Here is a 125744-nt window from a genome sequence, read left to right as displayed (position 1 = left end):
CATGAACCAAATATGGCCATTATGGAATCCTATTAGAAGTGATGGTCTCATAATTGTAGGAATGAAAGGAAACATACCCGGAATTCATGGATCTGTAGAAATTGAAATGTGGATGCCATAATTAATTTGTCACAGAAGACCACTCTATAATAATTGTAGACCGTGAGCTAAAAAGCATATTGTGGCAAATAAGCATGAAAAATATATGTTGTCCGAAAATACTAGGCACAATACACCTTATATAATAATGACTCCTTATTTAAAAGAATGCGCCAGACTTGTTTAATAAGAAGAGCTTGATTAAGACATTGAATATCTTTAAAATCCAAACCAGTAGAATGCTTACTTTGACACATTATTATCCAAGATATCTAATGTAATTTGCGCTCATCTTCTATCTGATCCCATCAAAATTGTGCCATCATGGAATTAATGCATTTGCTCAAGGGAACCAGCAATTTGAAACACATCATTGCAAAAACCAGAATAGCAGAAATGACTGCCTTTAGTAAAATCTCCTTACCTTATATGGAAATAGGTTTTGATTCCAATCCAAAAGGGTGTGTTGGATCTTATTAATGAGATGCTCAAACAATAATTTTTTTGATCTGGGAAAAAATGCAGGTAATCCTAAATAAAAGGATTAAGATCGATTACGTGAGATATGAAGAGTATGCACAATATGATCTCGTTGAAAAGAAGACAAATTTGCATTGAAGAACAAAGCAGATTTCTAAGGATTAATAACTTGTCCACTTATAGAAGCATAAGTATGCATAACACTGGAAATAGTGTCCAAAGATTGTTGAGAAGCGGAAGCAAATAATATAGATCTAGTCATCCGCAAACAAGAGATGAGTAGTCATAGGACAATATCTATTAAGTTTGATTCCTTGAAGGGCTGATGAAGTAACTGCTTTGTTCAATAAAAAGGAAAGTTCTTGAGCAGCCAAAACAAAAAGTAATCGTGATAGTGGATCACCCTGTCGTATACCCCTAATAGAAGAGAAATAACCATGACATGATCCATTAAATTGCACCAAAAAAGATAGTGTAGTAATGGATTCCATTATCTAAGAAATAAACATGGGATGGAAACCCCATTTGTCCAGAATACAATGAATGTAGGACCATTCCAACCGATCATAAGTTTTACTGATATCTAATTTAAGAGCAAAATATACATCTGATTTAATAACTGATGGATCCGAATGTCGGATGTCAATCTAAGAGTCGGGATGTTTTGAGTATCGGATCAGATATTTGTTAAGTAATGGTAGGTTTGATGAGCGATCCCCTTGGGAGTTGTGGCCCCTTTTTTAGTGTTTGCAGCGCGCTTCACTTTCTCCTCTTTCTTTAGTCGATGTTGGATTTGTGGTTTCCTTCCTATTGGTAGTCGTGACTTCTTTCGTTTCTTTTTCTCCCCTTCCAAACTCTATCATTAGATCCGCCAGTCCACGGGGTTGGATGGGAGTTCCTCCGAGTCCAATGATCAGGACCGGGTAGTGTTTGAGCTTTCCAAGTTCTCCTCCGATCCTTTTGTATGTTTCCCATGTCATCAGATTTACCGCACCTCCCTCATCTACAAGCAGCTTCATTACCAGGAAGTTGTTGATGATGGCTTCAACTACCAATACATCGTTATGTGGCCCTTTTTGTGCAGTCCATCGTCTTCCGAGAAGGTGATCACCTTTGCTATTTCTCCTTTTCCTCCGGCCTGCTCCGCTACCTACATTATCTCGGCTCTCAGTCTTTTCCTCCTTTATTTCGCGCCTTTTTCGCCCACAATAATGTTAATGAATCCGATGATGTCTTTCTTTCTTCCCTTTTCTTCTTCCTTTTTCTCCTCTTTGTCTGCTCCGTCCTTTTGTTGTTCCTTTTCCTCTCTGTTGTTTGTGAATTTCCTTAATGCTCCTGACTCAATCAGCTTCTCTATTTCCTTCTTCAGGTCGTAGCATTCCTTTGTGTCGTATCCGTAGTCCTCGTGGAACTTACAGTACCGGTTCTCGTCTCTCGTTCCGGTTCTGTGGGTCATCTTTCTGGGCCATGTTACCGGCGTTCTGCTTTTTTGACCCACATCAGGACATTTGCTCTTGTGGTGTTCAGTGGTGTGAATTTCTCTAGCTTGTCGACGTACCTTGATCGGTAATCATGAGAGTACCTGCTGTCATTCCTCCAGTGGTTATTTTTCTCATAGGGGTTGTACTTGCCAATACTTCGGTGGCTTGTGCTATAATCCTTTCGTGAATACGAGGATTGTCTTTGAGAGGCGCTTCCCTTGCTTTCCTCCTTTCTTGGCGCATCGTTATTTTTTTGTCTCCTTCCGTCATTTACGTTAATGCATTTCTGGGCTACCACCATTACTTCCTGATATGTTTTTGGCTTCTTCGAGCTTAGCTTGTCTCGTAGTACTCCCATCCTTGTTCCCTTCTTTAGCGCTTGTACCACCATGTCGTTATTTAGATCCTCAATCTTCATAGCCTCGTTTTTGAATCTTTCAATGTAGGCTCTGAGTGTTTCCCCTTCTTCTTTTTTGCATCTGTATAGTTCTTCCTAGCATCTCTTTGGCGGAATGTTTGTGAAAAACCTTATCACGAATTCTCCGGTTAGTTGCCTCCAGGTAGCTATTTATCCGGCTTATAAGCCGTTGTACCATCTTTATGTTGTGTCATTAAGCGTGGTTGGCAACGTCTTGCAAAGTATCGCGTCCGAGACATCCAATATCACCATCTTATTGTAGAATTTGGTGACATGAATTTCTGGACAATCGGTGTCATCGAAGTTGTCGGAGTTGGGTATCTTGAGTCTTTCCGGCCATTTCTCGAACAATACGTTCGTCGACAAAGGTGACTTTCCATCCGTCATGCTACTGGTTTGGACGTGATCTCTTGATTTTTCTTCAGCTACCTTCTGCATTGCTTCTGAGATTAGCCTTTGAACTTCTTTCCGGTCCATAATGTACGTTCCTATCTCAGATCATCTAGGGTTAGGCGGCTCCGTATTTTCCTTTTCTTCATCTTCGATCGTAACTACTTCCGGGTTTTCCCTTTCGGATCATCGGCCATGCCATGCATCTTCTCTGGTCCGCTTGTCCTCTTCTCGATCGAGTTCCAGATCCTGTTTTTATTGGGTGTCTGTGACCTGATTGACTCTGTCGCCTCATCTACCACTGTGGCCATACCTTCTCTGAAACGCCTCATCGCGCCATCCATTGTTAGCCTAAAGGTTTCCTGAAAATCCTAACTGGACTTACCTTCCAGTGTTGTTGTCAGACTCCCGAATCCCTGAAGAAGATTTTTGATCTTCCTACCGCTCCAAGAGCAATGGGGGTTATGATCTCCGATACGTTGGGTAAGGTTCCTTTTTCCTTGGCCGTTGGTCCCGTTGCGTTCTTGCTGACATCCGCCATGTCTCAATCCGATCAGTAAAAATTTTTTCCTGTAATTTCCCACAAACGGCGCCAAATGATGGATCCGGATATCGGATGTCAATTTAAGAGTTGGGATGTTTTGAGTATTGAGGACCTAAACAACGACATGGAAGAACAACACAACGATGGTGAAATAACGGCGAATCGACGAAAGAACGGCAGTTGGACGACAAAGAAGAAGAGAAAAAGATAGATAAAAAAGAAAAAAACTGAGAAAAGGGAGAGAGGGAAAGAAAGAGAAATAAAGAAAGAAATAGGAAAAAAAACAGGTGTTAGAATAAAAAAATTACTTATAGTAAAAAAAATAGGGTTAATTCCATATAAAATCACCACATTTACACGTTTTTTTTATTTTAATCACGTCCTTTAAAAAGTGTCAAATAAAATCACCACCTTTAAATTTTTTTTGCAAATCTATCATCGATGAGTAAAATTTGATGTATTTTTCCTTCCAAATAAATTTTTAATCTGACTAATGTCCTATTAACACACAAAATACATTCGTCTTACTCTTTTCTTATTGATTCTAGTTGTCGAGTAAATAAAGATACACCAAATTTTCACATTCGTGATAGATTTGCAAAAAAACGAAAGGTGGTGATTTTATTTGACACTTTATAAAGGACGTGATTAAAATGAAAAAACTTGTAAAGGTGGTGACTTTATATGGAATTAACCCTAAAAAGTAATAAAAAAATAAATACTATTATAATATAAACAGATCTCGGAGTAGAAAGAAATGAGGTATTTTCTATCTTTTTCTTATTAAGATAAAAGTTACAATGATTTTAGAAAATTTAGTGTCTTGTTTTTAATTTTTAATACTATTTTATTCAAGAAGTCCTCAGACATACGCTAACGGCAACTAAAACACACACAAAAAGTTCTGTCCATTAAGAGATTTAATAAATAGAAAATAGTTATACAAAAACTAAAAAGATAAAATTGAATAATAAGGACCTACTGAACAAAAGTTAAAAAGTATAGAAACGACTAGATGGGCTAAGCCTTTTAAAGCTTATCTTAGTTTTAAATTAGAGTAAATTACATAAAACACGGGCTTACCCCAAAATATTTCCAACAATACGATTTATGTTTCCATTTTAGAAAATTACCATTTCATCTTTTTCCTTTTGATTTGTATGTTTTTTCTTTTTGATAAATACGATATATTAATCACAATCACTTTAAACCCTAACCTCATCTCTCAATTCTCCCATCTTCTCTCCTTTTCTCCGCCACCGCTCATCTTCATCTTATTCAAACGCTCTCATCATCTCCGATCAGCGGTTTAATCAACAGAGCTTCACTTTTTACTGCTTTTTTATGTTTGCTACTGGGATTTTCGGTCTTTCTTTTGGCCGGATATGAGAGATCAATTTTTTCCATGACTAGAAGATGAGGAACGACCGTTGCTATTGAAGAAAAAGGAGAAGCTGTTGCTTTGCCGGAACTTCACTTCGTCTTTCCGCATCAGTAATCTAGCGGCATCTCTCGGTTCATTGCTCAAGTTAGATCATTTTTCTTTTAGTTTATCTTTAGTTTTTAATATTATTGCTTACTTATTGTTTGATTTTTCGTAGCTCTATTCTTATTGTTTGTAGTTTGCTGTTTTTGATTTGTATTATGCTAGATCTGATGCATTTCATCTCTAGTCTGTAGTATGTGTCATTGCTTTTAAAGTATTGGAATATGAATTTTCAAGTTAGTTGAAAATTATGGCATGTTTATTGTTTGATTTGTTTGCTTTGTGTAGGCTGTTGCTTCGCCGGAGCTGATTAATTTACGGACGTGGTGGAAAAGTAGCAGTGAGTGGAAGAGAAAGAGCTGGTATTTGAGGTTTAATGCGAAGGGAGATTTTGGTTGACCAGTGGTTTACTAATAGTTAACCAATAATTTTAGTTTTGGAAAAAGACGATTTAGATTTTTTCTGATGGTAGTCGTTGTGGTACTGAAGACGTTTTAATTTGTGTATCCATATGAAGGTTTTGAGTTTAGATCTGCAGATTTGAGATATAGATGTGTAAGTTTGATTTATGATTTGTGCAAATTCTTCAAGTCGTCGATACGTCGCCGTTCTTCCCGCCACCTTCATCCACCATCAACAGCAACACCACTGCACTATTTGGTGTTTGAAAAAAATGCTTGTGTATCTATAATATTTTTTTGGTGTTGGGTAACCAATGGTTAACGTTAGGTAAACCGTTGGGTAACTTTGTAATAAATTTTATTTTAAATATATTATTAATAAAAATCGTTAATTAACTGTTGTTAAATTTTATTTTGTTGCTATTTAACCAATGGTGTACTAATGGTACACCAATGACCTTGTTTTTTTAGTACACTTTTGGTTAACAAATGGTTAATCAATAATTTTAGATTTAAAAAAAGACGATTTATGTTTTATTTGACGGTTGCTCTTACGATGATGAAAGCGGAGGAGTTTGTAATAGAATTTTCAAATAGTTTAATAAAAATGGAGGTTTGAATTCTATAATAGTTTTGTTGTTGGTTAACTAATGGTGTTAGTATACCGCTGGGTAATCAAAATCGTATTTCTGAAATTAAAAAAAATATTTTTGAGAATAACAAATTGTATTTTTCAAACACAAACTTTGAGCTAATATTTTTAAAAATATTTTATCTTTTTTTAGTATTTGTCAAAAAACCTTTTTAAATTAATATTTAAATTTTTTCAGAAACGCTCTTTTTTCCTAATTATTCTGGAAAAAAAACAATGAATGTTTGTGAATAAACTATATAATCTGCCAACATATTAATAGATAAAGCACAAAGTCACTAGATTCATGAAATCACTTTGCCCTCATTTTTCTTCCTTTTGTCTTTTCCATGTCCCTTGAAAAGCAATACAATTAATCAAGAATCTTTTTATGAACAAAAAGAGAAAATATTTTCACTTGAGTATCAAATGTACAAAACCATTCACATTTAACATATATTATAATAAAATAGTAGCATAAAAATTCATCAATTTTACATATTTTTTTAATTTAATTACACTTTTTAAAATTTATCATAAAACACCAACTTTTATTTATTTTTTCAAATTCATACACGGTACTAAGTGTAATTTATTGAAGTGGGGATCATTTTTCAACTGCCACCTCATCAAATTATGACACTGTGTATAATTTTGAAAGAAAAAAATAGAAGTGTGTATTTTTAATTTTTTATGACTCTTTTTAAAATACGTGATTAAATTGAAAAAACGTGTAAAGTTGGTGATGAGATTATCTCTATTATAATACCGATTTCTTTCTAATAAATAAGACTATTTATATCTAAATGTAACACTTACTTTGTACCAAAAACATTGAAGAGTTGGAAGGGGTTTCTACATGTATGGACAATAAATCTTCTGTTGAGAAACAGCAAGACCTGAAGTGTCTGTTAGGGGTGCGCATTATGTTGGAACCATCTGAACTTAAATTTTAATTTTTTCTTTCCACACCAAATCAAATTTACAAAATTTTAGAACATTTCAAACTGAACCAAATATACGCTGGGGTTTTTAGTTTGATTCAGTTTTTTTCGGTTTGTACCAAAAGTGTAATGAAATGTTGGTACTTCTATAATCAATACGAACAAAATACCCCAGCCCCTCTCTCCCTCTCAAACCCTAAACTCCTTGCAGCCGCACTTCACACCTTGCAAGGGGAGATGGTTTTTTGGCCTTTTTTAGCCAAAAATCATCTCCCCACCCTTTAATTTCTTCTATTTTAAATAAATAAATGGCTTGTTTACCTTAGATCTTTAGTTTGTTGGTCTTTTCACATGTTATTGTGAAGAAATTAATTTTTAAGTTCTTAGTTTATCTACCCTAAATGGGTTTTCGTTAGTCTTTTTCTTTTATGGTTTCCGGCTTCGGCGGCTTCCGGCGGCTCCGATAGCTCCAGTCTCTCCAGCGGCTCCGACGTTATCTTCATGTTTCCGGCGTGTTTCCGGCGTTTCTAGACGTGTTTCCGGCATCTCCGTTTGGAAGATTTGTTATACAGATTCTAATGTTTGCAATTAATTTTAGTTTTTAGATGTTTGGATCTATGGCTTTAATTGTAGTAATCATTTAAATTTGTAGTATTATACTCATTTGACTAGATCTATTATTAGATTTAGTGTTTGATGAGTTGATTGGGTGGCCCTTAGTAGCCGAAAAACCCTTAGAATGTTACTGTAATATCTAGCACAATTGATGTGGCTAGATTTGAGACTTTTATAGTCGAATTATCAATGAAGATATTAATCTTTCCGGCAAAAAAAAAAACAAAATACCCTTATGAAGGCTAAAAATAGGCAGAATAATCTGAACTTCCACCTCTGCCACTCAATCTTCTTAAATGCGGAGCAAGTCGCTCACCAAACAAACCTATTATTGTACATGTGCAAATGAAAGACAATACGGTCTTAAGACGCTACTCTATAAACAAGGTCATAGCCAAAGTATGGTTGTCCCTTTTTCAGGTTCATTGGTATTATTTTCTTGCAATGGGTGTAAGTCTCCGAGGTCCTAAATGCTTGCACCAGCTTTGATATTATACTTATGCCTTTCCGTAAACATATAGGCTATAGTCGCATCACTTGATCGAGTAACATTTAAAATATGCTACTATTGCAGTTTACTATGGAACAACATACACCTAACTAAAGACCTCCCATCTGTGTGCCTATAAGTAAATGCCCACATTTAATTGGTCTTTATTTTCTTACATATCAAAGAACCGACCATGATTGACGATCTATTTGACATTTTCCTTGTCATGCTTGCAGATACCAACATACATAGTATAATGAAAAACAAATACAGAGCTGAAATCGTTCATAGTAAAATTGTTACTTATCTCTAGTTGCCTATAGTAAGAAATTGGACGGATACCACAGAGAAATATCACATGATCCAGTAACCATGAATATGGCTTTATTTGAGACCCTTTGAATTAAGACTTCCACCTAATCACAAAATATGTTTACTCTTAAGGAGTAGGATGGTTGTCGAAGCTAATTGGCAAGAAGTCGATGTTGAGCAAGTCCGACAATACCATGTGCTATAAAAGGCTTAGTAAGAACTTTCCTGTTTATGGAGGCTAAATTCCCACAATATTAGCATATCCTATCCTATTGGCTTGCCCATTTGATAGAGAGGACACCCTAACAACAAATGCCATATACTCTGCCTATAGCGCAGGAACTCAAAGAAATACAAGACCAAATTTAGGGGGTCGCTGTGAACAAGTACGATGCATACATTGCCTTAAAGATGCATGATCCCACAGAAAAATTGCGGCAGCTTCAAATATTAGGACTTAATGTTCAAGATATAATGCATGCAATGCAAGACTATTACCATAATTGAAATTGCCAATAATTGGCAAATTCAAAATGTCGTATAAATGAGCAAACACAAAAATTTAAATGTCAAAAAGTTAACAGCTAATTGACCAACTGCACTAACATACATCACAGAGATTCAGATAATCTTTTTTTCCCATGTACACAACTTAGTCAATCTATAGTTTTTGTTCCATAATAACTGCATATTATAATACAAGTAGTCAAGCAGAATAAGTTTTTAAAAAAAAAAATCTAACTCACTTGTGTTAATAAGTGTTAGAAGCATTTCCTGTGAACCACAGATGGCCCAGCTTCATCATAATCTCCCTTAGTAACATGCTGATTTTGAGGGAATACAACTTTAGCGAGAATGGCACCTCCCACCCATGCTGAATATTGTGCCAACTCAGCTGGCATGTATTCTGGCGCCTGTAACGGAAAGAAGAGAAATTAAACTTTATCTATTTAAAATACCTTGCAAACAAACACATGAAAGAAGGTAAAAGGACAATTCAATTATACAGCAAGCAAAAAGAGTAAACATTTATATTACTTAATTTCCTTGATTTTAAATAATATTACAACATAAACTCATACGCAAAATCTATTTGAAACAAAATATCACATGGCCACACCAGAAAAATTCAGTGCCACTGATGACTGATGATTTATGCCAAAAGTCAACTAAATAAACGCAACCTACATTCTTCAACATTCAAAATCCTTTTAACTTATGAATTGATTCTGAATAATTATTCCTCAGTTCTATATTGTTTGTTCAAACTTCAATAAAAGTAGCAAGCTTAAATCACCTACAATTTCTTATGTTTGGGGACAGAAAAGGAAACTGACAAGCTGCGGATAAAGCATTTAGAAATTGAAATCCTAAATGTCTAAAACCTGATCACTGTTTATGCACCAGCACCAGCAACCAGGATAAAAATGAGACATTATCATCATCTAATTTACATTTGACTTTTCGCAGAGCCCCATCAACCAAGGCCACTGCAAAACTATTCGTAAGTAAAGCTAATTACCTTTACAAGTGAAGGGCGAATAGACGATGAGCACAGGTTAGCTTCTTTCTGAAACCTATCTTCAAAACCTGCAGTAGGCATCAACTTAAAAATGTATCAACTGCTAAAAAACAGCTTCTCCTATTTAAGTAGCCACAGTAGACAATGCCGAAATTGGAAATCAAAGATGATTCCTAGCCAACCAGAATAACTGCATAAACTTGGATTAATATCAAAGTTACATCTCCATTTCATTGTAACATAAATCAGCTCACCAGGCATAGCAGTTATGCCACCACAAAGAACAGTATTTTCCAGCAGCTGCCGGTGGTTATCAGAAGAAACAGTTGAGATTGTGCGTACTAGCTGCTCAACAATCCCATATTCCTCTAAGCCCAATATATAAGGTTGAAATAAAGCCTCACCAACAGCATATCTTTCTCTTCCGATCTTTATCACCTGTCACCACATTCAAAGCTCTTTGAGAATCTTAACTGACATAGCAAATATAAATTCAAAATGTATCGGGATCAATTGAACATCCATCCAAGTTTACTCCTCAAAGTGCAATCAATTTTGTAAGGTCACGTATTTGTTGCAGAGTCAGAAAGAGTTACTATTAGGTATCAGATACAAGAAACAAACACTTTCATGCTAAATGTCCATTCATGTAAGCTCGGTAATTATATCAATGACTTGATGCATCACTACACTTATCAAAACCGAGAACAAATGAAAAAGAAGACCTTATTCTATTAAAAAAAAGCATCTAGAATAGTGACCTTTTTGGCTAGGACTGATCGACCATTAAGATCAGAAACCTCACAAAGTGTCCAGGTTCTGATCCCAAATAGCCTATAACCAAATATGGTTAAAAAAAAACAACTGGTTCTCACTGACCAAGCACCGACTAATAAACTTTAGGTAGAGCAATATAATTTTCCGTTTGAATGGAAATATTACAAACATTATAAAGAGGCAAAATGTCTTAAGCAACACCCATCTTTTAGCCCTTTTTCAATTATATCATGACCTTGTAAAATCGCCAATTTTGTCCAAATCTGCACCATTCGCTTTCAATTGTACCCACAAGTACTAAATTGACCTCTTTTCCACTTGAAAAAAGTTCAAACAAGTCATTTATTTTAAATTATTATAGTGGAAAAAAGCTCAAATAAGTCATTCATATCATATGGGTTTTTTTTTAGTGGAAAAGAGTCCAATTTACAAAATTTGGTACGACTGAAAGTGAAAGGTGCAAATTTGGACAAAATTGACGATTTTGTAAGGTCGGGATATAATTGAAAAGGGGATAAAAGATGAGCATTTTTTAAGACATTTATCCTTGTAAAGAAAGTGATAAATAAGTTTAAACTGAAAGAAGGGATTATATACCTATAAAATCACATGTACAATCAACATACATATTTACCATATTCACATAAATTAGTAGACAAACACAGCTTGTGAACTTTGGGTTGATTTGCATAAAGTTTAAAATCATGTTTCAGGCACTGGTTCACACTGTTTGAATCCTAGAAGTGCTCTTTTCTTTTCAGTTCAGGAAAAATAAACCTTCATAACATTGCTGAAAACACAAACCTGTCCATCAGGAAGTGTATGCTCCTCAGTCTCACTTGACTGTTGGGTCTTCTCATAAGCAACCTCATCTTCAGCACAGCATGCGTATTTTTCTTTTATAATTTCAGCATCAAAGACATTGAGATTCACCGAGGGATTAGATTTAACCAATTCTTGGGCTAATAACTTGGTCAAGTCAATACCACCGATTTCAAATCTTCTTGAAGCAATGTGCTGAACAGCACCTTCAATCACAGGCGCAATATCTGGTAATAAACAAAACAGATATCACAGTTCAGAGGACAGGAGTTGGGGGAACCCATTTCCTAATGCTGCTAATTTAATTAAAACTACTTTCTGTTGCCAATCCACAAAGTGGAAAGCATATGAAACAGTTTTAAAAACACAAAAGAATAAATCCCACCTTTTAACAAAAGACCTCTAGGTTATCCCCAGATAGAACATAACAGGCCAGAATATGAATTGTGAACTATTAAACAACTCAATGAGTTTAACAATGTGAATCATTTACAATAAGGACCTCAATATGTCTAAATCACATAAGAAAACACCATCGTAAGCTTGTTTTACCAGCACGGTTGTATCTATGTATATAATAAATTGCAAGGACTTCTAAATGCATGTGACACCTGTAAGAATTTTAACATTTAATCCATGGACATCATTCATATATATGTTAATGTAAACAGCAGATAGTTCATCCAGCTATATAGCTCTTCAAACATTAAATTTGACTATTAATATACATGATCTATACCAATGTAGCACATGATCCAATTACTGGCACAGTGAAGTTTTGGGTCATGGAATGGTTACTCTGAAAAATAAGTACACAAGCATCCTTTCTTGCAAGCACCACTAATTACTCACCTATGTATTTTAGGCTAACAAATAACTCGGATGATAATAAAAAGCTAGTTCTGGAACTCATTCAGATTAAAAATATATCAGGGAAATTAGTATCTGATCCCGTAAAAAAAGCACCATCTAAATTAACCGTTCTCAAAAGTTTCATTTATCTCTTTCATTCCCATCATTAAATGATGACGAGAAGATTTTTGCCACAACACAATTAGGCTTTATCACATAATCACAAATAAATGTTATCACAAGTAAATGTATACATAAAGATTTTGAATGTAAGGGACATAAAAAAATCAAGCATGCAGAAAATAAAGGTTATCATAAACTTAAAAGTAAAGTTGCTAACCTATCTTCCCATGACCAATATCAACTGTGCATCCAGAAATGCGCCCAACTGCATAAAGTGATAGAACTGCTTGTTCTGATGCATAAAACCCGGAGACGTTAAATGTTTCAAACATCAATTGCACCAACTGTTCTCTGACAGACTGTAGAAGTAAGAGTAACATCTCTCTAGAATTACAAACAATGAAACCCAAAATGGCATAGTATATATAAATATTCAAAACAGGAAATGGAGAAGATGTAATGCCATAGAGAGACGTTAAATTTAGAACTTATGATAGAAAATACAACTAGCTCGTTCTCTGCACTTCCACGGAAGCATAAAAATATATGGAAGGGGAAAAGAACATAGTTTCATCAACTCAACACATACATGAAGAAAAAAAGAAAGTAGATGAAATCTTGCTAGAAAATAAATGTGGTCAAAATTATGCATCACTTCATAGCTTATGGAAGAAGGAAAAACAGAGGAATTGCAAAGTTCCCAGTTTCACATTGTTTAGCAATCTAAAAGAGTTACAACCAAGTTAGAAACATTGAAAATGAAACAAATGTTAAATACTCGACCTGATTATTCTACTAAATCAGCATAGGTTCTGCTTCCTTGAATATTGGTTACTGTTAAACTTTTTAACTTAAATTTTTTAATAATATCATAAGTCCTAATTTGGGACAGAATCAAATCATATGGAAAACTTGTAGAATCATTTCAATTTTGGCAATATGATATCCTCACATTCAAAATTACATTTTCCTTCTGTTTAAGTCAATTGAGTTGAAAAAATTGAACTCGACCAGCAATGTTCAAAATATAATTATAGAGTAATTAGAACTTAACTAGATTTGAACATTTTTCGAATTCTCCAAACAAGATGCAATACTCTCTCACATATTCGGAAGGGAAAAAAAAGGAGTTAACCCACTAACCTTGGGGGTATAAAGTGGATCAGTAAACAAAACTTGTCCTTCATTACCCTCTTCCCATTCAAGGCCAGTGTAAAGAACATATTGCATCAAATCTTCCATAGCATCCCAATCTCTAATAAAACCTCGACAAACAGGATCGACAACAACATCCTCAAACACCGCATTATCACCTGAAGAACCATCTTCAACCAATCGTTTCATTTGCGTCGGAAATATCTGCCCCAAAAATAAATTTTATAAATAAATGACTCAACTCCTCAACCTCAAACTCACAGAAATAATTGAAATTAAAAAATTACAATGCTAAATAATGTCCATATTTAATACGCCAGCAAAAAAAAACAAAAAATCAGAATTCACACTATTGAAAACTATGAATTAGGGCAAGTAAGTTACCATAGGTGGAGCTTGATCGGGAACCGCCGTGCCGGCTTTGAGGAATTTTGATCCGGCGTCTATCACGGCTGCCTCCATTTCTGCAACTTAAATTCAAAACCCTAGCTCAAATTTACAGTTAATTGAAGTGATGTGCAAACAGGAGAAGGAATTTAGAAACGCTATCTCAAGCAAGTGTTGAGTGTGTTCGGTTCACTCGCTGTCTGCTCTAATTTAGTTAGCGGGTAGTGTTTGATTTGAAATGAAATATTTTTCTTTGGTTTTCTTGTTTGTAATAGTGTGTTTTTTTTTCTTAATTTAATTAGGTCTTATAACCAACTTTTTAATTTTTAGTTTTTACAATTTATAAAATTGAAAGTTATATCTCATATCATACTTTTAGATTAAAATGATAATTGAATAAATTAAAAATTTAAACACTGAATTTTTAGTGTTAGAATGAAATAAATTTATTTGATATATGTAAATATTAAAAAATATAGACATCATTAATTTAATTAATTTAAATTTACATTTTTAAATGTATATGATAAATTAAATTAGATCTCTTTTGGATGCAATTTAGTTCATCTCACTAATTTCATTTATATAAATGTTAAAAAGAGCTAACTTGTATCAGTTTGATAATTTTAAGAGTCATATTATATCCAAGGCTTAATCACCAAAAAAATCCCACTTTTTAGCCCCTTTTCAAATGCACTCTGACGTTGCAATTTTTCAGTTGCACCCTAATTCACACCTTTTGTTTCAATTCCACCCTCAAATACTAAATTGATCTCCTTTTTATTTGAAAAAAGTTAAAATAAGCCATCCATTTTTTACTTTTTATGTGAAAAAGAGTTCAAACGAGTAATTTATAATGATTTTTATGAATTTTTTCCGAATGAAAAAAATCCAATTTGATTTGAGGGTGGAATTGAAACCCAAAGGTGCGAATTAGGGTGCAACTGATAAAATTACAACGTCATGGTGCAATTGAAAAGGGGTTAAAAAGTGAGGGTTTTTTTTTTGTGATTAAGCCTATATCCAATTATGATGAGGTTAAAAACTCATATAGGATAAAAGAAACAAAAAAGTAGGAAGGCCTAAAAATAATATATGTGTTAAATAAACCATTCTTTTGCTGTGCAGCTTCTAAGATTGGGGTGATGGTTGGCAAATTGACAACAATTTACAAAAAAATGGAAATGTTAAAGCTTGCTTAGCAACACACAACAAAGCAAAGCAATCTAAGATTTAGTATAGGACTAATTACTTATTAACTCAAGATTATTATTTTAAATTATAATTTATCACGATCTATAAAAATTGTCAATCTGTTTTACCATCTTTTAATTTTGTATAATTATATCAGTACTCAGAAATCACCACTTTTATTTTGTTAGACAATTATAATGTTCTTCCTTTTGCAATTATATTAATCACTTATGACATATACTTATCGTACCACGCCACCCTCAGTCACTAGATCATTGAATTTTTAAACAGTGATATAATTACAAAAAAAAATGATAAATAAAATTGATAACTTTAAAAATTGTGATAGAATTGTAATTCACCGTGAATGTGGAGATTTTATGCGTAACTAACCCATATTAATAATATAATAAAACTTTTCAGATTTTAGAATAAATAACTTTCAAAATTTTAAAAACTTTTCACATTTCATAACTTAACATTATCAATATGATAAAAAAATTAATTTTTAAATTTTTGAAATATAAACATTAATTAATAATAAAAAATGAATAAAATTAAGGCCAAATGTCTTAAAAAGGCCAAACCTTTCATAAAAGTTTCACAAAAGACCCGACCTTTTAATTTTGTCGATTTTGGCCAAAAACAAATTATTTGGTTTCAATTGTGGCCAACTCTCAATTTGATTGCAATTTGCCTATGTGGAACCTATGTGACGCTTATGTGGCATGCCAAATATTGAAAGGTCGGGATTTTTGTGAAACCAAATAATCCATTTTTGGCCAAAATTGACAAAATTAAAAGGTCGGGACTTTTGTGAAACCAAATAATCAGTTTTTGGCCAAAATCGACAAAATTGAAAGGTCAGGACTTTTATGAAACTTTTATGAAAGGTTTGGCCGTTTTACAACATTTGGCCTAAAATTAAAAATTAACATAAATTGAACAAAAAAAAAGTATATTTGATGAAAGCAGCATAATATTGTTGATTTCTTTCATAACTCAACTTTATATTATTGTGTAGATAGATGTTATCAAAGAAGAAAGAGGGGTCAGAAAGGTCAGCAATGTAAACACTAAGCAACCAAGATGTAAACTTTGTAAAGAAAAGCAACAGAGGGAAATTAACAAACAAACATTAGTTTTGTTAACACCAAATTCTGTACAGCTTTATCTACAGACTACAAGATAAAGATATATTATTACTCATTTCTCATACGTGCTGCTTCTTCTGCATTCAGAGGCAAGAGTGTTAGATTATAGTAATCAGTATCCACAAAATTTAGATTATCAGTTGCAGAACTCGTTGATTCACAGTCCTCAATCGGAATCAAGTCAGATCGGAAATCAATTTGAGAATCATCCTCTGCACTTTCCTTCCCTGAATGAACTTCTTCAACACTCCAACCTGGTATGCCGGCCAAAAGGGCCTCGAGGGGAGAGTTGGAATTCAAGTTTTTTTGAGATGTGAACTTCACTTCCAAGATTGGAGTTTCGAAATCCACTTGGGCAGCAGAATCCGAAAATTCAACAGCATTCTGCAGAATGCCTTCGTCAGATCCTTCTTCAGGGATTTCTGCACAACTTGTTGATTCAATCAAAACAGTGCCTTCTTTTGTAGTGTCAGAGCTATCATCAGTCTTATATCTGCAACACTTTATACTGCCTGTCCCATCAGTAACTTCTCCGATACTTGTATCATCAGTTAGCTGATTAGAACTAGTTCCTGCCATACCATGCATGACTGGTGCTGCAAGGCCGTAACATGTCTCCAAGGGACTATATTGTTCCCCCGAGATTTGCTGCAATTGTTCCATGACTTCTTCTTCTTCTGTTTCCACACAGTTGTTATTTTTAAGTGACCTTGTAACATTCTCATTGCTGTCTTGAGAACATAAATTAGATAAAGATGAAAATGAACTTCTCTGTTGCTCCATCCCTTCAGGTTCACTGAAACCATTAGAAGGATCTGTGAATCTTTCATATGGACCTTTTGGTGAAGCTGCATCATTTTCATCATTGTTGTTTCCGTCGTCATTTGGAAAATCGGGAGCTTTAACTTCAAGAGTTTTTAAATATCTTGGGGACAGGATTGAAGTTGATGATAGGAACCCGGCAAGAGCAGATGCTAAAGCATCATCAATTGACATAGCACGCTTTTGATTTTCCTTTGGAGAATCCTTCACTGGTTCCACCACAATTTCTTCTTCTTCTTCTTCTTCTTCTTCTTCTTCTTCATCACAGTTTTGAAACTCTGGAGCTGTAACGACAAGACTAGGATGTGATTTTGTCATATTCACTGAAACAGGGGTATCATCAGAATGAGTAGATGACATAGCTGTAAATGAATCATTCTCATTAACTTCACAAGCTGCACAACCAGGATCCACACAACCACAGTTGTAAAGGGAATTGGTCTCTGATTCACTGCATGAGAATTCAGGAGCAGAAATTCTTGTGCAAGAAAGAAATCCAGAATATTGGGTTTTCTTCATGAGCACTTCAAGTTGCTGCTCTACTCTTTGAAGCCTATCATCAATGCTTCTTATAGGCTTCAACATACAATCCTCAAATCTTAGGAACAGATCTTCAATTCTGCTAACTCTAGAAACAAGCTGGTTCAAAACACCTTCAATATGATTGTGTGATATGTTAGGCTTTCTCTCTGCATCTGAAACTTGCGGAGGAATCTCAGGCTGGCTTTGAGTGGCATTAGGTGTAACTGTATCTTGCAACTGCACATTCTGCTGATACGAAGAACTAGAAGTCCCTTCCTGCTGAACTTTGTTTCCAGCATCAGTTGGATAACATGGTTTTGGTTCAATTATCTTCGAGCTTTCTGTACTCATTCTATCAGTACCGTGTTTATCTTGAGCTGGACCAACACTTGATTTAGATAATTGCATCAGTGTAGGCATAAGCATTGCCATAAGAGAATTTCCAGCAGAATTTTGCATTTGACCAGCATTATCATCCAGACCAGCTTCATCAATAGGATCAGCAAACACATAAACTTCATCAATACTAACAGAACCTTTATACTGAAGTGAAAGAAACCGCAGTGTAATGGATAAGCAAGGGGTTGCATCAGTCATCTCTGCTGTAGCTTCATATAAATCCTGCAAGTTTATTCATTCAGCAATTTTGCAAGATATTAAAAAAAATGACGATTCAATTGCTTCAGCATTTTAATACTTTAGTATGACTATCAGTATACATGAGGAAAATCCATCCTGTTTACAGAAGTTAATATTTTTTCAAAGACTATGGCAAAAGGCCAGTGTTTTTAGAATATCCGTCGAAATTTTCCATTTGTACCACAATCTGCAGACTGACATGACTGATAAGTCTATCGCACCTCAACTATTATTTGCAAATTTTCTATTTTTCTGCCCATTCCCATTCTCCCCCTCATCCAACTGAAATTAGTAAGCTCTATTTCTCTTCCATATAGGTCAATTTGGCATTGTGAATTATGACAATGCTCTTGGATTTTTTTCTTTATTTTTATGGGGGAAGAAGCTGTCCAAGCTGCTTCTTCAAAATCACATGGTTAGGGGAAAGCTCAAAGTTCAACTTTCCAAAAACCATAGACCAGGAAAGCAAAGAAAAAAAGCAATATAACAAAACAAACTGATATTCCAAACTAGGACAACAAAAAGACATGTCTTTTATGTTAGAACACAGCATCCTGTAAGTAGATAACTAACTTGCAAACAGTTGTATACAGAACATACCACAGAGTGAGTAGATAACTAACTTGCAAACATCTAAGGAGGGATGCAATCAAGTCAAGAAGCCAATAATAACAAAAATTAAGAAAAATTAAACACAAAGAGAACATGGCTGAATAACTCTTAACTTTACCAAATCTGTAAAAGCTTTAAAAGTCAATACCTGTAACTCTAATCTTCTTCTTCCTTGGCTTGTATTAAAATTTGGTGACAAATAACTACTTTCATTACCCATCACAGGAGAATCAACCATTTTCACCTCAACCCAGTCATCTTCACTAGCGGCCAGGTTACTACTACTGCTGCTACTACTTCTGTGTTTTGCTTCCGCAGGTAATTCTTTAACAATTTCTGCAGAAGTGCGTAGCACTTGTTCATCTCTAGTAGCTATGCCACAGCGAACAGTAGCCAGATACTCATTGCTACTATTTAATTCAGAGGTATAATATATTTCATAAACCCGAGCCGTACTTCGAACATAAACCTGCTGCACCTCATGCTTTTGTTCAAAAGTAACTGCAATGCAATTGCAAGAAATGATTGGTCAGCTTTACAAAAAGACAAGTTTCCTTTCAGCTACAATATAAAGAAAGTTAAAAATAAGTCTTTTGTAATGTCACAAAATCTGTTCTAATCATGATAAAAGATGGCAAACAAAGCATTTAGCTATTAAAATTGGCATCGATGTAGAATCTGTTTTTGTCTACACAGACATTTTATTCAATCAATGTTTCCCGTTTCGGGAACATTTCGGCCACGAAACTTCATTTGTTACATAGAAAACCTTATAAATAACACGGTTCTTCCATGTCTGTATCCGTGCTACTTAGTTGACTATTGAATTCCTTCATCTTTACCCTTCCGTTAACACTATAATCTTAATAATTGACAGCTGAATTTCACATAAATGAAAAAATAAAAACAAGAATCACCATCATTTAAACAGTTATAAACTACTGATTCACATACATAACACAAATTAAACAAAATCACTCAGTAAATAAGATTAAATTACAAAAAACATAATTTTTGTTACTCGACAAGCTTAAAACAAAATTAAAAGAGCTCACAATTCTAAAATTTTATATAATTCATATATTAAAGAAAAAGAATCAATAATATTTCCAAAAAAAAAATCGGAAAAATGAATAACGTACTGGTGATCTCGCAGGGAGTGGAATGATCAGGTGAGGTAGAGCACAGAACAAGAGGAGATTTAGCAGCAGTTGAATCGGAGAACTGGTCGTTGATCGGAGAAAGAGATGACTCATAGGCGACGGTGTTTGTAAGAGAACCAAAAGCGACGGTCCAATTCGTCTCCGCCGCACAAGATGGCGTGTTATCGTCGTTGGTATCATTCGTCTCAGGCGTTGCCATTGTTGAGTGTGGAGAGATGAGAGCTACTAAATTACTACTTATTGTGAATTAATTTCAACAACACTTTGGGCGTGATTTGGAAGCTATAAACCACACGTGTGACCTTTTAATAAAAAAACTTTTTGCTGTTGAGGATTAAATGAACAAAAAAAAACAATCAAACATATAAACCGCAAAATTTAGGATAATTTTCATCAACGGGTCCCCAACTTTTTTCTCTATGCCTCAATTGTCCTTAATTTTTAATTAATATATCGACCGGATTTCTATCTAATATCAATATCACAACCATCTATATCGTCTAATTTTTTTGGCCTGATGGTATTAAAAACTAAGTTTTTGATATTTTTCAAAATTAATTCATCCGAGTTATAAGATATTCCAATTGACAACTCTTTTTTTTATCAGTCTTTTAAAAAATTAACATATTCAATGGTTGTTGTAGATATAATTAAATTAATTTTGAAAAAATTGATAAATTTATAATGAATTTGTCAAGTTTGAAAAAATTTGCAACTTTCGAAAAAATTAATATATTTTTAAAAAATCTAAAAGGTTTATCTTTTTGGCATCATAAGACCTTTATTTTAACATTGTTGCTATATGTTGATAGAACGTTTAAATTCTATGTTTCGTTTTTAAAAAAAATAGTAATAATACTCATAACAGACATAAAATATAATTTTAACAAAATAAAAAAAATGAACAAGATTGTATTTCTACTCCTTTTATTTTGCACATCAAAGCTTAAAGTAGGAACTTACGCGGACATTTTAGATTTTAAATTCAATCTTTTTAATGAATTAGTGTCGCTTTACGTGTTTTACACGTGTCTTGTAGTGTGACTCGTCAAATTATCAAATGAAATTTAAAATAATAGTTAATCTAAAATAGTTTAGCTTATTAAATACTTTAGAAATAGTTCATCTCAAAATAGAATATGGAACTTCTTAAACGGGACGGAGGGAGTAATATTTTGATAGTATACTCTCGGATATCAACTCCATAAATAATACAATTTATGTTCCGATAAAGGTAAATAATATTATAAAATAGACTATTTTTAATATGTAATTATTTTTTAATCATATAAAATTTTAATTAAAATAAAATATTTTAATAGATTACTATTCTAATTATTCAATATTTTATATTTAAAATAATTATTAATTAAACATAAATATAAATATAATTAGCATAATCATAATAAATGTAATTATCATATTTATAATAAATATAATTATTATTAATTGACGAATTACACTACGAGCCACGTGTGAAACACGTAAAGAGACACTAGTATAGTATAAATGGCTAATAATCACCCATGGCACCTCAACTTTAGGGGTACGGGCGCTAAACCCCCTGAAGTTTAAAAACGGGCGCTAAACCCCCTGAACTTTGAGGCGGCGCTCACAAAACCCCTTTTGGACGAAATATGACCAAAATACCCCTGGCGCCGTTTTTTCAGTCAACTGACATTTTAAAAAAAAAATTCTGACACTGCCATATCATCTGACACGTCAGAATTATACCTTAAAAATTTGAAAAACCCAAAATACCCTTACTTTAATTTAGAAAAAGACAAAAAAAAAACTCAATCTAATGAATTAACCCAACAACTGACCCGACCAATACCCCAACCCGACCGACTCGACCACCGCCGGAAAATTTTCCGGTCATCTTCTCCGATTTAAAGATGACCGGAAAATTTCCGGTCATCAAAAAAATTTGTTCCTCAGAGGAACAGATCGTCCGATCTGTTCCTCTGAGGAACAGATTATCTGTTCCTCATGAGGAACAGATCTGTTCCTCATGAGGAACAGATCTGTTCCTCATGTTGAGGAACAGATCTGTTCCTCAACATGAGGAACAGACCGATCTGTTCCTCAGGGAACAGATCGGCGGCGATCTGTTCCCTGAGGAACAGATCAGCGCGATATGTTCCTCAGGGAACAGATCGGCAGATCTGTTCCTCAGGGAACAGATCTGCAGATCTGTTCCTTGAGGAACAGATCTGAATCTGTTCCTCAGAGGAACAGATCCGACGATCTGTTCCTCTGAGGAACAGATAAAGATGACCGGAAAATTTCCGGTCATCTTCAAAATGGAGAAGATGACCGGAAAATTTTCCGGCGGTGGTCGGGTGACGGGTCGGTTGGTGGGGTGGTGGTTGGGTCGGTTTTTGGGTTGATAGATTGGTTTATATTAAATTGGGTTGGTTTGATTTTTTTTTTTAAATTAAATTAGGGGTATTTTGGGTTTTTCAAATTTTTAAGATATATTTCTGACGTGTCAGATGATATGACAGTGTCAGAATTTTTTTTTTAAAATGTCAGTTGACTGAAAAAACGGCGCCAGGGGTATTTTGGTCATATTTCGTCCAAAAGGGGTTTTGTGAGCGCCGCCTCAAAGTTCAGGGGGTTTAGCGCCCGTTTTTAAACTTCAGGGGGTTTAGCGCCCGTACCCCTAAAGTTGAGGTGCCATGGGTGATTATTAGCCAGTATAAATAATTATAAAATATAACAGTTGTACCACATCAATCGTGCAACAAACCAATTAGTGAATTAGGCGTTCACTATATTAAAATATTTAATAATAAAAAAATAGTAATTAGAAATTTCCTACCGCAAATGCTATTGAAAAAAAAAACACATGTACTAGTTGGACCTATATCTAAATATTTCAATCATATTCACATATCTATAGATTGCGTCTTCTCCTTAGTGGTGCCAAAACAACATAAGAGATGAGAAGCAATGAAAAATGATTGTGAACTAACCATTTGTACAAAATTCATCTCAAAAGTTCAGCAAAATACTCATACCAACAATCAAATACATGTCATACAATTGTGTTCTCAAATGTTTGTAATGCTTCTATTCCCCTCTTAATCCCACTCTAATACTCTATTACCAATACATGTTTTTCTGTACCCAGCCGTTCGAGGTTTTACCTCTAATTTTCATCTAGTATACTTCGATACAAAATGTTCCACAAGTTGATTAGCTTGTCCAAAAAATTCCAATGTATGTGTGATCACAGGGTGCGCCAAAAAGCTAAGCATATGCTACCTCCTGTTCTGTAGTCTCATATGGTGGTGGAAGCAACCCTCTTACATTGGCAAACAGATCTTGACGGCCAGATGGTGCCTCCGACATGGGTGAATCCAAGACAGCATCAGGGATCGCTACTAGGGTTTCCTCAAAAAAAGATTTGATCGTCTGCAAAGTTCAAGATTTGAGAACTTTAAATACCAAGTCATGGGTAGAAAATAGATATTAAACATGCCGCAAAAAATACAAACTTTGCAGCTCCAGAGTCTGGACAGCTTTTAGCAATAAAGAGATCATATTTCAAGACCAAAGGGAAAAGAAATAAGGAGAAGATAAATCACAAGACATACTGTGCAATTCTGGAAGGCAGCATCAGCTTTGCGCTTCCATAGACCATTTCCAGGCTCCGAATGGAAAAACCCAAGCAAAGGCTACATGCAGCAGTATCGGAACATTTAGGACATCATTTGAGCAAAAAGAGTATATCGGCAGAACAATAACCCAAGAAAATGCTGTTACGGTCTGTTAGTTTGAAAGAAAATTAGAGGAACTGAAAATCTTCAGAACTCCAAACATCTAGGTGTTCTTTAGATATATCAAGAATAGATTTGAAATTCCATATAAATTTAAAATTAGGTAAGAAACGGCTAAAGTTTTTTACGACTTCTAAAAGCTTTTCTTTCATTGGCTTATCTTGTAACTATTACTTTTAATTTAATTAATTTAACACTATTTAAAGTCTAAAACAGAAGAGTAATGCTTCAAATTCTTTAGATATTATGAGATCACCATTCCTATTATTTCAAATTCTCAACACTTAGTACTAGTAGAAGCAGCCACTTAAATCCAAGGATGAACAACGGAAAAGTACTTGCTTAAGCACAAAACATAACTTGTGATATGGCATGAAACATTGTCAAAGTGAGAGCCCAATAAATGTAATCTCTCTCTTTGTTTAACAATAGGGATGTAATTTGGCAAATCATAAATGCAAAATTCCCATAGCGCCTTCCACCCTGAAGATGAAGCCGCCATTTAACAGACGGGAATAGAATGATAAAAATAATAGGCTTGTTTTATATGCAGCTAGTGCTTGCACATATAAGAAATTAAGGATATAAAGTAGATGATTGCATAATTTTTAATGTATTTAAAAAAGTTATTGTACCTTTACCACATCCCTGACATTGGGTCTATTATTTCCATATGTTCCCAAAATTGCATCTCCGTATGCTTGATACTGTTCAAGGATCTGCACATCAATCAAAGAAAAAAATGTTGTGAATAGCAGATGAAGAATTGAGCACATTAATTAACATAAATAAATTCTCAAACCTGACGACGAGTCAGACTACTCTCTGGTTCACCATATATTGCAGAATCAACATGTCCCAACAAAGTCCATGGGCTGTCAGATGAATTAAATTTTCCAAATTAACTATCAGAAAAGCATCACAAAATTGGATACTATTAGTAAAAGGAAGAGGCCATATTGACATCAATAAAATTCAACAATAAACTATCAATCTGGACTCAATCTGTATCGATTAATCCTAGTGTTTTGATCACTGTTTCCACGGGAAGCTAGAGACCAAGGTCTCAACAAAGAACTATAGAAATAGTAAAAGTCCTGTGCATTTTTCCCTTGAAGTGACAGTTTTCAGGTCTTAAACTTGAAATATGTTGGCTACTCAGATGACACAGTTAATTCAATGGCATGGTGAGATTCAACAATGTTTCTACGAGGGCTCCAGTAATCACAATTGTAGGACAAAGTCACATGATAAAGCGTCTATCATCTTAGTACTACATAACAATATGTAATACAAGGACAAAAGACACATAACATGCTTTAGAAGAATTCTAGCAACATGATGCGAGTAAATATACTTTCCTGACTTCTCACAGAGTAACATAAAGAACGTACTTCAAGGTATATAAATGAGAAAAAAGAAAAGGAATACAGGCTAGTCCGACTCCTTGTTCAATATTTATTTCATTGATGTCGGCCCCCAGCCTGAGACAACAGCACCCAATCATGTTCATCGGGACTTTTCTGGGTGATTTGCCAACATCAACTATTACCATCCTTATTCAGGTCTCAAAACAATTTGTGAAAGAAACTGAAATTATATACACATTTGTGATAGTTACTGACTCACCGAGTCATAATCTAACTTTGAATAACACGCTATTAAGCTTGAAGTAAAATTCAAATAAATGCATTTAACATACTAATTATAGGCTGCACGGCCAACCATTACACCATGTGCTCCTTCCTTAAGTGCCAAATTTACCTGTAATTGGAAATTTCGATAAAGAAAATACCCTAACATAAGGATTTTAATGTAAGTGTAAAAATAAGAAACAAATGCATATAGAGCACTCTACTACATCATCTATATGCCTATTTGGTACCTCATCAATACAATTTATGCCTCCATTTATTGTGAATCTCAAGTCTGGAAAGTCTCGTAAGAGGGCAAAATAATACTCATACCTGCACCAGGATAACAACAAATTATCAATTGCAAATGTTGAAAAAGCAATACACTATTTTGTTCAAAGACATCAAAAAATGTGAATTGAATTAAACTTTCACATAATGGTAATAATGAGCTGAGCTTAACCATTAAATATATGTAACTAATTTTAAACAAATTAAGTCAAAATCAATGGGAACTACATTATGGAACTCGTACTTCAGGGGAGGAATTTTTCGGTTTTCAGCTGGACTGATTCCATTCAATAGAGCTTTCCGTGAATGTATTATAAAGTGCTTTACTGGGGATAGAGAAGAGACCTTATAGATAAAATCACCTGAAAGAGAAATAAACACCAAATTAAGATGTAATTCCAGCAATCTTTGAAATTTACACTAAAGTTCGCAAGAACCTGTTGTTATCCATTCCAAAGTTCAATCCACTAGAAAATTGAACTATGATTTAGTGAAATAGCATGAGATTGAGAACAAAGTTCTATCAACTAGAAAGTGAACTATGATTTAGTGAAATAGAATGAGAACATAAGAAGAGGGTAACATCAAGGCACAACATTGACATAGCTCCCAAGCCACAAGCCAGGGGTGAAGTCAAAACATAATTTCTCCTCTTCACATTGTTATTCATCCATCTTCCTAAAAATTCTGCTAAACCTTATCTTGTCTCTCCTTTTCCTTAGGCCAGCTTATCGCCCAATGAGAATCAATCACTATGCTATTGACACAAATCTTTCCAGCAGGTCATCTTTAAGCAGAAAGCTTATGGAACTCAGATGAAAACAGCAGCAATTTACATAGAAAATACCATATGAAATAACAAAAGAGTTTCTTATTATTAATTATTATTATAATTCATTTTTCTGATTATCTATTTGCTCCATGTCAAATCTATAAAAGGAGAAAAAGATTCAAAGAATATAATAATCCAATTTTCATAGAATCATAAAGAAAGAATATGATGGAATCTTACAGAGCTCATTATATGAATCATGATCGTCCACTCCAATTCGGCATTTAACACTTACGGGAACATCAGTGTTGGCTGCAATAACTGACATAGCTTCACCAACAAACTTCCCTTGTAAACATCAGACGAAAATATGAGAGCGCATAAAATTGAAGAGCAGAAGAAATGAACGAACAATTTCTCAGAAAACTTTATCAAACCTTTGGATCAAGCATAAGACGAACACCAAAGCACCCATGTCCGGCAACTTTTGGACTAGGACAACCACAACTGATAATTTTTTGAAAAAAGAAAGAAAGAAGGAGAACCTTAGTTCAACTGAAAGAGAAAGGAAGACAGAAAAATTAAAAGAAATAAGGCATAGCAAAAATAAAGTTCTACTAACTTGAAATTAATCTCATCATAGCCATACGCAGTCGCAAGTTCAATTGCTTTTGCCAAATTATTCAAATTATTCCCGCCAATTTGCAGAACAATGGGATGCTGTTCAGGAGAAAATGCCAGGAACCTGTCCTGAATAACATCACAAGAATTACATAATAATTTTTTAATGCAAGCTTATCAATAGCATAGAATCTCATCAAATGAAGGATAGAATAGAACAGATGCTGATGGCAGTAAAAGTTAATGATGCAAATATAAGTTCAAATGAGATTCTATCCCTTGGAAAGAAGCTATTTCTTATGTTATACAGGAAAGGATGAAACTGGAAAAACAACCACAAGTTCAAGAAGAAAAAATTAAGTACAGAAAGAAGATGTTTCCGAAGCATCAATGAAAACTATTTGCTTTGAACACATGGACGTTGCCTTGCAAAAATGGTTATTCCATTACACATAAGTTAGAGTAGATCTTCCACGAAAGAACTACCTAATCATAAACTAATCACAGCCCCTAAAGCATCAAAAAGAAAATCATAAAATTTGCTTCCTGGTTCACAATCAAAGCTCAATATTCCCAGCAAACTCTTAGACTCAAATCCCTAGAAATGATGATTTTACATAATCTGCTATTTTTCTGGTCTAATGGTCCAAAAAATTCAAACTTTTTTAGAAAGCTAATTTAAACTTTTAATTTTGACAATTTTAACCCAGTTTGAAAGATAAACAACAATTTTAACTCAATTTCACCACTTTTTCTATTGACCTGTGTCTTTGACTATGGGGACACCATATTGAATTACCCTCATACTGACATGGCCAAATAAAATATATCATTTAAAATTAAGGCCTAATGATCCTAAAATTCTAACATTATTAGCTTTTTCAGTTTTTAACCAATTTGGAAAGTGAAGATTTGGATATTTAGAGTTATTAGACCTTATTTAAAGTGGCATGTTTAGCTATAGCCATGGCAACATGAGAGCAATCATGTTAATGTCAACCATACAAATTAGGTTGAAATTACCAGGATTAAATTTTTGGTTACATTTGTAAAAACTCGAAAAGAACTGATTTTTTATGCGCTATTATACTTTAGTTTACTAATTCCTAGCATTTAAAAAATGTTAACGATTTGTTTTGCATAAGCTCCTCTACGCAATTACAATCTTCCACGTACTTACCAAATCTCCCTGTTGATAGACAATAGTTTCAGCTGCAAGCATCTCTGTATAAAGCCAAGAATGTTTTGAAATGAGCCGAGCAAGAGTCCTGTAGTGATTATCTGTCCAGTCCATCATCGGAGCAACGCTGGAAACAAAGACAATCAAGATAATTAAATCAATATCGCTGCGCTTAAGGGATACACCAAAACAAACATACACACTCACTCACCTAAACAAAGGAGGACGATAATGTGCGACACCCATGTCAGCTTTCGCAAGCAAAGGAAGCTTTTGAGCAGAAACACAGAAGCTTCTCAACTTAGTTGAGTTCTTGTAACATGAATATAATGGCAATCTGTGGTACTGTTTATTAAGAATAATAGAATGAAATGGAGTAAATGAAGATATTAAAGAAGAATAACCGGTGAAGTTCACCATCTTTGTTAATCAATCAGAGATTAAGCTTGCTCCTTTTCAGGTACCTATGCATTCATTAAATGAAAAACACTAAATTACATTCAACAAAAACTAGTACCACTTATCCCAAAAGCAAACAAATTTCCTATTTCTTAGTGCATAAAAAGGTATAATTCCAGAAACCCATTTATGCAAACACTATAATGTATTGATGTTGGCTATTAAGAATGACTTGAAAAAAAAAAAGATTCTGCTAGGCATTTTATCAAACAGGTAGAGTGCAGGTTTTTTAAACACCCGTTAGCACAAGGCAATGGTGATATATCATGCATGTGTTGCGTGTATGAGAATTGTGTGCTTGTGAAGATAAAAAGATAGATGGAGAGGTTAGGGTTTACATGAAGGAGCTCTCACGGCCTTTGCTTTTTTCAGGGAAGAGCGAGTTAAACAAAATATCTTTGCAAATTAGTACTTTAAGAAAGACGAAACAAAAGAAATTCAATAAGAAATTTTAGTTTTATCATGTATGACTTTAATTTGTCTCCGGTAATTAAAAACTTTAAATACAACATAATTATTAGTTAAAATGGTACTAATACTTTATAATATGTTTTAAAATGATACTCTCGCCGGTTTGTAATATTTATTGTATTTAAAACAAAAATAGTTTATAAATTTGTCACTTTAACATTTTAAAGGGTTATTAATTGCTATTTTATTTAAATTTGCCAATTAATCTATATCTATCTATCTATCTATCTATAACCTAAGAAGCACGGAAACTTCGACAAAGTTGCGTTTCCCGTTTCGGAAACGTTTCGAAAACTGGAAACTCTTGGACACCCGTACGAAACGTTTCGGGCCGTTTCCGTAAATAATAAAAATTAAAAATTTGTAAAAAAAATTTAAATTATTACCCACAAATAAAAAATTCTAACTAGTTACCCATAAATTTTACATTTGCATTGCCCACAATATATCAATATACTTACTTGTGTTGAAATATATTATATTTTTTTTTATATTTATAAAATTTTAAATATTTAGTATATTAAAATGAATTATTTTATTAATTATCATAAATATATCCCTAAATTTTTGTTATTTGCACGTTTCCCCCACGTTTCGTGTCCTTCATTTTGAAAAACTTTCGTTTCCCCGTGTCCGTTTCGTATCGCTTCCGTTTCCCGTTTCCGTTTCCGTGCTACATAGTCTATAACTATCTTATATGTGGGAAAAGGGGGGGGGGGGAATAGGCAAAATTACGATAATAGGGTTCATTAAGGGTATAATTAATATTAGAAAAAAAATATAATAAAAGTTTAATTTAAATAAAATAATATAATGAAAATATAGGAATTTTAATTTAAATAAAAAACTAGAAAGTTAAATGGAAGTATAATTCCAATAACTAATAGGCAGAATAATAAGAGGGAGTACGGCATTCAAATTCTAAAACAAGTAATCCAAGCATCTAAACCTATGTAGCACGGAAACGGAAACGGGAAACGGAAACGATACGAAACTGACACGGGGAAACGAAAGTTTTTCAAAATGAAGGACACGAAACGTGGGGGAAACATGCAAATAACAAAAATATAGGGATATATTTATAAAAATATTATCTAAATATTTATGATAATTAACAAAATAATTCATTTTAATATACTAATATTTAAAATTTTATAAATATATAAAAAAATATAATATAATTCAACACAAATAAGTATATTTGATGTATTGTGGGCAATGCAAATGTAAAATTTATGGGTAACTAGTTAGATTTTTTTATTTGTGGGTAATAATTTTAATTTTTTTACAAATTTTTAATTTTTATTATTTACGGAAACGGCCCGAAACGTTTCGTACGGGTGTCCAAAAGTTTCCGGTTTCCGAAACGTTTCCGAAACGGGAAACGTAACTTTATCGAAGTTTCCGTGCTTCTTAGATCTAAACTAATAGGCAGAATATATATCTCAGCCCTCATATTGTCTGCATATATATGCTTATTATCTGCATGCTGTAAATATTTGATTAGTAAATATTTATATTAAAAAATATAAAACTAATTTAAGTTTATTTTTAATAATAAGGAAAGAAAGTTTAACTACAATACAATTGATTAAGAAATAAATAAATATTAATATAGAATAGAAGTTTACCATGCGTGTTTACGGAAAAACAATTTTAAGCAAATAAAAAAAGAGGCTGCTCCACAGTAACCAACAAATTAGGCAAAACAATAGCTGACATAAGAATAAGCCTATTTAATAGCATATGATAGAAATTTCGGGAAGTTTGAAGAGAATTGAGGGAAATTTTAATTTTAATTTTAATTAAAAAAAGTTTACTTTAGCTGTGTAATTTATGATTCAGTATATTTCTTATAATTATAGTATAATAAAACGGGATATGTAAAAATAATTAAACTACAATAACATCTAATAATTTAATTTTTATTTAATATTATATATAACGGGCCATATAAACTGAATTTCAAACGGTTTTTGAAGATTTATTTTATCTTTTAAAGTTATTTATATGGAAAATTAATATTTAAAATATATTAATATTTGTTTAATTTAAAGATACGTTCTTTATTAAAAGTAATAGTTTACATCCATCTTTTAATTCTAACTTGCAAATCTTCTAATACTATATTTAATAATTTAATTATTATATAAATCAAACAACGGGTCATATAATTGTCACTTACATATGTAGCACGTATAAATAAAAATTATTCATAACAATTTATTAACAACTAAACTATCTTATTTTCTATTACTATTAATTATGTAACGGGTCATGTAAATGTCGCTCACGTGCGTAGCACGTGGCGAAACACTAGTACTATATATAAAAGCACAGATGGGGGGGGGGGGGGCAGGCAAATTTACTGAATAATCCTTTTCAGTTACTACTAAATAAAGGTTTTATAGTCATTAACTAATTACTTATTTAATTAAACACTATTGTAATTAAAATCCTAATTAGAATAGGTAGCAAAATTATCTCCAATTTAGTTTTTAGTATGTAAAAAATAACTAAATTGTCTCCAAATTAGTAGAAATACCTATCTTTTAATTTGATTGAACTACAAAATTAAAATACTATATTTGGTCAATATATTATTATTTAAATTTCTTTCTTATTATTCAGTATGGAAAAATATTTTATAACCGAATATATTATATTTACTTTTACAAAAATTATTAACTAATTTAATATTAATTATAAATAAAAAAATTGATATAATTATACTAAATTTACTAATATGTTCATTGACGAGTTACGTTACGAGTCACGTGAATAGCACGTAATGCGAAATTAGTTTATTAAAAGGATGCAACAATACAAATAAAAATAGTAGTTATAAATATTAGTAACAAGTTTTAAGATAATGGATAATTTAATAAAAATATATATGAATTAAGATATATTAATAACTTTCGTAATTCTTGTGTTAAAAGTAAATGTGATAAATATTATACACCGGGTGGAGTATAATTTTAATATCATTACTTTTAGTTTTTGTTTCAAATCAATGCTTTCAATAATTTTAGGCAACTTAAAATTGAACGTACAAATAAAATATTTTATAGATTAGGCAATTTATGCGTTTCCGTTATCTTAAATTTATTAATAATTTTATTGAATTAATAAAAAAAATATCAAATTGTAGAATTATTTAAAAAACATGTGGCGTTTGAAAGAATTAAATTATAAATTTCTTTAAAAGGTCAATCATTTTTAAACAATTAACCGCAAAATCCTATCTTATGCCAAGTCCATGACAACCAAACGAATATGAGTGGCTAATATATAACTAACAAAACCACCAAACCTCGAACCCCCTCTTCCCCAGACCTTCCATGGCTACTCTCAGCTTCAACTCCACAACAATCCCTCACAAACCCATCTCCAAAACCACTTCTTTTTCAAAACCAACAAAAATATTCTTCCCATTCTCTCTAAAACCCACCAAAAACCACACCAAACCCCTCCATTTCCACCACAAACTCTCTGTTACAACACAAGAGCAAGTCGAGGTGGAGGAGTTTGACAATGAAGAGCAAGAAGAAGATGAAGAAGACGATGATCCTACTGCTGAAATGTGTTATCTTGACCCGGAAACGGACCCGGAGAGCGTGACTGAGTGGGAGTTAGATTTTTGTTCTAGGCCTATTCTTGATATTAGAGGCAAGAAAGTTTGGGAGCTTGTTGTTTGTGATGAGTCTTTGTCACTTCAGTATACTAAGTATTTTCCTAATAATGTTATTAATAGTATCACTTTGAAAGATGCTCTTGTTTCTATTAGTCAGGATCTTGGTGTTCCTTTGCCTGAAAAAGTTCGGTTCTTCAGGTAATTATTATATATTTTCATGTGTAGTTAATTGAGTAATTATGTGTTAATTCTTGATAATTTTGAAGAGTGGTTTGTTTAATTTGTTGTTGTCGATTTTATTCATAGGTCACAATTGCAGACAATTATAACAAAGGCTTGTAAAGAGTTGGATATAAAGCCTATTCCAAGTAAAAGGGTATGCAATGCCAGTTTTTTTATTCTGCAGTGAAGTTATATAATAGTGCCTAAATGCATTAGTTATTAATCCTGATTTCGATGCCGATGGCGCTTTGGTGTCCCCTCTGAATCGGATAAGGATCGAGTTTGATATGTTCAATCAATCGACAACATTCTGTACAAAATGAATGGTGTAGAATGTAAGGTCTAAATTATAAGCCATTTATTTTGTAAGCAGAGCTATCATGTTCAATCAACTAGAGAGATCTTAATCTGTCTGAATCTCGAGTTTGAATCTCCTTGTCGGGTCCAGGGCACTATATCAATCTCGAGTTCGGATTAGTGTCATTCTCCTAATAATAACAGATTGTGTCCATAAGAAATGAAAATTTGCTAAAACTCTAGCAGAAAACTGTATCTTGTTCTATGTTTTGGTTCCAACTTTAAAGTATGAGTATATGCATAGAGTTTGTAAGAAAAACTTCCACATTATGTATTTGCTTTGTGTTACAGTGTTTATCATTAGTTCTATGGCTCGAAGAACGATACGAGACTGTATATACTCGTCACCCCGGCTTTCAGAAGGGTTCTAAACCGCTCCTGGCTTTGGATAATCCTTTTCCAATGGAGCTTCCTGAGAATCTGTTTGGAGAAAAATGGGCATTTGTTCAATTACCTTTATCAGGTATATTCTGAAATCCTATCCTCACTACTTCTCCATACCATTGTGCACATTAATGATCACCTGCTTCAGATCCAAGTTCATTTTTTTGGACTATAATAGGTCACTAAATAGACCTAATCGCAGGCCAAATCTCGGCGGTTCACGCCGAGTCCAACTAGATTTGACTCTTTTATATTAAGCTCTAAGTCCGGCTTGGGTCCAATTCGGACCTACTTTTTATTATCCAAGCCCGAATCATAAATTAGCTATATGTGACGAAAAATGTGCACATGAAAAATGCACAAAGACTATTCTCCGTCAATTAGAGCATTCTCACACCGATCCATAAATATTTTAGATAAAATAAAAAGTCCAAGCTCATCCATAAAAACCGGACTAATGCGGTATCAGACTTGAACATAACTTAATACTAAACTCAAGTGTCCAAACCCGACAAGTTGGACGGGTTCCGGGCGGGTGCAGAAGTCTATTAATAAAGAATGGAATGAAGTAAGTAGCAAGTATTGTGATTATAGTTTGCTATATGCAGCTGTTAGAGAAGAAGTGTCAGCACTAGAAACAAGATTTATGTTCGGAGCAAGTCTAGATTTGGATCTGCTGGGAATTGAAATTGATGAGAAAACATTGATTCCAGGACTTGCTGTTGCATCTTCACGTGCTAAACCATTGGCAGGTATAAACTTTCTCATCTCTGTATGCAATTTTAAACACAAGTAATTATATTTCTTGTCAATTATGTGCATTTATTATATATATATAAAAAAACCTAACCGATTCGACTGTGAATTGAAAGTCACCTTAATTCGGTTCTTTCCTAAAAATTAAATTTTCAGTTCAACCGCTTTGCAGCGGGAAAGATCATACAAACCGGTGAATTATTGATTCGATCAACCTTACAAATTGTTGGATTTTCATAAATTTAATTAGAGTTCATTATTTTTTTAAGACTATCAAATCTCTTATGTGAGGTCTAATTATATTTTTTTATTATTTATAAAGAACTTTTTTAGTATATTGGATAAAAATATTAATATATATTCATTTTCATTCAACTGTTTGAATTGTAAATAGGTGGCCATGCCAATTCGGTAATCAATTTTCTTATAAAAATACCATTTCATATTTTTTTATTTGAGGGATACCAAGTGGAGCCAACTCACGAGTTATTCATAATTGATTAAAAAACATTTGAATATGTTTCGATTATTATCGAGTCACATCCGAGCATTAAAATATGGAAAATTACCCTTTATATCTTATTTTTTGAAATTTTTGCAAAGATACCCATTTTACCTCTAATCGATCAATGAGCTACCAATAATCTACTAATAAACTAACAAAAAGGGGTGTTCATCTGGATAAATTCGCAAACCTAATTACGCTTTAGTATAAATATATTAAAATTTAAAATTTAAATATTATATAAAAAAAGTCGAGTCGAGTTCGAGTCTCAATTATTCTACCAAATTTGAGTTCAAACTCTTAAAATATAACTCATACGAATTCGAGTCGAGTTTCAAGGTTTCAATTTTAGAGTCGAATCGAGTTGAGCTAAGCTCAAACTTGCCACTACTTCGACCTGACTACGTCTCGATTACGTCCCTAACAATTTTCGTGGAATATGGGGTTATTTCTGAGTACTCTGTGATGCTTAGAATGCACCATTGTTTAATATGATTGAAGAACCAACTAAGCCTTATGAATGTAATGATATGCAGCCTGGATGAACGGATTAGAAGTGGGTTCGATCGAAGCAGACACATCTCGTGCCAGCTTAATTCTGTCCGTTGGATTATCCACCCGTTATGTGTACGCGACCTATAAGAAAAATGCAGAAACAACAGCAGAAGCTGAAGCTTGGGAGGCTGCAAAGAAAGCTTCTGGTGGCTTACATTTTTTGGCCATTCAAGATGACTTAGATTCTGAAGATTGTGTTGGCTTTTGGCTTTTACTAGACTTGCCTCCTCCTCCTGTATGATTTTGTCACCAACTTTAATGCTAAAATATATTTTAAATTTTGATAATGTTAGTATATTTTTACATACTAGTTTCGCATTACGTGCTATGCACGTGGCTCGTAACGTAATTCGTCGATGTATATATTAGTAAATTTATTATAATTATATCAATATTTTTTATAATTAATATTAAATTAGTTAAGAATTTTTGTAAAAATAAATATAATATATTCGGTTATTAAATTTATTAAATTTTTTTCCATACTGAATTTATTCTTCTTTTGGTTTTATAATAAACATAATTAAATAATTAACTTAATTTTATTAATAATATCTTTAAAAATTTAAAAATAATAAGATAGAAATTTAAAATTTTGTAGTTCAATCAAACTAAAAGATATGTAAAAACTAAATTGGAGATAATTTAGCTACCTATTCTAATTAGGATTTTAATTACAATAATAATTAATTAAATAACTAATTAGTTAATGACTATAAAACCTTTATTTAGTAATAAACTGAAAAGGATTATTCAGTAAATTTGCCTGTCCCCCCCCCCCCATCCGTGCTTTTATATATAGTATAGATTAATAAAAAAATTAGCTGAAATTCTAAATTATTTAATTGGTATATGATATGGTAATTTATTAAAAATATTTTAAAAAGTTGTATTTGTTAAAATTATGAAAACGTTTTTAAAAAAATATATAGTAAATTTTAAAATTATAATTGAAAACATGAATCACAATTATCGTTAATATATTTATAATCTATAACTATCTTATATGTGGGAGAGGGGGCAGGCAAAATTATAATAATAGACTTTATTAAAGGTATAATTTATATTAGAAAATATAAAATTAATAGGAGTTTAATTTAATTAAGATAATATAAAGAAAATCAACCATTTAATTGTATATTTATAATTTAGGATAAAAATCGATTAAAGTAGATAATTTTTTGACTAATGGTAGTATTCTTTTAATAAACATCAATTATACAATGTCTTACTATTTTTAGGATTGTTTTCTAGAGCTTTCTAGAAATCCGTGTAATGCGAATATAGTATTAAATAGTGAAGCTTGATTTTAAAGTGTTGCTACGAGTTATACATACCACAAATGACAATTATCATGTACTATGTGATTTCTTTGCAATACTTTCAATTTCCAATTTTATTATTTAATTTAGTTTAATTCCTTTTGAATTTGATGTTTTTTTTCTTTTATGTCATAATTATTTAGTTATTAGATTTGATCTATGCTAAAATAGCTCCATAGGCATTTATTTTACATCCTCCGTAGGTAGTCTGTTAGGAATGCTTCTATAATCTATATACATGGTATAAAATTGAACCCAAAACACTGTATATTGAACAGTGTTTTGGGCTCAATTTATCAAAACAATGCAAATTTTTAGAGTAATTTCATAATAATTACCATAGAGAAAAAAAGTTTAAATGTCTATTTCCGGCAATTTCTCTATCCTCCCTTACAAATATCTAAAACTGTCTTATCTAAGGCTTAATTACTTAAAAACCACTCGCCTTAAACTTTTTTTTCGTTTATACCTGACCTAGAAAAAAGTTTATTTATACCATGACGTATGTATTTATGTTTCACCTCTACCCCGAGGCACTAAATTAACCTCTTTTCATCAAGAAAAAAGTTTAAAATAGTTCTTCATTTTTAACCTAAGCTAATTAGAGATTAATTAGAAATGAATTTTTCTCTAAATGAAGGACTATTTTGAACTTTTTTTTAAATGAAAAGAGGTTAATTTAGTGCCTCGGGTTAGATGTGAAACATAAACACATACATCAGGTTATAAATGAACTTTTTTCTAGATCATGGTATAAACGAAAAAAAAGTTCAAGGTGGGTGGTTTTTAAGTAATTAAGCCCTTATCTAATTCAAAAAGACCAACTATATCTCTACACTGAGTGTTTATCTCATGCATTAGTTGTGTCATGTCATATTTACAACAAGCGAATAAGAATTTGCAATAAGAAATCTTTTAATTTTTATTTAATTTTTTTATTATTACTTTTTTCACATGTCTAACGCATCATTGGTTTGTTTCACGAATGACATAGCACAACGGTTGCGTGTAATAATTTTTTCTCTACACTTTATATAAAAGAGAACCTAAAATCACTGTACATTGAACAGTGATTTTTGGTTCTCTTTCTTGAAATCCCTGTCCTTGCCTATAATATCAGAAAAACCAACTATGATGGGCTGTTGTTTTTCTCTCTTTTAGTGCAAAAATATACTATTTTATTTTATTTTTAGTTATGAAGTACCAGGAAGTATGAACACTATAAAAGAACAACACTGTTTTGATTCTAATATTAAAATGGCTAGAAAACTATATTTGTTCCTCTAAGATATTCTATTAGAAATATTGGTGGGAGTAATTAATTATAAATTGGTGAGAATGTGATAATCCACCCACATGTTTATGAGAGTGTTTAGGTTCAACCATTACCTAATAATTAGAACTAGCTAATAGGTGGTTGAACCTTCACACTTATAAACTCATTTATATTTGTTCTCCTGATCAATGTGGGATTATCTTTAACACTCCCCCTCAAGTGCAATCGGGACTGGACATCTAGTTGTCACTTGAAATTGACTCCCCATGAAATTGTAAATGTGATGTGATACACAGCGACTACACCGGACCGGGCCGCTGGGACTGGACATCCAGACGGACAACCGGGTGATTAAGATTCCGGGCCAAACCTGCTCCGATACCATATTAGAAATATTGGTGGGAGTAATTAATTATAAATTGGTGAGAATGTGATAATCCACCCACATGCTTATAAGAGTGTTTAGGTTCAACCATGACCTAATAACTAGAACTAGTTAATAGGTGGTTGAATCTTCACACTTATAAACTCATTTACATTTGTTCTCCTAATCAATGTGGGATTATCTTTAACATATTCTCTTAATAATTTTTTTAAACAAATATAACTACTGCATAATTCAATAACATAACTGATAAATCTAATTAATAATTGAATAAATGAGTTTGACTGATTATATTAATTAGTTAACGACTCATTTTTAGTTTGTTGGGTCAATCTTATGCTCCTCTTTGAATAATACTTATTAAAAATTTCAATATTTATTAGTTTAAATAGATGTTTATATTTTTGTTCATATTTTTTGAACATGGCTTATTTCATTTGAAATTAGTACATAGATCAAAGTTTTATTTTTCATAATTTTTATATCAGCTTTTTTTTAGATAATACCTAAGAGTTTTAAAATATCACTTTTGGGCAATATTCTGCACTGTCCAAGGCTACAAAATTTAGACTTCATGTCAATATTAATATTTAATAAAATATACAGAAAAAATCATCTATGTTTACTATAGCTTATCAAATTTGGTTTTATGGCAGATAGGGGTGAGCATTCGGTCAGTTTGGTCGAAACCGAACCGACAACCTCTTAACCGAATTAATCGTTCGACTAAATAGCCAAAACCAAACTAACCGAATAAGAAATTTTAACGGAAAACTGTACCGACCGAAAAAGATAGAAAATAAAATTTTATAACCGAACCGACTGAATATGTCGGTTAATTCGGGCGGTTCGGTTAACAAAAAAACCAAAATTTATTATATAAAAACCGAACTGACCAAGTTAACCATTTTAACCAAACTGAAGTGACCAAAATTTATCGGTTCGGTCAGTTGATTCGGACGGACGGTTTTGTTGCTAACCCCTACAGTTGAATATCTATTCCAATTTTTTACTAATACTAAATTGTATATAAATGTCAATATTTAATCAAATAATAAATTACCGACAAATTATAATTTAAATGGTATAAACATTATGCAGTAAAACTGCTCTTTCCCAGTTATAAAAATAGTAATAAATGTATAATTTTCTTAAATTCATTAAATATACTATTCAATTAAATTTATGTGTTCCAAATATAATTTATTTAAATTTAATAGGTTCTGAAGCTGAGCGAGAGTTTCTCACTAGTATATATATATAGTTGGTTTTGGATAAAGGTTAATTAGCTCATTCAAGTTTTTATCAGGTTGATTCAAAAACTATAAGCATTGGTGTAAAAAATGTGTAATTTTTTTATTGCCAAATCCATCTAGAGGCCCCTGTATTTTACATTTTTTTTCCGTAGGTTTTTATAGGTCCTTTTTAAATTTTTTCCACTTTTTTTGTGTGACTGGAGGAAAAAAATATTGTTAGTATAGGGACTGGAGGAAAAAAATTATAAGTAGAGGGACTGAAAAAAACTCAAAAAGGACCTGAAAATCAAAAATAGGTAAGTAAAAGGACCAGATAATATAAAAATGAAGTATAAGGATCTACGGAACAAAAAGTGTACAATACAGGGGTCTGTAGATGGGTTAAGTCTTTTTTTATCGATATTAATATTATTTCATATTATATCAGTTTAATTTTGAATTCTATAAGTATTGTTTGGCTGCCACGAAATATTGCAGTTTTTATTGGTAGTGGTGGCGTTCTTATTCTCGGAAATAAATTTAATATCAAAACGTGTTCCAATAAATATGTAATACTCCGTAAGTTCAAGTGCCATTTAGTGCAACGTGTCTTATAGAAAGGGAACGGAGTTGCAAAAATATAAGATTTTGGATATTAAAAAAATGATAATATCGATTAGGACGTCTATATTTAAGGATTTGAATAAAAAAAATTTGGATATCGGTATTGGTTAAAGTGAGAAATTATGAAATTAAAAGAAATGAACGAGAAAGTAAAAAGGAGAAATTTATGTCTCGGATTGAGATTTAAGAATTTTAGCCAAAAATAATTTAAAAGGATATATCGGAATACGAATTAATAAGATGTCGGAGTAGTATTATTTATTGGATATAAATAATATGTAAAAGCAATCGAGTTAAAACGGTTAAGTGATCGCTGGACGAAAGCGAGTAAAAGAAAAGAGATAAGGGTTAATTGTTAGAAAATAAAAGAGGAGGAACCAAGATGCACTTTAACCAAGTATATAAAACAAGTTCATATGAATTGAATTCATAAAACACATTCCAGAGACATTAAATTCGTTCTTCATCTATTTTCTTCACCGCTAAACTTCGATCGATTGCGGTTTCTTCGTTCGTACTCGGAATTAGACGATTCTTGTTGCGTTGGAATGGGGAAAGAATTTTCTATCATCTAAATGTTGAAAATCAAGGTAATTTTTCGATAATAATTTCGAAAATTAGGGTTTTGTGGGCTGTTTAGGAATTTGATGCTTACAGTTGATCGTAAGTCTCGGAACCTAGTCTTTTAAGCTTAGTTTATACGTTGTTGATGATTTTGAGAGTAATTATGGAGTTGGGTATGTACAAAAATGTTTCAAGCATGTCGGAGATGAGTTTTGGGTGTTTTTAAGCATGTTAGGGCTTGTTGTCCTCGTCTGCACGACGTGCCAAGGATTGGCACGTCGTGCAGTCGTTGTGCCAAAGTTTGGCACGACGTGCCAATGCCAAGGTAAGGCTGCCTTAATGGTTTTGGGTTCGTTTTGGTGCATGGGAATTTGACGTATCATATCTTGAGTTGATAAGAGTTTACGGACTCCGAAAATGTGCAATTTGGACATAGAACATGAAGAATATGATTAGGGTTTTGTAATTTGGCTAAAACTAAACTGAATTATTAATAACTAAATGGCCGAATGACTTAAAAAGGCCAAATTGTTTATAAAATTTTTACAAAAATTCAAGTCTTTCAATTTTATCCAATTTATTTTGAAATGTATGGTTTTATTTCAATTATATCCAATTACATAATTATGTCTAGCTAAATCAACATTTTTTTAGATTTTTAATCGAGTTGAATTATCTAGAGTTAATTCCATATAAAATTACCACCGTTATACGTTTTTTCATTTTAATCACGTCCTTTAAAAGTGTCAAATAAAATTAGCACCTTTCATTTTTTGCAAATCTATCACGAATATGAAAATTTGGTGTATCTTAGTTGGTTCGACAACCGGAATCAATAAGAAAAGAGTAAGAGGAATGTATCTTTTGTGTTAATAGGTTATTAGTCATATTAGGACATATATTTGGAAGGAAAAAGACACTGTATTTTACTCATCGATGATAGATTTGCAAAAAAAATGAAAGGCGGTGATTTTATTTGACACTTTTTAAAGGACGTGATAAAATAAAAAAAACGTATAAAGGTGGTGATTTTATATAAAATTAACACAATTATCTATAATCGAACTAATAGAAATTTTCAAATTGTATAGTCGAAAAGACCAGATTAACCAAAAAAATATATGTATTCAGATTAAATAATTACTAAAAAAAATTGATATGTCTAAATTAAATAAAATACAGTGTGTATGTCATGTGTCTTCGTCGTCATGAAATAATGATAAAATTAAAATTCATTGAAAGCAACGGTAAAAAAAATAGTAATTTTATTTTACTTTAATTTAAATCATTTGATAGATTATTATTACAGTTAAAATTAAATTCAAGTAATATTTAAATATAAAAATTAGTTAGAATTACATAAAATTATAGGGTATAACAAAATTAAAAAAAGTTGAACTACAAAATATATTAGGATTTAGAAAATTGAAAATTCACAAGTATCCTATATTTCTTATTTTATAAACTTATAAAAAATTAAAAGAATAAACGTTTGTAAAAGTTATCATAAACGGAGTATTCTCATGAGTTATTAGTTTTATAAACTATTTATTATTAACGATAAACTATTATAATTAAAGTAAAATCAAATAAAAATTTATATTATTTAAGAAATTTATTTTTTAGTTTCTAGATTATGCAAATTATATTTGCGTTTTTATATTAAATTGTATATAATAATTTTGTTTTAGTTATGCATATATACATATATAGTAAAATAATTACTATTATTCTTAATATGAAAATTTTAAAATATATTAATCTATTATATAAATATATTACAATAAAAATATTCTGAAAAAAATATTTTATATCGATTCCGCGCAAGTGCGCGGGTATACGACTAGTTAAAATAATAATTAAGAGAGGATTAGAGAAAATTAGGGTTTAGGAGAAGAACACAAAGCAACTTTAAAGTGGTTCGGATTAAACACAATCCTACATCCACTACTCAATCAATGATTGAGATTTTCACTAGCTAAAATTTGATTATAAGTTACAAAATGGTGTTTTGAAGATTAACATCCAACTTAGAATTTGTTTAAAATTAAATCCCTAACTTACAACTAATTGATTTTTGCAAGACTTAATCCACAAACAAAACAAATAAATGCTCTAACTAACTAGAATAACAAGCAATCAATATGAAAAACTGATGCACAATAAATTCGAGAGAGTTTTCGTTAGTTGAGAGTTTTGAAGGTTTAAAAGATTGTTCTAACCAAGCTCAGAGGCTTCTCTATGATGCGTCAAAGTCCTATTGATTCAAGCCAAATTCTTCCCATTATTTTTTCTTAAAAAACTTCATTAATGAGGTGTTAGGACAAACTAAACGATCGTTCAAACACTACTAGAAAACAGTCATTTAGCGACGGATTTTTCCGTCGCTAAATGACCAAAATCCGTCGCTAAACACGTTTAGCGACGGATTTGCGACGGAAACAGTCCGTCGCAACCTTTTTTGTCGCAACGTTTGATAACGACGGGAAAAAAGATTTGCGACGGATTTTGGTCTCCGTTTTAGCGACGGAATTTTAAATCCGTCGCTAATTAGCGACGGATTTAGCGACGGATTTAAATCCGTCACTAATTTTAAAAACAATTAAAAATTTAAAAATTACATCGTAAAATAAATTTTTTATTTAATCAATCCCTCATCCGCGCCCTCCGTCACTCACCCACCCGAGTTAAATCAACCACCCGCATCCACCTGTCAATTTTCGCTAACTTCCCAGTAGGTCACCCATCCTTCCATTGCTCCCACTCAAGACTCTTTAACCTTGTAGTTCTCCCGCGCACAACTCCATCTTAACCAGCTCATATTCATGTTATATATTTATGTATATTATACTTAAATGTTAACTAAAAACAACAAATATTTGTTTTCATAATTTAAACCCGCATTCTAAGATAATTTTTTTATAATTAATAATTTTATTAAAATATTTATATACTTTAAATAAATAAATAATATATAATTATTATTTCATAAATAATATTTAATTATTATTTTATAAATAAAAACGTTATATTATAATAATATAAATTTAATTAAAAAATTAATAATTATTTTTTATTAAATACTATCCTAAATAATATTAGATGCCTTTTAATTTTTTTGACATTGAAAATTAGCGACGGATTTGAAATCCGTCACTAAATTCCGTCGCAAAAGGCATAATTTAGCGACGGATTTTAAAATCCGTCGCTAATTGCGAAAAATAAAAGGCGGGAGTATTCCCGCCAGTAATTAGCGACGGATTTTAAAATCCGTCGCTAAATTTTATCAAAACAATTGGCGGGACTACTCCCGCCAACATTAGCGACGGAAAATCCGTCGCTAAAGTTGGCGGGATCATTCCCGCCAATTTAATGTGGTGTTTAGCGACGGATTTTAGATCCGTCGCTAAATCTGTCGCTAATCGAAAAAATAGCGACGGATTTTAGATCCGTCACTAAAATCCGTCGCTAAAACGCTGTTTTCTAGTAGTGAAAACTAGTGCATGATCGTTCACTTTCAATGTTCAAAAAATCATTTGAAAAATGATAGTAAACAATCGTTCATTTCATTTTGAACGATCGTTTATCTGACCGGTTTAGTATTTTCAGCTCGGTTTGACTCAGTTTTTACTCACCCTTATATCAAGAAGGTAACCAAATAGGAAGTTTAAGAAATAAAATGTCGAAACATCGTTTTGACATAGTTTTGAATTAAACTAGGGTAGGGGTCATACACCCCCCCCCCCCCCCCCCCGCACACACATAAATGGTGTTTTAAGAGTTTGTAATAGGCATCTTGCATCTTGGCAAGTTGGAATGTCTTGTGCTAGTTTTAGCGACAAGTGGAGTTTAGTGTGTTTAAGTGGCTTGAGTTGGTGTGTAGCGTAATCATTGAATCACTGTTTCTATATTAGTGCATCTTTTTCTATGAGATTTGTTCCCTACTGAGTTTTGTAGTCAGGTTTAAGGTCATTATAGAATATCTCTGATTGGCTAGTAGGCAACCAATATTCAATGAGCTTTTTCATGCACGTAGAAACCCTTATTAAGAGAAGTTAAGGTTATTCTTTATCTTTATATTCCGTCTTTCTTTCTTGTTCTACCCTCTATTTTGTTTGTTTTTTTCTGGTGTTTTTCGGCTGATATGGTGGGGAGGGATGTGTTTTAAGGAAGACTGGTTTTGGAAGAGGAGGAAGAGGTAGGGTTGGATGTCTCAGGTGAGGGTGAAGTGGAAGGGGAATATAGTTTCCAATGGTGTTTAATTGGTAGATTTCTGACAGATAAGGTGGTGAATATGGAGGCGATGCAAAATGTTCTACCACCAATTTGGAAACCAGTTATGGGAGTTCGTATCAAACAAGTTCATCTGAATTTGATCATGTTTCAGTTCTATCATGAGATGGATATGAAAAGGGTTTTGAATGACGGTCCTTGGATGTTTGAACATCACTTATTCATATGTCGTCAATTGTTCAGAGGAGAAATGGTGAGTGAAGTTGAGCTGTGGAAGGTGGATCTGTGGATACATGTCCAGGATATTCCCTTGGGGCTTGCTAATCAGAAGCTTGGTGTTGATGTGGGGAATTTTCTAGGGGAATTTGTTTGTCATGATCAGAGGAAAGTTAATAATCCTGGAGTTGACTCAGTGAGAATAAAAGTTAGAGTGGATGTTCGTTTTTTGTTGAAAAGGAGAATAAAGCTTAAGAGAAGTGCGAGTGCATGGAGCTGGTTAAACTTTCAGTATGAAAGAATTCTGATGTTTTGTTTTTACTGTGGTATAATGGGGCATTCAGATAAGTTTTGTGCGAAATATTTTGCGAATCCAATTCCGAAAGAACAATTGTCGTATAGAGCAAATTTGAGGTTTATCTTTCGCAAAAATGGTGTTAATCCAGTTAATAAATGGGTTAGGGATTCAATTCCTGTTAGGGTTTCTGAGGAAGGAGATGAAGTTGACGTGGAATCTTTGAATGGGAAAATGACGGAGAATCTGTTTATCGCCAAATCAGCGCATAAAATTCAAAATAGGGGAAGAGATGGAAAGAAGAAAGATTCGAGAGAGTTGGTGGTTGTTGAGGGGAGAAAATCATGGAATTCAAATTTGAATAGCAATAATTCAAAATTGCCATATGGGATTGGTGATGAGTTGGCTATTGAACCAAAGAGGAAAAAGCAAAATTCTGACGTGGAGAGTAATGATTAGGGAGATGGGCCAAGTTTTCAAGATAACTCTATGATTATTGACCCAAAGATTGATAGTCCAGCATGCCTTGGATTCCAGGCTTGCCATGATTAATGAATATTCTTGTCTGGAATTGTTGTGGTGATAACCTTCTATTTTACGTAGTTTTTATGCCATTTGTTTAGTATAAATTGACAAAAATTAAAAAATTGGGGTATAATTGAAATGATAAAATGCAAAATAGGGTAAAATTGACAAATTTTTAACGTCGGGGTAGGATCGAAAGGGGTTTACAAGGTCGGAGTTTTTTTTATGGCATTAGGCCTATTAGATATGATGGAATCTCCCCTCAAATTATGGCGAAACCCGAAATCCTAGTTATTCCAAATATTTATATTTTATTCTAAAATATTCTTTTAATTTTCATCTATTACATAGTTGTTTTCAAACCCAACTCAAATTACAAACGGTTACTTAAACAAAAGTTAATTTAAATAACAGTTTAAAGAGTCTGTCCTTGTGGATTCGACCTTACTCCAAGTATAACTTGCTACAATTGATTCTGTATACTTACAGAATTGACATACCAAGTTTTTCGGCGCCGTTGCCGGGGACAATGGTTTTAAATTGTTATTTCTTTAATTTTTGTTACTATCAAAAAAATTTCAAGTGTGATTTTCAGATAGTATATGCAACTGAGGCGTTCCAAGAACACCGACGACGCAAATTTATTACAAGTAAACTTAGAAATCGAGCGCACTTGTAGAAGAAATCGAAAAAAAAAAAGAGAAAAGCAATGGCAGACCAAGTCGTTAACGCTGTCAATGCGCCTGCCGCGCATCGATTGAGAGACATTCAAAGGCCAGTGGTGGTAAACAATCCGTCATGCATCAGGATCACAGACGAAGCTCGAAACTATGAGTTTAAAACCATTCATCTCAATATGTTGCCACAATTCAATGGATAAACAGTGGATGATCCATTATCATTCATCAAGGAGTTCTACAATGTGGTAGAAACTTTTCCATTGAACAGATTGACAGAAGATGAATTAAGGAAAAGATGTTTTCCTTACTGCATGAAGATGAGTGCAAGAACATGGCTTTTTAACTTGCCTGAAGGAATATTCAATACTTGGGGAGAGGTATATAATGCTTTTATTACAAAATATTATTCTCTACAAAAGACTTTGGATCTTCGTGGCAAAATATATAACTTCACACAATTGGATGGCGAACCATTCCATGAGGCATGGGAACGTTTCAAAATGCTCCTAGCTCAATGCCCACATCATTGCTTTGATGAGTTACTATTAACTCAAATATTTTTTGAGGGTTTGACCATGAGTGGGCAAACTTTGGCTGAAACGGCATCCGGAGGAAGTTATGGAGAAAAGACGACAGCCGAAATAAATCAGATTTATGAGAATGTCGCACTAAATTCTCAACAAAAGGCCATTAGAGGACGAAGGGCAGCCGTCCATGAGGTATCTTCACATCATGATATGGTATCAGAAGTGTCACGACCCAATCTCAGAGCCGAGACCGGCGCTAGGGAATGGGAGTGGTTGCTCCGAAACCCGTAGCAAGCCTAAAAACGTAAAATAATTTTTCGCAAAACACAAACGTCATGCATGACATAAGCAATCACGTGTCATGCAGAAGCACACATGCCAGGTACACATATCCTCTGTCAGTCACAATATATATAACGCAGCAAGCGTAAAACGTTTATAACTTTAAAACGTTAAAGTTATATTTACAGAAACTTTATATACAAGCTGACTGACAAAATACTTATCTACTGCAGCTCTAAGAGTAAAGTAATGTTTCTTTACATACTCAAAAATACAGACTTCTGGAAGTAGGATAGAAGTCCGTTGCTTCAAAGCGTCTTTATCCTGAAAGGAAATCTGTGAGGGGTCAGTATATTGGGATATACTGAGTGAGTTCATACATTTACTGATAAGTATTCAAATAAAACATAAAGTCGTAATCAATCATATGCAGCCAAGTACAAGATCCGATTGAAACCCTAATCCTCAAATATGTTAACCGTATATACTCAGAGGAAGACTTATCCAATAGTCCGACCCGGGAGTATTCACACTCTACCACGTCAGTCGCGACACTTCTCTTAATCCCAGTGGTGGGTTTAACCCACTAGATACGGGGCTCAGGTTACACTGTAACCGAGTTCACTCTCGTATCACAATCATACATCTACCTTCAGAATTCATGTACTTAATCGTATTCACAGCTGTATCAAATCAAAACTGGTGATCACACAGTCCTATTGCCGCTCAATAGGTAGCACGTTCCATCAGATCAATACTGGTTTCAAATCAAGCATATGTGCAACTCACTTAAAGATTTAATATATAAATCATGCAATTCAAATATAAAGCAATATAAAATAATTGCTTAATTAAATACTTTAAAAGCAAATCGTATAAACTCACAGAAAACGCTTATCCAAAAATACGTCGGGGCTTTAGAACGTCAAGCTTCCCGAACTTCTGGTCCAGCTCCTTCTTGCCTCGCTGGATCTAAAACAATTTCAAAACATTTGACTCACATCAGAATCCTATTCTAAGATTGACTCTAGACTCGAGACACGACAAGACACAAAACATAAGCCGTCGTGCTTCAAACGTAATCTTTTCCGATAAACAAATCATTCTTCTCTCATTTCTTACTACTTCTCAATTCAATTCTCAATAGAGAATATAGGTTTTCTCAATGAAACCAATTGATATCCATAAACTAACTTATCCCAAACAACTAGTCATAATTTACTCGTTTTACGTCCGAATCTCGCATTTTCGGAGTCCGGGAGTCGATATCGGGATGGGGAATCGTCAAATTAGGTTTTTAGGGTCATTCCCTTCAAAAGAGGGGTGGTGCACGTCGTGCACCCCCCTTGTGCACGTCGTGCACCTTGGGTGCACGTCGTGCACCTCACTGGTGCACGTCGTGCCCCTGCACGACGTGCACTGATGTTGTGCACGTCGTGCACCTTCGTGGGCACGACCCTGATCGCTGAAAAAGGCCCTCCCGACGTGCTAAAACATTCCCGAGCCATTAGATTCATCAAAACATCAATCAAGCTAGTCGGAAACGCAAGAAAAACGCTTAAAACGAATCGAATACGTAATCGCGATTCGGTTTCGCCGTAACCTATCGTTTTAAACCGTTTTTCCATCAAATATACTCAAATAAACGGAGAAACGACTTGCTTACCGTGATTGCCCTTCGGAATACGATCGATTCGAGTTATAGAACGTCGAAAACGGACGAGAAACGGAGATCGTACGGTGAAAACGGCGGAAACGGCGATGAACGAAATGAAATTAAAATGGTTATCTGATATAAGGTTTCTGGGCCATTCCTTCATCTGAAGGAAACTTATATATAATGGTCAATTTGCAACTTGATCCTTGAAACTTTTCAAAAGTTTCAATTTAGCCCAAAACCTATCCGCGTCCAAAATTTAAACGGTCTCCGATTGACTCGAAACTTTTACCATAAATACTATAAAATATTTCGCGGACTTTGGCGAAATAAAATTCCTTACGGGATTTATAAATTATTTTATATTAATTTCCAAACTTAAATCCTCAAATCCCGCTATTTAACTTATTAAAATTTATTCAAATTTCCCGATATAATTAAATTAAATTCTCCTTAATTTAATTTATCGGAAATCACGACACGTGGCACGACGTAATTATCTGAAAATATTTTGGGGTATTACATTCACCCCCCCTTAAAATAAATTCGTCCTCGAATTTAACATTTAGCCACGTACCTTGAGTGAATAGATATGGGTACTTCTGCCTCATATCCTCTTCTGTCTCCCACGTGCACTCTTCTACGGACTGACTTCTCCAAAGAACTTTCACCATTGGAATTCTTTTCGTTCGCAATTGCCGTATCTGCGTGTCGACAATCTGCACTGGTCGTTCTTCGTAAGTTAGTTCTTCGCTCACGTCCACCACTTGTGGTTGAATTATTCGAGAAGGGTCTGGTACATATTTCCGGAGCATGGAAATATGGAAGACAGGATGAACTTGCGACATCTCTGGTGGCAAATCCAGCTTATAGGCAACTGAGCCTATGCGTTCTACGATCTGGTAAGGTCCGACATATCTCGGTGCCAATTTACCCTTCTTTCCAAAACGAACTACTCCCTTCATCGGTGATACTTTGAGAAACACGTAGTCTCCAATCTGAAATTCGATATCCTTCCTCTTGGGGTCCGCGTAACTCTTCTGTCGACTGGAAGCAGTAGTCAAATGCTGCTTTATCAATGGCACTTTTTCTGACGTAATCTGGATGATCTCTGCTCCAGTGAGCTTTCGTTCACCGACTTCGTCCCAACAAATAGGGGATCGACACTTGCGACCGTATAATGCTTCGTAAGGAGCCATCTCAATGCTTGAATGATAGCTGTTGTTGTAGGCAAACTCGACTAGAGGTAGGTACGTATCCCAACTACCTCCGAAGTCTAATACGCAAAGTCGAAGCATATCTTCTAACGTTTGAATCGTCCGCTCAGACTGGCCGTCTGTCTGAGGGTGAAACGCAGTGCTGAAATTTAATCGCGTTCCTAATGCGTCTTGTAAGCTCTTCCAAAAATGAGAGGTAAATACGGAACCTCTATCTGAAACAATTGACACGGGAACTCCGTGTAGGCTCACGATCTTATCGATGTAAATCTCCGCCAACTTTGCTGCAGAATAAGTCGTCTTTATTGGAATGAAGTGCGCTGACTTCGTCAAACAATCCACAATTACCCAAATAGAGTCAAAACCTTTCTGCGTCTTAGGTAGTCCGACTATGAAATCCATCGCAATTTGCTCCCACTTCCACTCTGGAATGGGTAAGGGCTGAAGAAAACCGTATGGTCGCTGATGCTCTAACTTGACTTGTTGACAAGTCGGGCATTTCGCCACGAACTCTGCGATATCTTTCTTCATTCCGCTCCACCAGTACGTTGTCTTAATGTCGTGATACATCTTCGTGGAACCAGGATGAACGCTATACATCGTTCCATGGGTCTCTTCCATGATCTTCTGTCTTAATTCTTCCACTTCTGGAACGCACATTCGACTGCCGTATTTCAGCATTCCGTTGACGATACTGAAATCTTGACTCTTTCCTTGTTGAACTTCCTCAATTAGATGCTTTAATTGAGGGTCGTCTGCTTGCAACTCTTTGATCTGATCTATCAACGTCGATCGTATCGTCAGTTGAGCCATTAGGTTTCCGAGAGATGAAATCTCGAACTCCACTCCTTGGCTAAACATCGTATGAATCTCGTTGATTAATGGTCTCCGCCATGTCGTTGTAACGTGCGCGAGACTTCCTGCCGACTTCCTGCTTAAGGCATCCGCCACTACGTTGGCCTTGCCTGGATGGTATTGTATCGTGCAGTCGTAATCCTTTAATAACTCCATCCATCTCCGCTGTCTGAGGTTCAACTCTCGTTGATCGAAAATGTACTTCAAGCTTTTATGATCTGTAAAGATCTCGCACGTGGCGCCGTATAAATAATGTCTCCAGATCTTTAGCGCAAATATTGCTGCTGCTAATTCTAGATCATGCGTCGGATAATTCGTCTCGTGCTTCTTAAGCTGTCGCGACGCGTACGCTATTACTCTACCGTGTTGCATAAGGACGCATCCTAATCCGACTCGTGAAGCATCACAGTAGACTGTGAATCCTTCCGTTCCTTCTGGTAGCGTTAGGACTGGTGCCGTCGTCAGACACTCTTTCAGTTTCAGAAAACTGAGTTCACACTGGTCCGTCCAGTTGAATTTCGCGTTCTTCTGAGTTAGCTTCGTCAAAGGTACAGCGATCTTCGAAAAGTCCTGTACGAATCGTCTATAATATCCTGCCAAACCGAGGAAACTTCTAACTTCCGTAACCGATTCAGGTCGCTTCCATTCTATTACTGCTTCAATCTTCTTTGGGTCAACCTTAATGCCGCTTTGTGAAACCACATGACCTAAGAAAGCCACTTCCGTTAGCCAAAATTCACATTTAGAGAATTTGGCGTAAAGCTGATGCTCTCTTAGCGTCTGTAGTACTATCCGCAGATGTTGAGCGTGTTCTTCTTCTATACGTGAATAGATTAAAATGTCGTCGATAAACACGATCACGAATTGATCTAAGTACGGTTTGAATATCCTATTCATCAAGTCCATGAAGGCTGCTGGCGCGTTCGTCAATCCGAATGACATAACGAGAAATTCGTAATGTCCATATCGAGTTCGAAAGGCAGTCTTCTGAATATCATCATCGCGAATCTTTAGCTGATGATAGCCTGATCTCAGGTCAATCTTGGAGAAAAACTTCGCTCCTTGTAACTGGTCGAACAAATCGTCGATTCTAGGTAACGGATATTTATTCTTGATCGTCACCTTATTCAGCTGTCGATAATCGATGCATAGTCGAAGCGATCCATCCTTCTTTTTCACAAATAGCACTGGTGCACCCCATGGGGATACACTCGGTCTGATGAAACCACGATCAAACAATTCTTCTAGCTGATCCTTAAGTTCTTTAAGCTCTGCTGGCGCCATTCGATAAGGTGGTATTGATATCGGCTTCGTGCCGGGAGCCAATTCGATACAAAACTCAATCTCACGATCTGGGGGTAATCCAGGTAATTCCTCTAGAAAAACGTCTGGATATTCCGATACAACTGGGACGTCGCTTAAGTTTACACTTTTCTTTTCCACGTCTCGTACTATCGCTAAGAATCCTTGACATCCCTTCTTCAACATGCGACAAGCTTTAATAGCTGAGATAATACTCGTAGAAGATTCCATCTTATCACCCTGAATTGAAATCGCTTCAATTCCAGGCGTGTTAAACGTTACCGTCTTCTTCCGGCAATCCACATTGGCGTAGTGCTGAGCTAGCCAATCCATTCCTAATATGACATCAAAAGCTAATACTTCGAGTAAAATCAAGTCAACTAACAAATCTCGTCCTTGAACTTTCACAGGACAGGACGGATAAACGATACTAACTTCCACACTTTCTCCGACTGGGGTAGCTACTAACAAAGGATTCCTAAGGTACGCTGGTTGCACTCCTAACTTACTAGCAAAACTAGGCGAAACAAACGAATGCGTAGCGCCCGGATCAAATAAAATTAATGCGTCTTGAGAAGCGATAGGAAAGGTACCTTGCACCACTGCATTGGAAGCCTGAGCCTCCTGAGGATTCAGTGCAAAGACCCTAGCCTGACTTCCGCCAGTCTGCGAAGTCTGACCAGTACTGCGTCCTCCGCCATTTCTGCCTCCTCGATTTGCGTAACCACGGCCTCTCTGGCCAGTGAAGGTACTCCCTGTCTGATCATATCCTGACGCTGCCTGATGTGCAGTCCTCTGCTGCTGATAAGAAGGCTGTACTACTGTAGTCATCGAACCCTGGGGCATCTGCCTCGGACAGTCTTTAGCAAAGTGACCTCGTTGACCACAGTTAAAACATGCTCCATTAGCAGTGTAACACGCGCCATAGTGCCTCCTATTACAGTTCAAACATAAAGGAACTCCACCTCCCATGTCACTCATCGATCTGGCACTAAATCCGGTGCCTGAGGTACTAACTCGTGTTCCGCGTCGAGGTCTTTTGCGTTCTCGCTGACGTTGTGTATATCGAGAATAATTCCCAACATATGACTGAGTAGGCGCACTCTGTACGCTACGAAACGTATTATCTCTCACAGGTGCAACATTGGAAGGGTCAGGAATTCTTCCAAAACGGATCAGAGAAACTTCCATTTGCCTAGCGCTATCAATCAATTGCACTAGGGTTCTTCCGATATCAGACGTCAGACTCACAAATTCAGCTCCTAGACCCTCTACAAACCTTGAGTTCACTCTAACTGGGTCTGTAGTCAGGTCTGGTGCAAACCTACTCACTCTGGTGAACTCCGTTACATACTCTTGCACAGACCGATTGCCTCTACTCAGGGTCAACCACTGACTACGATAACTCTCCGTCACGGCATAGGGTAAAAAGTATTCCCTAAAGTGGTTTGCAAATTCAGCCCAGGTCATAGTGTCCATGGTTGGCTGAATATGCTGCTGAAACCAATCTTTCGCAGGTCCTTTCAATGACATTTCCACCATAATGATGGTCTGTCTCTCATAAGCTTGCAGGCGTCGAGCGTTACGTTCTACTTCTTCAAGGAAATCGAGAGCATCGCCTGTACTGTCAAACTTAGTTGGTTTGAGACGCATATAAGCCAAAACGATATCTCGGTCAGTGAAAGCCACGTTACGCAACTGTTGCTGCTGTAGTTGCTCACGATGCATATTCTGCACCTCAGCCTGATTGGCTTGCATAGCCGCAATTCCCGTAAGAAACTGATTCAGATCAAAACCCACAACATTAGGTTGATGGGCTTGCGCTTGCACTCCAGGTGCCTGCGCCTGGGCCTCTTGGCCTCTACCATCACCAGCCGCTTCAGGTGGTAAGTTAAGTCCACCCTGAACAGAAGACTCATCTTGAGCTTCTGGATGGACGTCATGCGCCCCTTCTATAACGTTACGTGCTGCAGCGGCAGCTCGCTCTACTTCTTGTCGTTGGTCAGACATCCTGACCAAGACAAACAGCGTTACTTAGCCACATAATCGCATATTATCGCAAACGCATACCGTATTAAACGCGCATCTCATCACATGCGAACACACACGTAAGACAGACTCACATCCTAGAGGGAAAGCTGAAAGTTTGAAAATCAAATGAATACGTAACAAAGACAAGACTTGAGTCCTATGTGCTGCAGTAGAATCCTATGAAAATCAATCACTCTTCTGACATAAGCAATGGTAACTGGACCATGCTCTGATACCAACATTGTCACGACCCAATCTCAGAGCCGAGACCGGCGCTAGGGAATGGGAGTGGTTGCTCCGAAACCCGTAGCAAGCCTAAAAACGTAAAATAATTTTTCGCAAAACACAAACGTCATGCATGACATAAGCAATCACGTGTCATGCAGAAGCACACATGCCAGGTACACATATCCTCTGGCAGTCACAATATATATAACGCAGCAAGCGTAAAACGTTTAGAACTTTAAAACGTTAAAGTTATATTTACAGAAAACTTTATATACAAGCTGACTGACAAAATACTTATCTACTGCAGCTCTAAGAGTAAAGTAATGTTTCTTTACATACTCAAAAATACAGACTTCTAGAAGTAGGATAGAAGTCCGTTGCTTCAAAGCGTCTTTATCCTGAAAGGAAATCTGTGAGGGGTCAGTATATTGGGATATACTGAGTGAGTTCATACATTTACTGATAAGTATTCAAATAAAACATAAAGTCGTAATCAATCATATGCAGCCAAGTACAAGATCCGATTGAAACCCTAATCCTCAAATATGTTAACCGTATATACTCAGAGGAAGACTTATCCAATAGTCCGACCCGGGAGTATTCACACTCTACCACGTCAGTCGCGACACTTCTCTTAATCCCAGTGGTGGGTTTAACCCACTAGATACGGGGCTCAGGTTACACTGTAACCGAGTTCACTCTCGTATCACAATCATACATCTACCTTCAGAATTCATGTACTTAATCGTATTCACATCTGTATCAAATCAAAACTGGTGATCACACAGTCCTATTGCCGCTCAATAGGTAGCACGTTCCATCGGATCAATACTGGTTTCAAATCAAGCATATGTGCAACTCACTTAAAGATTTAATATATAAATCATGCAATTCAAATATAAAGCAATATAAAATAATTGCTTAATTAAATACTTTAAAAGCAAATCGTATAAACTCACAGAAAACGCTTATCCAAAAATACGTCGGGGCTTTAGAACGTCAAGCTTCCCGAACTCCTGGTCCAGCTCCTTCTTGCCTCGCTGGATCTAAAACAATTTCAAAACATTTGACTCACATCAGAATCCTATTCTAAGATTGACTCTAGACTCGAGACACGACAAGACACAAAACATAAGCCGTCGTGCTTCAAACGTAATCTTTTCCGATAAACAAATCATTCTTCTCTCATTTCTTACTACTTCTCAATTCAATTCTCAATAGAGAATATAGGTTTTCTCAATGAAACCAATTGATATCCATAAACTAACTTATCCCAAACAACTAGTCATAATTTACTCGTTTTACGTCCGAATCTCGCATTTTCGGAGTCCGGGAGTCGATATCGGGATGGGGAATCGTCAAATTAGGTTTTTAGGGTCATTCCCTTCAAAAGAGGGGTGGTTCACGTCGTGCACCCCCCTTGTGCACGTCGTGCACCTTGGGTGCACGTCGTGCACCTCACTGGTGCACGTCGTGCCCCTGCACGACGTGCACTGATGTTGTGCACGTCGTGCACCTTCGTGGGCACGACCCTGATCGCTGAAAAAGGCCCTCCCGACGTGCTAAAACATTCCCGAGCCATTAGATTCATCAAAACATCAATCAAGCTAGTCGGAAACGCAAGAAAAACGCTTAAAACGAATCGAATACGTAATCGCGATTCGGTTTCGCCGTAACCTATCGTTTTAAACCGTTTTTCCATCAAATATACTCAAATAAACGGAGAAACGACTTGCTTACCGTGATTGCCCTTCGGAATACGATCGATTCGAGTTATAGAACGTCGAAAACGGACGAGAAACGGAGATCGTACGGTGAAAACGGCGGAAACGGCGATGAACGAAATGAAATTAAAATGGTTATCTGATATAAGGTTTCTGGGCCATTCCTTCATCTGAAGGAAACTTATATATAATGGTCAATTTGCAACTTGATCCTTGAAACTTTTCAAAAGTTTCAATTTAGCCCAAAACCTATCCGCGTCCAAAATTTAAACGGTCTCCGATTGACTCGAAACTTTTACCATAAATACTATAAAATATTTCGCGGACTTTGGCGAAATAAAATTCCTTACGGGATTTATAAATTATTTTATATTAATTTCCAAACTTAAATCCTCAAATCCCGCTATTTAACTTATTAAAATTTATTCAAATTTCCCGATATAATTAAATTAAATTCTCCTTAATTTAATTTATCGGAAATCACGACACGTGGCACGACGTAATTATCTGAAAATATTTTGGGGTATTACAAGAAGTTGCTGAGCTAACTAAGCAGGTGAAGATGCTGTTTAGCCAAAATCAACAATCAAAGGAGACTTGTGCAGTCTGTGGCATTCAAGGGCATGGTGCAACTTCTTGCAATTATGCCAATGAAGTACAATAAGAGGAAGCCAATTTTGTTGGCTACAATAAAAATAGGCAACCAAGCAATGATGCTTATTCGAACACTTATAATCCATGGTGGCGGAACCATCCAAATTTTTCATGGCGAGATGGAAATAATACAAAGCTACAAGGACCTCTTATATTTCAACAAAATAGACTAGCACCTCCACCACCTCAACAGGAGAAGAAGCCATCTCTTGAAGATTTGATGGCGCAATTTATGGCAAATCAAGATGGCTATAACAAAAAGATGGAACATCGAATGAGCCAAATCAAGAATGCGCAACAATCTTCGATTCACAATGTGGAATGTCAACTTGGGCAATTAGCTAAGAAGATAGCTGGGAGAGAGCAAGGAAAATTCCCAAGTAACACCGAAATAAATCCTAAGGAAGGAGCCATGGCAATTTCCTTAAGAAGTGGAAAGAAAGTTGACAACTCACCAAAGGAGAAAAAGAATGACAACCACGTGGTGATTGAGGAGGAAGTGGATAATAAGGCAGAGGAAGAAATTTCACCGGAAAAATCCCAACCAACTGTCAAGGCATGCGTTCCTCTTATACCATACGCTCTGCGACAAAGGAAGAAGATAAATGAGTTGCATTTTTCAGAAATTTCTTGATATTTTCAAGAAAATTCAAATTAATATCCCATTCGCTGAGGCATTAGCACAAATGCCTTCATACGCGGAATTCTTGGGAGATTGTCTCTAACAAGAATAAACTGGAGGAGTACTCGATGGTGGCTCTAACCGAGGAGTGCAGTGCAATACTACAAAAAAAAAAGCTACCCCCAAAGCTTAAAGATCCAGGGAGTTTTTCTATTCCTTGCACTATTGGAAATGTTAACGTTGCTAGCTGCTTATGTGATTTAGGTGCTAGCATCAATCTAATACTTTTGCTGGTAAGAAAGCTGGGGATAACTGAAATGAAACCTACCATAGTGTCATTACATTTGGCAGACAGATCAGTAAAGAGACCACTTGGCATAGTGGAGGACTTATTGGTGAAAGTTGATAAAATCTATTTACATGCTGATTCTCTTGTCCTTGATATGAATGATGATGTGGATTTTTCTATAATTCTAGGTAGACCTTTCTTAGCCATAAGACGAGTGTTGATTGATGTACAAAGTGGAAAATTGACATTTAGGGTAGGCGATGACATAGAAGAATTCAACATCATTAAATCCCTAAAGAACTCTGAGTTTGTTGACTCATGTAACAGCGTTGACATACTTGATGAAATTGTGGAAGAAACATTTGTGAAAGAGTCATATAATGAACCATTAGAAGAATGTCTAGCTATGAGCTTATATGAGAAAGATGATAATGTGGAAGTCATTGAGTATGCACTCAGTCTTGAAGGCAACGGTTTTAAAAAATTTAGACATTTTGTCAAGTTTGAGGAACTTGGAAAAGGTAAGAAAAAACCTGAACCTTCCGAAAAAGGTGCCACCGAAGGTAGAATTAAAAACTCTACCTACTCATTTGAAATATGCATTTCTAGGAACTGATGATACTTATCCTGTGATCATTTATGCTAAGCTAAGTTCTACAGAAGAAGAAAAGCTGTTGAGGATTTTAAGAAATTGAATGAGTGTGATAGCATGAACCATATCTGACATAAAAGGAATCAGTTCATCTATATGCATGCATAAAATTTTGATGGAGGAAGAGTTCAGACCAAGCGTCCAAGGCCAAAGGCGATTAAATCCCAACATGAAGGAAGTTGTGCGAGCGGAAGTAATCAAGTTACATGATGCAGGTATCATTTATCCAATTTTTGACAGCTCATGGGTAAGTCCTATACAGGTAGTTCCAAAGAAAGGAGGCACAACTGTGGTGAAAATGAAAATAATGAGCCGATTCCAACGAGGTGGTCACCGGTTGGAGAATTTACATAGACTATAGAAAGTTAAACACAGCTACCCGCAAAGATCATTTTTCTTTACCATTTATTGATCAAATGCTTGAGCAATTAGCTGGCTATGCATACTATTGTTTTTTGGATGGATATTCGAGGTATAATCAAATTCCAATCGAACCTGAGGATCAAGAGAAAACAACATTTACATGCCCCTACGGTACCTTTGCATACCGTCGCATGCCATTCAGTTTGTGTAATGCTCCTGTCACTTTTCAACGTTGCATGATGTCTTTTTTTTCGGACATGGTAGAGGACATTATTGAAATTTTTATGGACGACTTCTCTATTTTTGGATCATCTTTTGACGTCTGTTTAACAATTTGGATAAGGTGTTACAAAGATGCGAAGAAACAAATCTTGTTTTGAATTGGGAAAATTGTCATTTCATGGTACAAGAAGGCATTGTTCTTGGCCATAAGATTTCAGAAAAAGGAATGGAGGTAGATCGAGCTAAGATTGAAGTGATTGAAAAACTACATCCACCAACAACTGTAAAGGCTATTCGAAGCTTTATTGGGCATGGTGGATTTTATAGACGATTTATAAAAGATTTTTCGAAAATTGCAAAACCATTATGCTCCCTACTTGTTAAAGATATTCCTTTTATATTTTATGATGCTTGTCGTAAAGCATTTGAGAAGTTGAAAGAGGCTTTAATTTCTGCACCAATTATGGCATCGCCCGATTGGAATTTACCATTTGAAATGATGTGTGATGCTAGTGATTATGCATTAGGGTTAGTGTTAGGAAAACGAAAAGACAAGAAATTGCATGTCATTTATTATGCAAGCAAGGTGTTAAATGACGCTCAAATAAATTACACAACAACTGAAAAGGAATTTATTAACAGTTGTGTATTCATTTGACAAATTTAGATCCTATCTTGTCGGCTCGAAAGCAATTGTGTATACAGACCATGCAGCAATTAAGTATCTTTTGGCAAAGAAGGATGCAAAACCGAGATTAATTTGATGGGCAATTCTTTTATAAGAATTTAACTTCGAAATCAGAGACAAGAAAGGAACAGAGAACGTGGTAGCTGATCATCTTTCTAGAATGGAACAAGGAGTAGAAGATGATGGAAAGGAAATAGATGATTCATTCCCTGATGAGAAACTTTGGACAATTACTGAACTTCCTTGGTTTGCTGACATAGTAAATTATCTGGCATCAGGAGTGTTACCCGAAAGTTTGAATTTTCATCAAAAGCAAAAAAAATTGTCTAAGATAAAATTTTATATATGGGATGAACCGTTATTGTTTAGAACTGGTGCAGATGGCATAATATGGAGATGCGTACCCAATGAAGAGATGAAGTTGATCTTGAATGAATGTCATTCATCACCATACGGAGGACACCATGGGCCCGACAAAACAGCTGCCAAGGTATTACAATGTGGATTTTATTGGCCAACGTTATTTAAAGACGCTCGAAGTTTTGTCATGACTTGTGATCGATGCCAAAGAACGGGAAACATTGGAAAGGGAAATGAGATGCCACAACAAGAAATTTTGGAAGTGGAATTGTTTGATGTGTGGGGAATAGACTTCATGGGTCCGTTCCCATCATCATACTAAAAGAGATTGCTACAACTCAATGAGTTAGATGAAATTAGGTGCGATTCATTCGGGAATGCACGGATCTACAAAGAACGCATCAAAGCTTGGCATGATAAAATAATAAAACAGAGTGAATTTAAAGAAGGGTAAAAAGTGTTATTGTTCAACTCTCGTCTCAAACACTTTCCGGGTAAATTAAAATCAAGATGGTCTGAATCTTTTCGTATCTCGAAAGTTCACCCACATGGAGCACTTGAAATTGACAACCATATTGATGGGAGTAAGTTTCTCGTAAATGGACAAAAAGCAAAATATTACTACGAGGGTGAAAAATTAGAAGACGTTTGCATTTTGAAGTTTGACAATTGAAGGTGAAAAAAAAATGCGTCGAGCCACGACGTTAAACAAAGCGCTTATTAGGAGGCAACCTAACAAAAAAAGATAAAAAGGTACATTTTATTTTATTTGTTATTTTGAATAACAATAATAAAATAATATTTAAAAATTCAAGTTTTTAATTATCAGTTATTTTTCTTTTCTCTAGGACATAATTTTTGAATTAATTTTGTGTAGTCAGCATATTTTGCATAACCAATTTATTCATTTTTAATTGATTTCTTTTTTATTAATGCACCAAATCCACAATTAATTCATTAAATCATATCATTTATTCAATTTTTTTAAAAAAAAGAAAAGCCTTAATTTATTCCTTTTTATTTGATTCATCATTAAATATTTGGTCTTAAATTTTTAAAATACATGATGTAAATATTCATTTTGCAATAAATTCAATTTCAAAATTCAAAAAAATTGTATAATTAACTTGTAGATTCATCATTTATTTTTGTTATAAATACCGAAAATTCCATCATTCATTAAACAAAATATTTATCATTTCAATAAATCCATTGATTTAACATTGATTTTATATTAAGTTTTCAATTTCATAACTTTTAACTTCATTAAAATTTCATAATAAATTCATTACAATATCTATGTACAAAGTAGTTTTCACACTCAAAATTGATGTGATTTTGACTTCACACTGCAAATAATCCTCCAATTTAATACAATTATAACAATTGTTCACCTACAAATAAGAACATAGAGTTAAGCTAATTGTATAACATTCTTTCAATTTTAAAAACAAAAAATAAATTTCTCTACATAGAGCATAGCAAGCAATTTTCTCACAATGAGTTATTTTGACTCTTTCGACTCCGAATCCGACTACGAGTTTGAGTTTCAATATTCCATTCCACTTGAAGATGTTGTGTCCGATAATGAAGTCGATCCCATCGAATACAATGCTCTCCCACATTTGATTCCAAATCCTCATTATCGACCCGGTCACTATGAAAAGGTCATAATGGAGGAAGAAGATCTAGAAGAGATGGTAGACTACAGTGATGATGACGAGATTTTTAACTCTTTCGCCAACTTCAATCAACTTGGCATTAAATTCTTATCCGGGAATGCTTTCACCCGAATATTCAACCACTACATCCGAAAATTCTTCTTATCTTTTAGGGGATACCGACTTCTTTTTGAGATCCTTTTTTAATCCTATAGTTATCCATGATGATTAACAATTCATGACCACACGGGGTACTCGATTTTAAAGAAATTTTTTTGAGGAAGAACTGGATATTGAATATGCTACTGTTGAGCGCGAAGAGATTCTTTCCCCTTCAGAAGTCAAGGAATTAACTCAAGACTTAGTCCGGGCTAGAGGTCGTCCGAGAATTATGAGAAATGGGAAGGTCGATCGCCTTAGGAAAGTTTATTGCATGAAACAAAAGAAGCAAAACTAGGGGGACGAGACAAAAAATTTGGACTTAAGTTTGTGTGTTTTTATGTCGTGTCTTTAATTTTCTTGTCATTTTTATTTCCGTAATTTTATTGTTTTTATTAATTTTCATTTTGCAAAGAGTTATCCATTGAATAAAAAGTCCAAAATTAAAATGCTCTTATTTTCTTTTATTTCTTGTTAAATAAGTTAGTATGAAATCAAAAGAAACAAAAAAAATTATGTTTTTTTAATGCCCAGGCCTAAGCCAGCGCCTAACCGGTCCATTATCGAGGACCGGCCCAGCACCGGCCCAGCTTGCAAATTCAATCCAGAGCCTGAGCCGGTGCTGACCTGGCCTTCGATCGTGCACCGGCCTGGCGCCGGACCAGCAACTGGTACGTTTTTAAACGTAGCAGTTCACACGAAACTTCTTCAACCCTCTTTATTTCTCTCATTTTCTTCATAATAAAATTTAAATGCATTTTTTTGAACTGAAAAAAACGAAGATTCCATTTCCCTCTCACTCATACCTGTGTAAATCAACTTCAAAACAACAAAAAATGGTTCATCTTGCACTACATTGTTCAAAATCAAAGGTATGCATTCTTGAACTCCATCTTTCTAGAATCATTAAATTCGGGCTCAATGTGTCATATTTACTTGTAATTAGAATGTAAATAATGTTTAATTTAGTTACCCAACATCTATTGATCTCTTATTCGAATAAAATTGAACAAATTGCATTCAAACACATAAACCCTAGATTTTGTATTTAGGGATTTTTCTTCAGAAATTGTTAATAACTGATTAGGTGTTGTAATAATTTGATTTAGAGTTAAAATACAACAATCTCAGCCATTGTAAGTACCACAATTACATAGTTTTTGAATGCTTCAATGTGACAACTTATTCAAAAAATGTTAAAATGATTATATGGGCTGCTGTTGTTTTTTTGGCGATTATAAAGCTGTTTGAATGATTCTTTGGGCTGTTTTAGTTGTTCTTTGGACAATTTTGTCGCTCTTAGAAGTAGAAATCAAACTGATTGTTTATAATTTAGGTTTTCATTGATTCCATGTTGTATGTTCAGTATACAATCTGTTGTGATGCAGCAACTTGATTAGCATATCTGTCAACTTCTTGTTGTGTTGAACTGTGTGTATCATTGGATTTTTTTTAATTTCAGGAACGATAATGACGCAAAAATCAAATGTTGCAAGTACTTAGAGAGGAAAGCAACAGTCAAAGAAGCGAAAGAATGTTCAATACGAATCTAGGCGTTTCTTAACAGCTGAAAACAGTGAGTGGTTCGACGCAACTGCTCAAAACAAACTCATCATAGAGAAAACAGTTAACCGAGACGTGGATGAGGAGCTGGAAATTCGAGCCACATTTGAAGTCATGGAATGGGCCAAAATCTTAGACCTTCCGGGAGATTACTACCCCACTCTGGTACGGGAATTCTATGCAAACATCAAATACAAGGACAAGAACAAGGTAACTGTTATTGAGAGTTTTGTACGAGGAAGACAAGTATCTATTTCTGTTGATTTATTGAATGAGATGCTAGAATTGCCTATTAACGGAGAACATAGCCCTGAATTCCATGCATATAGGACTGGAATCATTAGTGATAAAGAATGGAATTTTAATACTGCGAAAGTCAAGTTTCACATTGACTGGATTTTAGAAAAGGGGAAAGTCACTTTTGTTAGCTAGAAAGCTACATCTCCGACCTCAACTGCTTGCTTATATTTTTTCATTCAATGTGTCGCCTAAAGCTAGTGGTTTGAATGAGGTTAGAGTGACTGATATTAACTGGATGGATAGGATGATATTTGGATTTCATGGTCAGGTTCAGAAGGTTCCCTTAGCCAATATTGCGATGAATCACATATTTGATGCTACGAGATGGAAAGCGAAAGCTTTGGTATTTCCTATTTTGATTAGCAGGATACTTCAGAGAGCACGAGTAGCAATTCCAGCTGAAGAGCCAAAATTCACGGACCTTCGGGATATAGTGACTTATGAGACAATTGACCGCCTGCATTATCAGAAAATCCATGGCATCTGGCGGAATATTCAGACATATCCAATTCCGGAGGAAGAGATATCACCACCACCAGTTGTAGATCCCATTTTCCCTCCGCATATTCCAGATGAAGAACCAGTTCAGCAAGCTGCACCAACACGAGTACCAGTGCGTACTTTGCCTAGGCGACTAACACGCATTTGTCGCAATGTTCAGAGAGATGTGGCAGATACACGAGTAGTTGTTCAGAGGATTGAAATTAGCATAACATCTACAGAGGAAGTTGTTTAGCGACTTCTGGGAGAGGTGAGAGTAAACAAGGCGGAGATGGACGAGCTTCGACGATCACGATCACACAGAGGGAGTGTTTGATTATGTCATTTCATTTTGCATGAACTTACTAGTTAACACTTTTTTATTTTTTTAGACTATTGTAGATTGTTATTTATTTTAACAAGTTTTGTTAGAATTGATTATAGGGTTAATTACATATAAAATCACCACCTTTACACGAAATTGCAAAAATAACACGACCTTTAAAACGTGGCAATTCAGGGCACTGCCTTTCATTTCTTTTCAAAAACAACATGAGCACATTTTTAGTGGCGTTTTTGCTGACGTGGCATGACAGTTGGCGCTCTCATTGGTTGTCCAAATCAGCAAAATTTTATCTAAAAACGTGCCCATGTTGTTTTTGAAAAAAATGAAAGGTGATGCCCTAAATTGACACGTTTTAAAGGTCGTGTTATTTTTGAGAATTCGTGTAAAAGTGGTGATTTTATATATAATTAACCCTTAATTATATGGCACCCAGTTTTAATTCAGTATTGGTACGAAAAGCAACAGATGGCTTACGACTTATTGTGAAAATTGCGCCGCCATTCTGATACAGGGGAGAATTTTATTTCTTCTTTCTATTACATTTTTGCTTTCTCGTACATTGAGGACAATGCAACATTTTAAGTGTGGGGTGGGTAAAACAAAGTAATAAAATAAAGTTTGATTTATTTTGAATAATAAAAATTTAATTTTTTCTCAGTTTTAAAATACAAATAAAAATAAAATATAATTGTATCTCTGAGATTCAATTGTAGATTTAACCTTCATTTATGATAGTTGAGGTGTTAAAATAGAAAACAAAAATCGAGAATATTACTTTTATAACACATAATTTTTTCTATTATCAGATTATATATCATAATTTGTTGCAAAACCTCATTAAATACTTGTTGAATCATTCACTTAACCAAAATTGAGAGACTTTGAGCCTAAAAGCATAAATTTCGTGCTTCAATTCTTGTTGAGTGAACTCATTGTAAAGATCGTATTTCAAAACTTGCTTTAACATACAAATTGAGACTTGTTGATAAAATTTAGCATAAAGATGATATGGACAATTAAGATTAACCCTGAAATATTCCTCTCTTTCAACCTACTAAAAAGAAAAAAAAATTGTTATTTCATTAAACAAACAAATTTTGAGCATAAACCATTTTTTTAACACATAAATTATCACATTCCTATTTCTTTTACCCTTCTTTCATTACCCTTTTTTAAGTTAAAATGAATGTCTATTTCACCATTAATCTTTGCTTTTGAAAAGAAAATAAATTGCTCAATAAAAAAAATATTGATATATATTCCCAAAAAAAAAAGAGCAAAAGAAAAGGGAAAAGAAAGATATATGAAAAAAAAATTATACGAGAAGAAAATAATTAAATAATAAAAATCAAAAATCATTTGCTTTGAAAAAAAAAGATCATTATAAAGTGAGAATTTAAATGTTACACAAAGCATCGAAATGGTGAAAATTTAAAAATAAAAATAAAAATAAAACAGTCATTTTTAACTTTAAATAAAACATTCTTTAGCCCTTTATCTTACCCTTACCTTAATCTCATTACATTCCAATAAAAGTCCCATTGATTTATGTTTTAATTTTTCTAACTAGTGGATTGTTGATGTTTTAGCAAGCTTATTGTAAAACCTATTTACAATTCACTTGAGTGAAATTTTATACCCGAAACACTTGTGCGCTAAGAGAGAAATCTTGCGAGGGTAATGATTCAACTTGTTGTATGGGATCAAGCATCAAATTATTGTACATTTCTGTTAATTAAATGCAAACTTGTGATATATTTGGTAAATTCACTATTTTTCTTGAAAAATTTTACAAGTCAATTATTTAATTTGAGGGGTAGATTAAAAATTGATTTTTGTGTATACCTTTACATCAATTTACTTTTAAAATAAATATTTGCTTGAGGACAAGCAATTGTTCAAGTGTGGGGTAGTTTGATAACCTTCTATTTTACGTAGTTTTTATACCATTTGTTTAGTATTTTTTAGTACTTTTATTGGTAATATAGAAGAGTTTTTATTTCTTTTACTTTGGTTGCAGTTTATAATAAAAATTATAAAATACTTAACAATTTTGTATATATTTTTGAATAAATTGCATATATAACCAAATGCAAAAAAAATTGAATCAAGTTTGAAGATTAACCGATCAAATTCCGAACCAAACCGATCGAACCAAAGCCAAATCAAAGAAAATAATCCAGGCAGAGCCTAGGCGGCTCTAGGCCGGCCTTCGACATTGGGCCGGATCCAGGCCGGCTCAATCAAAGAGAATAAGACTTCTAAAAGTCTTGGCCGGCGCTCAGCCGACCTTTGACACCAAACCGGCTCGGAGCCAGCCAAGCTCTGTCCCGATGATATTTCGCCCGTTTTGGGGAATCTGGAAGCCTTGATGAGCACTCAAACACCTTCCATATCAGTATATCCTTCAACCACACTCAAGAGAGATATTTCTTGGCCAACACACAAGAAAATATCTCAAAATCAAGCTCATTATGGAAGGAATGCTAAACTTGGGCATCACTCAAGCTACATATGGAAACAAAAGATCTCAAACTTGGTCCTTACTTCACCTCTTTATGAGACGAAGTAAATGCATACCTCGGGGAACACTCTTACCTACACTATAAATAGTCCTCATTTGGAGAAGAAGAGGAGACTCACTTTTAGATAGACATTTTCACACTTCTTTGTATTCACAAATCCTCTCAACCATTCTCTTTTTTCTCTTCTTGTATTTTATGTTCTTGAGGTATAACAATTCTATTGTTATTTTCAATATGAAAATGGATTGCTAAGCCTCAAATTAGGATTAGAGATGTAGCCAAGTTTGGGGGAAATTCTTGATTATTTTGTATTACATCTCATTAATGTTTTAAACAAGGTTTTTCTTTAAATATCTTGTTATGATCTTGAATGTTAAGTTTAGCTACCTTAATATTTTTATTCTAGAATTCATGTGAAGTACTTACCGGTGAAACATGAATTTGGATCTAGAGATTTAAACACAATTTACTAAAGAATAGAGATATATCTAAGAAATTGTGTTGGGGGTAATTGTTTTACTTAATGGGTTTAATTGATTAACATGGTAATTGAGAAAGATCCAGAGTCGTTTAAACACAAGTTTGTGTCTCGAGAGGGAACAAACATATTTTAGAAACAATTGTCATGAAAAAGCTTTTGAGATATAATATTAGATATGGTGGAATTTCCCCTCAAATTATGGTGGAACCCGGAATCCTAGTTATTCCAAGTATTGATATATTATTCTAAAATATTCTTTTAATTTTCATCTATTACATAGTTGTTTTCAAACCCAACTCAAATTAATATAACGGTTACTTAAACAAAAGTTAATTCAAATAACAGTTTAAAGAGTTCGTCCTTGTGGATTCGATCTCGGATACTCCGAGTATAACTTGCTACAATTGATTCCGTATACTTGACCGATCACGTGGGTTGGCCAGTCCACGGGCTATTCGATTTCTAAAAGATTTGGTCTATCACAAGAAACCAAATATTCTTTTCTTGTGTGAAACATTGATAACAAATATGAGATTAATGGCTCGTAAGACTACTATGGAGTTTGATGAGTCGTGGTGTGTAGACAGTGTTGGAAGAAAGGGTGGGTTGGCGTTGTTATGGAAGAGGTCCTGTGTAATTACTATTCTATCTTGTTGTGAAAACTATATTGGTGTTTCTGTGGTGTATGATGAAGGTAGGGATTGGAGATTTACCGGCTTTTATGGAACTCCTGAGAGAAGCAGAAGAAAGGAGTCTTGGGCGATGTTGAAACAGCTTAACATTATTAATCTCATTCCTTGGTGTGTAGCAGGTGACTTTAACGACATTCTGCAAGAAGATGAGAAGAAGGAAGGTTATCCCCAACCTTGTTGGCTCATTCAAGGGTTTAGAGAAGCTGTTACTTCTGGTGGTTTGATGGATATGGGAGTTGATGGGTATAAGTATACTTGGTCCCATGGGCGTTGTTGCGGAAGCTCAATCGATTACCCTAGCGAATCACGTATTGCGCTAAATAATTATAACGGAAAATTCCCAGGAAAGAATGGTGGGTCACAGGCAGACCACTTAAGTACCAAACTCCTTAGACAAAATTTCACACGATATAAATAACTTCACATTATATAACTTCGACTAGCCTGAGCGTTAGCTAATAAATAAACAATAAAGAGAACACCAACTTTTTAATGAGGTTCAGCCAGAATAATCGGCTTACATCCTCGGGCACTGCCCAAAATACTCCGCTAATTGTTTGTAACAGAATACAAACTCGAGAGAGAACCAACTAAGCTTTAGAAGTTGATAAGCCTTGTTGTGGGATGAGTTTCAATGGGTAGAGGAGACTCCCTTTTATAGGCTAAGGAAGTCCTCACCCCTCCACTCCTAAGCAATATGGGATTTCTACACTATATGTATATAGCTCAACAATTACAAGTTCCTTTTCTAAACAATGTGGGACAAGTCTAAAATGAGCCATATCCAACAAATCTCCACCTTGGCGAATTTTCTCTCTACCATCTCAGACTATCTTTAATAGTACCTACAACTGCGCTTCAAAAGCGCCAACTCTCAACTGTAGCAGTCAAGTACAAATGTGGGATGATCCCACTTCAACACTCTCCCTCACGCATAGCATGACCAAGTAGAGCAACCAATCCCCCCTCAAGCATCGCGTGGGCCGGGCCACATTCAAATCTCAAATATTGAGAACACTAATAAAATTCAAACAATGTTTGAACTTGACTGCTTTAACAATCTCTGTAATCATATCAGCATGAGTTTCCATTGTCAAAATCTTTTGAAGTAGGACTCCATCTTCTTCAATAATCTCTGGCACCAAATGATATCGAACATCAATGTGCTTTGCCCTTGCACGGTAAACTTGGTCCTTCTCTTCAATTTCCAATTCACCAAGCAACCCATGAAGCCAAATTGCTTCCTTAACAGCTTCTGCACTTGCCATGTACTCTACCTCCATGGTAGACAAAGCAACTATTGACTGCAAGGTAGACTTCCAACTAAACGACGTCTTTGATAGTGTAAACACATAGCCCGTAGTCAATCGTCGTTTATCAACGTAGTCCGAATCATTGTACCCAACTACATATTGACCATCTTTCTTGTCCTGCCCAAATATTAGACCAACATCCACAGTATTCAAAGTATACTGTAGAATCCAATTTTCATCTTCAGCCACCTTGAGTCCATCTGGCTGAGTCGAATTGATTTCCCCATCCAAGAATCCATGTAAAAACACTATTTTTACGTCCAACTGAACTAGTTCCATATTCAAATGTGCTATTAAGGCCAACAAAATTCTAATGGAAGAATGTTTAACAACTCGAGAGATAACCTCAATTCCTTATGTCCAAACATAGCTTTTAGCCACCAACTTTGCCTTATAGCCAATATCATTCTTGTTCGGAAATCCTTCTTCATATATCCAATTACAGGGACGTAGTCCCTCCAATAATCCTTGAGTTGCAAGAACCATCAAGAATTTTCCACCATCATGCCCCAAACGCCAATGCCAAAGACTGATTTCTTCTAGCTTATTATCATTACTAGAAGTAACTATAGCTGACACAATAATTGCATTACCCTGATAGTAATACAAGTTATTGTTCTTCCGAATTCCTTTTATGACAATTTGTGCACTAGAGAATACCTTCATAACTCCATTTATTGCAGCCACAATAAAGCCTTTTGATTCTAGGACTCCTACAGAAATGAGCTTCTTCGTCAAACTCGGTACATAGCAAACATCTTCCAGAATCCTTATTGACCTATCATGGTTCCTCAAGTGAATTGAACCAATTCCTTTTGTCAAACAAGGATTGCCACTTTCTGTGTAAACAACTCCACCTTCTAGCTCTTTGAAGTCAACAAACAATTCCCGATTGGGACACATATGATGACAACAACCCGAATCTAGAAGCCATTCAATATGAGTATTTACCGATGACATAACAACCAATGAAAGATCTGAATCTTCGTCGTCACACTCAGCTACATTCGAAACAAACTCAGCTTTCTCTTTATCAGCCTTGTCTTTATTCTTTAATTTGGGACAATCCCTTTTCCAATGCCCTTTCTCTCGACAAAAGGCACATTCATCTTTCTCTGGTCGGGATTTTGATCTCCCTTCCTTCCCAATCATTTGGCTTTTTAGACGGCCTCTAACAATCAAAGCTTCTGCTGCATTACTAGTGTTTTCTTTCTTAAATTTTCTTCTCAATTCATAACTATATAATGCAACGCAAACTTCGATAAGAGACACACCAACCTTCCCATGAAGGAGAGTAGTTTCAAGAAACCCAAACTCTTCAGGAAGTAATCCCAACAACATCAAAGCCAAATCTTCATCATTAAACGTCACATCCAAATTCAACAAATCGCTACTAATTGGTTGAAATTTGTGATGTGCTCATTCATAGTAGTACCTGGGAGATACGTGAACCGAAACAGCCTTTTCTTCATGTGAAGCTTATTCTGAATGTTCTTTTTCAAGAATTTCTCCTCCAATGCTTTCCACAAACTACTTGCAGATGTTTCCTTTAAGAAAGGATATTTCTGCTCTCTAGAAAGACATGACCAAATGGTACCACATGCTAAACGATTGATGCTACTCCATTCTTTCTCATCAACATCTGCTGGTTTCTCTTTTTCAATAGCGACATCTAGACCTTGCTGAAATAAAGCGTCTAGAAGCTCACTTTGCCACATGCCAAAATGTCTTGTACCATCAAAAAACTCCACTGCAATTCTTGCATTCGACATAGCCATTCTTCCCGAGGACGAAGCTATCAACGTGGATAGACTTTTGCTCCCAGACATTTTTGCTCCAACTTTTATTTAATAGCTAACCAACATGCCAAGGATAGAACCTTAGCTCTGATACCAATTGTTGCGGAAGCTCAATTGATTACGCTAGCGAATCACATATTGTGCTAAATAATTATAACGGAAAATTCCCAGGAAAGAATGGTGGGTCACAGGCGAACCACTTAAGTATCAAAATCCTTAGACAGAATTTCACACGATATAAATAACTTCACAATATAACTTCGACTAGCCTGAGCGTCAGCTAATAAATAAATAATAAAGAGAACACCAACCTTTTAACGAGGTTCAGCCAGAACAACCGGCTCACATCCTCGGGCACTGCCCAAAATACTCCGCTAATTGATTGTAACAGAATACAAACTCGAGAGAGAACCAACTAAGCCTTAGGAGTTGATAAGGCTTGTTGTGGGATGAGTTTCAATGGGTAGTGGAGACTCCCTTTTATATGCTAAGGAAGTCCTCACCCCTCCACTCCTAAGTAATATGGAATTTCTACATTATATGTATATAGCTCAACAATTACAAGTCCCTTTTCTAAACAATGTGGGACAAGTCTAAAATGAGCCATATCCAACAGGCGTAACGTGGAAAGGCGGGTGGAGGAAAGACTGGACAGGTTTCTGTGTACCAAGGAGTGGGTGAATCTTTTTCCTAATGCTAGGGTCTCTAATCTAGAGTTAACCTCTTCAGACCATCTTCCGGTTTTGCTTTCTTTATCGAGGAGAGAAGAAGGGGGGAGTAATCGTAGGTTTCGATTCAATAATGTTTGGTTATCTAAGAAAGCCTGTCAAAAAGTTGTCTCTGATTGTTGGAATGGAATGAGTAATTTTGATATCTCAAAGAAATTAAGGGAGAGTAGTGTAGTGTTGGAGAGTTGGAGTAAAGGTTGTAGTACCAACTATATGAAGTTGATTGCAAAAAAGAAATTGTCTATTGCTAAATTCCAGAACAGATCTGATGTGTATGGAAAGCAGGATTATCAGAAGTTAGTGGCATAATTTCATACCCTTTTAATGAAGAGGAGGTCTATTGGAAGAAAAGGGCAAAAAATGTATGGTTCAATGGAGGAGATGCAAACACCCTGTTCTTTCATAACGCAGCTTCAACTAGGCGGAGAGTGAATAGAATTGAAAAGCTCAGGGGGGAGGAGAGTGGAGAGTTACAAATTCGGAGATTCATGAGGTGTATAAGAGGTATTTCTTTTGTTTATTCTCGGCTGATGATGATTTTCCTGCTGAATTTTTACAAGTCCAGCCTTGTATTTCTAAAGCTCAAACTGATTGTTTAAATTTGTCTATTAACGCGGGTGAGGTTATAAAAGCCGTTTTTAGTATGCATAATGATAAAACTCCGGGTTCGGATAGTTTTAATCCGACGTTCTTTAAATCCCATTGGGATGTGGTGGGTTCAGATGTTGTCAAAAACTGTCAGGAGCTGTTTATGAGCGGGGCGTTTTATGAGAGGTTTAATGATACTGCCATAGTTCTTGTTCCTAAAGTGTCTAACCCTGAGTCGGTCTCTGACCTTAAACCCTTGTGTAATGTCATCTACAAATTTTTTTCCAAAGTCCTTGCTAATCGTATGAAGCACTTAATGCCTGTTATTATCTCAGAGACCCAAAGTGCCTTTGTTGAGAATAGACTCATTACAGATAATTTTCTTATTGCCTATGAGATTGTGCACTATTTGAGGAGAAAAGGTAGGGGTAAAGATGGGTGGGCAGCATTGAAAATCGATATAAGTAAAACATATAATCGAGTTAGGTGGAGGTTTGTGGAGGGTATGATGTCTAGACAGGGTTTTAATAGGCATTGGGTCGATATTATTATGGCTTGTATTTCTTCTGTTTGTTATATGAGTGTGGGTGATTGTTTTGATATGGATCCTCTTGTGCCTAGTCAAGGGCTTCGTCAGGGCGATCCGTTATCTCCATATCTCTTTATTATTTGTGCAGAGGGGCTGAGTTTTTTTCTTGCAGAGAGGGAGCGAACTAATCTTATTCATGGTGTTAAAATTTGTAGGGGAGCTCTAACGGTTAGCCATTTATTTTTTGCGGATGATAGCTATTTGTTCTTTGAGGCTACATGTGCGGAGATGGTTGTTGTGAAAGAAGTATTGTATATTTATGAGGCTTTGTCAGGGCAGAAAATTAATTATAATATGTCCAACATATTATTTAGTAATCTGAGGTGAGTTTGGAAGTGAGAAATTTTCTTAATGTGGGGTTAGCAGATGAGTTTGGCAAATATTTGGGGTTACCTTCTCTTATGGGAAAGAATAAAAATAATAATTTTTGGTATATTAAGGATAGAGTGTGGAACAAAATTAAGGGGTGTAACTCTAAGTTTTTGTCTAGAGGGGGTAAGAAAATTCTCATTAAATCGGTGGCTCAAGTTATGCCCAATTATGTTATGAATGTTTTTTTACTTCCGGTGGGTTTTTGTGAGGAGTTAGAGCGTATGATGAATTCTTTTTGGTGGGGTAGAAATTAAAGTGAGAAGAGAGGGATTAGTTGGGCTAGATTGTGCACTATTGGAGGGTTGGGATTTCAGAAAGTTGGGGATTTTAATGTGGCTATGCTTGCTAGGCAAGCTTGGCAGTTAACTATTATGTCGGATTCTTTAATGGCAAATTTTTTTAAAGCCCGTTATTTTCCTAACGTGTCGTTTCTAGAGGCTAAATTAGGTTCAAATCCTAGTTTTATTTGGCGTAGTATTTTTGAATCCCAGTTGGTGGTTAGAGTGGGTGCGAGAGTTAGAATTGGCAATGGACGTACTACTAATGTGTGGACAGCCCCCTGACTTGGGAAAGATAATGCAGGTTATGTTGAAACTCCGTGCCCGGATGAGTTGCGTATGGTTACAATGGATCAGCTTATGGAGGTTCAGAATAGGACTTGGGATAAGAAAGTGTTAGCTAATATCTTTTCTCAGAAAGATGTTGATTGTATCTTTAGTGTTCCTTTAAGCTATAGAGATGTTAATGATGGGTAGCTGTAATACCCCAAATATTTTAAAGATAATTAAATTGTGCCATGTGTCGTAAATTTCGATGAATTAAATTAAGAAGAATTTAATTCAATTATATCGGAAATATAGAATTGTAATTATTGAGCGGATTAGCGAGAATTAAGCAAACAACTTAGAAAATTAATATAAAATAGAATATAAATCCCGAGATAACAATTATTTCGCCAAGGTCCGCGAAATATTTTATAATATTTATGGTAAAAGTTTTAAGTCAATTGGAGACCTTTTAAAATTTGGACGCGGATGCGTTTTGGGTTAATTTGTAATTTTTGAAAAGTTTTAAGGGCTAAAGTGTAAATAAGCCAATTGAGCCTCGAGAATAGAAATTTGAGGATTACTGACAGAAAATAATAATATTAGAATTGTATTATTTATTTGGATATAAATAATATGTACGTAATTGAGTAAAGTAAATAATTAACCGTTTGGTTAAATTAGAAAGTTTAAATGAGAATTGGTTTAAATTAAAGAAATGAAGGATTAAAGGAATAATTTAACCAAATATATATAAAGAAAGGAGATGGAAGAATGATCCCGAATCATATAAACTCATCATCATCTTCATTTCTCATTTTCCTTCGTTGGTTTCGTACGGTTCGTCGCTCGATCTCCGTTTCTCGTCCGTTTCCGACATTCTATAGCTCGAATTGATCGGATTTCAACGGATAATCACGGTAAGCTTGACGTTTTTCCGTTTGCATGGATATTTTTGGAATTATATCGAGTTAAAATTTTAGGCCACGAAACGATTAGATCGTTTTAAACGATATTAGAATTGAATTATAGCGTTTTGAATATAGATTAAGCGTTTTGGATGTGTTAGGATCGTTTTTATATCGAAAGCACGTCGGAAACCGAGCCGGGGTGAAAACCCGCGGCTGTGCGAACTGTGCGAACGCACAGCACACTGTTTACTTTACTCAATTACGCACAGCACACTGTGCGAACGCACAGTGAGACGTGCGCTCGCACAGTGTTTGGACGATCGACACGTTTTGGAGAATTTTGACGTTTTCGCGTAAAAATATCGGAATTGATTAGTTTATCGACTAATTGTCGATTAGTTCGAATTATTTAACCTAACGAGGTTAAAAGAGAAATTATTTAAAAATGATATTCGATCCGTAAACGAGTTAGAAACCGTTTATCGGAATATACGTGAGAAGCACGACAGTTAATGAGAGTTTAGCGTGTCGAGTCTTGAGTCTAGAGTCAATCTTTGAATAGGATTCTGACACAAGTAAAATGTTTTAAAATAGTTTTAGATCCGGCGAGGCAAGGAGTCGCTGGACCAGGAGCTCGGGAAGCTAGACGTTTCTGAGCACCAGAGTATTTTTGGAATAAGCGGTCACTGTGAGTTTATACGATTTGCTTTTAAAGTATTTATTCAAGCAATTATTTTATATTGCTTTATGTTTGAATTGCATGTTTTATATGAGAAATTTTTATATGCATCGCGCATACGCTTGATTTAAAACCAGTATTGATCCGATGGAACGTGCTACCTATTGAGCGACAATAGGACTGCGTGATCACCAGTTTTGATTTGATACAATTGTGAGTTGATTATGATTATGAAATTCAAGATTGGGTGTATGATTTTGATACGAGTGAGCACTCGGTTACGGTGTAACATGGAGTCCCCGAATCTAGTGGGTTGGACCCACCAGTGAGTTGGACTCACAACTTGATATTAATGATTGGGTTGCATGATAGAGGATTAATATGTTTGAGGATTAGGGTTTCAGTTGGATCCTATACTTGGATGCATGAGGTTTGAACGTCATTGCATTGTTTTATGATTTATAAATACTTATTAGTAAATGTATGAACTCACTCAGTATATTCCCATATACTGACCCCTCACAGTCTTTCTTTCAGGTGAAAACATTTTAAAGGGCGGACTTCCTTTCCTTGTTCCGGAAGTCCATAATAGTGAAAGAGTATGTCAGGGACATTTTCTTCGTAGAGTTGCAGTAGTCGGTAGATGTCTGTATGTAATGTAAGATTTAAATTCAAATGGTAAATTTAAATGGGCAACTCTGATTTGCTATAAGAGTATATATATTATTTGTTTATAAAGATTATATTTTAACCGTTTGATTTCTTTAACCAATTACCATAAGTGAAATTGGTTACGATTATGATTAGAGACAGGGCAGTGCTGGACATGAGATGTCGCTCAGTAAGACCCTAGTCTATAAGAGTGATTCGCGATAGTTTTCAGAAAACAATAAAGATATTTTGATATTTATAATAATAATGTTTAAAAAGGTATTCTAAAAATGTTTTATATAAAATAATATATTTAATTTGCGAAAAATTCATAGTGGTTTTAGGCTTGCTACGGGTCCCGAAGCTACCACTCCCGTTCCCTAGCGCCGGTCTCGGCTCAATAAATTGGGACGTGACAGTGGTATTGGAGTCTTGAGGAGAAAGGAAAATTTTCAGTTAGAAGTTGTTATAGGCATATTAGAGGGGAGTTTGTTGGTGAGATGGATATGAGCTGGAATAAAATTTGGAGTCTCAAAATTCCTCTTTATGTGAGGAATTTCTTATCGAGAGCTATGTCTGGTTATCTCCCTACTCTAGATAACTTGGCGGCGAAGCATGTTTTTGTGCACGATGTTTGTTCAGTTTGTGGTATGCATGATGAATCTACTCACCATATTTTTTGTAGATGCTCTATTGCGGTGCAGTGTTGGAATAAGTTGCAGCTGAATGTTTATGTGGAAGAAGATGCAGATTTCCCGTCATGGTGCAGCTTCTGGCTGAATAGTTTATCTATGGAGGAGGCAACTGTGGTGGCTATAGTGTGCTGGTTTGTGTGGTGTAATAGAAATAATATTATCTGGTCAAAGAAGGCAGAGTCAGTTGATTCAATTCTAACTGATGCTGGTCATAACCAATCAGCGTGGCAAAGCGGGCAATTCTGATGTTGTTGAGCTGAGATCAGTGGGTATTAAAGTAGGTGATGGGCATGTGTGTTGAAGAAGGCCACAGAGAGGGTGGTGGAAAATTAATGTTGATGCTGTCATTTTTTTAGATCAAAACAGAGTGGGAGTTGGTTGTATAGTAAGGGATTGGTCTGGTTCTATCATTCAAGCGAGGAGCATAAGTTTTATGGGTTTATTTTCCCCATGAGTGGCGAAAATCATGAGTATTGAGTTGGATCAAGAGTGGTGCAAATGTGATTATTGAATCGGATACGCTGGATGTTGTGCTAGAGTTACGAAATTCGTCTTTGGTTGACTGTGAGCCGTTAGTTAAGAATTGCATTGAGTTAGTGAAGCAGTTTGTTACTTTTTCTTTTGTTTTTGTAAGGCGATCTGCGAACCAATGTAATACCCCATATTTCGTGTGTATGGAATTTTAAGAAAAAGGATAAAATTGAAGATTTTATCGGGAGCTTATAGCCTAGGGATCAATATTTTTAATATCGATTAAGGTCCTAATTAGGCTAGAATAATTATTTAATAATTTTACGTGTTTTGTGTGCATGAGTAATTACGTGATTTAATTATTTTGCATGGGTGGCATTTTGGTAATTTCGGCCATAATAAATAAATTTGGTTAAAATATTAACATGTCGAATTATTACGGAGTTTGACTTATTTAAGGTCCGAATAAAATAAAAACGAAACGGAAACAGTTTCCAAGAATAAATTTTGTAGTATTTCGAAAACCGACAAAAAAAATTATGGATATTGATTTTATTAAATTTAAATAACAATTAGAGACAAAAACAAAATGTGCTTTATATGATATTGATTTTATTAAATTTAGATAACAATAAGAGACTTTGTATCATATGAGTTTAGGATTGTTTGAATTTTTCTAGTGATGGCCGAATAATTATTGGAAAATAGTATGAATATAAGTAGTTTAGAAGATGTTAAATTTTTTGGAAATGTTAAAGTGTGAGATTATGAGATAGATATTATTTTTATCTGGTTGAGATAATATTTGTAAGCATGTGGAAATGTTAAAATAGCTAAAAATGCTAAGTGTTAATTTCTGATATGTTATTCGAATAATGTAGGTATGGTTTGATAAATTTTGTGAAAAATTATTTGGTGTGTTGGTTGATTAGGTTGGTGATTAAATCTATGATATGAGTTTTAGAAATGTTAAATTTATATTTGAATTGAAATTAATTGTTATGAAATTTTGGTGATTAGGTGTAGAGAGGGGGGTAGTGGTCGGCGAACCACTACCGGCCGGTGAACGGAGCACGGTGGCTCTGTTCTACCGAGCCACGACACGGTTGGGTTAAAGACCCAAACCCAAACCGTTAAGAACTAAGACCGATTGAAAGGAATTCCGGAATAGGACTTTATACTAAATACCGTAGATATGACTTAATTTAAAATATGGACTTAAATAAATTTAATTGATTAAATAAAATGTAAATAAAAGACTAAGGTGTATTTTATAAAAGTTTTAAACGCTTATATTTTATTTAATGTACTTAAATGGACATAGAGTGTATGATAGGCCCAAATTTGTTTAGTTTAGATAAATTTATAAAGTTTTGGACTTGGGCTAACCAAAAGTCATATTTTCTATATGGACTATTATTGAGCTATGAATCAATTAATACTTAATTAAAACTGGAATTTTAATTAAAGGATTATGATTCATTTGACATAAGTGGAATTAATAAGGACTATTAATAGTAATGAAAGGGAAAAATGATAATTTGATCTAGAGGACGTAGAGTGAACCAAACCGGACCCTGACTTAATTTAAACCCCCTAAATTTGACCCGATAATGAAAAAAGACTTCGTACGTTTCGAAATACGATAAGTGTTGTATTCAAATGGTTGGTTAGAGGTCAAACCGTAGAATAAAGCATTTTCTTCCGCGAATCTACTCGAACGTTAAGATGTGACCAAATGTCAATTTTCGATGGAGCGTATCTACGAGGCGTCGGTTGAAATAGACCGAGGAGCTAGCGATGGAATAACGCGGTGTAAAATTATTTTGTGGACTACAGCTTATGAGTTTACATTTTTACATGCACGTATTAAAATAATAAAAGTATTTTACTCTAATAAGAGGATATATAAAAGTATATATATTTCAAAGATGTGAATTGTGAAACATATAAAATTTGATCTGGAATTGGTTTAACGAAATGTGCCTTCTATTAGGCGGTAATAGAGCTAAGTGATCACTAGCTAAAGAGAGATACGTATTTTATTTTAAGTTATGCGTGAATGTGAATGGTAAGTCTAAGGCGACGACCTAGACATAGCGGGTGAGTTCTGAGACGACGATCTAGAACCCCGAACAGATTGGCGACATAGTGGCGAAAGTGGCCCCGTCGAACGATCTAAAGACTAACAGCGATGGAACAAGAGAGTTCGGTCGTTAGATCTAAAGGGAAGTTGATAACATGATAAAGTACGGTTTAGCGCTGTAAGGATTTTTGGATGAATAAACTAGCGGCAAAAGAACGTACGGGTTCTGTCCTATAGATCGTTTTAAATAAGTCTGTATGGAGACTTAAAGGATTTACATTACGAACGTCTTATGGATATATGTTTGTGGAAAACCAACCACTATCATTATTTTGATATGCGTATCTTGAATTGTATTTGTTTTGATTAATATATGTGTGTAAACTTGCGAATTCACCAGTATATTTGACCCACGTTGTTATACCCCTTTTCAGGTACGTAGACTTTCATTGATGGGACTTCATATTCTTGCTTCGTGAAGTCTCTTTTTGGGTCAATAAGTGGTATTATGTGAATAGTATCTAGTAGCGTTGCAGTAGGCTAGTCTAGATAGATAGACGCCAACATGCTTTTAGTTGCGATGATTTGCCACGTATCAACTCTGCTTTATATTTCATCGCATGTTTATATTATATGTATGTATGCATGCTTATGCTCTTTTTGTGTTGCGATGCATCTCGGGTATATATGATACCGATATATGTGAAAGAACAGTTGGAAACTGTAATGACATTGCTATGGCATGTTTAAAGTGGGCCAGACGTGGCATTTGTTTAGTTGTTATGTTTAACTTTCACAGTTATCAGTTTTGGGAAAGAATGGTATCCCAATTACGTTTTGAAACGATAACAAAAGTTTAAAGAAACAATGGATTTTCTGAAAAGCTAAAACTGGAAAAGAGTTTTATAAATGATTCCGCGAAAAATTTACACCCAGTTTTCAGAATATTAATTATTGGTTTTCGGAAATTAAGTATTAATAACCATTTATTTCAAGAATGTGATTTTTATTTTAAGACTTGCTACAGGATTCAGAGCAACCACTCCCATTTCCTAGCGCTGGTCTCGATCCGAGAATCAGGTCGAACAACCAAGCTGCGCATGTTCTTGTACAAAAAGCTCGTTCCTTGTCAGGTTATCAGGATTGGTTCTCCGACTATCCTGAGTTTCTTACGTTTGTAACTGCTTCCGATGTGATTTCTTAATAATATTTCGATGAGTTTCAAAAAAGAAGAAGAAAGAAAATGTCAAAACTATCAGAAGTGAAAAATAAAATCAAGAATGAATTTAGTAATAAAATATTATTATACTGATTATTTAATTTAATTAGAGCAAGTTAATATGAGGCTCTCCATATATGTTATAGTTTACACTTTCGTCCATATTATTTGAAAATCAAACACTACGGTCCCCACTTTTGTTTTCATCGACAATTTAGTCTTTCCGTCCATTTTGGTGTCCAAGTCAACAGACTAAATCAAAAAATTAAATTAAATTTTTAAATTTATATTTTTAATATGTCTAAATTAAATTATATTATTGTAAGATTTAGCAAGTTATCAGCTTCAATTTAATTTTTAACATTTATTAATGTTTTAATTTTTTGAAAAAAATAATTCTTTTAGTTTGAAAAACTAAATGAAACAATAAAATTAATCTTTTTTTAAAATTAAAAAATAACAGAAGTAAAATTTTAATAAAAATGAATTTATTAAACCATTGAATTTTATAAATTTTATTTTTAGGTCAATTGTATAATAAAATCCTTTAATTTATTTAGAAAGAGCACATAAGCTCTTATATTATTTTCTTGCACATTCGAGCCCTTAATGTTTTTAATGGTACAAAAAAACCCTTTAATTTTTTTAAAAAAGAGCATTTAAGTCCTTTTTGTTTAATTTTAAATACTTAACCCTTCAATTTTTAGTTATTTCTATGATATTTTTTTTGTCAAGCGTGGGATTTATTTGCATCATTTATAAATATTAAGGGCTTAAATATATAAAAAAAAAAAATTAAAAAGATTTATGTGCTTTTTTTTAGATAATTTGTAGAGTTTTTTTATATCTTCTGCCAAAATTTTATTTATATTATATCAAAAAATAAATTTAAGAAGTAAATTAAAATCAAATTTTAGTTAGGTCATTTGATTGAATTGACTAACACAAAAAATGGATGGACAAATTAAAACCATAGATGGAAATAAAAATGAAGGACAATATTATTTAATTTTCAAATACAGAGATGCAAGTGTAAATTATGATATACATAGAAAATTCAGAGTAATTTTTTTATTTAATAATAATAATGAAAAAAAGAACAGTTGTATAAAAAAAAAAACGAGATTTAGAAGACAAAATAATAAATATCAATAATCAATAGTTTGCTAGTAAAAACAACGTTCCAAATTACCAAGTTGGAGGTTTTATTTGTAGACAAATCTCCAAATTCCCCCTTCTTTAATCCTATATACAAACTTCAGGGGCCAAATTACACCTTTATCCGTTAAAGCCCAAACCAGAAGAAGAAACACAAAGCCAAACCAAACACTCTCTTTAACTTGAAGTTCCATCACCCACCATCGAAAGAAACAGCAAACACTACAGATCCCGCACATACCACCACATCCTCAAATACCCCCTTCTTTAAAAAAAAATTCAAAAATAAAAAATTTCACCTTCCCTTAAAATTAAAATAATTAAAAATTTAAATTAAAGTAAATAACAAAATAATTGAAAACAAAACAATCTCTAATTATTTTTCCGAATCCCTCCCGTTTGTAAAAACTATGGCCTTTCACGTAGCTTGTCCAATTACATGGTTAGTGTTTGTATTACTATTAACACATCTCTCGCTCATTAACTTTTTTACTTATCTCTCTACCGTCACTCTCTCGTCTTCTCATTGTTAATTTTGTTTGTTTTGAATCGCAGCCGTCGAATTTGTTTCTGTACGCTAGGGTTTCCTCGCGATCTCCACACCGCAAAATCTAAGGCGGAGTTTTTGTTGCAAGTTTCGAGGATTGAAGAGTTTGCTCGGGATCCTGTGAGAATTAGGGATTTGAAAGACTCGTCGGCGACTGTTCAGGTTCTTGTTCCTAAGGTTTTGCCGGTTCCGGCGCCTCCTCCGCCGCAGCAGCCGTGTTTGCCTGTTGCGAGTGCTGTTGTTGTTCCTGTTGCTTGTGGTGATGGAGATTGTGGCGGCGGTGGTGGAGGAGCTGAGGAAGCGTCGGCTCATACTAAGCGTGTGGCGTTGCAGAAAAAAGCTGCGGCTGCTATGGTGGCGGCGGAGGATTATGCTAGACGGTTTGAGTCTGGTGATAATGCTGTGGTGAGGTTTTTGATTTTTGCGATTATTTTTTGGTTCATTTATTGGTTAATAATTGTCAGTGGTTTAATTTGATTTTGTTTAATTTTTCTAAATCTAGCTTGTTTGGCATCTGCATGTGTTTAATTCTTTGTTAGGTACTTGCCTTTTCAGTCATTTCTGCTAATGGTTTTTGTTCATGTTATTTGAATAGTTGTTAAACAGCGATAAAGTGTTTAAATTTGGCCCCCGATGATTTTTTTTTCCTATATTATGGTGGAAAACTTGAAATTAATTTTTTTGCTAATATGAATTCAGTCAATTGTAGTCATAATCTCTTTTCGTGTTTATGTAAGGACAATGCTGCTGTGATTGAATTGGTTGAGGAGTTTAATTTTGATTTATGAGTGTGGCATTGTAGAAATAACACATGGACATTGCAAGTAGCTATAGCCTATGGACCATTACTAGCAAGTACTATAACTGCTAAATAACATGTGGGGGATATTGTTTTCCAAATCTGATAGAGATTAGAATATCATTTTTTATAGGAAGGGGTACTTGATGGCTTTGAAGTCTTACTGGGCTATTATTGTCCTTGATCAGTGTGTCTGATTGAATATCTCATTCATATCTACTGACTACTGCCCATGTATCAGTTTTTCTGATTGAATAAGACTGTAATTTTGGCTTATGAAGATTAGAGAAGAGTGATTCAGCTCTTGTTTTCATTGTAGGCTACAGTTTTAAGAATTAGTTTTGTTGCTAAATTTACAATTCATTTTCAGGTTGTCTCTAAAGATGTTATTGGAGATGAGCAAGGTTTTTCTGGTGCAAATGTAATGTGCCGAATGTGCTTTTTGGGGGAAACAGAAGGAAGTGACAGGGCAAGGAGGATGCTTTCATGCAAAAGTTGTGGCAAGAAGTATCACAGGAGCTGTTTGAAATCTTGGTCCCAAAATAGAGGTAAAAGATGATGATTAAACTTTAAAGTCTTTTGAAGTTGCAAATTTGTTGTGCTTATATGTTGAGCTGATTGCAGATTTATTTCATTGGAGTTCATGGGCATGTCCCTCTTGCCGAACATGTGAGGTACTTATGGATTTTCTTCATTAATTAATTACATTTTTCTTTGTTCAGAACTCAAATTTTGTGATTGGTTATCCATGTTATTTAGTAGGCATTGCTCTTAGACTTTGGTCTCTTTTTTTTTTTCTCTAGATTTGCCGAAGAACTGGAGATCCAAATAAGTTTATGTTCTGTAAACGGTGTGACGGTGCATATCATTGCTATTGCCAGCATCCTCCACACAAGGTGAGGTGTTGATTGCTATGTCCTGGGTGTCATGTGTATGTTTCAATGGTATGCTAACATTTATTTATGGATGCTTCAGAATGTGAGTTCTGGACCTTACTTATGCACCAAACATACAAGGTGTCACAGCTGTGGATCCTCTGTTCCAGGAAACGGCCTTAGCGTAAGGTATTGTCTCCTATTGACAGTCTCTGCTCTTAAGTTGATCCTGTTCGCTGTGTTTGGTTTAGATGATTGTTATGTTTATCTTTGACTACTTGTTGGAATGGGAAAATGTTACATTTTACATTGATTTAGAATTTGAATTTCTTGATATTTTAGAAATTCCTTGGTAGTCAATAATCTTGCTTGAATAAGATGGTACAAGTACTGGTGTTGAACCCTTTCTCTAATGAGTGTGCTGAATTTCTTTAACCTAAGAGAAAAATGGCCGTATCCAATTTCAAAAATGAATAAATAAATAATGAATTCTCTCAACCACTCTGGTGGGATTCTTATGATTCAGATCCTTCCTTTAATTTGTTATAGAAATGCTTAATGCGATAATCCAATTTTTTTCTTGTAATTCTTTTTCCCATAGTTGTGAACGAGGCTGTTGCCTTGTTTACTCTTTAAGATGATTTGTTACTTATTTTTAATACTTTCAGGTGGTTTCTGGGATACACTTGTTGTGATGCTTGTGGAAGATTGTTTGTTAAAGGAAATTACTGCCCTGTTTGTTTGAAGGTATTGTGAACTTAACACATATGCCAAATATGATTCCTCATTTACTAATTTCCTCTGTTTTCATTGCAAATGCAATACATGATAAACTTATCTCACTGATAGTTTGTTGAACATGTGCTTGAGCAGCTATTTCATTTTGTAACTTGCTTTGCTTGACCTGGTTATGTACAAGATTAGGTCAATTTTGTATGCTTGTAGAGATTCTTTTGCTCTGCCCATTTTTTTAACTTTGGATGCAGTTTGGTCAACTTCTTTGGTCAAATATGAAAACTTGTTTGCTAATGTTCTCTTTGTTGATCGTGTGATGTATCATGTGTCAATTTAGTACTGAATATGTTTTCTTTTTGACGTGCATATAAGCTGCTGGTTTCTTTTGTACAATGTTCTTGCTTTGCACAACCAATTTTATACATTTCTTTTTTGACTTTTTGTAACTGCGTAAATTCTGTAGGTTTATAGAGATTCAGAATCAACACCAATGGTTTGCTGTGATATTTGCCAGCGGTGGGTGCACTGCAGTTGCGACGGCATCAGGTTTGTTATTGCTGATACATGTTTTTCTGTTTATTTGCATGTGTTTATTGCATATGCATATATGCATACTGTGTTATCTTATTCACAACTGTAATCTAGCTGATGTCATATGACTTAATCTTGCTCTTAACTGGCTGGTCAATTTCCTTCATATGTACTAAACTTAAGTTAACAAGTTCAGCCATCTTCAGCTGTGGTGTTACAAATGAAAAGGATTGATGTGAGCAACTGTCACTTTTCATGGATAAATGCTCCATTAATTTGCTAATTTTCCTCTCTTAAGCCTTATTGTTGCTTTGGATTGATAGTTTGGAAATAATGCTGGAGAATCAAATGCGATTTTGTAATGGCATTCATGTCATTAGTTGCTTATTTAATACGAATTTATACTTCTTAACTTCCTAAAGCAAATGCACCTGAATGAAATTAGGTAGAAGGTCATTATGAATATCAGGTTCTGATTGTTCATTCACTCTATGCATTAGGATGATATTTGATTGGACAGTGTGATTTCTATCAGCTAAGTTCTTGCTATAGCAACCCCAATTATAGCGGTACACTTTGTCCACTGATTTGCCTCCATAATAATTTTGTTACTTTTAAGTTACTGTATCTGCTACTTGCTCATGAATCCCTCTATAAGTTGATTGTTTTGTCATATGAGTCTTAAGTTACTTTTATGAGTTGAGTTGAGGGCTAGCTTATCTTTATAAATCTTTTGCAGTGATGAAAAATATTTACAGTTTCAAGTGGATGGGAATCTTCAATACAAATGTGCAACATGTCGTGGGGAGTGCCACCAGGTTTGTTAAAACAATAGAAATATTTTATACTCTTTTTTGGGAGGACGTAGAGTAAGCTTTATTCAGTAATTTCACATATGGCTGTTAAACCTTACTCTCTCAGCCCACTGATTCGTAGAGTTGAAAATTGAGGACTTCCGTAGGTTTTAAAAGTTAAAATAAGACTCTAAGAGCCTTACCCTTAAAAAAACTCTGGCTTCTAACACATAACAAGATTTTAGAACTCTGTAAAGTCGTATCAACTTAACAAAAGGTCCAAAATTTCCTCACATATCTTTCGTATCTATTGGTCGTGCGTAGTTGTCGTCTTGTTGCTGCTGGTTTCTTTTCATTTTTTGTTTGCTATTTTGTTTGTATTAATTTTTCTCAAGATAATTATATATCGAGTATATTCTTAGGTAAAAGATCATGAAGATGCTATTCAAGAGCTCTGGAGGAGACGTGATGAAGCTGATAGAGGATTAATTGCAAGTTTGAGGGCTGCTGCGGGGTTGCCAACTCAGGAAGACATATTTTCTATCTCACCCTTTTCGGATGATGAAGAAATTGGTCCTACAATGGTCAAAAATGAATTTGGACGTTCTATAAAGCTCTCTCTGAAGGGGATAGTTGAGAAGTCTCCAAAGAAGATCAAAGAGTATGGGAAAAAATCTTCACATAAGAAATCTGCTAAGAGAAAAGGTTTAAGTAAGACAGAATTACATCAGCATGAGTTTCGATCTTTGGGACACAGTTTCGAAGAATATAGTAATGATGACTTAGAATCTCATAAAAAGAGAAGACATGGTGTTTATTCTTCACCTGTTGCAGGAATTGTCAACCATGCTGAAGGAATTTCCTCTATTAATCATCATGCCGGAGTTTTGAAACATAAGCTTGTTGATGAGGTGATGGTGAGTGATGGAGACAGGAAATCTAGGATTGTTAGGCTTAAGAATAATAAACCTCATGATTTTGATAGTGGAGATGACACTGATAATAATGCTGGCAAGTTCAAATCTGTGAAGGCAAAAAAGTTGGTCATCAATCTAGGTTCTCGAAAAATAAATGTTACTCATTCTCCTAGATCTGATGCTTCCAGCTGCCAAAGAGATCAAGATTTGACAACTTCTAATGGTACGCCATCTTTCTACTGCTCAGCAAGTTTAGTGATACAGAAATAAAATACAATCACAGAATTTTTATTGATAAACAACTTGAACTTTCATTTTTGGAATTGTGAACTTGTAGTCAGCTGACTCAGCTCCGCTACTACTGTAAGTGGCAGGCAGCTTTATTATAACTATTGCTAATGGTAAACTATCAATAATAACAGGGTTTATGCTAGAGGTATGCAAATCAGTCAGTAATAGGGTCTCTTAATTTTTTTATTTTGGAGCTCCTTCCTGTATGGTACACCAAAAGCATGACGGAAGAAGTGAATGGCTTGTAGTGTTATGATAGTGAATGAATGATAGTGGGTAGTTTAGTATTTAGTTCTATGTCGCGCTAAAACTAGAGTCTGTTTTTGCGTCTGTATATTTTGAGATAACCGGCTTATCTAATTTATGAACTTTACTTTCTGATCCAGTTTTTATGCTCTAATTAGATGGTAGACCTGGTATTTTGGCATTATAACCACATAAAACAGTTTTCGGATACAGTATTCCACATTTGTTTTAACTGTTCTTAGGTGTGATATTTGTCAGATAGTTTTATCTTGCTTTTATTTAGAGGTTTATTTAGAAACCAGAGCTTGCGAGTGAGATACTAATGAATGGGAGAAGTATTTCCTCTAATTTGTTTCATTTCCAAAAAAAAAAATCATTTTATGAAAAACGTGTGCTGTAAAATGCACCTTAATTGAATGAGGAATATAGTACAATGGAAAATCAGTAATATCTTTTGTTACATACTGAATGATTTATGACCTCTATGAGTCTTAACTTCTTAAGTTCTGACTTGTGGTTTATTTCTCTAGTTCCTATTATATTTTTGTGAATAATAATTTTGTCAAAGAAAATCCATGTTCTAACCCCCGACTCATCAGTTTAATGTTACTACCTTTAATTTGATATTTTAGTTTCTTGATTTGGTTGATGGTGGACAATCTTCTTATGTTTGAAAGACTCATTTTTCTTCGGCAGGTAGTGAAGATACAGGCCGACATGTAAGAAGTGACAGGATTGTGGGGGATAGACGTGATATATCTGCTAGATTTGCTGATGGTAATGTGATGCGCTGTCTATTCTTTTGCCGATAACATCTTGTCCCCATTTTTGGAGTTGATGAATGCTGGATATTGTAATTCTGGCTTTATTAACTGTATGGTTGATTTTTACAACTTGCAGGAGAGACAGTTGAGCACTCTGGCCAAGTAAGAAGCGTAAAGTTTACACGGAGGGAAGGAAATTTCATAAAGTTAGGAAAATTGAAAACTGATAGTTCCAACTTAAATCCCAAAGTTGAGAGAGGGAATGATGCTGATGGTGAAACAAACATTTCAGATCATGCACGTGTTTCATCAGGTAAAAGAAGCATTGATGGAAGCCGGGCAGCAGTTGGGATTGTAAATGAAGTCCCAACACTTAGAAGTGATAAGGTATCTTTTGGGAAGCAACAGGAATTCAGACTGGAGACGCATACTGAAAGCAATGATGATTCTGGTGATACACCTACTTTGCAACCATTGCCAAAAGATTCGAAATTGTCGCTGAAGTTAAAGATAAAAAAACCTGAGCTTATAAACCAATATTCTCGAAAGCCTCAACCTGAGGAAGAAAAGAGCTCCATCAGGGGTCAAAGGTCGAAAAGAAAGCGATCGTCAAACTTCCCGGAGAAATCCCTTTTCAATAAAGATGAAGACGCTTCACTATCGCATCAAGACAGTGAAATGATGGAGGCTAGTTGGATACTGAAAAAGTTGGGTAAAGATGCAATTGGAAAGAGGGTTGAAGTTCACCAGCCATCCGACAATTCATGGTGAGTTTTTCCTTTCATCCCTTTGCTTCACTGGGCCGGTGTTGTAGAGCTCTGAGAAGAAGTAATTCGCTACGTGCACGAGTCTGCATTTTTGCATGTGTGAACCATTCTTACACTTTAGGATGAAAGGAAATTGTGTTTGCTGTCATATTGAGATGGAACTGAGCTTAAGAAACCCTTCCAGTTGCGGTATTGAAGTTGGAAAACTTGGTTACGTTTTTGGTTTCTCTTTTTTTTTGGCTGTTGATTATGACTTCCTAACACAGGCATAAGGGAGCGGTCTCTGAGACCACTGAAGGCACATCGATGATATCTGTTACACTGGATGACAGTAGAGTAAAAACTTTGGAACTCGGAAGGCAAGCAGTTCGCTTTCTTCCTCAAAAGCAAAAGAGGTCAAAGATTTGATGGTTGCTGATCATCACATCAGGAGACTTCTTCCGTATTAGAGGTGAAGCAGCAGTCTCCATTCCCGAGGACGGATGACCTGTGGTGGTTTGTGATCTTGCTGTTCTTACAACAAATCGTTATTAATCGGGGCTGGTTGTTAATTCACTGGTAGAAATGATCCTGGACAATCCAGGAATTATTTCAAAATCCGCGCTCTCCATTTTTTCCCTATTGTCTACATGTATTTGGATTCATATTTTGGTTTAGATATGCAGCTGTAGTTCTTTTTGTTGATGAGTGCACATATTTAATGGTACTTGCCTTGTTAATTGTAGCTAGGAACGTAGTCCTCGAAATTCATTTAGTGGAGGATTTGCTTGATTTCTAATTTTAATTAATTATTTTGAGTAAGATGGGAAGCACTGCATGTAGTGTTGATTTGTTTTTCTTGCTTGTATTCATGGAATGAAAACGATCCTGAAGATCAGATCAAATTCTTCTCCTGATCTTCAATAAGTAGAAAGAAAGTTCTCTGTGAATCCTAAATTTAATTTAGAAATGTTCACATGTAATACCAAAATTTGATCGAAGTAAATTCTGATGCTAAATAGTATATTATATGAAAAAAAAAGAAATTCAAAAAGTAAATTGAATAGGTTGGTAATTCAGCTGGTTTTGTTAAAATATGTGAAAATTCAAGGAAAAATAAAATAGAAATTCGGTTTATTCGGCTAGTTAAGTTAATTTGAAGTAATTTAAATTTTAGAGCAAATTATGGTAAGGTTCTCAAGGTGTATCATAATTAACAATTTGGTATTTCTTGTTTTAAAAGTGCATTTAATGGTCTCTCAGTTTTAATTCCGTTAACTATTAGGTTTCTCCGTTAATTTCGACACTTATTTTTAAACGATTTGGTACTCCATTTTTAATTTTGTGAACGATTTGGTCCCTCATTTTTACTTTTAGTAACGATTTGGTCCCTCATTTTTAAACGATTTAGTACCCGAATTTCAATCCGTCAAACGATTTGGTCCCTCAAATTAACGGAAGGATCCTAATGTTTACAATGAGAGAGAGGAAACGACATCGTTTAGCGTTTGATAGTTGAGATTCTGACTGCTTTTTTCTTGAAACTACTGTCTACATACATACATCAACATTCAACACACAGTGTGTTGTTCGAGAGAGAGAAGAAGAAGAAGAAGAAGCGCGATGAATGCACCAGACAGATACGAGCGATTTGTTGTTCCCGAAGGCACCAAAAAGTAAAAAACAATGAATTTCTCTTTTCATTGCTCTCCGATTAAACGACTCATCGTTACTGTTTTTGTTGTTAGGGTTTCATACGAGAGAGACACCAAGATCATCAATGCGGCGTCGTTCACCATCGAGAGAGAAGACCACACCGTCGGCAACATTCTTCGCATGTACTCTTCTTACTTTATTTCAACTCTTTTTATTTCTGAACAAACTTTAATCGCTGCAACATGTTCATAGGCAGCTGCACAGAGATGAAAATGTGCTGTTTGCTGGTTACAAGCTTCCTCACCCTCTCCAGTACAAAATTATCATTAGGGTTTGTACATCTTTCACTCTTTTTTTTATATGTAAATCGCTCCGGTGTGACTGTTATAGTCGGAATACTCATAAGTCCGATACCATTTTTAACTCTATATAGTCGGTAGGCAGCACGAAGGCTTCATCCAATCAAAATATCCTGTTTTGGGAATGTTTCGGACATGAAACTTCATTTTTTTTTTATAGGAAACCTTCAAAAAACATCGTTTCTCTTTGTCTGTGTCCGATGTCTGTGTCTGTGTGCTGCTGAGGTTGGTAGTGTTTCATCCGAATGATTATACTGTTAGAAATTTCATTTACAAGTGAATTCTAGACTACATTAGAATTGAACACGAACACTTTGTATAGATTATTTAGGAGTTTTTTCAATTGACTAATGTAATGTAGTGTGTGTGTGTTTATTTATTTGGTTTAGCATGAAATGTGAAAGTTTGCTCTGAATAATTTGTGGTTTTAAATTATTATTATGTTTTTGATTTGTTTAGATTCACACTGCCAGCCAGTCTTCGCCAATGCAAGCATATAACCAGGCTATTAATGATCTAGACAAGGAACTTGATCATTTCAAGAATACGTTTGAGGTTTGGATAACATCCTGTTTTCATTATTATATTAATGCATCTACATGTCACTATTGAATGTTGATAATCCTGCTCAACCTGTCAATTACATAACATGATATATCGTCAAAGTTGAATTTCTTTTATTCCATTTGCTAATTTGAAAGCTTACACACGTCTTCTTAACTAAATGCATATAAACTGTTTGATGAAATCACTTAAGCAAAAGATTATCTAAAATATGTTGCTGGAAGTAGAGACGGAGATTCAATCAACAGTTGACGTGCCAATGAAAGTCACGGGTTTGGATAAAGCTAAGTGTTGGAAAGAACGTTGAATTGATGAAAAAGAGAGGTTACCCGTCTTTGTTTCTAGATTGACTCATCATCTTGTCCACAAAATTTAAATGTTACCAAACAACTTCTATTCTATTCTCATCTCAAACCACTATCAGTCTCCATCACTATTTCTATTAAACTGCTCATTTTTTTTATTTCTTTTGTTCTATTTTTCTTCCATATCTTCAGTTTAAACTTCAATTGATTTTAATGTTTAATAGATTTTGCTAAATATTGAATTAAACAAATAAAAGTGGAGGTTGCAATGGCGGAAAATAGAATAGTGATGACAGCGAAAAATAAGAGACAGTGGCGCTGTTCAATTCACCCCAAGAAACAGCAGAATGCATTAAGGACATTTTTTAAAAATATGATTTGTGCCATGTCAGGTAGGATAACATGCGGTACAGAATAGGTGGGATGAGTTACTATGGTCTTCTCTGTCTAGTTTGATCTTTTTCTAAACTTGTCTCCATGAACAACTATAGCCTGTGTAGATTGCAGTAAATCAACGAGTTGATTTGCTGCGGTGAATGAAACAAAAGCGGGAAAAAGTAGTGTCACTGCCAGTTTTTTTATTGTCAAGCCGTCTTTTGTTGTTTATTTTTTCTTAGCCACATGAAATATTTTCATAAACCCTGATTGTTATTCTTGTAAAATATTTGTAGGCTGAATTGGCCAAATTTTCAAGCGGCTTTTAAAGCATGTGGACGATCAAGGAAGCGTTGTGTTGATGGATGCTCGCAATTTGGGTTTGATTGAAGTCGAACAAACACTGATTTTGGTTAGACTTTCGATATCACCTTATGTAAATTAGTTAACGACTAGTAAGCCAATAGTTGAACTTCAAACATATGGTAAAATGATTATTCAGAGATTCCCTGTTGTGATGTTTGTGTTCCTGTGTAGCTTTTGTCATAGAAGCTCAGGTGATGGGAAATAGGATAATCATTTTCTTCTGTCATGGATATATATTTTAACGTACGTGTTTAGGAGTTACAACACAGGCTTAGTTTAGTTGATAGCAAATAGGATACATGTTTAAGGATGCATGTTAACCATAAATCTCAAAGGATACTTTAGGGGTGTGCATTCGGTATTTCAGTTTTGTTCGGCAGTAAGAGTATAAAAATGGATCGGTTTTTAAAGGAAATAGAAATAGAACTGAAATACAGGGATAAAACTCTATTCTTTCGGCTTGATTTTACTGAAATATGAGTTATTTTTCTCTTATAAAATTTTATTGATAAAGTAAAAGGAAAATTTTAAAACTATAAGATATTAAAATTAAAAATTAAAGCCAGGTATAGTTTGGTTAGTTTTTTTGGCTTTTTTAATTTAAAAATTGAATAAAACCGATTTTTTTGGAAATTTGTAATATAGATGAACCGAAGTGATCATTTTTTGTTTGGTTTGCGTTTTTGTTGGAATCAAGTAGCTTTAATTTGGTTTTCTTCCACTTTGTTGAAGCTAGGGGTATAGTAAAGTCTAGTCGAAATATTGTCAAGCTCGACTTCACTTGACTCTAATATCTAAAGTTTGAAATGTGACTTAAACTCGAAATTGTCCAAGTTTCATTTTAAGAGATCGAACTTGAATGTGTTAGAATATTTGAGACTCGAGATCGAACTTGTTAGAATACTGGAGTCTCGACTCGGCTCGACTCAATTATCTATATAAATATTTAAATTTTAAATTTCAATACAAAAAATAAAGATATTGTTGTAAATTTATATACATAATTATAAAGGGTAAAATAATAATGAATTACAGCTCGATTAGGCTTGCGAGCTTATCAAGTGAAGTATTTTGAAACTCGATCTCGACGCGATAATTAACTCGCAATTGACTTGATATAAATCGAGTTATTATAAGTACTTTCAAATCAATCCCGAATAGCTCGCGACTTTGTGCCACTCCGTTAAAGCCCTAGTTTGAAACAAAGCCATGCCATTGAGGTACTGCAGAAAACATATTGGAGAAAACTAGAAACAATTTCATTTTAAATAATTTTAGTGGATGAAGCATCTCAGCTTAGATGTGTTAAAGAAGACGTTACTGCTTGGTAGGTGAAATCTTTAGCTTCAATTGCATTATCTATTCAAACCAACTATAGTGTACATGTAATTTGGTTTTTTTTGTTGTCTACCTAACATTTCCAACTATCTCACTAGACATTTACATTATAGAGAAATCATCATCCACTCCCTCCAAATCTCCTTTAAGGTGATGTTGTTGGATGATCAAAACCGACGTCTTCTGCGAGAAACCAGATCCTGAAAGCACATCTCCTATCGGTCCTAATTCCGGACATTGCTGCCAATCATTCATCCCAACTGTCAATATCGAGTTCACCCTCCCTCCTCGTCCCACGATTATTAGTGCATACTGCCCTTCAAATGATCTCAGCGTTGAATACGTCTCCGCAGAATTAGCGAGATGCTTCTCCATGTACAAAACATGCCCGCCTGCCACATATCTTTCGTAGAAGTGAGCGAAACACTCGTCGTCAAGCTTCATTTCCGCTTCCTGTTCAGCTTGGTTTATTCTAAATCCACCTGTTCTTCTTGAGATGTTTTCTAAATTGTCATCAAGTAGGAACCTTATCACTGTCAGCTTCACTCCCGGATGTCGAGCAACACGACCTGCATATGCTAGTGCTTCTCTGTCGTCTTTTCCGCCGATGAAAATGACTGCTACATTGAAGGATCTCGGCGTAGTTGATATTTTCTCAGCCAATCCGAGACCTCTATCCACTAGAATGCCTACTGAACAAGGGGCATTTCTAAGAATCTGTTTCGAACCAGAACCAAATAAGAGTATTTCACAGGAAGAAAAATTAGGAGTTTTTAATCAATTTTTTACTTTATTTCTAATGTTTTTACCTTTCGATTTACGTATCTGAATCCAGGATGACCACCGTCTAATGTTCCATCGGAACGTTGGTTCTTGTGGAACGGCAATATGATTAAAGAGATCATCAAGTCTTCTGCTAAAATGCAGATATCCTGTGCCATACCGTTGAAGGTTGAAAGAGCTAACATTCTTCTGAGAGTGATACCGTCACCATTTTCATTAGCGTAAACTTGGATGGACCGAGTGATTTGATCTCTCATGTCGGTTACTTGTTTATCAGTCACTGTCACCGTGTCCATTCCGTCGTTCTGAACCAACGTGGCAGCTATTTCTTCGGTCAGTTCGACCATGTCCGTGACATAAACGAGAATTCCAGGGTCGGATGCGCCTTTAGATATCTCCATGAAGTTAACAGATGAAGCAACATTATGATGTCCGTGAATGCACAGCAGAATTCGAAGCTCGTTTGCAGGATCAAGCCATTGAAGCGCCCTTCGATGCGTCGGTGCAAGTTTTCTAGCTCTTTGTATGATTTCCATTACAATTGATGGAGTGTGTACAACAGTAAAGAATATCACAACCACCATCATACAGCTGATTTCAGTTTCTGTTACTCCGTACTGCATCAGTTGATCAACAAAAATTTAAATTTCCAGGTTTGAATATAATGTCTGTACTACCAAATTTTCACTGTGTTTCAATTTGGTACCAAAATTTTAATTCGTATTGAAGTGGTACTAAAATTTTAAATAAAAGTATAGATGAAAGTATGATGGTATGACAATCGGTGACATTATATTATAAGAATATATTGCTACATAGCATGCCATGTCAAATGACGACTAATGTGACAATATATTCTATGAACGTGCTTCGTTCGGTTTCCCTATCATATCAAAAATTGACGAGGTACTATCATCTAAAACAATAACGGAAAGTACTTACAGTGCTCGCAAGAATAGCCAAGAACACATGGAAATGACCCTTTGCAGTCAAAAGCAATCCAAGTTCAGCAGATTCACGCCAATGATAGCCCAGAATCGCTCCGCAGATGACTGTTCCGACTAGTTTTCCGAACAATGCTATCCCTGTAAGAACCCCGAATCTTTCATATCCTTCGATATTGTAGAAATCGATTTTGTGGAGATTAGCATGATAGCCCATCCAGAAGAAGAAAAGTGGATAAAAAATAGTTGTCAACAGATAATTAATTTTACCAACTGCCCATTTTGACACTCTACCCTCACATGGCAGAAATATTCCAGCCATGAATGCACTTAGAATAGGGTTATATCCGTAAATTGGTGAGGCTGCACATACCATAACCATAAAAGCAATGGAAAGTACTAAATGTGAGCCTTTCATAGGTTTGCCTTCAGGGTTTTCATTGTTCACCCAGTTCATAAAAATCGGTGAAACTTTTGCAGCGAAAATCGTTTGAAGTATCAATGCAGCAGTCATCGTTATCGCCTTCGTAAGTCTAGCTGAAGGATCATGAACTCTGCTTGACGGCGGAATAAAAAGAAAACCGACACAGACCAAAAGCATCGTAATCATATCGGAATGTACTCCGGCTGCTATAACGAGCTTTCCGATGTCTGATTTTCCGATTTTGAGATTGGTAATGATCCGAGTTAGAATATGTGAGCCGCTGCCCGAGAGTGTGATCGAGAGGGAAAGGGTAAAGCCGATGTCCGGTTGTTTAGTGTACTGCATAAATGGGGTTATGCTTGAAGCTAATATGAATGTGGAGATCATTCCTGCATAGGCTATTATAGCAGGTTGAGTTGGTGGTCTAAAGATTACATATGGATCCATTTCCATTCCGAGTACGAACATGTAGCAAATCATTCCGAATTCTGCTACGAAGTTTAAAGTCGTTATGAATTTTTCGTCGAAAGAATCGCGTATCCATGGTATATTTCCAATTAGCAATCCTATCTGCACAAAATCAAGATTCAATTTATTCACTTTACAATGTTGTTTCTCTGTTTTCTTTTCTACCAAGTAACACATTTTAATGTTCATATGACAAAAACAAAACTTCAAGCCTTTAATTAATGAATTGAGGATCGCCAAGGATCAAATTGTAGACTTTTTGATCAATACCGTATCAAAAAAATTGATTCATCCGATAGTTCAAATTTTTAAATGAGGCTTCATAATAGTATTATCTCTAAAATATCAAATTCTTTTCTTATAAAAGGAGTAAAAATGTTTGAATATGAAATTATAAAGTTTTGATATAATATTCCAACTATCAATCCTTTAATTAATGAAACGGGAATGCCAAAGATCAAACTATAAACCTTTCGATCATGTAGACTCTAATACCATATCAAATAACCAATTCATTTAAGAGTTTAAATTATTAGACGAAGATTCAACAATAATATAATTTCTATAGCATTTAGTTCTTTTTCTATGAAAAGAAAGTAGAAATGTTCGAATATGAAATTATCACGTTCAAATATAATATTTCAACTATCAAGGAGCTTCCGACCCGTCTTTATTCTTCTCCTATTCCTTTCTACATCATTTTTTTTTAATTATCGCACCTAATTTTTTTATCGTCATCAATAATTTTTATAGTTTTTTTTCATATCTCACCCTCTACCATTAATTTTTTTAGTTTTTTCTCGTATCTCGACCTTTATTTATTTTCTAACTCCGCCACTCTAACTACCAAGCTATACCATTTTGTATACGACGAAAAATCATACAATATAAAGAGGAAAACGAAAAACAAATGATATGATCACGAACATAAAACAAAAGTAAAAAAAAAAAACTCACAAGAATATCAGAAGCAATGCGAGGTTGAGACAAAGGTCTAAGAAGATGATGTAAAAGATGACTTAGAATAAAAGTACAGACAAGTCCCACAACTTTTCCAGGTCCATTTCTGACTGTATAAGTTATAAAATTCTGACAACTTGGATCCTGTGATGGTGCTGATTTATGACTCATCCCAGCTCTCTGCATTGCTATTAATTTCACAAAATTATTCTTCTTCTTCTTTTTTCTTTTCTTTTCTCTTTCATTTCATGCATAATTCAACCATTTTTTTCTTTTTTTTTTCTCTTGGATTTTTCTCATTTGGTTGCTTTACCAAATGAGTTGAGTGGTTGAAATTGATTTACTAATTATTAGGAGAAATTTAAGCATTATGTTTAGGAATTTAGGACATGTTAGTGACTAATGAACATTAGAGTTTTGTTTTTATGCAACTTAAAAAACAAACTAAATTATTATTTAACCAACACTTTTATTCATCCCACTGATATAATATGATATGATATTATTTTATTTTATTTTATTTACTAGTGTTTCGTTTTAAAGCATTTAAATCCACCAATTAAATTTTCTTGTAATATGATAAAATAATAAAAATTGTTGGATTAATTAAATATAGTTACTAGTAAACAGAAAACAGCACTGTTATGTACAAAAAAAAGAAGTCATCCACATGTTGAATTAAATTGTTTCAAGGTCTTTAATTACCTTACCATTTAACAGATGTATAGCCATAGTAATTAAGGTTAAGTTATCCACGTCCAAGGGACATGTGCGTTGATAAGACAGTCTTTTGATTTAAATAAAGTTATATATTTAAACCATATTCATATATGCAATTATTTAAAATTTAGATGTAAAATTTTTATCTCCCGCAAAATATCTATCCAATTCGAGCAAGGATCAATTTGAATGTGAAAGATCATGATAGGTCTAATCTAGTTCTAAATCACAAAAATTTTCCATACTGTAATATGAAGTTGTAGATTAATTTTTTCTTTTGTTTTTCTTATTCTTCTGACCAGTTTAAAAAAAACAAATAATTTGTATATTAAAATTAATAAAACATAACAATATTTATTTTAGTTATTTATTCTTATTAATGAGTAGAATCTCATCTAATAATAAATTAAATGTCTTGTAATTTTTTTTGATAATTGAAGATGGAGAGAGTTTATGAAAAAAATTTAACCCACGGTCTAGCAGTTTGCTGTCCAGTACTTACACCATTTGAGTTAAAATTTATTGGTTAAATGTATTGTAAATTGAACTGTATTTATTATATATTGAATTAATCAAAGAGATAAAAATAAAATTCAACATAAATTGATCGATAAAATATATTCTGATTTTTTTGAGAGGTATATTCTGAATTTTTAAGATGAGCATGTAAACATGGAATATATTCCTTTTTAATAGGATGAAGCGAGAAGATAATTTAACTCTATCATTGAGATTAGTAAACTTTATTATATTGCTCAACCTATAAACACATTAATTACATACTAATAAGCATACAATAAACTTTTTTTATTGTGGTTAAAACTAAAAGTGTTATTGAATTATTTTCTGGGGCTCGGCTCCTGAACCGTACGTGAGCTGCCTCGTACGACTCTTCCGAGGTCGACCATTTGAGCAAGTGTAGATTATGGCAGAAAGGAAAAAAAAGTGATTTTAGAGGGGGGGGGGGGGGGGGGGAGTTCTCCTCAAGGGGGTCCTCCACTCTTCCATCGCTCGATATAACCGATCCATTTGTCAGTACGAATAACTCTTTTTTTTCTTAGATTAAACATATATAAAAACCAAATAACATTTTTTTTTAAAGTAATATCATTTTCATGTGTGTTTAATTGTTAAATATATGATACCATACAATTTGTCTTAAATTTGATTTCTAGAATAATATATTAACTTTTAATTTAATTATTATTTTAATCTTTTAAAAAAAATCCAAAATTCTTCTATTTTGGTAAAATAAAAGACCGAACCAAACCAAATTAAACCGAATCAAACCGAGACACTAATACTGAGAACTCTATGTAAACGAACAGAGTTCGAGCTTAATTTTATATTTGTTAATTTAAACAAGACGAACATGAAGTGGTGCTTGGCTCGTTTACATTCACGAATAACTCGATTAGTGTTTTGTGAACACGTTCGAACAAGAGTTCGTGAACAAGCTCGTTTAGAAATTAGATTAAACGTTCGCGAACTGACTCATATTTAAATTAATTTATATAAATATCTTATATAAATTAGAGGGGGGGGGGAGTTCTCCTCAAGGGGGTCCTCCACTCTTCCATCGCTCGATATAACCGATCCATTTGTCAGTACGAATAACTCTTTTTTTTCTTAGATTAAACATATATAAAAACCAAATAACATTTTTTTTTAAAGTAATATCATTTTCATGTGTGTTTAATTGTTAAATATATGATACCATACAATTTGTCTTAAATTTGATTTCTAGAATAATATATTAACTTTTAATTTAATTATTATTTTAATCTTTTAAAAAAAATCCAAAATTCTTCTATTTTGGTAAAATAAAAGACCGAACCAAACCAAATTAAACCGAATCAAACCGAGACACTAATACTGAGAACTCTATGTAAACGAACAGAGTTCGAGCTTAATTTTATATTTGTTAATTTAAACAAGACGAACATGAAGTGGTGCTTGGCTCGTTTACATTCACGAATAACTCGATTAGTGTTTTGTGAACACGTTCGAACAAGAGTTCGTGAACAAGCTCGTTTAGAAATTAGATTAAACGTTCGCGAACTGACTCATATTTAAATTAATTTATATAAATATCTTATATAAATTAGAGGGGGGGGGGGGGGGGGAGTTCTCCTCAAGGGGGTCCTCCACTCTTCCATCGCTCGATATAACCGATCCATTTGTCAGTACGAATAACTCTTTTTTTTCTTAGATTAAACATATATAAAAACCAAATAACATTTTTTTTTAAAGTAATATCATTTTCATGTGTGTTTAATTGTTAAATATATGATACCATACAATTTGTCTTAAATTTGATTTCTAGAATAATATATTAACTTTTAATTTAATTATTATTTTAATCTTTTAAAAAAAATCCAAAATTCTTCTATTTTGGTAAAATAAAAGACCGAACCAAACCAAATTAAACCGAATCAAACCGAGACACTAATACTGAGAACTCTATGTAAACGAACAGAGTTCGAGCTTAATTTTATATTTGTTAATTTAAACAAGACGAACATGAAGTGGTGCTTGGCTCGTTTACATTCACGAATAACTCGATTAGTGTTTTGTGAACACGTTCGAACAAGAGTTCGTGAACAAGCTCGTTTAGAAATTAGATTAAACGTTCGCGAACTGACTCATATTTAAATTAATTTATATAAATATCTTATATAATTCTAAAATTACACAGATTTGACAAAACTACGTAATTTTGATATAAGAAATTAACGTGCGTTTATGCTCGCGGTATGTTTTAGCTGTTAAACGAACAGGCTTGCGAACGAGCTGGATTGGTACTTATCGAGTTTGTTCGTGATCTCGCTCCCGAACTTGTTCGTTTACCAGTTAAGCAAACGAACACGAGCTGGATATGAACACTATAAAATCTAAAAAACCGAACACAAACACCCTGTTTAAAAACTTAAAAGAATATGAACCGAATATAAACACCTTGTTCACTAAACGAATTGAAAATGATCGCTCAAAAGCTCGACTTGACTCGGTTCATTTACTTTAATAAAAGTAATCTTTCCTTAAAAAAAATTAGTTGTACATATTTACTGATGCTTTTGGCTCAGAAGTGCAAATATCCATACCATTTTAAAAATTAACATCGCACAAAACTTTAGAATCAAATTTGGTTCCGTATTTTTTGGCTTTCGGCTTAACCAAAATAAAAAAAATAAATTGTTATTTCTTTAGTATTTTTAAAGATTAAAATTTAGGAGTAAATGATATTAAATCTAAAAATCAAATCCAAGTCAAATTTTAATGTACTATACATTTTAATATTTTAATATTTAAGAAAATAGTTTGTTTAATATTATATATTTATATAATTTGATATTTTTGGTTTTTTAAAATTTTAAACCGAACCAAATTGGTTAATAAAAAAATGTATAAACCGAACTAACTATTTGTGGTTTGATTCGTTTGATTTTCCAGCTGATGCACACCCCTAACTACGATAGGTAGGTCCAAAGAAGATTGGGTTGAACTAGAAATGGAAAAAGATGTAAAAATAACCCCTATATTTAGACTGCATTTCACCTAAACCGTTGATGCTTTTCCGACACAAAATATGACCTTGATGTTATCAAAAGCAATTAATTAACTGGATTACTAAATACTGTCCCTATATTACTAGGCACCGCCCCCTTTTTTTACCTAAATATATTTTTACTTTTTTTTAATTCTAAAATTCATATTTAAAGTCTCTCAACTCATATTTAAACACGAAGAACGGATAACGAAAATTTTGTTTAATTTTATTTAATTTCAAATTAATTTCGTTTAATTTGAAAAGTGTTTTCGTTTAATTTCAAAAAAATATATATTTAATTTTAAAAATAAAATTTTTTAATTTCAAAAATATCTTTCATTTAATTTCTAATTTTTTTTACTTAATTTCAAAATTTTCGTTTAATTGTAAAAATATTTTTTGGTTATATTTCAAATCGATTAAATATTTTTTTTTTAAAATTATGAGGACATTCTCGGTTTATATCTCCCTAGAGGGGGATACATCTGTCGAAAAGGGGAGACGTTTTTGGAAGACATCTCCCCATCTGGGGAGATGTAAACTGAGAACATCTCCCCCTCCGTGGAGATGTAAAATGAAAAACATCCCCAATAAAAGAAAGACAAAAAGGTAAAAAAAGAAGAAGAAGCGGTACTTAATAATTAGGGGCGGTATTTAATAAAACCCTTAAAAACCCCTATGTTATTGTTATCAGGATTTAAAAAAAATGTTAACTAATATGATGCGACACTTAAAAAATAAACAAAATAACACTCGAGTGCCACACAGAATATAATAAAATGATTAAACATAAGTTTTTTTTTGAAAAAAAAATACTAAATATAATTCGTACTTTTTGCTTGTTTTTTTTTTCATTTTCATCACGCTCGGCCATCACCAGTTTAGATTGAAGCTGTTCCAGGCCTCGTAAGAAATACATATCCAAAGATATCTATAGCAAGCATTAATGTCTCATTTCCAATTGTCTTCAATTATAATTATTCTATATATATGGCTCATATAAGTTGATAGTTAAACTCTTTCAGAGTATGTAACATGAAGAAAAGACTAAAAGGAAATACCTCAAGGGCTTTGCAGGTAGTTTATAGCTCGGGAGGATAATTGATATTTCGAGAAGGGATAATTATGCAACACAACGGTGGCGTCATGTCATTCATACACAGCAGTTACGCCATATCATTCATGTAATAAACCAATAGTGCGTTGTTGGCCTATTACAAATGTTTATTAGCTTGTTGTGAAAATGACGTATACGCGCAAGAGTTATATGAGATAAATATTATTTGAGAAATCGTCACATAAGCTAATTACAATGCTATTCTGAAGTGTTTATCACAAACATTAGTTGTGTCGTGTTATATTTCCAACAAGCTGATGAGAGTTTGCCATAGGAAATTTTTAATTATTTTTTAATTTTTAATTATTAATTTTTCCAAATGACTAACGCACTATTAATTTGTTGCACGAATTATATAACGCAACGATTACGTGCATTAATTTTTCGCTATTTTGATGCCACATCATATTACTTAATGTTTTTTAAATGGAGGGGTTTAATAAATCAATATTGAAAACGATAGGGTCATTTTTGCACCAAAAAAACATTAATGGATTAAGTGAGACGAGACCTAAACATTAGGGTCATTTTTACACATTTTCCCATTAGAAATTAACACGCTAACCCAACCACTAATTACATTTCGATGTTCAGACACTAGCTTCTAACTATGAACATACGCATCTAATTCTGATGTTCACATCTAGTAAGAATTACCGAGTTCACCAAGATGCAGCAGCTTGGCTTTCAAATTCATGCTTCATTTTCACAATGTCTTCATTGATAACATCAACACCCGCTTGTAGAGCAACCAGTTTAGAATCTTTCATCACCTTCGTCGACACTTTCATTGCCCGTTTTTCTTCCAACTCCGATATCAACCGGTCTGTTTTAACAATATCTTCTTCCAATTTTGTCATTTCATCTTCACATTCTGTTAACTGAATGCGAAAATTCTTCGACTCATCCTCGAGTTGTTCGAACCGATCTTTGATTGACATCAATTTTTGAAGACGATCCTCTACTGCCTTCACATTAAATCCTAATGTTTTCAGATCAGCGAATACTTCCAAGTAACTGTTGATTTCTTCTCTGGAGTTGTCAACTCGCAACTTGGATGTCTTCTCAATTAAATTAGCGAAGGTGAACATATAACCGATAGCAAGTCCTTCCCGGGTTGCCTCTTTATATTCTACCAAAGGACCAAAATGTGGTTTTTGTGGCAAGACTCGGAAAATTTCCAACGACTCGATGATGTTCCAAAAAGATGAGCTCTTAACAAAAGGCATCCCTCGACTCTCCGTGAGCTCAGTGGTTCCCGGAACATTTATCAATGATGATTCCTTGACATTTTCAGATTCGCTTTCTGTATTACCTGGATAGTGACATTCAATCAGATTAGTCAACACAATAGATATTTGTGTTTCAGTCAACAAAAATTGGACAGTGCACCTAAAAAGCATGCTGATAGCTTTATCCATTACAGATTTTTCTCGCAGCAACCATATAAACTTCGTTTTCCATATGATTTACAAGGAATTCGTCTTGATCAGAACATCTTGACATCAAGACAGTGCTGACAAAATGATAGAATAAAGCTTACTGTCTCATCAAATGTAAACAAATAGTCAAGTCTAGTTCTTATTCCATAGACTGAGACTAAACTTAATTCAGGATGCATTATATACATCTTATTTATTACTCACAACTCAGTTTAGATGTGTTTTTTTGTGCACTAATATTTGTTGAGTTCACAAAGCAAAGAGTGTTATCAATTGTTCAACGTATGCTAATTATTCTAGAAGAGTTAATCTTTCACGGGAAATTCACTATAATCCTCTCTAGCTACATTATTCTTTTCATCTAGATGGAATAAATTTCTCCACATATATAAATCAGCATTATTAGGGTAATATACTGCACCTTCTTTATGCTGCTTATCTACGAAGATTTCAGCCGAGTCTTCTTTATTCTTGTCCTCTCCACCTGCAAACATTTACTTTGATATTACTCCATCTGTCCCGATCTAATTAACAAGATCTTTTATACACATCATTTCAAGTAATTCAATAAGTATAAGTATAATTTTACTTTCATATCATTTTATTAGATAATTACTTCACATTTTACAAGAGATAATGTTTTTAGAAAGGTAACAATTGAAGAGGGTAAAAAGGATTGAACCAAATCGAACATATTCTGTAAATGGCAGTTCAATTAGTAGTAAAAGATGAGGATCTATCATGTAGCGGCTAAATAAGTGAAGGTGTTTACCTGTAACTTGAGAGTTCATCTGACTCTCACTTTTCTCTAAGGATCCTGCCGCTTCGTTCTCAGATCCAACATCTTGGTTATTAATAGCCTGTGTTAGTAAGAAAAAAGCATTCGAACATACATCATTAAATGGCAGAATATTATGCAATTCTTAAGAAAGAATTTACATATTGATCAAAGGTGGTCACTCTGTTTCACAAAAGCAGATGGCATATTCTTTACCGTGAAGGGAATGTCGGAGCAAGAAGAAGGCGTATCATCAACCATATTATTGGTCGAGCATTTGGTTAGTACACCACCAGCCACTTGTAATTCTTGATTTGTTGTCTGGATTGGCGTTAACTCTACATGGCATGCTTCGAGAAGTAAGGGTTTGACAGAGTTTTCATTGTTCAAATTCTCGGCAAGGCATGAAAGTGCATCTTCACTTTTGGGTAAAGTCTTCTTTGTTCTCTTACTAGGTGATTTTGAATGTGAATTTGCTGAATGCTCCAATAAATTCTTCCTTGACCTTTTGATAGCCAATTTTTCTCTAGATTTACCGCGAAGAGATTTCAATGTATCATCTGGTGTTTTGGTCGAACTCTCAGCATTCACAGCCACCTCAGGTTCTCTTGCATTACTGTCAGCATGTGTTGATTGTACACCAGTTGGTATTTCCTGAAACAGCCCTATAAGTTAGCATTTAGTTAAGTATTTCAGTAATCTACAGGTTATGCTGGAGGAACCTAAATGATTAGAATTATTACATAATCAATGTAGCAACTGAAAGGGAAATGCCATGAAAGGGAAATGCCATGCATCTCTTCAACCCAATTATCTGATGATACTGATTTGAATTCAAATTCTTAACCAAAAAAAAACATAGTGTTTCTAAAGGCCATTAGTTTCTGTCCTTCCCAAGACACACATGTTAATAGTTGAAAACAACAAAATGAACAATCTTATAGGCGCTTAGTTAGGTCAATTTACCTCCGGAACTCTAATTAATACGTGCCCAAAAACACTAATACTGCCAGTTAACTTGCGAAACTTCAACTCTTCCATTCTCTTTGGCACAGTTAACTAAATCAATATTGTATCAAGAAACTGAAAGTTACTAAAGAATTCAGGTGTTATTAAAAAACGGCTGGTGCTTCAAAAAGAACAAGTAAAACACCATTCACTATTAAAAAGTATTTTTACAGATAGTAGTACACTTTGTTATTTATCTGTTTGGACAATATAAAACCACAAATAATAGGTTTGAAATTGTCCTAAATATGATGCAAGGTAGCACAAACTCTTTATTCCATCGACGTGTCCCGTTTCGGAAACATTTCACCATTTCAGAAACATTTCAGACACTTAACATTTTAGACACGGAACTTCATCTTTTACATAAGAAACCTTAAAATAACAGCATTTCTCCGTGTTCCAAGTGTCCCGTTTCCCCGCTACATGCAACCACATACAAAATATAATTTAGACAGCAATTAACAATAAGTGAATATTTCATGGACAAGATCACAACAAGGGCCTAAGGTCAAGATTAATCAACAAAGTCCAATCTTAATCAACATAAAATCTCTCTATCAACATCCTAATCAACATAAAATCTCTCTAGCAACATCCTAATCAACATATTTAGCTAAATACAGGCATGCATGTCAATATAACTTAGCATAAACATAAATCCACAAGACATGCAAACCCAAAAACAACAATATTACCGTTTGTTTAGGAGGTTTAAACCAACTCCCATCAATCCACTCCAAATGAAACCTCAATTCTTTAGCGAAAAAATCGATCCGTTCAAACGGGTCCTCAAACACCACAGTATACTTCGTTTCATTGCTCCCATTATACTCAAAAACATCAGACACCACGCCTTTCCACCACCCGTCGCGGTGAAACGCATCAACCACATCGTACGGCTCATACCACGAACCATCAGAAACCGGAGGCAAAGGCCTTATGTAAGAAACTTCAACAGACTCCGTCAATTTCATGTTGTGATCTGCATCAGAGAGTAAACTATGGTACTCGACTAAAACCCCGGCTTTTCTTTTCGGATAAGAGCCGGTGCTTCTTGAAGAAGAGATGGATTTAAGAACTGAAGCGACGTACCATGCGCCTCTAAAACCCTCGTCGTCGCTGCAAACTTCAACTTGGTCGCCTATATTGAACTTGTTGTCGCCTTTTTTATGATATCTGTTGCTGCTACTGTCCATTGTTGGCTTGATTTTTTTTTTTTTTTGGTTAGAACAGAGAGTACAGAGCAGAGAATTCAGACATGAAAGAGAGAATCTGGTCGGTTCATTTTCTATTTGTTCCCTCTTTAACTAGAGTTTGGTTTGTTAAAGGGCTATTGAGATGCTGAAGCCTAGTTACTCAGAGCCCAAGTAAGGCCCAATTATATAAGAGTGATTCATAAAAATAGAGATTTTTTTTAAAAAAATACCTATTTTTCGATTAACTATTTGCAAAATATGTTTTGATTTTTTAAAGGTTAATGTCATAAAAAAATTCACCAAATTTACACGTTTTCTCAATTTACACATGTTCTTTGAAATTTCTCATAAACATACACCGATTTTTATTTTTTTCCCAAATTCATACACGGTGCTGACGTGTCACTCATTCATCGGTTAAAAATGACTTACACCTCAGCAAATTGCACCAGTGAATGAGTGCCACGTCAGCACCATGTATAAATTTGAGAAAAAAATGAAAGTTGGTGTATGTTTATGAGAAGTTTTAAAGAACGTGATTAAATTAAGAAGACATGTAAAGTTGGTGAATTTTTATGACATTATCCCTTTTTTAAATACACTTTTTTTCTTGACAAAAGTATTCTTTTAATAGATTATTGGTAGCTAAAAAAAGGAGATAATATGCCCTTGACGTTTGGGGTCAAACGTAAATATGCCTTCAAATCTATAAAGGGAAAATAAACCCCTAATGTCTTAAAAAGGGGCAAATCTGACGTCTTTTTAAAAAAAAAAAGAATTCTTCTGAACGGTTCGTTAACGATGTGTGCACAGTGTATGAAGATAAAGCTTGTCTGGCATTCAATTATCATCAAATATTTGCATTAAACGTTAAGGGCGAGTCTTTTTTCAAATTAGAAGCCATCAATTGTTTTCGATTATTGGGGGAGGGGGAGCGCTTGTGAGAGAAATTGAACCCACGAACTTGACAATTTACTGTCCAGCGCTTGAGTTACAGCTCATTGGTACATTATTTTTTTTTACTTTATTGAATTTTTTGTTCGATTTTACTTTTACGCCTTCAATTAGAGTTCTTGATTGATTTGAATTTGAAATTCTAGAGATTTTAATTTTGAAATTATCATTATTTTTATTTTAAAAAGTGCTGAAAAGATGCACTTCGTGAAATGCCATGTAGGACTCACATTCGCCATATCAATAATTTTACACACTGTGCTGACACAGTTAACACGCCTTATAACAGAATGACTTATCGCCCATTTTTAAAGATGTTAGGGACTTATTTGCTATTTTTTATATACTAGTTTTGCTTAACGTGCTATGCACGTGGCTCGTAATGTGACCCGTCAACTTAAAATAAAGAGGTATCAGTTCACTATTTTATATTTTTGATTCATACACGTACCCTAAAACTAAAGAAAATTGAATGTTTTATTATTTAAATATATTTATAAAATAAATATTTTATGACCTTTATGATCTTTAAGTATAATTTTTTATTGGTATGAATTATATACGGTTAATATGAGTTTATATTATAGAGCTAAAACTAAATAAGGTTTTGTAGTCATTTATTAATTAAAGGAAAATTTAAATAATAATTAACTATTAGAAGTAGAATATAATTGAAATACTATTTAATTACTCTTTGAAACAAAATTCATCTCCAGACCTTCAAAACCCTAACAATGGCGGAAAAAATAATATGTTCACTACCCAAGAACTTAACCAGTTCTTTGCTATTATTGGTATGAATTATATACGGTTAATATGAGTTTACCATTCTATATTATTATTTAAAGTACGAATGGTGGAGGACAGACACATTTACCTAATAGTTCTTTTATATTTTTAACTAATTGTTCACTTTGTTAAAAGTTTTGTAGTCATTTATTAATTAAAATAAAATTTAAATAATAATAAACTATTAGAAATAGAATATAATTGAAATACTACTTTAATTACTTGATAGAGTAAACTACTATAATATCTCTAATGTTATTTAGTTTTACCTATAATTAATAATGTAACACGTAAAACTTATAGGTAAAACTAAATAAATTGTTAACATCTAGATATTCCATGATACATATATTCCATCAAACCTCCTATTTATATGGAACTAACTAAAACAAAATTAATCAGATCATTTACATAAATATATTCTGCTGTAATTTATTTCACTATGGTCGGCTTTGAGTTTGGAATTTTCGAATTTTCTTTAGAATGGTAGTGGAAGAGATTAAGTTGGTAGTTTAATTTATAACAATTGTATAGCTACTTTTTAGTTAAATATCTAATTTAATTATAATCAATTAGCAAATTATTAAAACACCTAACTAATAAATTAGAAAGGGTTATTAAGTAAAAGTGTTTGTCCCCCCTCTATCCGTGCTTTTATATATAGTATAGATTAGGGGAATATTTGCGTCTGACTCCAAATGTTAGGGGCATTTTTTCCCTTGATAGATCATTAGTCAATTATTGGTAGATTTAAAAAATATTTTATTTTTGCAAAAAAAGAAAACCGTCTTTAAAGAAAAATAATAATAATAATTAGAGTGTATTATACAAAATTCCAATAAAGCATATATATTGTAATTGCCTCTAAAAATGTTGCAAAAAATTTATAAATATTTATGAAATACAGAACAACTATATATTTTTATAATTGTTTTTTTTATAAAAATATGATGTTTAATTTTTTTTGATAAGAAATTACCCATTTTCAATATTATATATGTTTTCTTTTTTGAAACTAAAAATACCAATTTTATTAAATACCAGCGTCCAGTGGCGGACCCAGAAATATTTTATAAGGTGGGCAAAGTTGTACCAACAGTTTATACGATGAATAAAATTGACAAAATATTAAATTTAAGGTGGTCAATGCTTCAAATTTGAAGGCAAAAAAACTATAGTATTAACCTATATATTCATATTTTTTGAAGATTTCAAGTAATAAGGTGGTCAATTGTCCACCATAAGATCTTGCTAGGTCCGCCTCTGCCAGCGGCTAATACATAAAAAAGATACAAATGTGGACTATTCCACTATCTACGCACAGACATAGAAGTTACTGCTTTTGCTAAACAACGGAAAGTTTTCACTGAGCGGTTTACAAAAGTAAAAGAGATATAATCTATAATGCTTTACCAGACCTTACAATCGAACAAAATATCAGGAAAATAAAATAGGTCCTGAGAAGGATTCTTCAAGGAAAGGAACAACTTGTGAAAATCCATTATCAAACGAACATATGTGCGTGTCCTCTAGTCTGCAGCCAACTTAGGGCCTCAACGAATCTTCTTGCCTCTATTGTACAAGGTTCAATCTTACCAAGTAAACCAGCATGCTTCGTCGTTAAACATGTATCGTTATAGTCCCAATCAAACACCTAAAAGAACTGAAATTACATGCATGAGTAATTGTAGCATCTATGTCGTAAGAAAAAAAAGAACCCGTGACTGGTTTTTGCTAAGAAGAAATACTGGCTGGTTTCCATGAGGAATCGAGTCCAATTTCAGCGTTCTCGCTGCTCTCCATTGGCTTAGAAAGCTACTCGAGAGTTGAACCACATCCGCAGAAGAATCAAACTCTGGTTCCACATATTATTATTTATATTTTTTCACATGCTCCATAGTAGTACACACAAACCAATAAATAATTCAGAATCTAACGTCGACATGTTCTTAATGAACCAATCAATAAAAGGAGCATCAGAGTGAGTATTGTAAGAACTGGAATATAAATTCAGGCAATCTTCAGCATATAGACAACCTCAAAATACATGAGATTCAAATTCTCCTTTCTCATGGCACAGAGAACATCGATTTACAATAGCAACATGTCCTTTGAGAAGGTTATCAATAGTGGGCAAACAGCCTGTGCGAGCTCGACATAGACAATTCTTAGTTAATGGAGGAACATTCATTTGCCAAAAACCTTTCTAGTCCACCTTCTAGACAATAGAATGGGGTGAGATGTTGTGTGTTGAAATATTTAGAGTAAGCACTTTGGACTAAAAATAATCCTTTCCAGTCGGTTATCCAAAACCACCCATCACTGTCTCGTCTAGGATTTAATGAAATCGAGGAGATAAAAGCTATCCATTTTATTAAAAAAGAACTTAATAATGGAAATATCCCAACACCAATCTTGAGTAATTAACCGAGAAATATAAATAATCTCACTACCTTCAGGCTTTGTCAAAGTAAGATAAGGGCTGTCCAAGGATCCGACCAAATCATCGTGGTAGAAGTATCACTAATTTGTGCGCTAAACCTTTTACTGCGAAGTCCTTATCTGCTAAAACAATGTGTCAAACATATGAAGAATTACTGCCAATTTGAGAGTGAAGGAACTCACAATGGGAAAAATAGCGAGCTTTGAGGATTGAAAAGCTAACGAAGAGAGGAATGAAGGATTCGCCAACTGCGTTTGGCTTGAAGAACAAGATTGAAGTCATGTAGGTTACATAAACCAATTCCACACAGATTCTTTGGCAGACATAATGTCTACCAGCGCTACCAAATAATGCCTAGATTACTGTATGTCCAACCATTACTCATTACAAGCAATATCAAGAATCTTAAGGTATCTCAAGAAAGCACCTGGACAAGGAAATTTTTTTCCAGCATCAAATGAATTAAAAGTTAAGGTATTCTCATATTCAGATTGGGCAACCTGTCCTGACACAAGAAGGTCCATCACAGGATTCTACATATTTATTGGAGATTCATTAGTTTCCTAGAAAGTTAAAAAGCAAGCAACAATTTCAAAATCAAGTTCAGAAGCAGAATACAGGGCCTTAGCTATGTCACTTGTGAGCTTCAATGGCTAAACTATCTTCTGCATGACTTCAGATCACTTCATCTTTCCCAGCTATGGTCTACTGTGATAACAAATCAGCCTGCCATATAGCTCATAACCCTGTCTTCCATCCATGAGAGGACTAAATACATAGATATAGACTGTCACATAGTTAGACAGAAACTGGAAATTGGACTCATTCATTTATTTCCTATCTCTTCTAATCAGCAATTGACAGATTTTTTCACTAAACCATTGCCATCTTCAACATTTCTGAACTTCCTAAGCAAGCTTTCCATTCACAATGTTTGTGGTCCAGCTTGAGGAGGGGATGTTAAACATATGAAGATCAGCTAAATCAAGTAACAAGCTCAGTCAGCAGTATCAGCCAATCAAGTCTCAGCTCAGTCAGCAATTCAGTCTAGTCCGGTCAGCAGCAATACAGATTGTGTGTGTTAGTTATTATGCGAGCTGTTTATAAAGCAGTTAGTTAATTTGTTATAGTCTGTTAGTTAACAGAAATAGCGTTAGGATTATAGTTGTTAAATTTCCATTATAAATTACTTTGTATTTTCACTTTCACAGTTAATGAGAATTTTATTGATTCAGAATTAAAATACACAAAGCTCCCAGTTTCTAATATTTGCCGAACCCAATTCACTTGCGGAACAAGGTTTTCTTCTGATCTTATAAGGCCTAGATTGTGTCTGAACAATTGCACTTGTTACTGAGCTAGAAGGCATCAACAGCTAATCAATTGTCCGAGTATGTGTGAAAAAATTTCAGTTTTTGCGGTCCTTAGATTTGTCCGACTCCCGAGTAGAAGTGCTTCCCGAAGGGATTGACATGTTGAAGCACTTGAGATTGCTAGACTTAAGACTTTCGAAAATCAAAACACTCCCGCATTCTATTTACAAGTTACAGAATCTACAAACCTTACGCCTTTATGGGTATGGCGAATTTGAAGAGTCACCCGGTGATATAAGGCAATTGATCAACCTCAGAAATATGTCCATTACCACGAAGCAGAAGTTTTTTTCGAGTAAGGGAATAGGCACATTGAAATCTCTACGATTATTGATCATTAGCGACTGCCAAAATTTGGAAAGGTTGTTCGAAGATATGGAGGATCTCACAAATCTTCAAACACTGCATATACTAGGTTGTTCAAACTTAATTTTTTTTCCTACAAAGCATGAAATACCTGGCCGCATTGCAGACTCATTCATTTATCGAATGCGATAACCTGAGTAACGAAATGGTAGTAAATGAAGACTTTCCTCAGTGCTCCCTTAGAACTCTGTACATCGGAGAGGTACCAAAGTTGGCGGCTTTACCGCAGTTGATTCTCCAAAGTTCCATCAACAGTCTGCAATTATTGGGAATTGTATTATGCAACAACCTGAAAGAACTGCCTGCTTGTCTTAAGAATGTCACATCTCTTCGAGAACTAATTGCAGAATTCGTTAAGCTGAGGAAAAGGTGCCAACGTGCAATAGGTGAAGATAGGCATAAGATTGCTCATATCCCCGACATTATTATATATGGAACCAATATTCAGTCAGCGAATTCTGACTACGTATGAAGTAATATCTAGACGGTAAAGATTAACTGAATTCACATCCGGGATCTTAGGATAATTGTATTCTAAAAGTGCTTTTATTTATTCAGTTTCATAAATTTGCTTAGATGTCCATCATTTATGTATTGATGTAACAAATTGTATGCATTTTCGATTACAGTAGGATTTATATAAAATGTAACAATGACTACATCTTTTTCCACATATAACATAAGTATCTTTTTATATATATTACTAGTAAAAAACCTTTGCTTCTCTTCGGAATTGACTAAATTTTAATTTAAAATACTTTGAATAAATATACAATTTTAATATTAAAAAAATACCAAAAACCAGACCAAAAAGACTTTTAGGAGTTTGTGCTTGGAAGATATCAGATCGTTTCAGAATAGATTCGGGGAAAAAATCGGCGGTGATTCAGAAATATTTTAATTGTTTTAGCTGATTTGATTAGATTTAATTAGGTTCAAATTAAATTTTGGTTTATCTAATCAAATTTTGAAGTGTTTAATTACGTTTTAAAGTGTTTAACTGAGTTTCGATTGGTTAATAAATATTTAAATTTTAAATATTATTTAATTATTTATATTTAATTAAAGAAGAGGGTCAAATGGTTAAAAAAATTCATAAATATAAAATTGGTAAGTATTTAAACATTAAGGATTTTTTCCTATGTGCCACATCATCATTAGACGGAAAAAAACTAACGGGGGCAGTATTTGGTGCGATGTGAACTTTTTGGTCTGATCTCAACCGTAGAGTTATTTATGCGGGCTTGACTTTTATTTCAAGCGTAGAGTTATTTATTTCTTTGGTCTGATCTCAGGGGTTAAGTGAACTTTTTGCCTAATTTTAATTATAAATTTGGATGCTTGTAAGTAGACATGTTCATGGGCATGGATTGGGCGGGCTCAGACCGAGTTTAGGCGGGCTTGACTTTTACGGGCTCCTCCTGGTTTGGGCGGGCTGACGTTGTTTTTTTTACAATATTAGAAGTCCGAGCCAGCCCATAAAAATCGGACTCTTTCCGGACTCGGGTTCGGCCGAATTTGAGACCAAAAATTGATATCTAAGCCCGACCCTAAGAGGACGGGACTGGGAGGGCCAAGCCCATAAACAGGTTTACTTGTAAGACACAAAAGGTGTATTACTTGAATAGTCTTAACGTAATGTGTATTTATGAAGATTTTGTTTAAAAATAAATAGAAAAAAGAGCCCTTTTTATCAAAATAGAACCTTCAGCGTAGGCACTAGCACACACCTCAATTGAGCTGGTCTTTTTGAAATTAAATGAAAGACTAATGCCTACAGATGGGAGAACAATTTATAAATATAGACATCCAGGACAACTATTATAGGATGACAATTTATAAATATAGACATCCAGGACAACTATTATAGGATGACAACTATTATAGGATGACAACTATTATAGGATGACAATACAGTATTTTGGGTTCATCTATGTCTACTTATATAGATATATGAAAAAAGATGCACACAATTAAATCATTATTGTGGAAAAAGATGTTGTTTAATTTAATTATTATATGTGGAAGAAGATGCATATAATTAAAAAAAATACATAAATTATTATTGTGGAAAGATGTTTAATTTAATTATTATATGTGGAAAAGATGCATACAATTAAAAATATCTGGATACATATTATATATATGATAATTAAAAATTTAGAGAAAAATTCAAATATTATTTATATCTTGTATTGTTTCTTAGTCTGACTTTGACTTATCACCGCACCATATGGTTTGTTGAAAACTGAATTGAATCAGATCCAATACATGTGAATGTGCATATATAACTCTCTAGGGTTTTTGGAACTTGTTCTATTCAAGGGCCGTTTGGTTCAAGTTCGGAAATGAGAATCGGAATGGAAATCGGAATGAGAAGAAATGAGAATGAGAATGATTGTTTTCATTTTTTGTTTGGTCAAAGTGTAGGAATGGGAATGAGAATAGGTAAAGTTTAATAAAAAAGTTAATTATTATTTATTAAAAAATATTTTTTTAATTTTTTTAAATATTTTTTATATAAAAAAATTATATTATTAAAATCAATTTTTTTTTTAAGATAATTTTTTTTTGTCAAAGATAGTCTACTCTAATTGTTAGCGGGGGTTAGTAGGAGTTAATGTTAGACATTTTTTAAATAGGCACACTGCCCGTGAGTGTTGAGGGTCGAACCCTCAACCTCATATACATATCATTAGAGTTTGGCCAACTGGGCCAAGCCTTCAAGTGTTTATTTTAAGTTTATTTTTTAAAATTTAAAAATAATTTTTTTAATAATTATATATTTATTATTTATCATTAATTTTTTAAAAAATTTTTAATTTCCATTCCCAAAAGTTCATTCCCATGGGGTAAAAGGGGAATGAGTGATTCCCATTGAAGGGGTAATTACATTTCCATTCTCTAATGTAATTTTACAAAACAAACACAAACAACGGGAATTAGTCTCATTCCCATTCCCCCCTTAAGATGACAGTTTCAATTATTTAAAAAAATTTAATTGGTATTCAAATTTTATATTATAAATAATTTTAATAGAAGATATAAAGTAAAAATTAAAATTGTAGTTCATTGAGATAATTTTCCTTATTTAGAATTCTATACAATAAAAAATAATTAAAATAGCAATCATTAAATAGTTAAAGTAGTCTATTTTAATCAGTATTTTATACCATTATCTTAACATAATAGTTTATTTTGATTAGTATTCTAACTTATCTTAACATAACAGCTTATTTTAGTTAGTATTCTAATTTTAATGATTATCTTAATAGTTTTTAATTAATAATTAAATTTTATAAGTAAAAAGGACATTAACGTAAATGTGACTGTCCCCCCCCCCATCCGTGCTTTAATATATAGTATAGATAAAGATTTTAATTTATATTTCATTTTTAATATGTGTTTAGTTTAATTAATAATTAATAATAAAAACAATTAAATAAAATATTGTTTTTCCATATTTTATTTACTTTTTATTTAAATGATACTGTTTATGTTGTATATATTATCAGTTATAATAAAATTTCAATAAGAAATAGTTATATTTTATTTAATAATTATTGTCATTTACTGTAATATTGATTTTAGTTTATTATGCAACTACAACGAACAAGATGAGATTTAAATGATCAGGTTAGAGGCAGCCCAAATGGCCAGCAAAGTTATTATATTGTATTGATAAATATAGGTTTTATATAATAGAAAAATAAATTTAAAACAAAAATATAATAAATATAAATAAACTATAATAATCATAAAATAAATATTTAATAAATTATAAATAAATATTATATAAGAAAATAATAACTAAAAACTGACAAAAAATAAAATAAAGTATAAATATTAGATTAAATGAAAAATAATTATTAAATAATGTATAACTATTTTTCATTAGAATTTTATTAGAACTGATAATCTATACAAAATAAACGATATATGTTAAAAAAATATATACATGGAAAAAATAATTATTTTATATACAATTATTTTATTGATAATTATTAATTAAATTAAATTTATATTAAAAATAAAATATAAATTAAAATAAATTTAAAATATTCAAATTTAGGGGTTGAAAAAGACAATTTAACAAATTTAGAGGTTTTATGAGTTGACAAAAAATCTAGGATTCAAATAGTAAAATTAGTACAAATTCAAGAGTCAAACGAAATATTTTATTTTATTTACTTAAACTTTACTTTTCTGTCCTAACGCGCTAATATTTGTTTGAACACACGCGCTAAAGTCTAGTGAAAGAGAAAGGTTAAACGTTTATAAATTATCAAATTTTAGGGTTGAAAGAAACTATTTAATAAATTTAAAAGTTCGATAGGTCAAATATTAAATTTAAAAATTAGATGGGTAAAAGAGCATAAAATGGTCAAACTATATATTAAGTTCAATAATAAATTTATAGTAATATGCTTAAGTACATCAGCTCATAATTTAGCTTTTACATATTTTTATTTTCTCTTACTCCTTGATATTTGTTCTTGATCATGCTGTCACCATCCCAAGGTGATGTTTTCCGGTTATGTTTAATCGAGTTTAACCTAAAAAAGAAAAAATCTCATAATAAGAAATGTATTATGTCTAGTTCAAAGTAAAGTCCCATTTTGGAATGTTCCATTTAAAAAATCACATTACTATTTTTAGAATGTTTTTCTATTGAATAATCTATTTTACCCTTCTTTTGTTCTATGGAAAATTCCACTATCATTAATAGGGGCAAAATATGAAAAAAGATGAAAAAACAAAGATAATTAATGTTTTTTTAATCTTTGTGTAAAGTCAAATGATATTTTTAAAATGGGACAGAGAGAGTATTAAATTTCTCTTTTATCTCTTTTTAGTCATTTTAAAAGAAATATATTAAAAATTTCTACTATTATTAATACAGATAAAACATGAAAACAAGACTTCAACAGAATTCATTAACTTACAGCTTGACATTTTATAAATCCTATGTAGAAACTGTAAAACTCGCCCCTGATTAAACACTAATATAATAATAAAATATTATAATTTTTCACCTTAAAATTTACAGCATTGTCCACTTTAAAATTTAAGATTTATCCATTTTACAAACTTTTGCCAACCTTATAAAAAGTTTCTACGTCCACCACTGTGCACGTAATATATATAAGAGACTATTTTAATGAAGAGCGGTTCAGAGTTTCCGTACCCGGAACTATGGAAGAGGAAGATGATGAGTACATCGATACCTACAGTCGTCGGTACAATTAGATAGCGTAGGATCAGCACTGATGTACATGCAATACTGCCAACATTTAGTGTCACATTTCCACCACCAAGTCCATGGCCAAGTCCATTTCCATTTATCCCATGCTTCTGCTACCTCGACGGATCCCATAATCACAACCATTGCTATCATAATCATTATAGCCGTTGTGTTTCTCTTACAAAATTTCATTATGATCAATTTATTTGTTTTTCGTATAATTCATTTGTTAGAGAATAATTCTCAATTTATAGGTAAAGTGGGTTCTTGTTTAGTGGAGCTAATTTGTGTTTGTATATATTTATGTGGTTCTCAGCTACTCAATGTCAACTGATTATTGTTAACAACTACGATAAAATTTTGTTCTAACTTCTCTTACTCCACATCATTCATTTTTTTTTATCTAATATACCATTCATAAATAAAATTTTATTTGATAATATTGTAAATTGGAATATTATATATAAAACAATAAAAAAGGCATAAATTTTTTTCTCTAATTTGAACAAATGACGATAATTAAAATTGAAAAACTTATAAATGAGATAAAATTGATTATTTTAAATAGTGGGGGAATAAATTAAAAAATTCAAAAAAAAGTGAGTTATTTTTAGATTATAATTAAATCTATTTATTTTATAAGAAAATAAAGTAATCATATGGATGACATCATAAAATGAGTTTTTTTTATTATCATCTGCATGTTCTATTTGTATTGTTTCCATCACCCGATGTAAATCAGTATTTGCAATTATCACACTGAACAATATCGATCTTTTAACACCAAAAAATTCGTTGCTCGAAATAACTCATTAAAATAGAGAAAAATGTTTAGAATTTTATGCAAGCGTATCTAATAAGAATGGAAAGGAAGCTAAATTATTCACAAATTTAACATTAATTATAAGAATAAGACAAATCTACAAAGTCATTAAAAATATAGTACTTACTAATTCTACAAAATTATAGATGAAATATAATTAAATATTTTTCTATTTTGTTATTTTATTAGGATATCTTGCGATGAATACCAGAAAAGTATCATACATTTTCAACGAGTGTTTATTCTTTATAACCAATTTGCCATGTCATTTTTATGACAAGCTGATAAGCATCTCCGATAATAAATATTCTTTAGATTATACTTAATTTTTTTATCATTAAATCTTCAACAAAGTTAACACAATAGTAGTTTGTTGCACAAGTAATATAGCGCAATTGTCCCGATAAGATATTTAGATCGTGAATTCATTCGACGTCGATACAAATAACAAAGTGGAGCGTTTCTAATTTCAATATAAGTGTGAAGTAAGCAAATCGTCCAATTTCTTTAAATTTGTATATGTGTGTCATATAAATCCTAAAATTATAATTATAATAATAATAATAAATATAAATATTAAATTATTTATTAGTACTCTCATGCTATTTTTATAACTATATAATATATATATTAAGTATAATTCTAATGACGTTTCCTCAATCTTAGGTTAATACTTTTACTACTTTATACATCTATCATCTAGATGTGATTCACCAATATGTTATTTTAGCAGATATAGAACTATTTTATGTTAGTTGTTAACGGAGATTAGCGGGGATTAATTAGTTTCATTATCATTTTTTAAGCAGATAAACCACGGCCTAGAGAATGGGGGGGTCGAACCCCCGACCTCAAGATGCAAGTCTAAGTACCTGGTCACTAGGCCAAGTCCTCATCTGCGCACCAATATGTTGCCGGATTTAATTTGATTATTTCGTCTGATCTCTTTGGAAGAAAAAACTTAATTTCTTTTTATTAAATTAATTTCACTGATGCCGTTTATCTTAAATAATTGAGCAGAGTATTTACTATCATATTGAACCTTAATATTTTTTATATATATATATATATATATATATATATATATATATGCATAAATATAAAGTTAATGGTCTGAAAAAATCTTCACCTTTTAGCCTCTTTTCGTTTGCACCCTGATTGATGTTGGTATAATTTTAGTATATTATTAGTTAAATTTTTAGTATACGATGTGGTGTAATGTTGGTGTAATTTGTATCTAATATTAATTAAATTTCAGTATATTTTGATATGTATACTCTTTCTATGCTATTGGTATAATTTTAGTACATTATTAGTTTAATTTTTAGTATTCGATTTGATGTAATTTTGGTACTTTTTTTATTTCATATTAATAAAATTTCAGTATATCCTGATGTGTATGATATTAGTATAATGTTGGTATAAGTTGGTATACTTTTAGTTTATTAGTATATTGATATTATACTAACAGTATACACGGTATGTTTGTAATTATTTTTTTATTTTTTGGTATTTTTATAAATATTTTTAAATTAATTTGGGTATTTATAAATGAAAAAAGTCAACATATTTTTTTATAATTACTTTTTTTTATAAATGGTGTAATTTCATCTAAAAAATACTTTTTTTGTGTACATTTTGCATAACATAATATTTTAATGTTTTAATTAAATTGTGCTCTATCTCAACATAATAATGGGCTAGCCTCGCAATTGGATAAGTTGATGAATTTTTTAATAAGATTAATTTTTTTTTAATGGGAATCTATATATTACTAACAATTCTATAGCATGATCTTATTCATACAGAAATTGTTCGAAATATATTTTAAAATTCAAAGTGTGGGATTGTTGGAATTTATTAAAATTTAAAATGAGAAATGCTAAAGAAATGAAGAATATAGAAAGCAAGTGGTTTCCCACATTGCTTAGATAAACTCATTTATTTGAGTTTGTAATAGTGGAGTTTCTCCTATGGGTTAGGGCCCCAAGGGGTACCCAATTTTATGAACGGGTTAAGAGTTAAATCCTTCCCGATTTACCACACGCGCGCGACGTTCGGCTCAACCTGGTCTGGTTTGGGTGGTTCGGATCAAGCACTTTATTTTTTGTTTGTTGTTTCATTTTAATTCTGTAACAGGTTTTTGTCTTTTGAAATTATTCACATCCCTTGAACTTCTACAACAACTATATTATTTTTCCTATAAATAGTGCAAGTATTTTCATTTGCAAAATACAGAAAATAAGAGCAATATTACAGAAAGTGTTTACAGAGCTATTATCGCAATGCAACGGTAATAGTATTTTCTGGCTGTTTTATCCTAGGGGCGCCGCAGTTGTCAGTCAGCTTTGCAACACCGAGCTGTGCCGCGAAACGTCTAAAAGAGAGCGACCTAGTCCGCGACTTAACCTTGTTACAAATTCCAGCATTTGTTTCAACACTATATCTGCGCAACGATGTCCTTCTCTGTGAACATATTGAACATTCACACACCAAGCTCCCTTTAAAAGTCTTCTGATGGCAACCACAAGATTCGTGTTAGCATTTACTATGATGTCCTCTTGGTCGATAGCCTCCACTGCAAGCATACTGTCCAATTCGAGAATAATGTTGGAGGCTAATAATTCTTTTAATAGAAGAAAAAAGAAATTATGAGTGATTTAATAATTTTATTCAACGTTAAGATTCAATGTTACAGTGAGCTTTCGTTTAAATAGAAAGCATAAATAACTAACTCAATCAATAGCTAACTGACTCAAGCTATCTATTCTGAATTTCAAATACTCTCTAATAAGTTGTTATTTCAGCTGATCACATCTCCTTAGATAACCAATTGATTGGAACTAGTAAACCTTAGAAGTCCTGTATTACTCAAACACTCTCCATCCATAGCAGCATACGGTTTTATTGTTTTGAATGAGGATAAGCTTCCTTATCACTCCAAGATGCTTCCTTATCACTCCAAGATTGTTGGTTTTCTTTATTTTTATCCTCATAACAATATTTACTGTTGCTGAGCTGTGAGGGCTGGCTAATACCCTCCCGCAAACTGTGCCGAGGCTCGAGGCAGAGTTTGGTGCAGAAGTAATGTAGAGCAGCTCTGGACACTGGCTTAGTGAATAAATCAGCGAGCTGGTCATTGGTGGAGACATGCCGAGTAACAAGGAGACCAAGGGCAACCCGTTCGCGCACAAAATGATAATCCAATTCGATGTGTTTGCTTCGAGCATGAAATACTGGATTAACGGTCATATAGAGAGCACTGAGATTATCACAATAGATTGTTGGAGGACGACGTAATGGAATACGCAGATCTTTGAGAATGTATGTTAACCAAGTCAATTCAGCCGCAGTGTTGGCCATTGCACGATATTCAGCTTCAGTGCTAGAGCGAGAGACTGTATGTTGCTTTTTGGCGCACCACGATATAATATTCTTTCCGAGAAAAATGCAGTATCCTGTTGTAGAACGTCTTGTAGTCGAACAACCAGCCCAATCTGCATCTGAAAAAGCACATAGATCAAGTGAGGTATTTGCAGTGAAATGTAAACCAAAGTGAATTGTACCCTTAACATAACGAAGTAAGCGTCGAACCATTTTTAAATGAGTTGTTGTGGGAGAATGCATGAACTGGGATAAATAGTTTACACTAAAGGACAAATCAGGTCTAGTAAGGGTTAAGTACTGCAAAGCACCTACTATTCCTCTATAATAGCTAGGATTATCTAAGAATTCAGCTTGAACCGGCTGTGTAAATTTTGACTCCATAGGGGTACTCATAGGTTTACAATCCACCATATTTGTTTTCTCAAGTATTGTAAGAGCATAATGAGTCTGTGATAAATGAAGACCACTAGATACTTGTGAAATTTCTATCCCAAGAAAATGATGAACATGCCCCAAATCTTTCATGGAAAATTCATTGCTAAGAATACGAATGAAAGAATTAACCATATGTAAGGTTGACCCTGTTAGCAACATATCATCTACGTAAAGAAGTAAAATGAGAGAACCATGATCAGAGTGAAAAATGAATAACGAAGGATCAGCCAAACTACAAAAGAAACCAAATTTAAGAAGAAAGGCACTAAATCGATCAAACCAGGCGCGAGGTGCTTGTTTTAACCCGTAAAGAGCTCGTTGTAGCTTACACACATGCGTCGGACATTGCGCATCAGCCATGCCTGGCGGCTGTTCCATATATAGATCTTCTGAAATTAAGCCATGTAGAAAGGCATTCTTGACGTCAAGCTGTCGTATATGCCATTTTTGAACCAAAGCAATAGTCAAAATTATGCGAATTGTTCCAGGTCTAACAACCGGAGAGAACGTCTCAGTATAATCTATTCCATCAATTTGATGGTAGCCTTTTGCCACCAAGCGGGCTTTAAGACGGTCTAAGGAACCGTCAGGTTTGAGTTTTGTCTTGAATACCCATTTTGATCCTATAACGTGCATTCCTTGAGTGCGAGGGACAAGACGCCAAGTCTGATTAGAGTGTAAAGCTGCTAGTTCTTCATCCATAGCAGCCTTCCAACCGGGGTGCGCTAAGGCTGTTTTGATGGTGTTTGGCTCCCGGGGAATGGAGAAAGTAACGGCAGACAAAGCATACTTACGATTTGGTTTAAACACTCCATGTTGAGAACGAGTAACCACAGGGCCTGATTTTTGTATAGAGCTGCTCGCTATAGTTTCAGTAATGGGCAGTAAAGACACATCATCTCTACTTGTGGTGTTGTCAAGTGAGGAGGTAGAATGCAGGTCATCAATTGACGATGGTGATGAAGGGGTACCCTGTTGAGATATGCTGTTGAAGGGTACGAAAAACCGTGACTCGGCAGGCATCTCGATTTCACTTGATGATGGCTGTACAGAAATTGCAGTTGGCAATGGACTTGAACATGGAGGTTCAGAATTCAGATCTGATGTGCCTGCAGAAATATCAATGTTAGTTGTAGGTGGTAGCCATGAATCAAAAATATCAACAACATGCTTTGGAACAGGAACATGAGAATTAATAGTTTGTATTTTGTAAGGGAACAATGTTTCATCAAAGAGTACATGGCGTGAAACAAAAATTCTTTTGGATGATGGGTGATAACATTTATACCCTTTATGCTTATCGCTGTAACCAATTAAAACACAGGGAACTGTTTTAGGATCAAACTTGTGACGTCTAGTATCCCACGTATACGGAAAGCATTTTGACCCAAAAACTCGAAGTGAAGAGTAAACTGGATGGCTTCCATACAAGTTATAATATGGAGTTTCATTATTCAGAGAAGAAGAAGGCAATCGGTTAATAAGATAAACTGCTGTCATAAATGCTTCAACCCATAAGAACAAAGGAGCACCACAGTGAAAAAGCATTGTCATACCTAATTCTCTTATTATGCGGTGACGTCGTTCAACCATACCTGTTTGTTCCGGAGTATAGGGGCAAA

General features: G+C 33.9%; 10 protein-coding genes and 1 non-coding gene across 13 annotated transcripts; 5 read left to right on the top strand and 6 right to left on the bottom strand.

Moving 5' to 3' along the window:
* Positions 1-8852: 8852 nt before the first annotated feature.
* LOC126660523 (actin-related protein 7) lies at positions 8853-14193 on the bottom strand. The gene is made up of 7 exons (XM_050354082.2): positions 13927-14193; positions 13531-13746; positions 12605-12746; positions 11395-11639; positions 10068-10251; positions 9814-9881; positions 8853-9205 (listed from the first exon to the last, which is right to left on the bottom strand). The coding sequence occupies exons 1-7, from the start codon at positions 14002-14004 to the stop codon at positions 9053-9055; spliced, it is 1086 nt and encodes a 361-aa protein (XP_050210039.1). The 5' UTR covers positions 14005-14193; the 3' UTR covers positions 8853-9052.
* Positions 14194-16247: 2054 nt separating this feature from the next.
* On the bottom strand, positions 16248-20330 carry LOC126660520 (uncharacterized). The gene is made up of 3 exons (XM_050354076.2): positions 20015-20330; positions 19021-19373; positions 16248-18242 (listed from the first exon to the last, which is right to left on the bottom strand). Exons 1-3 carry the CDS (start codon positions 20232-20234, stop codon positions 16326-16328), a joined length of 2490 nt encoding a protein of 829 aa, XP_050210033.1. The 5' UTR covers positions 20235-20330; the 3' UTR covers positions 16248-16325.
* Positions 20331-23029: 2699 nt separating this feature from the next.
* On the bottom strand, positions 23030-29226 carry LOC126660521 (uncharacterized). Of its 2 annotated transcripts, none has more exons than XM_050354079.2 (13): positions 29119-29226; positions 28533-28666; positions 28322-28448; positions 27143-27270; positions 26958-27027; positions 26761-26863; positions 25993-26110; positions 25709-25790; positions 25526-25587; positions 24626-24698; positions 24459-24542; positions 23641-23721; positions 23030-23458 (listed from the first exon to the last, which is right to left on the bottom strand). In XM_050354079.2, exons 2-13 carry the CDS (start codon positions 28565-28567, stop codon positions 23294-23296), a joined length of 1128 nt encoding a protein of 375 aa, XP_050210036.1. In that variant the 5' UTR covers positions 28568-28666; positions 29119-29226; the 3' UTR covers positions 23030-23293. The 2 variants fall into 2 exon arrangements, with proteins under 2 accessions (XP_050210036.1, XP_050210035.1); XM_050354078.2 differs by having other exon boundaries at positions 28533-28785; positions 29119-29223.
* A 3299-nt stretch (positions 29227-32525) lies between these two features.
* Positions 32526-35954, top strand: LOC126660522 (protein TAB2 homolog, chloroplastic). Its single transcript, XM_050354081.2, has 5 exons — positions 32526-33086; positions 33195-33264; positions 33759-33930; positions 34460-34603; positions 35649-35954. Exons 1-5 carry the CDS (start codon positions 32596-32598, stop codon positions 35906-35908), a joined length of 1137 nt encoding a protein of 378 aa, XP_050210038.1. The 5' UTR covers positions 32526-32595; the 3' UTR covers positions 35909-35954.
* Positions 35955-47447: 11493 nt separating this feature from the next.
* Positions 47448-47554, bottom strand: LOC126662414 (small nucleolar RNA R71). The gene has a single exon (XR_007635789.1). It is a non-coding gene; the product is annotated as a small nucleolar RNA R71 (small nucleolar RNA).
* Positions 47555-58249: 10695 nt separating this feature from the next.
* Positions 58250-59105, top strand: LOC126661592 (uncharacterized). The gene is made up of 2 exons (XM_050355445.1): positions 58250-58973; positions 59020-59105. The coding sequence occupies exons 1-2, from the start codon at positions 58250-58252 to the stop codon at positions 59103-59105; spliced, it is 810 nt and encodes a 269-aa protein (XP_050211402.1).
* A 13368-nt stretch (positions 59106-72473) lies between these two features.
* On the top strand, positions 72474-75046 carry LOC126661591 (uncharacterized). The gene is made up of 6 exons (XM_050355444.1): positions 72474-72556; positions 72631-72938; positions 73028-73246; positions 73303-74242; positions 74548-74825; positions 74874-75046. Exons 1-6 carry the CDS (start codon positions 72474-72476, stop codon positions 75044-75046), a joined length of 2001 nt encoding a protein of 666 aa, XP_050211401.1.
* Positions 75047-82984: 7938 nt separating this feature from the next.
* Positions 82985-90773, top strand: LOC126660499 (uncharacterized). The gene is made up of 13 exons (XM_050354047.2): positions 82985-83148; positions 83262-83658; positions 84423-84600; positions 84677-84726; positions 84856-84948; positions 85028-85116; positions 85596-85674; positions 86126-86208; positions 86933-87011; positions 87410-88127; positions 89138-89218; positions 89342-89972; positions 90239-90773. Exons 1-13 carry the CDS (start codon positions 83117-83119, stop codon positions 90378-90380), a joined length of 2652 nt encoding a protein of 883 aa, XP_050210004.1. The 5' UTR covers positions 82985-83116; the 3' UTR covers positions 90381-90773.
* Positions 90774-91497: 724 nt separating this feature from the next.
* On the top strand, positions 91498-93802 carry LOC126659488 (DNA-directed RNA polymerases II, IV and V subunit 11). The gene is made up of 5 exons (XM_050352776.2): positions 91498-91627; positions 91700-91789; positions 91860-91938; positions 92426-92521; positions 93507-93802. The coding sequence occupies exons 1-5, from the start codon at positions 91575-91577 to the stop codon at positions 93537-93539; spliced, it is 351 nt and encodes a 116-aa protein (XP_050208733.1). The 5' UTR covers positions 91498-91574; the 3' UTR covers positions 93540-93802.
* A 1098-nt stretch (positions 93803-94900) lies between these two features.
* On the bottom strand, positions 94901-98758 carry LOC126659712 (cation/H(+) antiporter 28). 2 transcript variants are annotated; one of them, XM_050353048.1, is made up of 4 exons: positions 98491-98758; positions 96640-97635; positions 95724-96314; positions 94901-95631 (listed from the first exon to the last, which is right to left on the bottom strand). In XM_050353048.1, exons 1-4 carry the CDS (start codon positions 98677-98679, stop codon positions 95017-95019), a joined length of 2391 nt encoding a protein of 796 aa, XP_050209005.1. In that variant the 5' UTR covers positions 98680-98758; the 3' UTR covers positions 94901-95016. The 2 variants fall into 2 exon arrangements, with proteins under 2 accessions (XP_050209005.1, XP_050209006.1); XM_050353049.2 differs by having other exon boundaries at positions 96640-97631; positions 98491-98578.
* A 5572-nt stretch (positions 98759-104330) lies between these two features.
* On the bottom strand, positions 104331-108402 carry LOC126661312 (DUF724 domain-containing protein 3-like). Its single transcript, XM_050355132.2, has 5 exons — positions 107807-108402; positions 106317-106754; positions 106095-106182; positions 105744-105806; positions 104331-105195 (listed from the first exon to the last, which is right to left on the bottom strand). The coding sequence occupies exons 1-5, from the start codon at positions 108305-108307 to the stop codon at positions 104543-104545; spliced, it is 1743 nt and encodes a 580-aa protein (XP_050211089.1). The 5' UTR covers positions 108308-108402; the 3' UTR covers positions 104331-104542.
* Between the last annotated feature and the right edge of the window lie 17342 nt (positions 108403-125744).

This window comes from Mercurialis annua, linkage group LG8, assembly GCF_937616625.2.
Source record: "Mercurialis annua linkage group LG8, ddMerAnnu1.2, whole genome shotgun sequence".
NCBI classification, from domain to species: Eukaryota; Viridiplantae; Streptophyta; class Magnoliopsida; order Malpighiales; family Euphorbiaceae; genus Mercurialis; species Mercurialis annua.
This window is presented reverse-complemented; position numbering and strand designations above follow the sequence as displayed.

Coding starts and splice junctions, on each gene's coding strand:
- LOC126660520 (XM_050354076.2), bottom strand. CDS start 20,234: ATGGCAACGCCTGAGACGAATGATACCAACGACGATAACACGCCATCT. Junction 19,374..20,014: donor CACTCCCTGCGAGATCACCA/GTACGTTATTCA, acceptor ATTGCATTGCAG/TTACTTTTGAACAAAAGCAT. Junction 18,243..19,020: donor GAAGAAGATTAGAGTTACAG/GTATTGACTTTT, acceptor ATAAACTTGCAG/GATTTATATGAAGCTACAGC.
- LOC126660522 (XM_050354081.2), top strand. CDS start 32,596: ATGGCTACTCTCAGCTTCAACTCCACAACAATCCCTCACAAACCCATC. Junction 33,265..33,758: donor AGCCTATTCCAAGTAAAAGG/GTATGCAATGCC, acceptor TTTGTGTTACAG/TGTTTATCATTAGTTCTATG. Junction 34,604..35,648: donor ACGTGCTAAACCATTGGCAG/GTATAAACTTTC, acceptor AATGATATGCAG/CCTGGATGAACGGATTAGAA.
- LOC126661312 (XM_050355132.2), bottom strand. CDS start 108,307: ATGGACAGTAGCAGCAACAGATATCATAAAAAAGGCGACAACAAGTTC. Junction 106,183..106,316: donor GCTCCGACATTCCCTTCACG/GTAAAGAATATG, acceptor TTACTAACACAG/GCTATTAATAACCAAGATGT. Junction 105,196..105,743: donor AGATAAGCAGCATAAAGAAG/GTGCAGTATATT, acceptor GTCACTATCCAG/GTAATACAGAAAGCGAATCT.
- LOC126659488 (XM_050352776.2), top strand. CDS start 91,575: ATGAATGCACCAGACAGATACGAGCGATTTGTTGTTCCCGAAGGCACC. Junction 91,790..91,859: donor GTCGGCAACATTCTTCGCAT/GTACTCTTCTTA, acceptor ACATGTTCATAG/GCAGCTGCACAGAGATGAAA. Junction 91,939..92,425: donor AGTACAAAATTATCATTAGG/GTTTGTACATCT, acceptor TGATTTGTTTAG/ATTCACACTGCCAGCCAGTC.
- LOC126659712 (XM_050353048.1), bottom strand. CDS start 98,679: ATGCAGAGAGCTGGGATGAGTCATAAATCAGCACCATCACAGGATCCA. Junction 96,315..96,639: donor TGGCTATTCTTGCGAGCACT/GTAAGTACTTTC, acceptor CAACTGATGCAG/TACGGAGTAACAGAAACTGA. Junction 95,632..95,723: donor TCAGATACGTAAATCGAAAG/GTAAAAACATTA, acceptor GGTTCGAAACAG/ATTCTTAGAAATGCCCCTTG.
- LOC126660521 (XM_050354078.2), bottom strand. CDS start 28,741: ATGGTGAACTTCACCGGTTATTCTTCTTTAATATCTTCATTTACTCCA. Junction 25,791..25,992: donor CGAAAAATTCCTCCCCTGAA/GTACGAGTTCCA, acceptor ATCCTGGTGCAG/GTATGAGTATTATTTTGCCC. Junction 23,459..23,640: donor CTGCCTTCCAGAATTGCACA/GTATGTCTTGTG, acceptor TGAACTTTGCAG/ACGATCAAATCTTTTTTTGA.
- LOC126660523 (XM_050354082.2), bottom strand. CDS start 14,004: ATGGAGGCAGCCGTGATAGACGCCGGATCAAAATTCCTCAAAGCCGGC. Junction 13,747..13,926: donor CCGATCAAGCTCCACCTATG/GTAACTTACTTG, acceptor TTTTTGGGGCAG/ATATTTCCGACGCAAATGAA. Junction 12,747..13,530: donor ATCCACTTTATACCCCCAAG/GTTAGTGGGTTA, acceptor TTACTTCTACAG/TCTGTCAGAGAACAGTTGGT.
- LOC126661592 (XM_050355445.1), top strand. CDS start 58,250: ATGGTGGCTCTAACCGAGGAGTGCAGTGCAATACTACAAAAAAAAAAG. Junction 58,974..59,019: donor CGAAAAAGGTGCCACCGAAG/GTAGAATTAAAA, acceptor ATGCATTTCTAG/GAACTGATGATACTTATCCT.
- LOC126660499 (XM_050354047.2), top strand. CDS start 83,117: ATGGCCTTTCACGTAGCTTGTCCAATTACATG. Junction 83,149..83,261: donor GTAGCTTGTCCAATTACATG/GTTAGTGTTTGT, acceptor TTTGAATCGCAG/CCGTCGAATTTGTTTCTGTA. Junction 87,012..87,409: donor GTCGTGGGGAGTGCCACCAG/GTTTGTTAAAAC, acceptor GTATATTCTTAG/GTAAAAGATCATGAAGATGC.
- LOC126661591 (XM_050355444.1), top strand. CDS start 72,474: ATGGGTAGTGGAGACTCCCTTTTATATGCTAAGGAAGTCCTCACCCCT. Junction 74,243..74,547: donor ATATTATTTAGTAATCTGAG/GTGAGTTTGGAA, acceptor TAGAAATTAAAG/TGAGAAGAGAGGGATTAGTT. Junction 74,826..74,873: donor AGTTAGAATTGGCAATGGAC/GTACTACTAATG, acceptor AAGATAATGCAG/GTTATGTTGAAACTCCGTGC.